This window comes from Puma concolor, chromosome D2 (genome assembly GCF_028749965.1).
Source record: "Puma concolor isolate L17-30 chromosome D2, mPumCon1.1.hap2, whole genome shotgun sequence".
Lineage (NCBI taxonomy): Eukaryota > Metazoa > Chordata > Mammalia > Carnivora > Felidae > Puma > Puma concolor.
In genome coordinates, this window is record NC_141677.1 from 80,525,387 (window position 1) to 80,658,046 (window position 132,660).

General features: G+C 49.6%; 2 protein-coding genes across 3 annotated transcripts in view; one reads left to right on the top strand and one right to left on the bottom strand.

Moving 5' to 3' along the window:
* The window catches only part of GPR26 (G protein-coupled receptor 26), a 26,204-nt gene extending 20,215 nt beyond the window's left edge, over positions 1 to 5,989 (top strand). The window contains exon 3 of the mRNA XM_086681100.1: positions 5,079 to 5,989. Coding sequence (XP_086537226.1) covers positions 5,079 to 5,310 — 232 coding nt within the window. The 3' untranslated portion in view covers positions 5,311 to 5,989. The remainder of the gene's footprint in view (positions 1 to 5,078) is intronic.
* A 38,506-nt stretch (positions 5,990 to 44,495) lies between these two features.
* CPXM2 (carboxypeptidase X, M14 family member 2) lies at positions 44,496 to 121,240 on the bottom strand. 2 transcript variants are annotated; one of them, XM_086681101.1, is made up of 11 exons: positions 121,118 to 121,240; positions 89,129 to 89,213; positions 88,022 to 88,172; positions 75,728 to 75,816; positions 68,746 to 68,869; positions 67,101 to 67,297; positions 65,912 to 66,091; positions 60,092 to 60,389; positions 55,141 to 55,280; positions 53,139 to 53,238; positions 44,496 to 45,820 (listed from the first exon to the last, which is right to left on the bottom strand). In XM_086681101.1, the coding sequence occupies exons 1-11, from the start codon at positions 121,159 to 121,161 to the stop codon at positions 45,552 to 45,554; spliced, it is 1,677 nt and encodes a 558-aa protein (XP_086537227.1). In that variant the 5' UTR covers positions 121,162 to 121,240; the 3' UTR covers positions 44,496 to 45,551. The 2 variants fall into 2 exon arrangements, with proteins under 2 accessions (XP_086537227.1, XP_086537229.1); XM_086681103.1 differs by having other exon boundaries at positions 67,101 to 67,292; positions 68,741 to 68,869.
* Between the last annotated feature and the right edge of the window lie 11,420 nt (positions 121,241 to 132,660).

Below are 132,660 nucleotides of genomic sequence, written 5' to 3' on the forward strand. Positions count from 1 at the left end.
CTAGCAACACCCGCATTCTTCACAGAGCTATAACAAACCATTCTAAAATTTGTATGGAACAGAAAAGACCCCGAATAGCCAAAGCCAAGTTGAAAAAGAAAACCAGCACCAGAGGCGTCACAATTCCGGACTTCAAGCTGCATGGCAAAGCTGTCATCAAGACAGTGTGGTACTGGCACAAAAACAGACACTTAGATCAGTGGGACAGAATAGAGAACCCAGAAATGGACCCCCAAATGTATGGTCAGCCAATCTCTGACAAGGCAGGAAAGAATATTCAATGGAATAAAGACGGTCTCTTCAGCAAGTGGTGCTGGGAAAACTGGACAGCGACAGGCAGAGGAATGAACCTGGACCACTTTCTTACACCCCACACAAAATAAGCTCAAAATGGATGAAAGAGCCAATTTACCACGTGAAGCGTGAGAGTTGAAGGTAAAGGTCTTTGACGGTACCCTGGAACGGGGTCCAGGAGGTGGGAGGGGCAGCCTGGCACCAGGCAGGCACCTGGTCCCTGGCGCCCACAGCCCCGGCTTCAAATCCTGGTGTTTCCACGTCCAGGCCATGCGGACTGGCGCATCACTTTGCCATGGCTCCTCCTCTGTACCGTAGGGGGAGCACTCTCAGGGGCTTGAGGCAGCGTTTGTGAAGTGGCAATCGAAGCACTGAGCCCTGGGGGACCCAGAAGTGTTGCCGGGCCTACAGCGGCCTGTATTACTGTTCCTATCCTCACCCCAGAACTTGGTTTCTTTGGGGACTCTCATTGTCGAGCAGAATTGAGACATTGGTCTCTCTGGGCGTCCAGAGAATGGAGTTCTGGCAAATGTACCCCCATCCTCCTTCCAGAGGCGGGGACTGGCCCGGATGCTGGGTGGGGGTGGGGCCTGCAGGGGAGGGATGAAAGGGGAGGGCTTCCAGCCCTCGGCTGTGACAGCCAGGACAGAGCCCTGCCGGTGACCCAGATCAGAGGGTTTGTTGCCAAGAGAGAAGAGCGTGGCTCCCAGGAAGAATCCCTCACCCCCTGCAACAAATGCAGAACAAAGGGGTGTAGAAGGGGGGCCGGGCACATTGGACCGGTGGAGGCGGGGGATCTGCGGGGATCTGCTCTGCAGCGCCCTGAGTCAGAAAAATACACATCTCTGTGCTGTGCTTCCGAGTTGTGAACGGCCCACACCCTGTAGCATTTCACACCCTCCCACCATCCTGGCAGTGCTGGGACGCCCCCAGGGGCTCACAGAGCAACTCTGACCCGACCTGCCTCAGAGTCGCCTGGAACCCTTGGAAAAGCAGATTCCTGGCCCCCTTCCCCTCTCCTCCCCCTGCCCTGCTGATGAGAGTGTGGGCTCTCACCCCAGGGGACATGCACAAGGAACTGTGGCTCTGGGAGCAGGCCTGGGTGCATTTTGAGCAGAGAAGCATAAATGTCTCCCCCTGCACAGGGCCTGCTGGCAGAGGTCTTTCTGGTTCACATCCCAGACAGTAAGGACATGGAGAGTCACTTCGGTGCTTAACGGAAGGTCAGGGGCTGGGGGCAGGAGGCTCAGAGAAGAGGCAGTGCCCTCACGGTTCTATAACCCCGGCGTCCACCTTGCTGCACACGGGGCTCTAGGACTGGGGTGGGGGCTCGGTGCCACGTTGTGCCGTTAAAGGCAACAACAACCGGTCCTGCTTAACAGCCTCCTACATACCCATGGGCTTCCTCAGGCTACCATTAACCGAGTGGCTTAAACGATAGAAATGCATCGTGTCAGCTCCAGAGGTTAGAAGTTCAAGATCAAGGTGATGACAAGGTTGGCGCCTTCTGAGGCCAGGGATGAGGGGGAGTTTGTTCCAGGGCTCTCCCCTGGCTTCTGGGGGTCTGCTGTCAGTCTCTGGCGTTCCTTGGCTTGGAGAAGCATCACACAATCTCTGCCATCGTCCTCACATGGCCTTCTCGCCGTGTGCATCTGTGTCCAAATTTCCCCCTTTTATAGGGACACCAGGCGCACTGGGTTAGGGGCCTGCCTGACTCCAGTCTGACCGCATCTTAACTGATTACATCTGCAACAACCCCATTTCCAAATAAGGTCACATTCTGAGGTATTGGGGGTTAGGACTTCAACATATGAATTTGGGGGAGATAATTCAACCCAGGAGGTGATATAACAAAGGAAAACAAAAGACTGCTTTGCACCTAAGCCCAATAATCCCTAAACTCAGGGCTCATGGGTCAGAGCTGTCAGTAGGGGCAGGAGAGGGGAGTTCAGTAATCCACCACGTGGATTTTTCTTTCACTAAAGAGAGAAGAGGCAGGGCATGGCAGGAACCTTCTAGCACGCAGTGACCTTGCCCACGAGGAGAATATGACTGATCAGAACTGGCAATCTCCCTCTCCTGGAGGGGAGGGCGCTCAGAGGGGGTGAGCGGAGCTAGACTTGGTGTAAGATGGGCTGGAGGATTCCCTCTGTAAAAGGTCAGCTGGAGGGAACCACGTGCTATCCCTGCCCAGACCTAGAATTAGAAAGAAGCAGTTGTGGCAATGTGGAAATCCTTGCCCCTTCTCGGTGCCCTCAAATGGAGACTTGGAACTGTCAGAGCTAGGTCTGAGCAAAGCTAGCCACAGCAGGTGCACAGCGTGGGGCGGGGGGTCCCATGTGCACAGGAAAGGCAGGAAGTGGGTCAGCCAGCCACACCGGAGCACGGAAAGGGTATCCCCACTTCAGGCTGGCCCAGCAGCCACACCAGAGCAGTGTCCAGGCCTGTGCTGATCCAGAGCATCTCTTTGCCTGGAGGCCCTGACAAGGGCCACACACTGGCTTTTCGGAACAGGAGTCATTGTGTGTACTGTGGAGGGGGGCAAGTGACAAGGTTCTGGGGAGCGCGTAACTGTGGAGAAGCGGTCCCGGGGCTGGGAGAGATGCAGAGCTCATCGGGTCCAGTCTGCGGGGCTGGATCTGAATCCCAGCGTGGCCTTTAGTCAGGACTTGGGCAGCAGTAGAGTGGAACCGGGTTTCGCTGGCTCTCTGAGCCTTGATTTCCTTGTCTGTAAAATGGGAATAATGATACCTCCTACAGGACACAGGATACAGGATAATTGTAAGAGGAGAGATTGTGCACATCAGTTGTTTTGCTCAAAGTAGACACTCAGCTGGCAATGATTATTACTGAACCAGGCAGAGGGTTCAGACTTCACATAAAATCTCCGAGAAGCGATTGAAGTAGATTTTATCTCTTAATTATCCAGTGGTGAAATCTTACATTGCCCTGAATAGTTTTAGCCTGTGAAATCTACAAAGCCTGCAAATGATAATGTTGCCGATCTTGCCGGATGGTTTAATGATACTTGGCTCTTTCAAGAATCCTCTCGGGAGGGCCAGGGATGCAAAGAACTGAATTCAGCGACACAGAGAAGAGCAGACATTTTGGAAAGGCCATTTGGCATTGTGTAGCGACAATGTGTTGGCATTCAGCTATTCCATTGTCATTATTAGGTGTGAATTCTAAATTCAGGGTTTTTGTCCCCTTCAAGTCCTCACTTCCCAAAATAGGTTTCTTAAAGTACAGCTTTCCCAAATGCTAACAGCTCCATTTCCCCATTCGGGCTAACAAGGACATGAGCAGAAACGAGGCCACGTCCCCCCACGAGGTCAGAGGGCAAGGGTAGCCAATGGCGCCGGAAACAGGAGGCCCAATGGGGGGCTTCAGACGGGCTCGTTAAGGGGCTGTTCAAAAAAGGGGCATTGCACAGGAGGCTCAAATCCTGCCGGCTTTCTCCTCCTTCCCTTCGTGAGCTTGTCCCCACAGCCTCGGCCCGAAGCCAGGAAAAGCACGCAGGCTGGCTGCAAAGAGTGACAGCCCAAGCTCAGTCCTTTCTGAAGCCGGGGCCTCACCTGGGCGGCCCGCCACACCGAGAACCACTGCTGCCCGTCATCCTGCACACACCTCCTCCCCCCCGGAGAATACAGGTGCCAGATCCCCGGGCACAGACGCTGGGCCTTCCTCTCTCACAATCTGCTGTGTGACGCTGGGCAACCCCTTCTCCTCTCTGGGCCTCAATTCCCTCATTTGGCAGCGGACAGAGGGTAACTTATGATCTTCAGTCTGTGGCCTTTTCTGCCTTGTGCCAGTGATGCATAATGTCCAAATATGGCCAACGGTGCCGGACACAGTGGAGAAAGGAAAGTAAGGGACTTGATTTGGGGGGGGGGGTTCCATTACACAGAGGAAGGCCTTTATTTCCTCACAGTCTCGCATTAGCACCATTAAATGGAGTTGTTCAATGGGCACTGGGCGACCCACAGAAAAATACCCCTTTGAAACATGGGCTGTGTCTCCCCTTGTCCCCTCCCAAAGAATGAGGGTCACTTTAGGGTACCTGACTGCTGCTGTTGCCAAGGGCCCCCCCGAATCCCAACCCTAGGAAGAGGCCTTCCTCATCTGTAGATTCTTCCTGATGCAAGGTCTACTGGGAACTGGCAGAATGGTCGCAAAATTATTCGCAGACCTCCCTCCCAGGCCACCTGCTCAGGAGGGCAGAGCTGGACTCGAAGCAGAGAATCAGCCTCTTCCAGTTACAGTGTAGAGATGGTCTTAATTAACTGCCTCGGTTTTCATCTAAAACCTCCGGGCCCAAGGAAGGGAAGCGACTTGCCCAGGGTCGCACAGCAGGACAGCAGGAGAGTGGGAGCCTGCGGCCAGGACACTATTAGCCACTAGCCTATTTCTCAGGTAAGCTTATGCCCCAGAGTCAGACAGACCTGGGTTCAAATCCTGCCTTTACAATGTGCTGGCCGTGAGACCTTAGGCAAATTACTTAACCTCCTTGGACATCTGTTTCCTCACTCGTAAAACAGAGATGGTCACATCTCTGGCCAGGGGTGGTGGGGGGGGGGGGGGCGGTGTCCAAGAAGTCACGTGTGTAAAGTATGCAGTGAGTCCGGTAGCCGGAGCAAACTAAGTGCCTGGCGAATGTCCACCGTCCGTTACTGTTACTGTTGTAAATCGCAGTTGCCATCGTTGTTGTTGAGGACGCAGTCCCGGGAAGCTGAGGCTCGCCAGGAGGCTGTGCTCTCAGTAACGGCCTCCCCGTGTCTCCGCAGGCTGGTGGAGCTGTCCTCCTCGGTGCCCATCGGCTCCCACTGGGGGGTGCTGTCCAAGTGCTTGGCCTACAGCAAGGCCGCGTCTGACCCCTTTGTGTACTCCCTGCTGCGACACCAGTACCGCAAAAGCTGCAAAGAGATCCTGAACCGGATCCTCCACCGGCGCTCCCTCCACTCCTCGGGCCTCACCGGCGACTCCCACAGCCAGAACATTCTGCCGGTCTCTGAGTGAAGGCCGCCGCTCCTGCTGGAGAGTGAGGAAGGAGACAGCTGGTGAGAAGCGGGGAGGGGGGGCTCGGGGTCCTGGGTGGGCACCCCCAGCTGCCACCCACCTGGCCGGCCCAGCGGTCCCGGTTCCCTGGCTTGTAGGGGCTCTGAAGCCTGCTTCCTGGTTCCTCAAGGGCAGAGGCTGGACTGTCCCTATTTTGCACCAAAGGATGACTGTGGCTGCTTCCTCTGGCTTTTCTTTCTGAGAAGCTCCTTTGAGGGCCTGGGCTCACCAGAGGCTCCCCAGGAGTGACACTGAGTCCAGTCATGATCAAGGACACGCAGTGCTGGTGGCAGGTGGGAAAGCATGGTGTCCACCTGCTTCCTAACCAGTAGGCATTGGGCTCCATGCTGAAGAAAAGAGGTGGTCTCCATGGGACATCGGTCATGCTGCAAGTAAGGTTGGCAATGGCCGTTTGGCCTTACGTCTAGCATGGCTGCTGTTCTCCACATGGTCGTGGTGGCTGCTTTGACCCAAATATTATCCACCTGGTACTCACTCAGTTGTGCTCAGCCGGGACTCTTGGGACCCTGAGCCCAAGGGGAAAATGTTTAGCAACTAGTGGCTACCCAATTGTGGCCAAGCAGTTGTCTGAGACACAGTTACATTGGATTAAACTCTGGTCCCTCTCTTTCCCCCAAAAGCTGACGTTTGTGTGTGTAGACCATCTTAGCATGAAAATGGCTTAAATAGGCAGGCAATACATGTAATAATGTTCTTGGAGGTCTGACCTTGAAGTCACCTTCTGATTCACATGTCATAACTGTTGGAGCCAAGGAGAGGCAGGAGGAAAGCAGCTGCTTGGTGCCCCCACCCCTGGTCGTGACCTGAATTTGCAGGAAGCGTTTCACCTCGTGTCGCACATCTTGTCCGGCACATCCTGTGTGATGCACCCCCAAGAACTGGCCTGAGCAGGGTTTTAGCATTGATTCTAAGGCACTGGATTCCATCGTCCTATGGGTTCCATTCCTATTCTCTTTGAGTCTATCGACAGAAAGTAGAGGCTGTCCCAGGTGATCGAGAAAGTGCCCTGTGCTAATGAAGGGAGAGTGACATTTTCATTGAAAACTGTAACTTCAATAACTATGCCAATCCATTCGCAGCCCCTTCTTGATCGACTAAAAGCCAAGGCGTGTGGGCCATGCTTTCGGCCCATCCATCTTTGTTTACCATTTCAGATGACCCGTGGAGGCTAAGAACAGTTACTTCCCAGCGCTCCCTTCTCATGCCTCCAGGGTGGAAAGGATGGGGAGCAATAGATTCCGATGGCTCCTTCTCCCTTTCCAGCCCTGTGTGCTCTGACCTTGGAAGTACAGAGGGGAGGACACGGTCCAACAGGGACCAACTGGGAAGAGCCCGACGCTTTTTACTGCCCGGTGGCCCCCGTATGGAAAGACAGGGAAATGTTGCGTGAATCTATTAATCTATTTGCAAAGATGTCTTATTCACCTCAGCTCCCCTTTTTGACAAACAGAGAGCTGATCCCGGCCTCGTCTTGCCTACTTTCAAGGTTTTCATGCAGGTTAGAACGGGAACAGACGTAGCCTCTGATGCCCTGGCACCGTTCGGTTATAGTTGGAGGTGTGCTCACACCTGCCTGGGGGAGCCGGTGGGGCACGTCCCTTCCCAATTCCATGTTCAGGGATCTCACGTTGGTAGCTTGAAATCAGCCGTGGTGAGAATATTTACACCAAGAAAATTCACAAAGGCTACAAGGAAGGACTTCTGCCCTGAGAGCTGGTTGTGGAAGCATCTACCAGCACACCACTGCCCAGACGTGATTTTGTGTGTTACTGGAAACTTGCCCTGATACAGGGCACGTTGGGCTGCACGTGTAGACGTTCATTTTTGCGGCTCTTTCCTAGTGACAGGTAGCTGTTCACCCCCGCCTTGTCCCAACGCCAAACAAGTACCAATGAGGTCGAAAACAAGTAAGGAGCCAGCAAAATATGCACAATTGACTCCGCCTAGCTCCCTTTTCACACAAATATCCTCAAACTTGGCCAACAGAGCAGTAGCGACCTAGTGGATGAGGTTAGTAGACAGTCAAGTTCAAGCGGCAAAATGTGTTTCCTGCTTATTCCATGTGGGCAACATATTAAGCTCCTGGAAGCAACTGGATCTCTTTTAGCTCTTCTTGAGCTAAGAAACAAAAGACGTGTCACCCACACCCCCATGTATCTTAAAGACACATGTCATAACTTTTGCCAGACCCCTGGGACTGCTAAAAAAAAAAAAAAAAAAACAACAACCCCACAATAAAACCAGTTATATTGGCATCATGGAGACAAAAGGCCAGATAAGCTGAGAGGGTGTTTTCGTTACCATTTAGACAGGCATTAAAAGCCAAGGAGAAGTAAGGAGAAAATCACCACATTGACGGGCAGCACCCACCAACTCTGTTATAATTACCCTTACCTGGATGTTGGTATTCATCTATACGCAGTCTATAAAATCTTCCCTTGGCTTCATTTTTCCCAGGCGAATTATCTACCTCATTTGGTGATTTAATTTATCAAAAGTAACATGGGTTTCTCAGGTAAAACACTCAGAAACAGCGAGAGCAGGGGGCCTAGGATTACTTACTTGACTTTAGTCTAGCATGAGGCTCAAGGTTCAAGGCCCAGACTCTGGGGGACAGCCGGACCAGGTGGGAGAACATGCCAGGAAGCTTGGAAATCAAGCCTGGCCTGGAGGGGCCATCCGATTCCTAACCCCACACTTAAGGGCTCCGTTTCTAGCCCGACATGATCGGAAATATAGGTTTAATCCCAGCCCCTGGTGGCTTTTTCAGTCACTCTGCAACTATTCCAGCTTTTTCTTACACTTCTGGAAGGAGGTAATCTCCGAGCCCTAAGACCCACTAAAGGAACTGTTAGCTCAAGTGAGGGTCATGGCTTCTGGGGTCTGTATATCACATGCTCGGCTGACCTCCCAAAGATGTTTCACTAAGAGCCAACCTGTTTTTACTTAGAAATGGGCCGGGTCATGAGGGAAGTTGACTTCAGCCACCTGATACCAATGGAACATTCCTTGTGGGACTCAGCTCAGCCTTCTTTTTCTTAAAAAAATGTTTTTTAAACATTTATTCAATTTTTGAGAGTCAGAGAGACAGAGCATGAGCAGAAGAGGGGCAGTGAGAGAGGGAGACACAGAATCGGAAGCAGGCTCCAGGCTCTGAGCTGTCAGCACAGAGCCCGACGTGGGGCTCGAACTCACAGACCGTGAGATCGTGACCTGAGCTCAAGTCGGATGCTTAACTGACTGAGCCACCCAGGCGCCCCTCAGCTCAGCCTTCTATCACCCTGAGCAGTAAACCTCTCTCCTCATGTTTGTGAGATTAGTTTTCTTTTTCATGGTGCCTTTCTCTCTGAGAGGAGACAGAAAGAACAGACCGTGCCCATGGTCTGGTTGCCACCCTTTTACACACGTGGGAGCAGGTAGCCAGTGCTGTGGTGTGGCCTGTGGCTGTGCATTTCTAGAATTTAACCCAAATGCAGGATAGCCAGTTTGCCTATGGTTTTAATGAGGATATTTTATCAGGTGCCAGATATTCCCTGCATCAGCTCATATCCTTTGGACCATGAGCACCACAGGGAAGAGTGAGGTCCTGGATACATCTGTGGCTCCCACCACCTTTGTGCAAGGTCTGAAGCACCTGGAACAGAGCCGTTGGCTCTTGAACTTCATTATCCACAAGCATCACCAAGGGAGCTTGTTCAAAATGCAGATTCCTGTACTCCCTCCTCGGAGATCTGTCCAAGAAGGTCTGGGAAGGACCCGGGATTCTGCATTTTCAAACATCAGTGCCCAGGGGACTGCTGCGGGCAGCCTCCCCACTACTCCCTGAGAAAGATGATCTTGGACACCGGGATAAAACTCTGCGGAAAGCTGGGCCTTCCTAAGTATCTCCGCTTCAGTCGTCCTGTATCTCTCCCTAATTCTCCAGATAGTTCAGTCTGCAGCCTCATTCAAGGGCTGACTCCTTTTGTTCTCAGAGCCGCACACAGAGTGCCCATTCCACGAAATTCTCAAAACCTGTCTTCGGAAGACTCCGAGGGACCAACACAAGCTGCCACCCGCCCCTCCGAAGGTATTTCCGAAGCAGCCTCTTCCCATCCGGTGAGACTGTGTTCAGGTCGTGAGCACAGACGTACGAGGCTGTTGGTAGAGGATGTCAGCCCTGGCTGGCTCGGGGCCAGGACGCTCTGTTCGAGAGAAGGAAGCCGGTACTCAGAGGGCCCCACGGGGACACTTGCTCGGGTCCCGACTCCCCCTCTGCCCCCGGCAGCCTGGCTGTGGGAGCCGATGGCATCTGGCCCCTCGGCCGCTAACCACAGTTAGCCCGACACCCTTCCCACCCCGCCTCATACCCCGGGAGTGGAGCCAGGCTGAGGCAGAGCCAGAGAGGGACAGCGCTGAATGCCAAGCTCTGGGGGTGGGTCTGCTTTGGGTTCCCCGCTTCCTCCAGCAAGGCTGACCCTGCCGGGTCCCCCGGGAGCAGCTCCTGGTAATGACAGTGGTCCATAGTCCTCTAACAGCTGGTGCGTCCTACAGAGTACGTAGCAGGCCCCATGCTGAGTGTTTTGGGGTGGTGTTTCCATCAACCCTCATAATAATCCTAGGATGCAGGTACTCTTCAGACATCTGGGACAATCTGTAAGTCCCGGGGCAGCAGGTAGAGACTCTTGAGGGGCAGCACAAAACAGGGGCCATGGTCTCCAGGAGGGTAGGTTGGTGCCAATGGGGAGTCTCCAAATGCACCCAACTCGGGGCAGCTGCGGGCACAGCGGGCGTCTGTCCATCAGCAGCACAGAACACCCTTGCCTTCCAGCTTCTGTGCTAAACACCCACACCCACCAGCTGGGCCCTGGGGCCCCTCCCATCGTCCGGCCACCACTTGCTTGGAAAGGACTCCCGCAGACTCCTCTCTCTCTGCACCTGTTTCTAGGGAAATGGGGGAGGTGGGGGCTGGTACTGAGCAGCATCCTCTGTACCCGGAATTTATGGCTCACGGGCCCTTTTCAGCCACAAGAAGCCTACCTGACTCGGTGTTTCAGGTGTCTGAGGGGCTCACCACCAACCTGAATTTTCCTGAAAGCCTGAGCCAAGAGCCTTTATGACATTAATAGAGCACAGCACTGTCCCGGCACCAAAGTCAGCCTCTTTGTGCCCTGAAGCCAGAAGGGTTTTCATGGAACACCCCGGTGTTGGCCTAGGACCCCGGGCCGAGCTGGCCACGAGGAGAGGATGGGCGCAGGTGGTGTCCTTGGTTTGCTGTTAGGGGTTCAGAGGAGGAACTTGGCTGGGAGCAGTGTGGTTTGTAAGCTTCGTCACATCTCCAGCGGGCTCCCACTTTCTCTTCAGGCCAAGTGGCCTGTTAGCCCGGAAAGAGCCGGTCCACCCCTTAGCCAGCTGCCCTCGCTGCGTTGTTGGCCGAAGCCCTGGCCTGGAAGACACGCGGGGGCCTCGGGCCTGCTGCTGCCTCTGCAGGGCGGACGTAGCCACGAAGTCAAAGCCCTCCTCATGCCTCCTTCCATAAATACAGGGTGAAGGAGCCAGACCTGGACCCTTCTGGAGGTCGGCTCTCTAGGAAAGAGAAGTCCACGGCATGGGATTGATTGCCCATCTTTCCAGGGAATCTGTATCGGGGGAGGGACGTGGTGAGAGCCCAGGGTCTTCTGCAGCCTGACCCAGACATCACTGAGCAGAAGCAGTGATCTTCGGGAAGCGGGGGAGTCCCGGAAATCAGAGTCCTGGAGCAGTTCAGGGAGTGGCACGTGGCAACGGCAGAAATACTTGCCTGTCACTCCTCACACATTTATGGAGCACCTTCTGTGTGCCCAGCCCTGTGCTGTGTCAGCCTCTGGCGGAGACAAGAAATTATAGTGTAAGACGGGGCTGCCCCGGGGGGGTGTGCACCCTGCTGGGGGGTGCAGAGGAGGGCTGAAGCTCTTGGCCAGTGGGAAGGGCGGGTCCCGGAAGGATTTTTAGAGGTAATGACATGGGCCCAGAACTTCCAGTCGGCAAGAACATATGACAAGACACAGAGGGGACGTGAACATGCCTGGTAAGGAGTCTAATGGGCTTAGAGCTTCGTGTGTGTCCGGGAATGATACCGGGTGAGCGCCGAGGACAGGAAGTGTCTCCCGAGAGAATGAATGTGATCTGTGGCCCATGGGAGATGATGCAAGTCTTGAAGTTAGGGAGTACCAAAATCAGGTCCCTTAGAAAGAGAAAACGTGGGGGAAACCCACGTGCATTTAGCTACAGAAAAGAAAAGGAAGAGAAGGAAGGAAGGAAGGGAGAAAGGAAGGAAGGAAGGACCAAAATGCATTGCATTTATTTTGAGGGGCATCTCCATTTACAGTGACTAGGTGGGGGACATAATTCATTCTTCAGAAACCGCCCACGTTTGGCCAGGGCACATCCCCTGACAACATACCTGAGTAGGAAGAAAGGTACATCTTCGGGGGTGCACGTCCACGTTCCGTGTCAGTGCAAGGTCCTCACGGGCTCGGCTACATACCCCCCAGGGACAACTGGAAGGATTCACACAACAGAAACAACCATATTTGCAAAAGTTGTCCTCGGGTTGCATAGCAATGCAGCCACATTCCCTGCACACCCACACCGTCTCCGGGCTCTGTACAGTTGGCTCGTGCAGTGCGTCATGTAACTATGTCTCTGGCATTTAAAGGTCAAACATTTTGAATCCAGTCAATCTTAGCAGTGCTGTCGTTTACCGCATTTACCAGTATTTAAGGATTTTTTAAATAATTGAGATTTTCGACTCCAAAGACTAGGTGTGCGCCTTTGGGAATGCGTGTGCTCTTAAGAACACAGGCTCGTGGTACTTCCTGTGTCCTTTCTCCCGTGGGCCCGTGACTCTGTAGCCAGTATCTTCCTTATCCCCTGGTGCAGAAGAGTTGTTGCACCACATTTAACAGAACCTACAGTCCATGTTCCGATAGTTTCAAAGAACCTAAAATCTGTATTTGGACACAGAAGCCCACTCTGGGTTGTGAGAGTCAGATTATCACCATCAAGGCCCTGCCTTCAATAACACCCCATCTTGTCGTAGGGAATGTGTTTGGGAGAGCAGCAAATGCCATCACAATGGCACACCATTGAGTGGTTGACCAGAGCCGGTCCATTTCCTAATGACCAGAGCAAAGCGAGGGCTCATGCCTGGCTAAGATACCAACCACTCAGCCCCTAAAGGCTCAGCTCACCGTTGCCTTGCGTTCAAGTCGTTTAATACCAAATCTTTGCTTGAATTACTTGTAACCAAACCCCATGCTCTAAAAACCTGCTAATGCCAAGTTCCCCTGAAAACTGATATCTTTCCAAACCTCAACAATCCTGTTTTACAACAAGCATATAAATATAATCTCTTCTGGAACATTTGAGGGACGTTTAATGCGGATGGTGTCTCACCAAGCCCAGCAAGATTTCCCCCAGGGGAAACCTGCTTAACTGCAGGTCACAAACAGCTTTGGAAGTCTGGTGACATGTCGTAAAGGTGCCTTGCCTTCCCCTCATTACCACATGGGGCATTTTTCTAAATATTGGAACAGGCCATCTTTACTTCTGTAGGCTCATTTGGGAGAAGAGATTCAAATCCTTGCCATTTGGATGTGCATTATCCATTTTGGTGAGACAGTCTGTGGGGGGACATGAGTCTATCCCTCTGTTGTGGTGTCGTATGGAGGTCAGCCCCCACCCTGTTCATCCTCCCTGATGGGACATGCCTGCCTCCCACACAGAGGCTTTACCCTGCTCAGTGCCCAATGGGGGAATCATCACTTCTCTTAAGCAAGAGGAGACTAGTTCAATTTTATCCTTAGAACTCTTGGAAGCTCCACATAATGAGAACAGCAAAGTCAAATTCTTTGCATTGCTTGAGTTTCATAGATTTCATTACTTTCTGGTGTCTGTGCAAAGTGGGGTAGGGGACTTACACCGTCCATAGCTTGGGGCATCCAGAGGACAGACCCGTAGATGACACAAGGGGGCCTACGTGAAAGAAACCTAAGGCATGTGCCACTTAGATTAGCCTTCCACACGGAAGTGTACTTTATATTTGGACACTTGAAAAATACTTTCGGAGACCAGGATTTAGACAAAGAAGAGATATTTCTTTCCTGGAGACAAAGCGATCTGCAAACGACTGGCTCCTGTACAATGTTCTATCCTTAATGTCAGACCCATAGGAAGATGGGTGTGTTTATGTTGGAGCAAATGTGCCCATAAACCTGTGCGCCCGTGATTCTGTGTGCCCATTAGCATCCTCTGTTTGTTAACATTGTAGCTTTAACTTTATTTTCTCCTAATTTGTTAAATGGAAATATAGCTCCATTAAAACACACACACACACACACACACACACACACACACACACACATACACACACACACAGATTATTCCAAGCCCTCGCAATGTGGCAACATTGCCTTTCATGTAATACACTTGTCAGCACTAGTGTTCTGTTGCAATGGGACTCAAAAGATTTTTGAATCCAAGGCCAACGTCGCCTGCTCTGTTTACAACGGCTTGTGTTTTGTGAATACATATCAAATGTTGTAATATATTTTTATGATAGAATCGATAGTTAATACAGGGAAAAGTATATATTGTGATTCTGTCCAATAAAGCCTCCGGTTCTAAAATCTCGTCCACGGTGTGATGACCTCGTGGTGAATACGTTTTTATTATGTGCAAGTTAATTATCAGAAATGCTGGCTTTCTGTAACTTTAGGCTGGGCCGTAAGTTTACACAGCTTTTCTCTCCTGTCTTCCTGTATTGTGTTCTCTTTTCTCTCCTCTCTCTGCTCCCCAGATGCCCCCGGCCCTCATGCGGCCTTCTGAGGGGTAGGTCTTCATCCTTTGGGGACACCTCTTGCCTTCCCAAGCCCACAGCAGCCACCCCCTCCCAAATACACCTGGCTAGGAACTGACACCATGTGACTTTGCCACTTGGGGCCAGTTCCTTAGGCTTTGCTAGATGAGTAATTGCTGACAGCAACCAGGTATCCTGTGGTGTTCAGTCTCCTCAGCACCCCCTCAAGAGCCCACAGTTCCTGCCCTGCCCTCGCCGTGACTCCAGAGGCCTCAAGAATGGCCACAAGGCACTCATGAGGCTATGATTGGGCTTTTTCCTGCCCTGCGGGGCTGAGCTGAACACCCACCTGTCTCGAGGCGGGCTGGGGTGGCCTCAGGGGTGTGGAGTGTGGGTCATAGCCCAGCCCCCAGGGGAAAAAGGAAGAAAGAGGAAGGAATTGGGATGTCCCAGCCAACTATGGCCTCGTCGCCACCAGGGGACATCTCTGGGATCGGCTCCGGGAGGAAACACCCTTATGCTGACTACGGGTATGAAGAACTTCAGATTCCTGAGTACCTACTGTGTTCCAGATCCGGTGGCAGATATTTCCAAAGCATCACCTTCTTCCATTCCCTAATACTCCAAGGAGGTTGGTTTTATTCTTATAACTATTCTACAGTTGAAGAATTGTGATGGTTATTAACTTCCTGTGTCACTGTGACCAGATCACGGGGTGCCCAGGTATGAACCTTATCTCTGGGTGTGCCTGTGAGGGTTTTTCTGGAGGAAATTAGCATTTGAATCGGCGGGGCTCCGTAAAGCAATTCATCCTCCCAGTGAGGGTGGGCCTCACCCAGTCCCTCCAGATTCCGGATAGAACAAGAAGGAGGAGGAGGGAAGAATTTGTCCCTTCCTTCCCGATTGAGCTGGGATATTGATCTTCTCCTGACCTTGGCTGCCTGGTTCTCAGGTCTTTGGACTTGGAGAGAATTACACTGCTGGCTTAGCTGGGTGTCCAGCTTGCAGAGGGCAGATCCTAAGACTTAAGCTTCTCAGCCTCCATAATTGCATGGGCCAATTCCTATAAGTGTGTGTGTGTGTGTGTGTGTGTGTGTGTATCTCCATCTTGTCGGGTCTGTTTCTCAGAGAACCCTGACTACAGGGTTGGAGCCGCTCACGCAAGGCCCCACAGCTGCCACGTGAGGAGCCAGCTCCAGCTCCACTGGCCTCTGATTCTGCAGGGACCCCACAGTCAGGCTGGTGGGCTCCCGGGGAAGCATTGTCCTTCTGTATCAGTTTCCACACTATTTACTATTTCCCTCTTTGTTGCCTTCCGACAAGAGTTAAAGATGAATATGGACAAGAGGCACATTCCATCCCAAACCTCTTTCCTCTCTTGGCTCCAGATTTCTCATCTTCAAAAATAGGGGCACCTGGGTGGCTCAGTCGGTTAAGTGTCCAACTTCAGCCCAGGTTCTGATCTCACATCACAGTTCATGGGTTCGAGCCCCACATCAGACTCTGTGCTGACAGTGCAGAGCCTGCTTGGGATCCTCTCCCTCTCTCTCTTCCCCTTTCCCACTCACACTTTTTCCTCTCTGTCTCTCTCAAAATAAATAACCTTAAAAAAATAAAGCTGTAGTGTAAATCAGGCATATAAACTGTGAGAAATAAGCCCACTGACCCAATCAAAGGAGGGATGCAGAGATTCGGAGGACAATGAAGTAAGGCATCAATCAATGTTCTTGCAAGACTGGGTGTCTGACGGACAGGCACACTTGGGGCAGTTACAGCAGACAATTTATCTCCTAGCATGCAGGTCCCTCCCCTGGTCCCTCACTGGCTGAGTGCTACAGAGGCAAGTCCCTCCCCTGGTCCCTCACTGGCTGAGTGCTACAGAGGTAAGTCCCTCCCCTGGTCCCTCACTGGCTGAGTGCTACAGAGGCAAGTCCCTCCCCTGGTCCCTCACTGGCTGAGTGCTACAGAGGCTACTGCCTTGACTGGACATCTGTGCCCACATAAAACCAAAAGTAGTCTGACTGGAACAAATGTACATTCCCTGGGGTGATGCAGAGACTTCCCTGTTCTTGGGCACATGCTCACTGCAAAGCCGGCAAACATAAGCGTGTGATTGAGAGAGGAGAAGAACCAGGAAGTGAAGTGTCTAAGGGTTTGGGATTCCATTGGGTGGGGGGGGGGGGCTTGTTTGTACATATTTCCAATAGGTTGTAAACCTGTTCCAAATTAGACAGCACAGCTTTTATTTGGTATTTCTTTTTCTCATTTTTTAATGTTTATTTTTGAGAGAGAGGGAGGGAGGAAGGAGAGAGAGAGACAAACGGAGAGAGAGAGCATCAGCAGGGGAGGGTCAGAGAGAGAGGGAGACACAGAATCCAAAGCAGGCTCCAGGCTCTGAGCTGTCAGCACAGAGCCAATGTGGGGCTTGAACCCACGGACCAGGAGATCACTACCTGAGCTGAAGTTGGATCCTTAACCAACTGAGCCACCCAGGCGCCCTTTATTTGGTATATCTGAAAATGAACCCTCTTACTTCTCACATAAATCAATGGAAAAGAACAGAGAGTCCAGAAACAGACCCACATGTATATGGTCGGTTAATTCTGACAAAGGTGCTAAACCATTCAGTGGGAGAAAGGAAAGTCTTCCATCAGTACTGGAGCGTCTGGGGTATGCACAGAAAGAAATGATGAACCCTCACCCACCACCCACCCCATGCACGAGCTCAACTTGAAACGAATCATACACCCAAATATTGTAAAGACTAAAAACATGCAGCTTCCAGAAGAAAACAGAGGAGAGAATCCTCGCTACTCTGGGGCAGGCCAAGACATCTTGGATGTCAAACACATGACTGTGAAAAAACTGAACCACACCTCATCAAAAAAATTTCTTTTAAATACCATTAAGAAAATGACAAGCTCCAGAACGGGGGAAATATTTGCAGCACGTGTGTCTGGCAAAAGAATTGTACCCAGAATAGATCAGAAGAAAACCCAGTACCAAGGGGCAAACGCTTCAGATAGACGCTTCCAAAGAAGATAAGCACACGGCCGACACGCACACAGAAAGAGGCTCAACATCACGAGCCTTCAGGAAAGTGCAAATTAAAACCGCCGTGAGCTACCACTGCCCGGGGCAATACCAAATGTCGGGAAGAATGTGGAACAGAAACCCCCATACACTCCTGGCGGGAATGCAAAATGACATAACCACTCGGGAAAGCAGTTTGGCAGTTGCTTATAAAGGTAAACTCACACGTACCGCCGGGTCCAGGCATTCCACACCCAGGTATTTCCCAGGAGGAAGGAAAGCACGTCTGTAGAAAGACCTGTACATGAGTGTTCATAGAACCGTCATGGTCATAGTACCCCAAAACAACTCAAACATCCATCAGCATATGAGTAAAAAATTGTGGTTATATTCCGTAGGCTTCCACTGATATGAGTTAAGAAAAAAAAAAAAAAAGGCTAGTCTATAGTGGCAAATGTAAACGGTTGAGTGGTGGGGTTCCTGGGTGGCTCAGCCAGTTGAGTGTCTGACTTCAGCTCAGGTCATGACCTCAAGGGTTGTGGGTTCGAGCCCCGCGTCGGGCTCTGTGCTGACAGCTCAGAGCCTGGAGCCTGCTTGGGATTCTGTGTCTCCCAGTCTTTGCCCCTCCCCTCCTTGCACTCTTGCTTTCTCTCTCTCTCTCTCTCTCTCTGTCTCTCTCCCTCTCTCAAAAATAAATAAAAACATTTAAAACATTTAACGTAGGATGTAAAATTACATCTTCATTTCCACTAACCTCCAACTGAAATTCAGCATTGCCTTCAATTATAAATAGGTGTTCCCCTGCCTATGACTTTGCCACCAATAGAAATCACTTTATAGTTGTTGCAGATATTTGAAATATCGTTTAGGCTCATCTTTTAAAATGATGGCAATTCTGAGACTATCACTAGATCTCATCATTAAATATATTAATAACAAAGCACATACATTATTATACTGCAAACATAGATTTTAAAATATTTTGGCAACTACATTTTAATACATTGGTTTACTTTGAAATCTTATGTATTTTACTTCATCCTTTTTTTTTTTATTTGAGACAGAGAGAGTGCACATGAGTGGGGGAGAGGAGCAAAGGGAGAGAGAGAGAATCTCAAGCAGGCTCCACACTCAGCACGGAGCCTGGCGCGGGGCTCGAATCCGCAAGCCACAGGATCATGACCTGAGCCAAAGTTGGACGCTTAACCGACGGAGCCACCCAGGCGCCCCAAAACCTCTCACCTCCTTTAAGATTACATTTTTTTTTTTTTTTTTTATTTTTGGGACAGAGAGAGACAAAGCATGAACGGGGGAGGGGCAGAGAGAGAGGGAGACACAGAATCGGAAACAGGCTCCAGGCTCCGAGCCATCAGCCCAGAGCCCGACGCGGGGCTCGAACTCACGGACCGCGAGATCGTGACCTGGCTGAAGTCGGACGCTTAACCGACGGAGCCACCCAGGCGCCCCAAAACCTCTCACCTCCTTTAAGTAGCCCTTCAGAAGTGGGGCACAAGGAGGAGCATTTCGTGGGTTCAGCCAAGGTCTGGGGCACTCGCCCAGAAGCTGGGGGACGGGTGGGTTGGATGAGTCAGGAGTGGGCATGAGCTCCTGTCGGACAGTCCCCGGCCTGTGAGCAGCCCAGCTCTCCCGGGGCCGGCTGGACACAGGGCAGACCTGGTCTCCACAGCTCCCGCCCCAGGCAGGCCACGTGCTGAGGGCAGAGTCCACCAGTCAGCTGTCTGACCCCCTCGTTCCCACCGCTTCCACCCAGAGCCCCAGGCTTTGCCTTCAGGGTGCTCTGCCGTCCGCCCTGCAGAAGTCCCCCCCCCCCCCACACACACACACCCGGGGGGAAAAAAAATACAAAGGGTGGTTTCCTGCTGACACTTGTCACAGATTTACCCTGCACTGAGGCCAGAGAGGGGAAGGGATCCAGCTTAGGTCACCCGGGAAGCAGGTGGAGGGGCTGGGAGCGGCAGGCCCACCCTCGCCCGCTCCTTCTCCTCCCCAGACGGCTCTGAGAGGCTTCCCCGGGCATGCGAGGGAAGGACAGCATCGTGGGCGGGTACCCAGGTCCCCGCCTTGCGGACACACAGGAGCCTGGAGGCGGAGCGGGGACCAGCAGCTAGAGGCGGCAAAACCATCCTTCGGGCCCTAGATTAGTGTTTCCTAAACCCGACGGCGTGTCGGAACTGCCTGGACCGATCATTCCAAACACAACCCATGGGACCAGCCTCAAACCTGCACGATCAGAGCCTCTGCTGAAGATCTGGCCTCTGTACCATCCAGGAGCAACCCAGACGGTTCCAGTGTGTGGCCAGTTTGGGGACTGTGGCACTGAGCCTTTCAGGAGTGTCTTAGGAGGAGGTGGGATCGAACCCCAAGAGCCCCTGCACTGGGTTCTAGCTGTGGGAAGGGGACCAGGAGAGCATCACTCTCGGGGATGAAGAATGGACCCGAAATAGGTGTTGGTTCAAGAAAAATCTAAGCCTTGATCTACTCCTTTTTGTTGGCTCAGTCTGAACCTAAGGAGGATGGTTAGGAGCATTCATCACACACACCATTATTTTATTTATTTAGTTAGTTATTTTAGAGAGAGAGATTGGTAGAAGGGCAGAGGGAGAGAGAGAGAATATTTTTATTAAGTTGATTCATTTATTTTGAACAAGAGGGACTAGGGGAGGGGCAGAGAGAGTCAGAGAGAGAGAATCCCAAGTGGGCTCCACTCTGTCAGCATAGAGCCCAATGCAGGGCTCAATTCCACAAACCTGTGAGATTATGACCTGAGCTGAAATAGAGAGTCAGAACGCTTAACTGACTGAGCCACCCAGGCACCCCAAGAAAGAGAATCTTAAGCAGGCTCCTCAGCACGGAGCGCAGTGTGGGGCTCGATCCCACAATGCTGGGATCACGACCTGAGTCAAAATCAAGAATGGGACGTTCCACCAACCAAGCCACCCAGGTGCCTCCACCATTATTTAAATTCTCCAATTCTCTCCATTAGATTTAAAGAAAGAGGCTACGTCTTACTCATGTCTGCATAGGAAGTGCTCAGCCGAGAGCCAGGTACACAGCAGGCACTAGATAAATGCCTCTGTAATTGAATTCCCATTATTAGCTACACTGCATGAGGGGCACTTTCATGACTTTCATGACTGATTTTTCTGCCGCCTCTTGAGTTTCTGCAGGCATCCGGGGTTGCTGAGAAGACTGTACTCCAAGTCAAAATATTCATCATGACACGTGCTCCTTGAAATTTCCACAGTCCCAGCCATCACCCCATGATGTGCTTGGGCAGGAAAACTAACCTCTCCTGGAAAGGCAGCCATGTAGTTGCTGAGAAACTTAACAGAAGGCCCTGGGGGAGGGGAAGGGGGAAAGAAAGTTACAGAGAGGGAAGAAGGCAAACCATAAGAGACTCTTAAAAACTGAGAATAGGGGCGCCTGGGTGGCGCAGTCGGTTAAGCATCCGACTTCAGCCAGGTCACGATCTCACGGTCCGTGAGTTCGAGCCCCGCGTCAGGCTCTGGGCTGATGGCTCAGAGCCTAGAGCCTGTTTCCCATTCTGTGTCTCCCTCTCTCTCTGCCCCTCCCCCGTTCATGCTCTGTCTCTCTCTATCCCAAAAATAAAATAAACGTTGAAAAAAAAAATTAAAAAAAAAAACTGAGAATAAACTGAGGGTTGATGAGGGTGGGTGATGGGCATTGAGGAGGGCACCTTTTGGGATGAGCACTGGGTGTTGTATGGAAACCAATTTGACAATAAATTTCATATAAATAAATAAATAAATAAATAAATAAATAAAACTTTGGAAAATGGAAGGAGGACTTGGGGACCGCCTATGGCCCCTCCGTAAGTCATGAGAAAACAAAAAAAGCCGCGAATCCACTTTTCCAGCTGATTTTCAGCTTCTTCAAAACTCCCCCGACATGGCCTATAACATTCAAGGAAACGTCTTATTATTTATCCAACAGTTGTACTCCCGAAGTGACTTTCTCCACGACATGTTAGCAAGCAGGCGCCTTTTCAATGACAAACAGTCGGGGAGCTGATAAAATGCTCCCTCCCACACTCCGTTCTTATGGTGCATTTAACAAGACTAAATTGGTCCAGCGCGCTCGCTTGTTGGTTTTTTCCTTCCTTCTTTTAATGTCAATGATCAGCAGCTCGAACGGATGTTCCTTGAGGGCTGCACTTCTATTTTCACAGCGGAAGTGACTTGCTCAGAGACACCCACGCAGCCACCTCCGAGAGCTGCTCTTTGTCCCAGCAGAAGATGGCCAGAGGGAATGGAATCATTCTCCATAGGAAGAGGGCCTAGAAGCAAAGTGGTTTACCTGTTCTGTCTGGAAATATTTCGATGGTAGCACCAATGTGATGGGCTGAGGCATTAGCTCAGGTGTGAGAGAAGGAGGGACCCAAGTCGCAGGATTCCAGGGCTTCCACCCAAGGGCAAGGAGAAGGACAGAGCTTCCACCAACTTGAGGTGACGAGAACAGGTTGGGTGAGGTGAGGGCAGAGGCTCGACTTGTTGAGTGTAGGATCATTGAGCAGCGTCTAAGTGGGGTGTCCAGTGATTTGGGACTCACCGAGGTAGGGAGGTGGAGTCCCACCTTCTCCTCCCCTTCTCTGCTCTCTCTCCTCTTCGAAGAGCTCTTCCCCGGTTTGCCGACTGACAAGTGCCGCCTTGTTTGGGAACAAGTCACACCCTGGGTCACAGGTCACGCCCCGGGTGAGGCGAACTTTAGGGGGCTGCAAGTATCAGGAAACAGAGTCTAGGTTAGGAAAAGGTGTGCGGAGGGGGGAGGGTATTGTTGGCTTGCGTCACCGAACCAGAGGCGGGAGGGGAGGGGCAGGCGGGGATGGCAGATCACAGGGCCATCGACTCCAACAGGGGTGGGGTCCCTAAGAAGGTGTACCCTGGGCGGTTAGAAGGCACCAGCCTCAGCAGCAAGGGAGCTAACAGGTCTCTGCAAACGGGGGTCCCCAGGGGCACGGTGGTGGCTCCGTTCTTGGGCTCTCCAGCCAAGCAACAGGTGCTCACTCGAAGTCTGGCCAAGAAAAAACAGACCCAGATGCCTACGTAGGGCACATGTGCCAGAGACACGCAGATACCTCCTCGTCTCCACCTCTTCTCCCAAACCACACGCTCCCTGCGACAGCGAGAAGCCCGGGCTCCAAGAGACCGAAGTCACAGCTCCCACCTTCGCCGCTGCGGCAGACCGCGTGCAGGCACCCAAGCCAGTACATTGAGAGCACTGCAACTAGGATGCAGCCTAACCTCTGATCTTAAAGGTTACCAAGGTGCCAAGTAGCCGGACTTCGGCACGGAGGCCCCGTTAGGAAGAGGGTTGGTGGTCGGCCAGCCTAGAGATTCCTTACATCATCCAGGACATGAGTGACGGCTCTTCGCTGGGATTTCCAGGAGTACTTTGTCTTTCATAAGCGAGGACCCTCTGTGCACATGTGGATATGTAAGACCAAGCCTCTAGCATACACACATTTGTGTGCATGCACACACACACACACACACACACACACACACACCTCATGACCTGTCCCTGATCTTGCAGAAGAGTCTCCAGGACTGCTGGGCTCCTGGCTGCACGAGAAGGTGTCAGAGCTTCCGGAGCTACCTCTGTCTCCATCCCGGTCTCCATGGAAACCTCGAAACCAGACAGGACTAGGCCAGGCTGAGTTATTTGTCTCCTAAATGAGGAGCTACCACAGAGTCCAGTCCCTGGGGCGGAGAGTTAATAAGACAACAACTTTTCAAATAGACAAGCACAACACTTCTCTGCCTCTGAATACTGGGGCCACGTAGCCTAGGGACGGTCATTCAAACAGAGCCAAATATACTTCTATGTAAATATGGCCAGCGCTGGGACCAAATATGGGCTAATGTCTGCAGTGGAAGGGTTCTTTTAATAATCTATAACTACAGTTTCGTGATAAGAACAAATATAAAAAAAAGTAACAGCCAGCAATCGTTGAACACTTACTATGTGCCCGACACTGGGTAAAATGCTTTACCTAAAATTATCTCCTGTGATCTGCCGAAAGATTGATCTTCCTGTAGTTATGTCAACCCTCTCAGATCCCCAAATGCTTTAATTTCCTCCCTCTGTCGGAAGTCCTCTGTGGCTCAGTCATAGCAGGCTGTTGCTTATACTAAACTGGCTTAAAGCAACAATCGTGTCGTTATCTCTCACAATTTTGTGGTTTGCCTGGGATCAGAGGGCAGGTTCTTCTGCCCCCTGTCACGATGGTTGGCCTGCAGCCATCCAGGGGTTCTACGGGGCCAGAATGTCCAAGATGGCAGGTGATGCTGGCTGTTGGCTGAGAGCTCTGCTGGGGCTGCTGACCAGTGGGTCTCTGGTATCCTCCATATGGCTGCTCCATGTGGTCCAGGCTTCACAGTGTCACGAATGAACTCCAAGAACAAGCATTCTAACGGGAGAAAGCCCCAGTGTGCAAGTGTCTATCATGCCCTGTTTGTCATTTCGTGATTGGTATAGAAGATCATAGAGTATGTGACTCTTTGAGCTTTTTTCTTCACTCACATAATGACCTTGAGGTTCACCCAGTCCGTTGTGTGTTACCAAGAGTTTGTTCCTTTTCATTACTAAGTAGTATTCCACAGCATGGATATACCACAGTCTTTTTTATCCATTCACTTGTTGATGGGCATTTAGGTTGTGTCCAATTTGGAGCTATTACAAACCAAGCCATGATGAATAGTTATGGACCCATCTTTGTGTGAACATATGCTTTTGTTTCTCCTGGGTAAATAACCATGAGTGGAATTGCTGGATTAGTTAGTAAGTCTATGTAACTTCTCGAGGAACAACCAAATGGTTTCCAAAGTAATTGTACCATTTTCCATTCCTGCGAGCAGCAGGTGAGAGTTCCAGGTCCTCCACGTCCTCACTGATATTCAATATGGCTGTTTTTTTATGTTGGTCTTTCTCATAGGTGGGTTGTGGTTTCTCATGGTGGTTTCAATTTGCATTTCTCTACTAACTAATGAGGTTGATTATATTTTCACGTGCTGATTTGCCCTCCCTATATCTTCTTTAATAAAGGTTGCTCAACTTTTTGCCTATTTCTTTAATTCAGCTGTATGGGTCTTTTTCTGGTTGAGTTTAGAGGGTTCTTTATATATTTGGAAAACGTGTTCTTTGCCAGAGACTTTGCAAAGATTTTTCTCCAAGGAATGGATCACAGACCTAAATGTAAAACCTAAAACCATAAGATTTGTAGGAGAAGAAGAAGGGAAAATATTTGTGAGCTCAGGTTTTAGATGTGAAATCAAAGGCACGACCCAGAAAATGACAAATGGATAAACTGGACTTCATAAAATTAAAAACTGCTCTCCAGAAGGTAAGTCTAAGAGAAAAAAAGGTCGAAGCTGTTTTTATTAGATTTTATAAGCGAGTATATTGAGTCTTATGAAGATTAAGTGATTTGCCTAAGGTTACTCCTTGGGATGTGAGGATCCAGACCTGAACCCGAGTGTGGGTCATTCCAAACTGCATAGTCTCTTAAATGGTCTTCCTCTAATATTTCCTTAGAATGTACTGTGCCCCAGTTATTCCTTTAATAAGTGGGATCATGGGGCACCTGGGTGGCTCAGTCGATTGAGTGTCCGACTTTGGCTCAGGTCATGATCTCACGGTTTGTGGGTTTAAACCCTGCATCAGGCTCTGTGCTGGCAGCTCGGAGCCTGGATCCTGCTTCAGATTCTGTGTCTCCCTCTCTCTCTGCCCCTCCCCCGCTCATGCTCTGTCTCTCTCTGTCTCTCTCTCTCAAAAGCAAATAAACATTCAAAAAAACTAGTAAGTGGGATCAACCACTTTAAAGCACTCAGAGAGGATGAAACTCTCCAAAACATTTTCAAAATCCAAAAAGAGAAGAAAAAAGAAGATATACATGTTTGGGGGGAGAAAAATCAAGAACTCCGCCAACAGACTCAATGTTCTATCCTCTGGAACCTGTGACATGATAACTCTTTCAGCCCCTTAGCAGGAAATGGTGAGGTTTGCTTTAGAAAAATGGTTTCCAGCCGAGACCCCACAGGTGGTCCCTCCTTTGCAGGTGCAAGGCATTCTCACGTGTCGGCCGATGGGGAAGACCAGATCTTTAAGTCGAGGCCGTGAGAGTTGCCACATCAGACTTGGCTGGGACACTGATGGTGGCACAGCGAGACTCACGGGGCTGCCATTAGAAGGAACCAGCCCCTCCCCCTCTCCCTCTCCTTTTCATCCTCAGAATGGAGGCGACCTGACCTCTCTCGGATCACCCGCTGGGTCCGCCAGGGTCGGGCCCTCAGGGATGAAGGTCGAGAGAAATACAACAAATCTCGGTGTGCACCCACCCAAGCCTTCCCCACATGGTTCCTGTGGATTAGAACCAAGCTTAAAATAAGCACCAAGGCCATCCTGAGAGGACAAAAGAGAACTCAGGTGGAGCCCTCGAGGAAGGGGCTGATGGGAGGGACGGAACCAGTGGGCAGTTCCCTGAGTCTGGAAACGTCAGGAGGTGTTGTGGATAAACACGACAGGAGGCGAAGGGGGTGAGGGGCCATCATTCACAAGTGCTGCTGCTTTTGTAAACACCAGTGTTTTAATCAGAATGACACCAACATCGATGGATTTTCATGGGCAAATTTTCTTGGAGAAGAACCCACAGTCCCGAAGAACTATCTTCCATGTGTCAAGCACTTTATAAACATCATTATATTTACCTGGCAATGTTGGTGTTGTGATCCGCATTTAAAAGACGAGAACAGTTCAGGGGCACCTGGGTTGGCTCAGTCGGTTGAATGCCCAACCTCAGCTAAGGTCATGGTCTCACAGTTCGTGGGTTCCAGCCCCACATCGGGCTTTGCACTGACGGTACGGAGCCTGCTTTGGATTCTCACTCTCTCTCTCTCTCTCTCTCTCTCTCTGCCTCTTCCCCCCTCACACTCTCTGTCTCTCAAAAATAAACAAACAGTAAAAAAATATATGAAAATAGTTCATCCCGGGGAGGTTAGGGTCTCAGACGTACTAAGTAGTGAATCCAGAGTCAAACACAGCTGTTCCAGTGGGCCTCAGGGAGGTCTGTACCACAAGTGGGATAAAAGACACTGGTATAAACCGAGTGAGTCCTTGGGGTCATGCTGACACGGCCCTGATTAGCACCGAAGCCGGGGTGGCAGGAGCGGGAAGGCAGGAGTGGAGGGAGCAGGTGGGGGAGGCTGAGGGGGAGGGAGGGGCTTCTGCAGGAAAAGGGAAGCACAGGCTTCTCGAGTCTGTGGTAACTCTGCCCACACCTGCCCTGCTTGGGCGTGAAGGGCCGGCGACAGTGTGATATCGTACAGGGCCTGCTCTCTCCTGCGGCCATTCCAAGCCAGCCGACGGCACGGCAGGAAGCGGGTGACCTCTGGGTCCTCATGTGCACTCAGATTCCTGCACGGGGACCCCAGGTTAGGCCCATTTGCTCCTGGGAACTCTGGCCCAGCATGCGGTCTCTGCCGGTATGCTCCCCCCAGTCTTCCCGGACTTGGCCTTTTGTTGAGAACAAACATGGTGCCCAGACTGTCCTCAGGAACCCAAAACTGCATGAGTCCCAGGCCCCCCTGGGGATCGGCTGGTTCCAAAGCAGAGATGACGCCTGCTCTCCCCGCCCTAGATTATCTGACTCCAGGCATCCCTTAACGCCACTGAGACATTTCCACCAGGATTGTTCAAAGCCGTGTCCCCAGTTCCTAGGCCCGACCCCACCCTTGGTCAGGTCCAGGGAGATGAGAAGAGAAATCAGCAGGTGGATGCAGGAGGACAGGATGACCTAGCCCGCCACTCAGGACTGTGCTTTGATCCCTTACTAGACCTTCAAATGAAGTCCTTGTTCAGGCCCTTCTGTAGCCCAACGCAGAGTCAGTCATCGTGCCATGGCAAAGTGCACTTGTAGACAGAAATTCTGTGTTAAAAAAGGAAGCCCGTGGCCCGAGTTTTGATGGCAGAAACGCACTACTACAGGTTCAAGGGTTTCTTCTCGTTTTCTCAAACGCAGACTCGGGAAGGACATCCCACCAGCGAGGCAAAGGCTCATGAAGAGATCGATGGGATTTGGAAAATGCAAACAAAGAAAGGCATCTGCGAATTGAAGTTGCGAGCGGGACCCGAGCCAAAGAAACCTGCCATCTGTGTCTGCTCCCTTCACATCCAAGAGACTCACGTCCCTGCTGCCTCTCCCACAACAGTGACCTTTAGGGTCACTGAATGCCAAAGGGAAAGGGCCTTCCCCAGTTCTCAGCAGGGCAAGCAGGGGAGCAAATGGGGTGCAGGTGCTATCTGCCCTCGGGTACTGTTTCTGTAGACCCCACGCGGGGGGTAGTCTACTTTAGAGGCAGGCATGGACTACACCCAGCAGGGAGGGAGACAAATTTCCCGGTGAGGCTTGTGGATCTTTATTAATCAGACTCAGAGACAATCTTGTGCTTGAAGGGAACGGAGAGGCCTGGTTACGTGAGATCACTTCCAGGTATTTGCAGCGAGGAACCGATCACGGTGTTCCTGCTGCTCCCCAGTCCAGTGCCTGCAGCAGAGTGGACATGTGGCCCCAGTGACACAGTGGTCAACGGAACATCAAGAGTCCCTGTCTTCACGGAGCCAATGTGGTGCTTTTGCAGCCTGGCAATCCCTCTTTTCTGGGGACAGCACCCCGGTTTTCCTTCGCAGAAGCGCCCGCTCCCCCATTCTCCCACACCACGTTCTTAGGATAGGCACGATCCCCCTTCCCAGCCCCGGATGGGGACGCGTGAGCCAGGCCTGGCCCCTCAGACTACTGCGTCCCCTGTGCCAAAGGAATTGGGTCAGAGATGGGCATGCGATCTGGGAGATAATAAGAAACAAACAACGTGGATGGATCTGGAGGGTATTCTGCTAAGTGAAATAAGTCAGAGAAAGACACCATCTGATTTCACTTATAATGTGGAATCTGAAAAACCAGAACCAACAAACAAAGAAACAAACAAAAACACAGGCTCTTAAGCACAGAGAACAAACTGGTGGTTGCCACAGGGAAGGTGGGGGGGCGGGTGGTGGATGGGGGAAACAGAGATACAGACTTCCAGTTACGAAATAAACGAGTCACGAAGATGAGAAGGATCGCATAAAGGATACAGCGAATAACTGTAAGGATGTTGTTCAGTGACAGATGGTGACGCCATTTCCCATGTGAGCACTGAGGAATGTACAGAATGGTCACATTGCTATGTTGACACCTGAAAACACTGGTTGTTAATTACACGTCAGTGAATAAAGATTAAAGATTAAAAAAAAAAATCTATTTTGGTATCTGCCCTCAGTTCCTGCTAATATTTGGTTTTTAACTCCAGATCCTAAATCCCTTAGAGCTTCCTGGGTGATAGAGTGTCTTTTGTCTGGGGGGGCACCTGGGAGGCTCAGTCAGTTAAGCAACCATCTCCTGATCTTGGCTCAGGTCACGATCTGACAGTTCGTGGGTTCGAGCCCCATGTCGGGCTCTGTACTGACAGCACGGAGCCTGCCTGGGGTTCTCTCTCTCCTTCTCTCTCTGCCCCTCCCCCACTCACGCTCTAAATAAATAAATAAATAAATAAACATGAAAAAAATATTTTATTGCTTCTCAGCCTTTTGGCTAAGATCAAGTGTAAAAAGGATGTTTTTTGTTTGAATAAAGTGACCAAGGGTGATAGGGCTTTTCACAAAAAGGCCAAGCCTTGATTCAAAGCTTAGAATTTCCAGTCCCACCTGTCATTCTTCAGAGGGGCAGGAGGGGCTGGAAATTGAGTTAATAATTGGTCATATCTTCTTGTTGAAGCTTCCACAAAAATCCCTACAGAACAGGTTCCGGTGGCTTCCGGGGGTGGGGGGGTGGTGGTGAACATGTTCGAGTACCGGGAGGGGAGGGTGCTGCACTAGCTCTACGGGGACAGAAGTTCCTGCCTCGGGACCCTGCCGGGCCTCTCCCTCTGTGTCTCTTCATCTGGAAGCCTATCTGCACCCTTTATCATATCCTTCATTGTGTCATAAGCCAGTAAATGTAAGCAAGTGTTTCTCTGAGTTCTGCCAGCCATTGTGGCAAAACATCAAACCCCAAGGAGGAAGTCATGGGAACCTCGATTTATAGCCAGTTGGTCAGAAGTGCAGTTGGCGACCTGGGACTTGGAACTGGCATCCAAAGTGAGGCCGTCTTGTGGGTTTGGGACTTTAATTTGTTGTATCTAACACTAAACTCCATTAACAGGTGGACGTCCATCTAACAGATAGATGGTGCCAGAACCGAATTGGATTGTAGGATACTCCGCTGGTGTTGGAGAACTGGTTGGTGTGGACAAAACCCGCGCATCTGGTTTCAGAAGTATTTAGTGTGAGGGTAAAAGAAAACTGCATTTTTCCTAGACACAACCCAAGTTCAGAGAATCCTGGTCAATCTGAAGACCTGCCTGGAATTATTAGGGAAGAGGAGTTTTCCTCTCCTGCTGTTGTCAAGCTGGGAGAATGGAAGTCCGGCCCTACGAAGATTTACCTCTAATAATACATGTTGAGGACCCTCTCGCCATGAAGCAACTTTAGAGGAAACCAGACACAAGAGATAGCAGAGAGAGGGGCTGCGTGATATCATCTGGGCCCAGATCCAGCCATGCCTGATGTCCACATACTCCCAAAGTTTCATTTGCATTAGTCAGTGAATTCCCTGCATCTAGAGCCCATTTCAGTTGCGTTTCTATCAATTGCAACGAAAGAGCCCTAACCTGTGTGATAAAGATGACCCTCTGTACTCACTGAAGGAAGAACTACTCTTGACGAGCCAAGTCAAGGGACAAATCAAATCTCTTCCCCTCCCTGTATCTGTTTTCTGCTTACTCAGGCCGTTCCCAGTCATTAGTTCTCTCCTCTTCTCCACTCCCCCAAACCAGCACTACCCCCCTCGCCGACGCGTACCCCACCTTCACTCCCAATACCCCAGATCTTTCTACGTTGCCGGCCCATGTTGGGTAGCCACCTGGCCCCCGTCCCTTTCCTTCAGAATCACTTTTGGTGCCAGGAACCACAGTTCTAGGAGAGGCTTCTCTCCTACTTCCTTTCCTGGCCCCAGGGGACCCCCTTTCTTACCTGAGCTTTTCGAGGTCAGACAAGGCCAAAAAAAAAAAAAAAATCCCAAGAAATGCAGAATACAGCTTTTCCCATTAAGAATCGGCAGACAGCGGGGGTTACAAACAAGTTTGAACACAGAAGATCCTTTATTTGAATTGCTTGGAGACCAATGGGACTTGTTCCCCTAACAGTTAATAAAAATCACCCCAGGGGTACTGGATGGCTCAGTCGGTTGAGCATCTGACTCTTGATTTTGGCTCAAGTCATAATCTCACGGTTCGTGAGATAGAGCCCTGGGGGGAGCCTGCTTGGGATTCTCTCTCTCTCTTCCTCTCACTCCGCCCCTCCCCCCCTCAAAAATAAATGAACTTTAGAAAAGGAGAAACATGAAAAAAAATCACCCCAGGGGCGCCTGGGTGGCTCAGTCGGTGAGGCACCCAACTTCGGCTCAGGTCATGATCTCATAGCTTGTGAGCTCGAGCCCCACATTGGGCTCTGTGCTGACAGCTCAGAGCCTGGAGCCTGCTTCGGATTCTGTGTCACTCTCTTGCTCTGCCCCTCCCCTGCTCGTGCTCTGTCTCTGTCTGTCTCTCAAGAATAAATCAAACATTAAGAAAAATTTTTTTAAGTCACCCCCAAAGTGATCTTGGTAACCTCATGTTCTCTTAGAGTTTGTATCTCCAGCAACACTGTCTTGGGGACTGGCTTAAGCTGTCCTTGAGTTAAGTGCTTTATTTACAAAGCATTAAATCAGATCCCGCAAGTTCACATAGAGATGGCCTTGTTTCCTAGAGCTCTTGGTATGATTTCAGAGCCTTAGGTCACAAGCACTGATTCTCCGGGTGTGGGCCAGGGAGGCGGAAAGAAAAGAAAAGGAAACATTGACAGAGTGGTTTCGAATTAGAAGTCACAAACTTGGGCCCACAAACCAAATCTCGTCTCGGACATTATTTTTATTTGAATTAGTGACCAACAGACTGGTTCCACAGAAATCCTGAGTTCTTGCTGTTCTTCAGAAGTCAGCAGATCTGGTAATGCTGAGCCGCCTTTCGATGCGGTGCTCGGTAATTCTGGGCTGGGCGAGCCCGCCGCACAGCTACCTGCTCCCGGCCTGGCCCGCTTGCGTCCTGAGTCTCAGCTTGAACGACAGCAGCTTGGTTTTTCCTCCCACAAACCAGCCGCCTGGCCCAGGAACCTGCTGGGCAAACAGGTGACTCACGTTTTAGGGAGAGCATGGGGATTTGTGGAAAACACTCCCACTAACGCCTAGTCGTCCAGGAGGTTTGGGCTCTGGGGTTTGGGCTCTGGGAGGGCAACCCCTCACGACATGGAGGCTGGGAGTTGGCAAGGATGCCAACAGAAGGGTGCCCCTAGAAAGAACCTCATGCTCTCCTACTTCCTTTCCTGGCCCCAGGGGACCCCCTTTCTTTAATATTTCTCTAATATTTACAGTTATTTTTTTAAGTTTATTTTTATTTACTTAGAGAGAGAGAGAGAGACAGCGAGCAGGGGAGGGGCAGAGAGAGAGGAAGACAGAATCTCAGGCTGTCAGCGCAGCGCCCGACTCAGGGCTCGAACTCACAAACCGTGAGATCATGACCTGCGCCGAAGTCAAGAGTCAGACACTTAACTGCCTGAGCCACCCAGGCGCCCCTCGCCTACAATTATTTCTCAATCACCCGATTAAATGCTAAATCCAGAACTCACGTCAGGAATGAGCACGTCAACCAGCCTGTGGCATTTAGGCTGAGTGGGATGATTGGTAGCTGGTCACTGGAATGTGGGAGCTGATCCCCGCTAATCTTTCAGGAGCCTGACGCATCCCTGGAAAACACATCGTTTCTTTGTAGGACACGGCTACTGTCGGTGGTGTTTTCCTTCCCACAGAAGGTGCATTTCTTTTTCAGAAGGATATCAGTTGTTTCGTGCGGGAAACATTACGTGACACACGGATACCGAGATACTTGAATAGGCAAGGACTAGAAAACGCATTCTCGTCGATTTACCGCCCAGAACAGGTCCACTGTACTGGGACGGTCCACGAGGGCCTGACTGATCCTGAGCCCTTGAAGAGTCAGGGCCTTGGATTCTGTCCTATCTGATGGGGGGCAGGGCAGAGGGATCGGCTTGGAAACACCAGGGGCCAGGCCTAGCGTCAACATTTTTAAGGACCGACAGGGTGACTTAGACGCGTTGGACTGGAGACCCGGCCTTTCCATTGGAGCCCGAAGCATAGAATCCCTCTGAGCAAACCCTACGATGTCTGAGATGTTGTGTCACTACCCCCCACGGCTGCTGCCGCCCTGCTCCAGACCTTTGCCACCTCTCACAGGGCTTGGTACAGCAGCTTCCAATTGGGTCCCCATTCCCCCAGTCTTCTCCCAGTGCCTTCCTTCCTTCCTGCTGCCATCAAAACTTTCTTCCTAAAACACAGAATGGAAGAACCGGAGAAAGACCACTCATCCTTGGCTCAGCCACATGAACGCTGAATCCCACCAACTTAGCAGCAGTTTAACACCACACTTCAGTTCACTTGCTTCCCTCCAGTTACCAGGGGTTTGGGATTCCTTGAAACCAGCCGTGTAACAGGGAGATGAGGGGACAGAGATGACTGGGGTCTCCACCCCTCCGGGGCACAGAGGGGTGAATTCAGAGCATCTTCCGTTCAGTCATCACGTGTGGGGGGCAGTTTCCTGGACCCACTTCTCCGCCATGACTTTCTGGGGTTGCAGGAGCATTTAATGGCTCATGCCAATGCCTCCACGCGCACCTGTCACTGAGCTTTTCCCTGGCCTCCTGCTGGAAGTGTCCCCTTCCAGGCTCTGCGCCGCATGCTTCTCACCCTCGGGCCCTCCTCTGACACCCAGGAGCCCATCAGGCATCCTGTCAGCCCCAGCTTCCCTCTCTCAGGTGGACCCTAGCAGGAAGCATTCAGATTTTTCTCAAGCTCCCTGGGGGCATCCACCATTGTCTACAGCAGTGGCCTCCTCTTGGCTTCCTCCCACACTCACTTTCCTGTCCCCTTTACTCCTGCTTCCTGGGGTCACCCCCCCCCAAATAAACTCCCTGCACCCAAGTTTTCATCCCAGACTTCACCTCCACAGAACCCCAGACCAAGGCAGACAGCTCGACAAAATGTCCCACGGTGGACGCTTTCTGCCCCAAATCCCCATATTGCAAACCGTCCTGCAATTACCTTTTTACCAAATGCTATCTTTGCAAAATTACTGCTTTTTGATAAACCGAAAAGAGCTTAGGCAAGTTCCTGACCATTCTCAGGCCTCATTTCCCCATCGATAAAAGGGAAATAATCCCATCCACCTTCCCCAATTTCACCGCTGTCCTGGGAGACAGCACCGGACACACTAACGTGTGAGAAGCCGTTGCAAAGGGACCAAGATGCGACAAATTTGGGTTTGCAATTAAATCCTGCAGTTTCTTGATTTAAAAAAAAAAAAAGTCTCCTTGTCCTTCTTTCTTCAGAACTGAACAATTTTTCCATTCCACGTATTAAAAGAAAGGTTTCCAACATGGGTATTTTTAGCCTGAAGTAACCACTCACCGAAATGGCCCTGTTATTTCTCAGCAAGAAGCTGCATTCCTGCTTGCTTGTATTTCTTAGAATTGGGCATATACCCTTTGCTGAGTTCTCCATGGGCACCCACAGTGCCCTGCGTAAAACCTGATCCAGCACCTGAGGCCTGGCATGAACCTGCCCTTGCTCTCCTCTTGGCCGTCATTGGATTTTTTCCCCTCCCTAATGTGCCCCTCCCTTACAAAGCCTCACCTATAATGCGACATGCATGTCCTGGTGCCACTGCACAGACAGTCCCCTCTCCCCGGAGAGGCCTGCTCTTCCCTCTCCTAGTCTGCCAGGCGATGTCTGGTTTATCTTCCAACCACAGCTACAGGTCACCTGTCCTGCCCGACATCACCCCGGGTCGTCAGAGAGAACTGGCCAGTCTCTAGAACGGCCATCAAAGTGCCGGTTGGCCGGGTTTTGCCTGTGTTCCAACATCCACCCTGCGTCCCAAGGGCCTCTCAGGATGGGCCCACAGCAGACACTCAGTAAATGCTCTTGATGACAAAGCTCATCTTATGACAAACCTTCATTTCGAGGGAATCCGCGAAGGGCAAGACACAGGAGTTTCTTCATAGAAGAAGGTAAGATAAGCCACGTGGTGGTTGGAATGGCTGGGTTCCATTTCCGTGTAGGATGACTTTACATTAAAAAAATATATATAACGTTTATTTTTAAGGGAGAGAGAGAGAGACAGAGACAGAGACAGATTGTGAGCAGGGGAGGGGCAGAGAGAGGGGGAGACACAGAATGTGAAGCAGGCTCCAGGCTCCGAGCTGTCAGCACAGAGCCCGACGCGGGGCTCGAACCCACAAACCGTGAGGTCATGACCTGAGCCGAAGTCGGACGCTTAACCGACTGAGCCACCCAGGGGCCCCGGATGCCTTTACATTTTAACTATAAAGCATCCTGGGAGGTACAGAGGATATTTTGGTCTCTTCCAGTTCAAAGTCTGCCCCAAACTTCCCCTATGTTCCTCTGTCACTCCTGAGGGCTGAGCTCATTGTCGCTTGGCCAGAACCCATGACAACCACACGTCTGTGTTTTCACACTGGGCGGGGTTATGCATTCAAAGGGGGGAACCTCTATTCTCTCACCCTCTTGAGCCCCAGCTCAGACCTAGGCGGGGCTTCACCTGGATTCCCTCTTCATTGTGCAGGGCCGTGGGCCTGGCTGAAATCGCTGGTCCAGCACTGCCATTGGTGGGGGACAGGGCTTGGTTTGTGACCAAAGAAGCCATCGCTGGCTCGGATCTTAATAAAGTGGCCTTGACGCCTGTAGCAAGAGGTGATTTACAGGGAAGGACTTGGACATCTCTACAACTCTGGCCTTCCAGTCCTCAGGAGCACCAGCATCCCATTTTGATCTCGAATGATCCCTGATGCGTGGATAACAGGGCGTCAGCACAACAGACCAGAATGAACTAGAGAGTGGCCCCAAGAACCGACCCAAGGGCTGCACATGGGCAAAACCCAGTAGTTGGCAGCACATCGGAAGGCTGTAAATCCTCAACACGTACTCCCAGGTGCTAAGCAAACACATTTGGTTTAACCGCTCCAGCCTCACTTCCCCAGCTGCATCACGGAGCCGACTAGAAACCAGGGGGTCGCCGAGAGGGACAAATAAGATACTGGATGTGCAAAACCTCTGTAAACTGGAAAAAAAAATATTTACCCAGGGTTCCTTAAAAAAGAAAAGAAAGAAAGAGAGGGAGAAGAGAAGAGAAAAGAAGAGAAGAGAAAAGAAAAGAAAAGAAAAGAAAAGAAAAGAAAAGAAGTCTAAAAGTAACAGAATCGATTTTTTAGGAAGTGACTGGAGTAATGCAGAAGGATTCCTCATTTCCTACATGCTTCTTCTGTGTCTACACCAGGCAGCATGATTTATTTTACCGTCTCCTTCCAGATCATCAGAGATGCTGTGTGGTCACCTTTGCTGGCCCGTTTCGCAGGTGAGAACACTGAGTCTGAGCAAGGTCATGTGACTTGCCTGGAGGCACAAAGACAGGGAGTGGCAGAGTCTGAAGTCAAGTCCATTTCTTTCCCCTTCCAGTGGCTGAACTCCCGCAGAATACGTGAAGACCACCTAACAAGGGATGCTTATTCAGAGCTTGTTAGAGCAGGGGGTCTGCAACTGTCTCTTGCATTTTGGCAGTGACTGGAAAGCAGGCAGAAAGGTGGGAAAGCTTCGTAGCAGGGAAAGGGAAGGCTTCAGGTAAGCCCTGATTGGAGACTGTTGGCCTGGGGAAGCTGGAGGCTGGCTAACAAAACGTAGGGTATCCTACATGGTTGGCTAGGGGAGCATATTGGACTTTTTGCTGGTAGGTCCTAACTTGGAAGCAGGGACAGAAATCCAGGATGGGGTCGGTTACTGATCATGTCCTGGTCACTTGGGGCTGATTGCTTCAAGGGTTAACGTTTGACTTCCTCACTATACGAGATAGGAGTCTAACCTCCTCCAAGTCTGACTTGTAGACAGCAGGCTGGTTTCCCGGGCTGGATTCCGCAGACTGTGGGTCAGATTTCTACTTTTATCTCTGATCTGGCTGTCGTCCATTTGCACATTCAGTTTCTCACTCCCCGCCACCACCTGACTCGAAACTTACACCCTCTGAAACAGGACACATGTCTTTACTGGGGGTTTAAGAGAACACAGGTTAACTTGATCCCTAATGGGGCAGCTGAATCAGCAAAGCAAACATCCGTGGCGGCTCATTACCTTTCTGTTAACCCAAAGAAGTATCGTGAGATGTTCTTATCGGTCAGCCAGAAGGTGTGAGGCAAAGTTTGGAAACATCATGCTCATATTCTCTGCAGGTGCAAAATTACCCGGGGTCACTGAGGAAGATTCCCCGGGCTGAAGGTCCCCACTCAAATGTGTGAACTCAGTGGCGTTCGCAGCTCCAACGAGGTCAGCGCACTGACGCGTCTTATTCTTGCTTTATAATCCGTAACAGAGGCTGCTGAGTGAGGAGGTAGTACCCAGCGACAGCTTGAGAAACATTAGAAAATACCAGGTGAGGATGTTCATGAGGGACCTCAGTGCATAACAGAACATCTGAAAACTGAGGCTGAAAATACCCCCAACGACACGGTTCTTCTTTTTAGTCCCAGTTTAGCATGTTGGCTTTGGGTTTCTGGAGTTCTGAGGCAGATTAAATTAGAAAAATATATGCAAAAATGTTCCTGAGTTCAGCATGGCTTATGGGTTGGAGATGCTAAGTTCTGCATCGGAGAGACCTGAATCTGAGCCTTGCGTCAGTTAGGACAAAGACCTGCTGGAGAGAACTTAAAATCTCCTCTCGGGGCGCCTGGGTGGCTCAGTCGGTTGAGCGTCCGACTTCAGCTCAGGTCACGATCTCGCGGTCCGTGAGTTCGAGCCCTGAGTCAGGCTCTGGGCTGATGGCTCAGAGCCTGGAGCCTGCTTCCGATTCTGTGTCTCCCTCTCTCTCTACCCCTCCCCCATTCATGCTCTGTCTCTGTCTCTGTCTCAAAAATAAATAAACGTTAAAAAAAAAATTTATAAAATCTCCTCTCGCCGTGGCGGAAGCGATTAAGGTTGGAAACATCTAGAGGGAGACAGCAGAGAGCTGATATGGTGGCACTTCGGTACCTGCAAGCCCCAGGCTCTGCCATCCTGGATGCTTGGTCTCCATCGTCAAGGTCAATATCAAAAATGGCTGCTGGGGTGCCAGCCTTCGTGTCTCTGTTCCAGGCTGATGGAGAACAAAGAAAAGACATGCCTGCCTTTTCTTCTCACTTCTTAGAATTTTCATATCTCATTATCCAGAACTTCTTTATAGCCTGCTGCCACCCCTGCCCCTATTTCTATGTTTAGAAATGTAGCCTTTTTCTTGTCCACATAAAATAACCCCCGAATATACCCAGGGTTCGGCTACTAAACGTGAAGCCGAGATTAGGTAGGCCCTAGGGGTAGGCTCTCTGGATACAGCTTCTGAGGAAAGGATTCATATAGAAGGGAGATTTATTGGGAAGTGAGTCCAGGAAAACTCGGGAGGGGCATGGAGACCTTGGATCAGGAAAAGGATCTTAGGTAGGACGTGATTGGGTTTTTTTTTTTTTTAATGTTTATTTTTTGAGAGACAGAGAGAGAGAGACACAGCGTGAACAGGACAGGGGCAGAGAGGGAGACACAGAATCCGAAGCAGGGTCCAGGCTCGGAGCTGTCAGCACAGAGCCCGTCACGGGGCTCGAACCCATGAACCACGAGATCATGACCTGAGCCAAAGTCGGACGCTTAACTGACCGAGCCACCCAGGCGCCCCTCGGATGTGATGTTAGGTTAAGCCCATTCCCACCAAGGGCAACCTTGACCCGTCCCACCGAGAGCTTTGGGACAGCGTTGGTGCAACTCATAAAAGTCCTGCTCAGAATCAAAGGAACCAGACTATTTACACACGCTCACCCCTCACTCACTGAGGAGGGAGTGCTCCAGGGGAGATGTGTTCCCAGACTCCCTGGCTTTGCAAACACAAGCAAGGCAAACGCTGAGATTTGAGGGCAGCCTTGTACCTAGAAAGGCCATTGCTGGCTGTTGAAAGGAACAGGTCACCTACAAGTGGTCTTTGTCCATTTGTCTATTTTCGGGTCACGTCAGCTAAGAATGGTGTGCCTACCTGGAAAGAAAACAGAAGTACCTTTGCTATTTGGACCTGGGAGTTCTTGTCAATGGTGGCAACAGTGGTTAAAAGGTAGAGTCGCAGCTATAGATCCTCTAGGGACGTCTATGTCCGTGCGTCTGTAATTCAGAAAGAACTCTATCGTCCGTTATACATTTGATGTTTGCCTCTCTCCAGAGAGAGTAATTTATTATTTAATTATGAATAATTAAATTACAAAGTCTCTTAAATTAAAGGAATGTGGATCTGTTTGGCTTACGGAGACACACACTTGTAGAAATAGTTTCCTATAATTTTCCGAAAATAAGAACATTATTCTAATCTCCTAATACTTCATGTGACTCTAACTTAGAAGCATTTTAGGAACCCATGTAATTAAGGTAACTCTTTGGCAAATGAGACTAGTTTAATCATTTTATTTTTTTTTTTTTATTTTTTTTTTCAACGTTTATTTATTTTTGGGACAGAGAGAGACAGAGCATGAACGGGGGAGGGGCAGAGAGAGAGGGAGACACAGAATCGGAAACAGGCTCCAGGCTCTGAGCCATCAGCCCAGAGCCCGACGCGGGGCTCGAACTCACGGACCGTGAGATCGTGACCTGGCTGAAGTCGGATGCTTAACCGACTGCGCCACCCAGGCGCCCCTAGTTTAATCATTTTAATTTAAAAAAATAGCTAGGTCTTCTCTACTTTATTAATGCTATATATCACACGAGCTACATTTTATCCTACCAGGTATGTTTTTTTCCCTGGACTTACTCCCTTCGGCTGATCAAAGAAGCTGACATCTTTCCTAGCTAATGTTTAAGGCGATGAAAAATGTAAAGCTGTGTTCCACTCGATTGAATCTTTCTGAAAAACTCTATTTCAACAGTGACTGTGTTTTGTAGTGTGTTAGCGCGAAGTTACTTAGGCACCAGTGATCGAGAAATACAACTGTACACACGCTTCTAGTTTTCAAGCAAAACACTGGTTTTGTCCTGAAGCAACATTTCTCAGATTTCTTTTGGTCTCCAGATGCCTTTACCTCACAGAACTTAGGGAAGACCCCCGAAGAGCTATTGATTTTAGGGTTAGAACCATGAATGTTTTCTGTGTTGGAAATGGGAACGGAGAATTTTTTAAATGCTTATTTACGGACACATTTAGAGGCAGCACAAGCAGGGGAGAGGGGTAGAGCGAGAGAGAGAGAATCCCAAGCAGACTCCACATTTAGCACAGAGCCCAACACGGGGCTTGATGCCACGACCCTGGCATCATGACCTGAGCCAAAATCAAGAGTCAGGGATGGGACGCTCAACTGACTGAGCCACCTAGGTGCCCTTGGCTTGGTTTCTAAAACCTGAATTCAGAAACTCCGACTGAGTCTCCCTACTTTGCATGGTCGTGTAATTATTTGTACAGGTTCAGTAGGAACCTGTCCTGCTTTTACTAGGATATGATTGGAAAAAATTGGTTATGCAACAAAGTTCTTACCTAGAATGTCACATCTGAAAATGATGCTTATTGATTTGGTACGGCCATGGTTTTTGAAAAAAGAGCTTTAATGAGATATGATCCGTAGCAGACAATTCAGTTAAAGGATACAATTAATTCGGTGGTTGTTCAGAGTTGTGCACAGTGAGTTTTAGAACATTGTTGTCAAAGAAAAGAAACCCCGTGCTCCTTAGCCACTACCCCACCCTAGTCTCCCTCTTCCCCCAAACCCTAGGTACCCACTGTCTGTCCCTATGATTTGCCTACTTGGGGACAGTTTGAGTAAAATGGAACCATACAACATGTGGTCTTTTGTGATCAACATTTTTCACTTCGCATAATGTTTTCCAACTTCAACCACGTTGTAATATTCTCAGTCCTTTTTATGGCTGAATAATATTCCATTGTGTGGACAGTGTTTCGTGTATCCATTGGTAAGTAGATGGACGTTCGGATTGTCTTTACCTTTTGGCTAAATGAATAGCGTTGCGTTGAACATTCCGGTACAAATTCTGCACGGACACACGTTTTCATTTCTCTTGCGTGCGGACCTAGGAGTAGAATGGCTGGGTCATGCGGTCCCACGATGTTGAACATTTTGGGAAACGGCCAGACTGTTTTCTGAAGTGGCGGTACTTTCCTCTAAAAACAGCCCGTTTTCATTTCTAGATCTTTTCGATGCTGACGATTCCGAGCGTTTTAAATTTATTAGCATTGATTATACCTCCACAACAGCGCTGAGAGGCAGGGATTATTAAATCCATTTTAGAGATGAGGCTGCTTGTTCAACATCACTCGGATAGTAAGAGGCAGGCCTGGGATCAAGCTTAAGCCCGTTCAGTCCCAAAGCTCCGTCCCCTCCCCCTCCCCCGCCCACCCCGCTCCGGAGGCTCTGGATCCCACTGCTCCCCAGGAGGTGCAGCGATTGGTGGGCTCTCTCCTCCCTCCACGGGCCTAGGGATGCCATGGAAACTTCCTCCATGGGCTTCCCGGGTCTCCCTCCTCTTCTGGCCCCCACAAATCCCCCAGGCCCTGTGCAGGGTGTTTTAGATGAACTGGCAGAAAGTGCAGAGCCAGATGCTGACGTCCTAGCGGCTCTCCACTTGCCTGAGCTGGAAGGGGACAATACCCAGAGAATAGTGGCCTTTGCTGTGTCCCCCCAGCCCATCTGGGGTGGCAGGGTGGGGAGGGGGCAGGATCTGTCAGCAAGAGCACACGCCTGGGGAGGACGAGGCAGGGGCAGCCAGGAGGTCTCTCCTGTAGCTCTGGGGTCGTCTGTGCCCTCGGCTCACCTCCTACTGCCTCAGTGGTGGCTCACCTGACGCAGGTTTTGACAGCCGCCGAAGGAGTGGCTTCCAGATTCGTGATTGGTTAAAGAAAAAAATCAAAGCAGATGGTCTGTGCCTGCCCCAAGCCTCAGCTGCCTCATTTGAAAAATACACGACAGGCACCTCTAACGCAGCCATGGGGACGAGACGCCGTGTCCCCGGTGCCGGGAACGCAGTACCGGGAGACAAACACTCAGCTTCTCCTCTGCATCTGGGTGCTGGCGGCGTGCCGGGTGCCGGCCTCGCTGCTCACAGCGGAGGTCCCCGTCGTGTGGGAAGCCCGCTACTGTGCCCGCTCCGTGGATGGGAAGACAGAGGCGTGAGGTTACAAGGCCGCACGGAGGGTCAAGAGGCAGGGCTGGGACTACAGCTCAGCGCCCCCGGACCCCAAAGACGAGGCTCTTGCACACCTTGCTCCGCGACAACCTGGAGGAGGCTGGGCTGGAGCCGACCCCCGGGAACAGACGGATGGATGGCTCGGCTCCTCCGCACCCCAGCCTTGCTCCCGAGACGGGCCAGGGGGAGGTTCGAAGGGGCCTCCCTCCTGCTCTGGGGACAGAGCCCACGAGCTAAGCCACCAATGAGCGCACGTGGAGTCACTGTCCCCTTCCTCCGTCGTGCTTGTTCTGGAGACAGACAACAAGAAACGCCAGGGTGGTGCTGACCTCCTGCAGCTCAGAAAGCCGGCCAGGCCAGCGAGGAGACGCAAGCAGCACCTCTGATGAATGTCACCAACCGAACATCGAACGGGCCCCGGGGAGCGGGGACGTCGCCTAGGCGTTAGGTCGTCTGAAGCAGGCGCCGAGCTATGATGCACATCGTGTGCAGGAGCAGGCGGGGGGCGGGGCGGGGGGCACACCCGGGACTTGGCGCTCAGCTCCTGGGCCAGCTGATCAAATGAGGATTCCAATCCCCTGTCATCTGACTTCGGAAAGGCACCCGTGCCTCCCAAGGCTTCCATCACCGCCTGGGGGGCTTGATCTGCTCCTCAGAAAGTCAGCCAAGGGGCACCTGGGTGGCTCAGTCGGGTGAGCGTCTGACCCTTGATTTCCGCTCAGGTCATGGCCTCATGGTTCATGGGATCGAGCCCCACATGAGGCTCTGTGCTGACAGTGCAAAGCCTACTTGGGATTTTCTCTCTCCCTTTCCCTCGGCCCCTCTCCCCCGCTACTCTCTCTGAAAATAAATAAACAAACACTTAAAAAACGTCCTGGGCAGCTGCTCCAGCACCGAATTACACCGCTCTACTGGGACGGAGGAAGGAGGCTTCTCCCTGGGCCTCAGTTTTCCCATCTCTAAACCCAGGGGGATTGGGCTCGTCTGGGGATGGAAACGCATCCAGAGACGTTGCCCCATCTTATCCCACTGAGCCAGGACTCTGTCTCAGAATCCTTAACACACCGCTTCAGGCAACTACCACCGATAAATCAGAGCTGGCTTGCAAGAGGAAACCCGTCTGCCGTCCCTGGACGCATTTGTCTAGAAACATCCCTCAGCTCTAAAGACCGGTTATTCTCCTCTGTACCCTACGTGCTTCACCCCTCATTCCCTTTATCTAAGTTCCCCTGGACTCCTGGTGCGGTGGCTGGGAAGCTGGGGCTGTGTTTATACAGCAGGTGTAGACAGGCAGGAGAAACAGCGCCCGCGGCCCCAGGAGAGGTTCTCCCGGTGCTCAGAGCGCGGCTGCAGAATCAGGCTGTGGGAGACCAGCCTCTGCAGCTTTCTGGCCGGTCCCGCTGAGGGGGGCTTTGAGGGTGGCGGCTCCCCCCACCCAGCAAGGCCTTGGGTTGACTTGGCAGGAACGGATGAGGGAGCAGGGAGCTTGCCAAGTCCAAGGCCACGCGGCAGGGGTGGCGCGGCCCAGAGCCCACAGAGCCCACGCCCGCAAGCCCCAGACTGCTGTTAGTGGGCCAGGGCTGACGGCAGGCCTGCAGACGGCAGAGAATGTCACAGACACGCAAGCTGTGTACCGCAGCCCGAAGGGTACGGTGCTAGTCACTGGCAGGAAGACTGACTCATCTCAGCACCAAGTGCAGGGACCTGACAAACCCAGTCTGCTGAGCTGATGCGCTTGCCGCGGTTAGTCCTTCCGCACTGCCGCGCTGGCTTCTCGTCTCAAAGGCTTTCTTCCTATCACCACCCACCCCATCTAAGGCCTCCAATTTTTCCGACCAGTGGCTCGGCGGAGAGCGACACGGGCTAGTGTGGCGATTAAAAGTGAAACTTAAATTACCGGGAAGTATTTAGCGCTAGAAATTCTGGCCCTAAGTGGCACAAACCACATTTCAAGTGCCCACTGGTCACATGCGTCTAAGTGACTGCTGTGTGAGATGGCACGGAATAGAACATTCCCATCATCCCAGAGAGTTCTATCACACAGCCCTGGCTTGGAGCCAGGGCCAGCTAGCTGCGCCCCGGCTTGAGGGTTCAAATCCAACTACTATGCGTTTTGATAAATCAAGTTTTGTTTGAGAGAGAGAGAGAGAGAGAGAGAGCATGTGCACGTGAGAGAGGGGGGCAGAGGGAGAGAGAGCCCACGAGAGAGAGACTCTTAAGCAGGCTCCACATTCAGAGTGGAGTCTGATGCGGGGCTCAGTCCCACCACCCTGGGATCATGAGCTGAGCCGAAAGCAAGAATCGGGCGCTCAACCGACTGAGCCCCCCAGGCTTTACCAAGTTTTACTGAAACACACCCATCCCTGTCCCTTTGTGTTTTATGCACGTCTGCTTCTGTGCCACCATAGCAGGGTTAAGTACGTGTGACAGAAACTGGCCGCCGAGCCTGAAATGATTACTATCTGATCCTTTAGAAGGCAAGTTTGCAGTCTCTGGTGTAGACTGTCAGAAAGTCGCATCCGGATCATTTCCGGAAAGAGGCTCCCTGACATCCCCAGCAGTCACTAGTAGGTCCCAGGTGTCAGGGCGCTTTTACCTAGGCGCACGGCTCTGCTGGGGAGGGGGCAGGGAACACACGGCTGTCAGCACCCGCTACCAAACTTGGAAGGCCCACAGGATACCCCTCCCCGGGCAGGCTCTTCTCTGGGGGTGCCTGACCTCTGGGAGAGGCAGTGGGGCGAGCCCCTGGGGTGGGCACGGGTCTGCTCAGGAAAACCACACGCTGGAAAGATGTCACCATTTGCTTGCTTTATTTTTCTTTCTTCCCAGGTCAGTGAGGCAGCAGTATCAAGAAAAAGTAGACAGGCTGTGTTCTTGGATGGTCATCCGACAACCCCTCCCAAACCAATAATCCACAGATAATTCTAGGAGCTTTTCATCACTCGTGGCCTAATTCGAAGGTCTGGCATCCCACACATCAAAAATAACTCCCTTGGCGATGTTAAGCCAACTTACGTGTGCGCCCATTTCCGTGAAAGGGGGCACATCTGAGGCAGTGAGAGGGCTGCCGGTGATCTGCCTCCTGGCCCTTCTCAAGTCCCCGCAGATCAAAGAGGGGACCGGGCTAGATGCCGGGCTCCCTCCCGCTCCGCCCCCAGGGCTGCTGGACCAGCGAGGGGCCCGGGAGTTCTCTGTGGACCCTGCAAATGAGCCCCACTGGCGGCTGCCGACCAATCACTGGTGGACTAGCTCAGACTTTCTCTCCTTTTAGAAACACTGTCCTTTGTTGAAAGGGAGACCGAATGGATTCTAGAGGCTCACCGCTGCTCACTTGGTAATGTCTCCATTGTCCACAGAGGGCAGAATCAATCTGCAGCAGCTTGGAATGCCCCGGGGCCAGAGAGGGTGGATTCTCTCAGAGGGCCCAGAAGCGTCTCAAATGGTAACTTCTGGGACAGCAGGGCCCCAGGACGCTGCAATTGGAGCCCAGCAAAATGCAAATGCGTGAGGGGCTCTTGCTGGCATGCCACCAGGGGAAGCCTTGGCTTCCCTTCCCGTGCGGCCAGGAGACCCTGAGCGGGCAAGGCCCCCCCTCTCTGTCTCCGATTCCCAGGCTGAGCTGCTGAAATCTCACTCCTACCAGCCTTTCTGTGCTGATCTGTCCAAGTTATTTGGAAAAATGGAACAAAGAAAAAAAAAATATCCTAAGCTTTCAGCCCTCCCCTCGGGGCCAGGCTTGCAATGCACGCATTCTCCCAGGCCTTCATGAATTACAGAGAAAAACAGCAGGGAGTCCTCTATGGAGCTACGACTGGGGGTGGTTTAATTTGCAAGGGTCCGGGACAGGCCTCAAGTGTTGGCACGTCCCCCGCGCTGCCGTCTCTTCCGCCCGCGCAGCTTCAGCCGCCTGGCTGGCAGGCTGACGGGCTGCTTCCCAAACTTTTCCATGATCTCCCTGATCCTGGCCAGGTTGGTTTTGCTGAGAGTGAAGTCACACCGTGTGGCCCCCATGTCGTAGCCGACCATGCAGTTCTTGGTGGACGAGGTGAACCCTTCCGCCTTGGCCGTGACCACATACTCCCCGGGGTTCAGGAGGCGCCAGTAGTCCCCATCGCTGGCTGTGAAAAGAAAGCAGGGAATTCAGAGGTTCTCTTCTAACGCAGCTACCCCACCAGTCCTGTTACTCCGGGACCAGCCTCCCGGCCGGAGAGAGACTCAAGAGGCAGGCGGTGTGGAATCCGAGCCCCCGCTGATGCAAATTCTTAATGCATTTTGGGAGCTGAGATGTTTTCCTCTTTGGAAGCCACCTTAATGGTTTTACCAGGCAGGGGTTCGAGGTGAAGGCTCCCTGTGGTGTTAATACTCGTGAGTGGAGATGGAGAAATGATCACTCACACTCCTTCCTCTGTGACAATATACGCCATTCATTACCAAGCTGAGCTTCCAAATGGTGTGCCCTCGCCACAAAATGCCATCTTGAAAAGCCATCAGTGCCTGGCTTCCTGGCCTCTCTTAGCACGGCTATAAATACAGAATAGGAATTCTTTCAAGGGGTGGGACTCTTCACTTTTGAAAAGAGAAATAAAGGACCACAGGGGGCCAGGGCCAAATGATCTGGGAGGAGGTGTGGTACCTGCACCCCATTCCATGGCCCTCATTCTTGGCCCGGGGGCCAAGAGAAGCCTGAAGCTTCAGGGGCAGTGACATACCAATGCTGCAAGCCTGAGCTCCTGTCTCCCCAGGGACACTGCTGGTCAGTCACCCCATAAGCACGTAACGGGACCCGTGTCCTAGCTCTAGGCTAGATCTCTGTTGCATAGATGGGTTCCAGGCCAAGGATCTCCTCCCCAGGAGCCTGCAGCCTGCCGAGGACACGCAGACCCCCGACGTGAAAGAGACTTCAGGGCATGGGTAACCAGTGACCCCGCAGAGGACGTGGTACCCGGAAGGTCAAGGCAGGCACCAATCCACTGAGTCTCCAAGCAAGCCTTTAACACACGTTGTATGATTATTCCCTTTTCTACCTAAGTAATCTGATGCCCAGGGAGGCATAAAGTCCTGCACAAGGTCGCACAGCTAGTAATCAGCAGGTTAGGCTCTCTCTCTTATGGCAATCTGAGTGTCCCAGCTGCCCTAAAGCTTTGGGGCCAGGAGAGGACGAGGAAAGGGGCTAAGGAGGCCCTGGGCAAGGCTCATGTGTCTACACAAGCCACGAAGTCTTCCAAGGGACGGGAGAAAACTCTGTGCGTGTGTGAATATGCATCTCCCACAAACACATAACACTTTGAAGCATCAGGTGTAGATGATAATCTTTATTCATCTGAGACACACGGATGCAATTAAGTGAGCTCACGAGAACACCAAATGCCGTAAAAAACGAACTATGCAGGCAGTTCGGCCTGCTAACTGGTAAACAGGACCCAGGGTGAGAGGTCGGGGTGCACACAACGCACGTGGCTGGCTCCCCGGCTTTCTCAGTGCTGCGCCCACCCTATGTCTTCCTTGGGTGACAATGCAAGCTTTTCAACCGAATAAAAGGCCATCTCATGCTTTTCAGGAGGCAAGAGCCCGTCAGGGGTTCCCTGAGCGTCACAATGCCACTCACCCTTTGAGACCTCCCTCTGGGGTCCCGCGGCCCCCGGGCAAACCTGAACGTGCCACCCCCTTCACGCATCTCACCTGTCCTACCAGACCGCGCGTCCTCGAGTGTGAGGCCGGGCCCTGTGCTAAGCTGTCGGCTCCTTGAGAGCCTGTGTCTCACTCCTCAACACTTCTAGTGTGTTTCGTACGGTGTGCCCTCTGTGAATGCCTGTGGGATTGAATGTGGTAAAGAGAAACACACACACGGAACCCAATGTCTTATTAACACGTGAACTTGAACTTACTAAGTCCTAACTCCTGTGGATGCTTTTTCCCCTGCGAACACCAGACAGATGTGTTAAGGCCAAGAGCCGGCCGCCCGGAAAGGCTGTCTGAGCGGCTAGAGGCCTCTGGAGGCGAGACCGCTCAGAGTGCACCATCTCGAGAGTACTTTGGGTCATTTTGAAACACCCCAGGGAAGGGGGCAGGGTCCTCACCAAGGGAGGTGCTCACTGAGCAGAGAAGGGGAAAAAAAACAAAAACCCATAATTAATAAATGCTGATGGGCACCGCTAAGTGTATAAGGAGGTTTGTAAGAAGGGATTCTTCTTCCTCCAAAGCAGAAGGCTCCCTCCTCCACATGGTGGGGGCCTCCTTCTTCTCATGTCATGCTGCCCTGTCTTTAACCTGTCTTTTTTTTTTTTTTCAACGTTTATTTATTTTGGGGACAGAGAGAGACAGAGCATGAACGGGGGAGGGGCAGAGAGAGAGGGAGACACAGAATCGGAAACAGGCTCCAGGCTCTGAGCCATCAGCCCAGAGCCCGACGCGGGGCTCGAACTCACGGCCCGCGAGATCGTGACCTGAGCTGAAGTCGGACGCTTAACCGACTGCGCCACCCAGGCGCCCCTAACCTGTCTTTTGAGCACGGTCACATGGGCAGCCCACGCTGCTGCATCCCAGGCACTCAGAACACCTCCCACTGGTTCCCGGAATGGGCCACACACCTTACACCTCAGGGCCTTTGCATATGCCGTTCCCCCAACTCCTGTGCTCTTTTATCCCTGAGATGTTTTTAAACGCCTGAAGTTTGTTTCTTAATGATAAAGCCAACTTTTTGTAATTCAAAAGCAGTGAGTTCCGTTCCACGCCTCTAGGGGATGAGTCTTCCAAGAAAATCCCCACCGGCTCCTCGCAGGCCACTCCCCCTTGCCCCCCACCCCCTCCAGCCACAAACAAACCCCGAGAGTTTGGTCTTTAACTCTTGATTCTAAACCTCTGTAATTACTGTTTCTTCCAACCGAAATACTGTTCCCTGTCCTTCCAAAGACCAGCTTGTGCTCCTCCTTTCAGGGAGGGAACCTTCTCTGGCTTTCCCACCAGTTTCTGTATATCCTCCAAATTCTTTCTGGGCTATCATCATAGTCTGCAATTACCTTTTAAATTTTCCTTGGCAACTACTTGTATGTCTCCCCCCATCAGAACGTACTGTCTGAGGTGAGGGGCATGTCTGTCTCGTTTACCACAGTATTTCTAGGCCAGCATGCAGGAGGTGCTCCACAGGATACGTTAAAAACGAAACCACGGCAGGGGTGCCTGGGTGGCTCAGTGGGTTAAGCGTCCCACTGTGGCTCAGGCCATGATCTCACGAGTCGTGGGCTCGAGTGAGCCCCACATCAGGCTCTGGGCTGACAGCTCAGGGCCTGGAGTCTGCTTCAGATTCTGTGTCTCCTCTCTCTCTGCTCCTCCCCCCCCCCCCCCCCGCTCGCACTCCGACTCTCCCTCTCTCTCAAAAATAAACATTAAAAATTCCCACCCCCCCAAAAAATGAAACCATCGGGAATTTGTTTGGATTCACGGAATCAGAATGAGGTGGGCCAGCTCTATAATCTATAAGGTTCCGTTTCAGAAACATGGAAGAGGCCTGATTCTCTCATCTGCCTGGCAATGCATCCTCTCCCCCGGAAGTTCTTGCGTCGGCTTTCCCCACGCTTACCCCCAGGGCTCTTGTTATGTGCTTCCAGCCCCGACCCCTGGTAAAGTCTAGAACCATCTACCTTGTGAAACTCAGGGATCAGCGTGTTAGGTCACTACCCCTATCACTGGGTGAGCAGGTCTGTGTTCAAGGGTGAATGTTCTGCGGAATTATAGGAGGGGGGGCACTTCCGCAGCTGGCATCGCTCAGCACAGTGGACAGAAGGAACAACCCAGGCGCTAACAAATGTCCACTCGTTAGCAGGTCAGGTCAGTGCCCACTAGACAGAGGACGCTCATGGGGCTTTCTGAGCCAGGTGTTTGGCCAACATACTTATTACGTGCGTCCAGAAAGCATTCGTACTCGCTTCTCTCTCCGTGGAATTCAATTCCCCTGTTTAGTTTCTGCAAAATCCCTCCGGAAACAAAACTTGTCAGGTCACAGAAGCTCAGAGAGAAATCAAGGCAAATGCAGGGCTTAAGTCGAGCACCGAAAGAGGCTGAAACAAATAAAGAGCTATGTGTGAAGTATGGAGTTTATGTATCATGAGAATACGCTGGGAAATTATTTTCGGGGGGAAATAAACGGAGACGGGCAGGCGGCTTCCATCGGCTCATCGAAACCACCTCTGTGATCACAGGGGCTTGAGGTTCAGAGCTCAGTAGGCATAGCACTCTCTTCGGGCTTGTGGGGTCCCTGGGACTCTTTCTCTCCAATTCCATTTAAAACCCTCATGTTTTCTCACATTGTGTACAAAGCACGAATTGTCCCAAGAATATTCTAGGCTCTTTTATGAATCATTCTTTCACAGGAGCTTGTTGGCAACGTTTAAAATACAGTCCCTTCTGTTCCTAACGATCTCCAGCACCTTGCGTAACACCCGGCCCATCGCAAGTCTGGAATCTGCGCACTGAATGCATGAATGAGTAAGTGAATGAACGAAGGAACCAGCGGCTGCCCGGGAGGGGCCTCAATGTACCAAATGCCACGCCGCACAATGTGAAGCCTCCTGGGCAGGGGCTGTAAGGTCCTCAAGCACGAGCAGGAGGGAGTTTCAGAAAACAGGAAGGCGAGTCATGGCATCACACCGCGTGACATTTCAGCTCCATTTCACCCACTGAAACAGTAATTGGCTTGGGGCGCCTGGGTGGCTCTGTCGGTTAAGCCTCCGACTTCGGCTCAGGTCGTGATCTCGTGGTTTGCGGGTTCGAGCCCCGCATCGGGCTCTGGGCTGACGGCTCGGAGCCCGGAGCCCATTTCGGATTCTGTGTCTCCCTCTCCCTCCGCCCCTCCCCCCTCACGCTCTGTCTCTCTCTCTCTCCTTCAAAAATAAATAAACATCAAAAAAAATTGATACAATAACTGGCTTTCTGTAGCAGGCACGTCGGCAGACGGCCCGTCACTGAGCAGCACGTGTTGCAGCCTGAATCCCAGCCTACTCCATCCTGAGGCCCCAGAGGCTTCGGTTCCTCACAGGTCAAATGGGATCGTTGGTTGGAAGGACCGGGTCTGTTAATGCACGTGAAGGGTTTGTGGAGAAAAGGGGCAGGGGCACTGCGTTCACAGTCTCAAGCCCCTGGCTCAAATCCCAGCTCTGCTATTCTCTGTGCACTCCCGGAAACACCATGCCGTGTCCATTCGTTCGTTCAAACTCACCCCTTCATCCATTCATTCAACAAATATTCATTAAGCACCTACTGAGTGCAGCCTGCACCTCACCGAGGCACGAAAGAGTCAAGGACGCCTGGTCTGGAGCAAGCGGGGGAGAAGCAGGAACAAAACAGGCACCAGAGGTACGGGCTTGGCCTGCAGGGTGTCAGAGGCCGGCGGTGGAGACGCTACGGGAGGAGAAAGCTGGAGGCTGAGAGACCCGAAGGGGACGAGGAAGGAACCGAGGGGTTCTCGAGGGAAGGAGGCCCGGGCAGTAGGAGGGGCTGGAGCGAGGACCCCAAGGTGTGGCCTGAGTCCTCGAGGAAGGAGCCGGCGGGGACTACCGAGGACAGCAAGCACAGGGCAGTGACTGTTCTTGTTTGACCGAAACGGAGACTCAACGATTTTCACTTTTAAATGGGGACAGTCCTGGGCAAACCAAGCAAGATAGCCGGTCACCCCAGGAGAGGTTTGGGAGGTAACCAGCAGCCTAATCCTGTATGGCCCCGCGCGTGCCCTGAGGACTTTGGGGTGCCCCTGTGGGGTTCAATAAAAGGGTGATATGACCCAGTTAGCTGATAACAAGCTTGCCCTGGCTGCGGGGCTACGAGGGCAGACATAGGAGAAGCCTGCCCGGGGTACCACGGTGAGCCTGGCAGGTGCCACGGGTCGGACCGGCTGGCAGCTAAGGAGGAGGTGAGCGGGCATAGATTCTGTATCTATGTGCTGACAGAGCCGGGGGAACCAAGGGCAGAACCAAGGGCAGAACCAAGGCAGAGCATCTGTTCCGTATGGGCACCTTGTGTATCATCCCAACTCTCATCGGCTTTACAGGTGATAACACATGGGGGACACAGGAGGAAAATGAACTTGACCCGGTTTCCCTGGGATTGTCCCCCATTTTAAATCTGAAGTCATACATCCTGGGAACCACCCCCAGTCCCAGGCGAACCCAGACCGCTGGCCGACCCAGCACAGCGTAAGCCCCTGAGCCAAGAGGTACAGGTCAGGCCACACCAAACACCTGCTGAGCTGGCCTCATATCCTGTCTCTCCCAGTTGTTCAAGTGTGTCCGAGGGCTGAACAGGTCTTTCTCATGGCAATCACGATTTCCCTTCTCCTACTGAGTCGGTTCTCTGTGCCCAGGTGGGACCTGTAGTAGGTTGAATGATGGTCCCCAGAAGGGTCCACATCCTACTATCTAGACCCTAATCCAGACCCTGCGAATGTGACCTTGTTTGGGAAAAGGATCTTTGCAGATATAACTAAGGATCTCAAGATGAGACCATCCTGGATGGCCTAGGTAGGCCCTAAATCCAATGACAGGTGTCCTTATCCGAGAGAGAGGAGACACAGGGGGAGGCCACGGAAGATGGAGGCAGAGACTGGAGTGATGGGACCAAGGAAGCTCAGGGGCACGTACAGCCACCAGAAGCCGCAAAAGCCAAGGAAGTTTCCTCCCCAGGGGCTCCAGAGGGAGGACGGCCCCGCTGACACCTTCGGCCGCCATAGCAGTGAGGGAATAAATTTCTAATTCTTTAAGTTTGTGGTCAGTTGTCACCGCCCCTGCGGGAAACAAACACAGGGCCCGGTCCCAATGCCTCGCTCACTACAGCTGACACCAAAGCAAAGCGCATCCACCTACACTATGACGCACGCAGCGCTCCCCAGAGTGTCCCCGGCGGACAAAAACCTCTGTGTGCAGACGCACTGTCTCCACCAGAGCCCCTGCACACAAGCGGATTTAGGCTTCTCGCCAATTCTGTTCCCGGTGCACCTGCCACGACATCATGCTGCCCACACTACCCGTCAAAGTCAGTGTTTCCTCATATCTCACCAAACACACTGAGCACCACCCCAGGTGACAACGGCCCTGGGCACAAGGGAGAGACTTCGTGGGTTCCACAGCAGCACGAAAGTCCTGAGTGAGCAGGGACATGCCTGGGGCTGGGAGTCAGACGCCTGAACCCAGGACCCACCCGCCAGTGGGTCCTTTAACCACCCCCCACCCCCCAGCATCTGGTTTTCACACGAATGAGGGAGATACCAGAAAGCACAGGCTGAGCGCCTTGCTTGCCAGGGTCTCCACGGTTAAGTTTGAGGCAGGAGACAATCGTTCAGCTCTCCATACGAAGTTTCTGGCATGCAACATGTGGTGTTGACCCCAGAAAAATGCTTCAAGGAAACAGATATTTCCTACCGAGAGACAGTTCATCGACACTCGCGGTTACCTGTTCGGATGTCGTGGTTAACACCTTCCACGGAGATGATGGCATTGGGAATCCCTTTTCCGTGGGCGTCCCTCACCATGCCTTTGATGCCACGATGGACCTGCTCAGAAACACGACAGGAAATGGTGAGCTCACCACTCGCTCAACCCAACACGCACAGTGAAGACGGCTGTAAGCCGAATGCCAGCCCGGTGCCCCCAGGAAGCCTCTCAAAGCCGTATCTAGCTCGAAAGCTCCCTGGCTGTGCCTGGATTTGGTGTGCAAATTTCTGTATTCCTTTTGGGTCCATGTACTGGGAAGTCTTCCCCTGAAGTTCAATTATCCCAGAGGCTTAAAAAATTTTAGGATCTTAGATGGTTCATAAAAACCACACCCGGTAAAAATGGAATTTAATTTTTTAGAGGCACGTTTATTTGGGCTTCCCTAATCGATAATGACTTAATACATAGACCCAACGACGTAAGAGTCAGAGAGGAAAGAAGAGAGTCAAAGGCATTCCTATAATGACATTGACATTCCTACATGACATTCCTATAATGTCATATGTCCACAGGGCCCTTCTGCGGATTAGCTGTGTCACATGACATGTGTCACTCTGAAACTTGTACCTCAGTTTCCCCATCCGTAGAATGATGTGACAACCCAAGCCGGCATACCATCGTTTCCAATGACACTCTTTATACGTATTATTGTGCCTGTGCATTTTATCCACAGCAGGCACCTTGGCTACACAGGATTACTTCAGAATAACCAGAACCTTCTCTCCTTTCACAGATGAAATGAGAAAGAGCCTTCCCTCACAAAATGCCAGGGCACAGAGAGCGTTCACAGCTTTGCAAGACAGAACAGGCTCACACCCCCTGTGCCAGGCACTGGGGGCTGCACAGAGTCTCTGGGGACCCTGGTGGGGCAGACTGGGACGCTAGCCCTGCCTGAAAGTTTCTTCCCCCTCACCTACAACAACCCACAGGAAGGGCGGCCTCCGTGTGCAATCCTGCAAGCCTCAGGACCGTCCTTCCAAATGGATGAGGATCACGGCACAGTCACATAACTGACGCCCAGTGTTCGTTTTTGTTTATTCCTCTGGTTTCCGGTCAGTCTGTTCCTTAGTGGGGCGTGGATGTTAGTGGATTAGTTGTAGCACCAAACGAGAACTGGTTTACTCAGAGCTGCAAGAGGGGCGTGTCCCTGAGAGCAGGAGGAAGGGAAGGCGTGTGAGGTTCCCAGCGTGCACAGCGGGGCTTCCTCACCAGCCGCAAGCAGAACCCTGGCAGGTGCCTGTGACACCTGCTCCCAGGGAGCACCCCGTCACCTGCAGCACATGCGAGGGGCACAACTGTGTCCCCCCAAATTCCTGGTGAAGTCCTTACTCGCAGGAACTTAGAATGTGACTGTATTTGGAGACAGCGTCTTTGAAGATGTGATGACACTAAGGTGAGGTCACTGGGGTGGCTCTGACCTTCCCTTATAAGAAGAGGAAACGTGGACACACAGAGACCCCAGGAGTGTGTGTACACAGAGACCCCAGGAGTGTGTGTGCACAGACCACGTGAGGACCCTGGGAGAAGACGGCCACCTGCCAGCCAAGGAGAGTCCTCGGAATGAAACCAACCTGCTGACACCCTGATCTTGGACTTGCCTACCCTAGAACTGTAATTTCTGTTGCGTAAGCTCCCTGTGCGTCTATGCTTTTATGCGGCCCCACCAGACGAACACGAGGGGTCCGGGCACGCTGGCTCGGACACGTGTCACCCCTCCCTACAGGGCAGCATCCGGTCGCACTCGCTATGACCCAGTGCGGGCAATCGACATGGCCTTCACAGCTCACCTCGTGGGGCTGAATCAAGTGCAGACAGATGATGGTTCCCGCCAGCGCTGTTTGTGGCCGGCCCAGCATGACAGCCATCGTCCGAAGCGTGAACTCGGTCTCGGGCTTTCAGCCCCCTAACCGACCCCCGTCCTGAGCCGGCCCCCAGCACAGCGTGTCTCAGGCCATCCGTACCTGCTCCATGAACACGATTAAGGATTCCCGATTGTTCTCCCACTCCTCGGGCAGCTCGCTCTCGTGCGGATACTTGTCACAGCCCACGTAGATGGACAGCTCGAAGCAGTTTGTGTGAAGGTAGCTGAAGTCATTGAGACCTGCCGAGCGAACCGACACCATGGTCACTGAACGGTGCTCAGAGTGGCAGGAGGGAGACGGCAAGAACGTTCAAGAATGGGGCTCAGAAGACTCCATTTGAACAGGGACGTATCAAGCCCCTACTACAGACCACAGATGACAGCAAACGCGAGGGGAGGGGATGGAGGTAGAGGGGAGGACACGGCCGGGATGGTTTATGGGGAAGACAGGAATATACAGGAACATCTCTGACAAGAGGAGGACTCAGATTCTGTTTATTAAACTCAGAAATAGCTTAAGATACGATTTTTATGTTTTTTAAGTGTTTTTATTTTGAGACAGAGAGAGAGCGCTCACACACAGGCATGCATACACTCATGCTGATGGGGAGAGAGAGGGAGAGAGAGGAGGGAGAGGGAGAGAGAGGAGGGAGAGGGAGAGAGAGAGAGAGAGAGAGGAAGGGAGGGAGAGAGAGAGAGAGAGAGAGAGAGAGAGAGAGAGAGAGAGAGAGAATCCCAAGCAGGCTCCACACTCAGCACAGAGCCCAATGCGGGGCTTAATCTCACGACTGTGAGATCATGACCTGAGCCGAAATCAAGAGTCGGGATGCTTAACAAAGCCCCCCAGTCGGTTTTAGAATAATATATAGTTTTAGGATATATATAATTGTAGAATAAAGTGACATGAGTTAACAATATGGGTTCTAAGCGTTTAAGTTTCTCTCTACGGTTAGGCTGCCCCGAGCTGGCCATTTGCCTCCATAATCCACACCAACAGCTATCCCTACAACCCTTTGCTGAGTGCCACCCATAAGGCCAGGACCTGTGGTCAGCACTCTGTATCCGCTGACCACAAGCCCGGCAGAGAGGGAGGCAGCACAGCACAATTCTACAGACAAGAAAAATGAGGGAGAGTACAGCTATGAAATGTATGCAGGACCAGGTCTTGGAAAAGAGCCAGGGTCAGGCTTTGAACCTAGATGTGAGTGATGCCAAGACCTTGCTCTGAGAACGTGACTGTATTTGAAACAAGCATCTCTAAAGACGTGATGAAGTTAAGATGCAGTCATTAGACCTCCAGAGCTTGGCCGGAGGGGGCTGGAGGACAAACACCCCCACCCACTGAGCCCGACGGCAGATGCACTTTACGCATCCTGACGCCATTGCAACAGGACGGGAAGCGCCCAGCCCGGCACGGAGTCAGTCTCTGCACTGGGGTCCTGGGGCTGCTGTGACAAATGACCACAAACTGGGGGGCTTAACACAGCACAAATGTATCCTCCCATACTTCTAGAGGCTGGAAGTCCAAAATCAAGGAGAGGGTTGGCAGGGCTGTGCTCCCTCCCAAGTCTCTAAGGGAGGAAACTCTCTTGCCTCCTCTAGCTTCTGGTGGCCCCCGGCTTGTGGCCATGTCACCCCAATCTCTGCCTCTGTCTTCACATGGCCTTCTCTGCTGTGTCTTCTCTTCTGTCCCTTATGAGGACATTTGTCAATGATTTAGGGCCCATCCAGGTAACCCAAGATGACCCCACCTTGAGACCTCTAACTTAATTACACCGGCAAAGACCCAGTCTTCAAAGAGGTCATAGTCACAGGTTCCAGCGGCTAGGAAGCAGGGATATATTACTTTCGGGGTGGGGGAGGAGGGGTCACCATTCAACCCACTACAGCACCCAATATTTGCAAAGTGAACAAGTGAATGTTAGGGGGCATTAAGCTCTTTCCAACATTTTCGTCTTGGGGGAACAGGGTGATCAGGAAGGACAGGGCGCAGCTATGACCTGTGTGACCCCAGGTGGCACACGCCCAGCAGGAGGCCCCTGCACGAGCTCCCTCGTGGGTTCTGAGGGCCAGGACTAAGAGATCAGAGGTCGGGTGCACTGGGTTTCCCTACAGTGACTGAGCAAAGGAGCAGGTCCCGCTTGTCAACCAGCCTTGGTGCTCGCCACGCGTCTTCCCTCCCTCCCGCCTCCTCCCGCCGTCACGCTCAGTAGGAAGACCGGATTAAAAGTCGGGGCCCTGGGTATGTTATCAATCTGCTGCCTAATCGATTGCTCAAGTCACAGCCCAAACGGCACTCAGCATCCAGCCACTCTCTCCGGCGGGTTCCAGACGTGAACCGGTCACGTGTCACCAGATTAGCTTCTGACCACATTTGTGATAAAACGAGGACAGGGACAGAGAGCTGAGGTATGGAAGGAGTGGGCCCGTGCCACATTAACGGAACATCCTTCGCGGGGGCCTGGTCTGGTTGGAGAGGGTTGGTCAAAACGCCACATCGACTCATTCACTCGAACCCGAAGTGTGGAGTTACAAGAGGGCACAGCAGGCCCGACGAATGCCATGTTCCCTGGTCAGCACAGGGAGGACACGCTGAGATGGCCGAATGCCGCTGTGCACGTAACATTTTCATTACCCCCTATCTTTGAAGCCTTGTTGGTACAGAAATGAATCAGTGCCACGTACGAAACTCTGGAGTGGGTCTGCCACCTTGCAATGTGCCTTCGAAGCACTCTAGGTGCCAGCAGAGTCGGTGAGATGCTGAACGGCCAGGAGAAGGGTGCAAAAGCTTGAACCCGGCCACCTCTGCTGCTGACTTTTGGCCCGTGAGCTGAGAATACTCCTTGAGGAATGGCTTCGAAAGCAGAACATGTGGGCAAGGAGCTGGGGCATGACCCACACAGTCCCCACAAACCCCGTGTCCCTGCCGGGTGGGTGAGATGCTCCTCTCTTCGCCTAGAACCCTAGTGTCACGGCTTCTACGTGGAGCACGGAGCCGTGCGTCCCGTAAGGCCCGTGTGCCTGTCGCCAACTCCGCCCGTCCCTCATCGTGGGGCAGGGGAGGCAAGATGGCAGCCCAGGAACAAAGGGGCTCTGACATCGCTCTGGACTGGAAACACACACACACACACACACACACACACACACACACACACACACGACAAGCGATGTGTGTTCCGAGCTTCCCCGAAGCCTGCTCTCCACCGCCCCATCTCCGTCAACTAATGCCTGTCAGTCACCGCTAATGAGTGAACAAGATCCGAACAAAAAGCTGGAGTGGAGGTGGAGGGGGAGGGAAGGAAATTAGAAGTCACATTTCATTAATCTACAGCGAGATGAATCGGCACACTTCCCCACACCGCCGGGAGGAAGCGGGATGAAGGCTCGAGCCGCCACGTGGCTCTGCACACAAGTCCCTGAAATAATGGAAAATCTAACTGATAGGGAAAAAGCAAATGCTGCCTTCGTGGTTGTGTGGCGGCCAGCTTTTCGAAACGTGACTATTGACCTGGCGCGGACAAATCCGGCCGTGTCCGGGCCGGATTTAGACACCGCAGCCATGAAAAATAAACAGATACTTCGCGTAAAGGTGGCTGTGGGTTTCTGGGGCTAGAATTGGAAAAAGCAAGAATGGTTTGTGGCCGCGAGAAGGTTATCTTGCTCGACAGGGATCTGCCTTTATGTGCTTTTTATTCTGTGTAGGGCAAAACTATGATGGGGATAAATAAAATAGCTCTGTGGGGGAGGTAACCAAGAAAGAAATGGCAAGATTTCTGTACCTGTTAAAAAGTGGCCACAGGAACAAATCTATTTACTACTTGGAAATTTTTCTTTTCCCAAGCACGGACACGTACCTGAAAAGTACGTGAAGGCGGATACGGGCAAGAGTCACGGCTGCGTGCTTCTGATCGGTTACACAGAGAACACGCCCGCACCCACACTCGCACAAGCCCCCACGCGAGCCTCACAACAGCCCCAAAGGGCCTATCACCTTCATCGTTCGCCGTGCCCATTTCACAAATGGGAAATATGGGGGTCAGAGAGGGAAAGTAACTTGCCCAGGGTCACACTGGGCATCTGAGTGATGAAATGGAATTTGAATCCAGGTCCACTTGACATGGGATATTTTTCAAATTCATCACTGGGTTGACCACCCCTCCCCCCCAGAGTCAAGAAAATAGGCAATGACCATTCTGCTTGGGGTCCTGCCATCCCAAAGCTGAGGGACCTTAGGGAATGTGACATCCTCACCCTTCCACATTTGGGAGCCCTGGGCCGGGGCAGCCTGGACACAGCAAAGAAAGCTTATCCTGAAACTGGGACTATGGCGTCCTCTGGGACTGATGTGAAGGAATTCCCAGAGTCCCTTCTGGAAGCTTCTCTGGTCCTGTGCGGATGCCAGAAGCAATACCACCTATTCCCTGCATCGTATGCAGTCGGGCTTCGACCAAAGGCTCTGCTGTGCCTGGGAGGCCGGTCTACTGACCTCCAGAAGACAGGAGATTTGTGAAACAGCGATCACACCATGTCAGGCCTGAGGAAACACCTGCAGCGTGGAGTCGCTTCACCCCTGAGTATGGGATCAACGCCCGGCCCCTCCGGGTACCCACCGCAGGGGACGTCCCACTAATGGGAACAGCTCCGGGTGAAAACACCCTGGCTCCGGTGCCAACACCAGCGTGCTGTCTGTCCCTTGGCCGGGTGTGCCTTTTGGTCCGATCCTTCATCCAAGTGTACATTTGCTCATCTCTGACCCCCTACAGAATCCGAATAGCTCAGGAGCTACGAGCGGGCCACGGGGCCAAACAGAGAGATCCCTCGTAGTCACCAGGCCCCGGCTGTCTCATTCATAAAGTGGGGAGTAGCCACAGCCCCCCAAGACCACTGGAAGGATTAAGGAGCAGTCGACGTAGAGTGCTGGCACCCTGTAGATGGCGGACCACGGTCGCTATTATACCCGTGACAAGTGATAAGGGAGGGCTGGGAGGGGATGGCCCGTGGGTCCCTCCCTGTCCGGCTCCGTGACGACAGCAGGGCCGCCAGAGACTTACTTCCGGCAACGGTGTGCCAGGAGGCCCCGTTGACGGTCCCGTCCTCTTTCTGGAAGTCTTCCGTGTGGCACACCCTCCTCCTGGCGTCGGTCATGAGGCGGTGCGTGGAGGCGTAGGAGTAGGCCAGCCAGCGGAACACGTGGTCGTCGGGCGTGGGGCTGTGCTCCTGCGTCTTCCACAGGGACCGCACCATGTCGTAGGGGTATGCCACCACCAGCTCGCCGCCCTGCAGGTTCCCACCCAGCACGAAGGGGATCTTCTCCATCCAGGCTATGACGGCCCTGGTCTCCACCGCCACCTGTGAACAGGGCGAATTTACACGGGGCGAAAATGGGACGGGGACTGCTTTCTCTCCCTACCTCCCAAACGGGGGACACAGTGGAAAGAGCAACCGTTTCGCGGAACACTTTTAGCAAAACGTAGAATTTCAAAACTCCGTCCGGGGAAGACCGAGTTTTGTGGAAATCGTGGATTACACAAAAAAGATAAATCGAGGGAAGTTTTCTTTTGGTAGGAATATTCCAGTTGATGCGCGGAGGGAAAGACAGAGTTAGATTATCAATACTCGGCAAGTCCCATGAGTTAAGGGGCCAGGGATGTTCATCCACGGCCGCAAAGCACAGAGAAAGAGAAAGCCAATACAGTCTGTCCCTCGAGGGAAGAAACACCTAAGAGAGAACATCAACCCAGAATATGACCAAGCCTCCCATCCAGGGGCCGGCAGCCTATTCCTGTAACAGACCATATGGGAAATGCTTTAGGTTTGGAGGGCTCTGTGGTCTCTGTCCCAGATACTCAACTCTGTCCTTGTAGCCAGAAGCACCAGAGACGATACGCAGATGAACGTGGCTGTGTTCCAATAAAACACAAAACACTTACACAAACAAGCCTGGGCAGCAAGAGGCCCACCTACGGGCTGTAGTTCACCAACCCCTGTTCTGTGGAGCCTAGTCTGGTCTCGATCTCTCTGCCAGTTTACAGAAAGCAGAAGAAGAGGTTACGTGACATGGCAGGTATTCAGTCGGCAGCACCCAGGCAGTGGAAAAGGCTACAAGATGATGTAATCTGCTTGCTTATAACTTAGTTGTTAGAAGAGAAGCAGCGACGCGGGCAAGAGGATAAAAGACAGCAAGCGAAATGGCAGAAACCTACAGGGTAGGGGAGACTTGAGAGACGCAGCCCTCAATCACGATGAGGGCCCTTTAGTTGGCTCCTGATTTAAACCAACTATGAGAGAGAGAGCGATGGAGAATGATAATAGGGAAAACGTGAACACTGACTGGATATGTTATAATACCAAGAAATAATTTATTTTGATATGATAATGGGAATCATTTATTGGTTTTAAAAGAGACCTGAAGCTTTTAGAGATACTTACTGAGAGGTATTTGCAAATGAAATGATACCACACCTGGGATTCGCCCCAGTAATTCTGCAGAGGGGGAGAAAGTGGTACAGATGTAGATGGAAGGTGAATCGACAGGCACTGAAGTTGAGATGCACATGGGGACCCTTAGAGCTTTCTAATTTTCTATGAATGGCATTTTTTATGACAAAAAGTTGAAGGAAGGAAAGAAGGAAGGGAGAGAGGGTTAAGAGGAGGGGAAGCGACGAGAAGGAAGGAAGGAAAGAAGGGAGGGAGAGAAAGAAAGAAAGAAAGAGAAAGAAAGAAAGAGAAAGAAAGAAAGAAAGAAAGAAAGAAAGAAAGAAAGAAAGAAAGAAAGAGAGAGAGAGAGAGAGAGAGGAAGGAAGGAAGGAAGGAAGGAAGGAAGGAAGGAAGGAAGGAAGGAAGGAAGGAAGGAAGGAAGGGAAAGAAAGAAGCAAAAAAAGAAAGAAAAAGAACTGACAACATTAGATGCAAAAATTAGGTTGACAGGGTCAAATACTGCTCATGAATCTAATTATTTACCCTAAGTTACTGACTCCTATGAAGATAGTCCCAGCAAAATAAAGTCTGATAATGGAAAAGAAATAAACACTGGAAATGGCTTAACTGTGCAGCACAGAAAGTTGATTAAGGAATGAAATTGACTTGATGGGATTCATTAAGTTTTGTTTTTGTTCCTGAACACATCAGGAACCCTGGAATGGACTAATCATAGAACTTAGCTCAATACACCATATCATCATTGGTCCACGCTTGTCCTTCTCTGTATTTTAATATAATAAACACCCGTGAACCCACCATCCATGCCCCAAACCAGATCTTATAGACAATTTCTGTGTAATATGTGATTCCGTCCCTCCCTTCCTCCTGCTTCCCACTCAGAGGCAACCACTGTATCCTCAATGATATACGATTCTTATTCTTTCTGTTTTGTTTTATCCTATATGTGTATACCTAAAAATAGATTATGTGGTTTTACTTGCTTTCGATCTTAAGAAAGAGGGGGTAGCCACACTGTTGCCTTCTGCAATTTTTTTTTAAAAAATTTAATGTTTGTTTATCTGGAGAGAGAGAGAGAGAGAGAGAGAGAGGAAGGGGCAGAGAGAGAGAGAGAGAGAGAGAGAGAGAGAGAGGGAGACAGAGAATCGGAAGCAGGCTCCAGGCTCTGAGCTGTCAGCACAGAGCCCGACGTGGGGCTCAAACTCACAAACTGCAAGATCATGACCTGAGCCGAAGTCAGAGGCTTAACCGACCGAGCCACCCGGGCGTCCCTGTCTTCTGCAATTTTTTCATCTCAATGCATGTTTCGCGATGCACCTGCACTGTAGCATAAAGCTACAGCTCAGTATTCTCCACTTCGGCGCTAAGATCTCATCACTGCTCTGTCCTTGTGATGATGGGCATACAGGTAACTTTCAATTTTTTTGCTGTACTGGACAGTGTTGCTTCGAACTTTGTTCTGGCATACACGTGCTGAAATGTATCTTGCATAAATCAGCAGAAGTGGAACCGCAGAGTCCTAGCATATACACATGTTCCACCTTACAAGATAACCAAATTATTTTCCAAAATCACTGTGCTAATTTATACTTGCACCCACAACGCATAAGAGATCCACTGGCCCCAAGTCCTCTCCAACGCTCAGCTACTGTCAGACTTCTTAATTTGCCAACCAGTGGGTATAAAATGTTCTCTTTTTTGCATTCCTTAGTACTAGTAAGGCTGAACATATTTTCATGTTTATTAACCATGTTTCCTCTGCCACAAATTGCCTCTTCATATCTCTTACCCCTTTTTCTATTGAGCAGTTTATATTTTTCTCATCTGTTATTCTTTATGTCTCTTGAATTTTTAATTCTTTTCCGGTTATTTAATTTGCAAATAATTTCTCTCAGTTTTTAGCTTCCCTCTTACAGCTTTTAAATTTTTGATGAGCAAGCTTTCTTATTTCGATGTAGTTGAGTTTATTAATCTTTTATTTTATGATTAATGTCATTTGGAATAGCTTTCTTCACTCTGAAACTAGCTATCTGTATGACAAAGTTTCACTGAGAGATTTTACCGAGAGTGATTATTAAATCTTATCAAATGATTCTTTCTGCAGACAAATCACTTCATATTTTTTTCTTGTTTTTCTATCATTTCATTGATTCTGCTCTTATGTTTTGATCACAATCTTTATACATTGTGTGTGTGGGGGGGGTGGTTCTTCTGTTATTTGTTCACTAGTTTCTTTAGCTCATTTTTAGCCTCTCTTCTTTGGAATATAATCATGAAAAGATACAAAACTCCAAAAAACACAGGAGGGTTTTGCAACTTTCCACAAATTTTGATATGTAATATTTTCATTATCTCTGTGTTCTAATTATTTTTTAGTTGCTAGTATAATCTTTTTCTTTGACCCATTATTTAGAAGTTTTAGGGTTTTTTTTAATTTTCTAAATACATGCTGATATTTTCATTAACCTTATTACTGTCTTCTAGTTGAACTATATGATGGTGAGAGCATCACGGTCTGACTTCTATTCTCCGAAACTAGTTGAGATTTCCTTTACAGCCCAGAGCATCATCTGTTTTTGAAAATGCTCCAGGGATTACTAAGGAGAATATGCATTCTCTAACGGGGGTGTAGGATTCTTTCAGGTCCCTGTGTCAAGCCTGTCGACTGCTATTCAAGTCTTTACTTTGCTGACTTCTTATCTAACATAGCCACAACTGAAAAAAGGTGTTAGTGGTGGCAGATCTACGTAATTCTCCCTGTGTTTCCAAAACACAACAAGCTCAAAAAGCAAAATTCTAGTCTTAAAGCAAAGACTGAAATCCCAGGGTTTCTAGGACTGTGCTGAACTTGTTCCTGGTCGCTCATGGCCACAGGGCCAAGGACGCTGGCAACCATGTTCCAATTCTGGTCCAAGAGTTCCAAAATTATAACATCATTTGAATTCCCAGCTTTACCAGACATCATTAGTATGCTAGTTTAAAAAAAACGGGGGGTGGGGGATGGGAGGAGGGGATTGTGCAGGATGGAATTAGGAAATAGGAGAGAGAATGCAGAAGACTCAGAAGCCCTGAATCCTTTACCCCCAGTAAGCTGCCCCTGGGCATCCGAATTACCCCACAGGGCATCGCCACGGTCTGTCCACACTGCTTGACTGGTTGCTTCTTGAAGGTCTAGATAACACCACCCTGTGTGCATCCCTAAGTGAGGCAACCATGCTGGTCTTCTTCTGCTGTGGGCTGGAGCCCCGAGGCAGAACAGGGGGGCTGCCTTCTATCCACCCATCATTTCTCTTTGGATTCCTCAGGAAGAGAAGCCAGTGCTTGGTATCTGTATTTTCTTTTTTACCTTGCAAAGTGCTGCCTAAAACACAGCATTTTCCAGCCTTCCTCATGATAGGTTGATAACATGTTTTGACTAAATTCTGGCCAATGAGATCAAGACATAGGTATTATGTAGAAATTCTGAGAATGCCTCTTAAAATTAATCAATGAGTCTGAAAGGAGGATCTTTATTGGTTTGTTTTTTTCTTAACTCTTTCTCTCCTCTTCCTTCACAGACACGACAGCTGGAGTACCGACTGCCATCTTAGATGATGACCTTGAGAATGAAAGTCACACGCTAACATGGTGGAGACAGACAGAGGAGTCCTTGGTTCCTGATGATCACAGGGCTTCCGTTTGGCTGCTTGGCTTCTGTCATCTACCTTTAGGGTCTTTCTATGTGAAACACAAACAAACAAACACCAAAAAAAACCCCAAAATATCTATCTCATTAAGCTATCGTCATTTTGGTTTTTCTGTCGTTCCCACTGAACTTACCCCTAACGCAAGGCAGATCTCTTGAAGGACACACACACTCAGAGGTCAGGGGTAGAGGGGTAGATTACTATGGGCAGGGCAGGCAATAAAAGGCACGCGAAATTTTGTGCAAAGTCTTTCTTCTACAACACGCCCTTTGTGAAAGAACACCTGAAAATTCGAGGAACGCCTTTCTCATTCAATGCATTTTTCCTTCCAAAGAAGCACAGCATGAAATAATCCACGAAGACTTATGAAAATAAAAATAAGGTATCTCAAGCAATCAGGAAGGACTGCGGGCAATTCCAAAGCAACTCCATGGCACCACCAGAGCTCAGGGCAACGAGGACGGTAATGAACGCGCACGATGCAGGGGAAGGGTGCGGGGCGCTCTTTGTTGTCGGGGCCCTTGTGTGGTTGTAAAGAAATATGATTCGATGATTTCTCTTTTATGAAGAAGAGCTGAAAATGCCAACGTTAAAGGTAGTTGCTCTCTAGCACACGTCCCCACTTTTGGAGAAAACATGACAGGAAAACCAGTGTCGTCTTGTTCCTAAATGTCAGATCCTCTACCAACGCCAGTGGGTGTTCACTGTGGCCTTCCTCGGCTCTGCACGTGGGGTGTTTTTACTCACCGTGGCATTTTCAGACAGAAACCACTCAGGGATCGCAATGTAGTGATTGGGAACTTTCCTCGGGAGATTCTGTCGGTCCTCTGCCTCCCAGAGCAGCGTGTTTAGGTCAGGAAAGTTGTTGTTGATGTCGATGCCGTCGTGGGTCCAGCGCCCCAGGGACCAGCCGCCCAGCTCCGAGCCCTGGGAGACAATTCCGAACGTGAGGGACCCACAGGGCTTCTGGACTCTTCTCACACAAGATGTCTCTATCTCTGTGTCTGCCACCCATCCCCATCTGGGTGGATCTCTAAGCCTCTACACATCGTCTGGCCCAAAGATGGAGCCCAGAAGGGAACACTGAAGCATCTTCTATTACGACTTGGTGGGTGGTGAGTAATACAGCCAAATCCCTCCAAGAGGGAGGGCATCGCCCCTGCCACATGGCCGAGCTCAAGAAGTATTACGCCCCTTCCTCCTCCTTCCCTCCCATGAAAGCTTCTAGAATGGTCAGATGAGGAACTCTGAGGAGGGATGACTCTTAAGAGTCTGGCGTTGCAAAATCAACCACCACCACCGCGTCAACGGATTCTCTCTGCCGTGCCCACGAGTCCGGCTCTCACAAACCCCTAACCACCTGGCCTTGGCAAATCTGGGACTGAGAACCCCTCACCAGCTCTGCACCAATAAACGCAACCCAAAGTCTGTACTGTAAACGTTCACGGGACGGGTACCCAGTACCGTTTTGCATTTTATTCCCAGATAATACGAACAATCCTGTACATGTAATTCTACAGTATGTATAGTCGGTGACCTACCACATTCTACGTCACAGTTAGAGCCTGAAATATAAACAACGGATCAGAATCACACACACAACTCTCCTCGGAGCACTGGCAAACAGGCAATAATAGAAGTGAGGGCCTGCCCCGATGCTGCGCTCGAACCGTGCTCAGTGTTCTTTTTATTCTAGTCTACTGCTGTTAGTGAAAACGTGCCAAATACCATCCTTCACGTTCACTTTTCCCACTCGTTGGCGGGTCTCAGATCCCCACGATTCTCAATCCCTGCTCTGCGTCTTTCATACACCCGCCGGGTTCCCCTGGCTCAGCAGGGAGACGCTCAAAGGAAAGCTAATGACGCGTGAGTGAGATCGGCGCTCTGCCGGCGGGGGCCTCGCCGCTGCCCTGGGCACGCGGGGCGGCATCATTACCCCTTCGTAGGCCTTCTCGTAGCCATCGGGGTTGAGGGAGGGGAGGATGTGGATCCGGGTCTCCTCCACCAGGTGGACGATGCGGGGGTTCCCGGCCAAGTACTCCTGACACAGGAACTGCAGCAGCAACAGCATCAGCTCGCGGCCCAGCACCTCGTTGCCGTGGGCGCCCGCCATGTAGTGGAACTCTGGCTCGCCTTTACTCCAAGACGGGAAAAAACACAGGTTCATATGGATGCTTCTAGCAAAACAGCCCTTACCATTTAGGGTAAAAAAAAAAAAATCCCTGACACATGCTTACAATTTTACCCTATCTCTTCTTACAAAAACCCCCGCCCCAGGGCGCCTGGGTGGCTCCGTCGGTTGAGCGACCGACTTCGGCTCAGGTCATGATCTCACGGTTCATGAGTTCGAGCCCTGCGTCGGGCTCTGTGCTGACAGCTCGGAGCCTGGAGCCTGCTTCAGATTCTGTGTCTCCCTCTCTCTCTGCCCCTCCCCCACTCATGCTCTGTCTCTCAGAAATAAATAAACATTAAAAAAAAATAAAAAAAAAACCAAATACCCCCTCCCCAAATTGTATCAGTACCATTTTTTTTTTTTTAATTCGCCAATAGTCAGGTATAGAAGAAAACGTGTAGAAAAATCATAGATGACACCAGCCCCTGGGGAATGGTGTTTATTCTTATTTAGCAAGAAAGGGTAACGTAGCACAGGGCTTCAGGTTTAAAATTTACAAATTAAACACAAGCCAGAGCAATTATTTTTCTCTTTGGGGAGGCAATCGTTCTTCTTAAGAGAAGTTCCTGTTAAGTCTTACAAGGACACAAAGATGAATGAATAGAAGCGGAAAACAGTTCAGCAGGGGAAACAGGCACTGACACAATTCTACAAGGGGGCTGCCTTTGAGTTTTTCCCTTCTAACAGCTCAGCTTTCCCGGTGTTGTGTTTATCAGTGCCGGGCATAAGCTGACAATATTTCTCCTTCTCTCACCGACAAAGCAACTGCTTTTGAGGAAATGTGATTTTACCCGCAGATAAAGCCCTCACCCTTTCAAAGAAACTTCTAGGAGGAACTCCTGAAATAATGATGAATTTAGAGCTGAATGAAGCAGACCGGTCCCAGACTTAAATATCGGTGGGTTTCTAAAGGACTCGCGGATTTACCAAGAAGAAAACCCAGAGAAGTCCCTCTGACCCAGAGGAGAATCCGGGTTCGGGAAAAGGCTGAAAATAGGAAATGTGTGAAAACAGAATTGAGATTTACAAAGACATTTAGGGGACCTCCTCTCACTTGAGCCCTTAATGACCAGGGAGTCCAGAATTTTCTTCGATAAAAGGATTCTGTCCTGTCTCTGGCCACTGTTTTCTTTGGTTAGTGTGACTGGTCTCAGAGCTGGAGGGCAGAATTAAATGTGGTTCATTTGGAGAAAAGAAAGGTATCTCTTGCTTAGATGAGCCAACAGCCCATATCACAAGGTAAGAGGTTCACAGAACCAAAATTTGCAGAATCTGCCTATGTGAGGGCGGTGCATGGACAGCTCCTGGCCTATTTCATGAATGTTCTCGCAGGGGTGAACCATCTCCTTGCTCTTTAAGAAGGCACCAGACAGGGAGGGACAGGTGCATCACTGAGGGGCCACCTCACCGACTTCGTGCTCCCCAGGGTGGTCGGAGATCTCCACGGCATACAGCTTCAGGCCCTGGTGGCTCTTGCCAATGTTGTAAATTCTGGTGATGTTGGGGCACATTTCGTTCACGACCTTCATCAACTGAAAAGCAAAATGCAGTTAAGGCTCTGAGCAACGATGGCTATGCATTCATGGCGAAGGGCTTCCCAAGACGGCCACCTGCCATTCCCCTCCCACGGCCCCCCTGCGTGCCCTCCCCGCCCCCCAACACCAGCGCTATCCCTTCTGCCTGGAATGTTCTCCTCCAGTTGCGATTATCACCTCCCTTGAGGATGGTATTACCATTTTTACTGTGGTTTCCTGTGTTCTTGTTGTTTCCTCGCTAGACGACAGATCCTTTAAGGGACACACTGTGCCTTGTATCTCCCTATCCCTGCCTAAATAAATATTTATTACTGAATATCAATTTTTCTCATAACTTAATGAGCATCTTTGATGTCAGGCTGAGGAAAGGGACAGCGCTCCCACCCCCCTGGAGCTCACGGTGCAGCAACAGAGGGTAGTCATTTGATGACCCAATTCACGGGTGCCAAATGACGGGGTCCAGAGAAGCCATGATAATGGGGGTCATGTGGTTACAAGGAGGAGGAAAGCGGGCCTTGACAAGGAAATGCAAGGACGTGAAATAGATATGCGTTATTCCCTGGATTTTACTTTTTTAATTGTTTTTAAAAGATTTTAATTTTTTTGAGCGAGACAGAGACAGAGACAGAGACAGAGAATCCCAAGCAGGCTCCACACTCAGTGCAGAGCCCGGCACAGGGCTCGATCCCACGACCCTGGCATCACGACCTGAGCCAAAATCAAGAGTCGGATGCTCAACAGACTGAGCCCCCCAGGCAGTCCTGAATTCTACTTCTGAAGTCAAGGTCGTTGGATGAAGAGCCTCAGCAGGAGGGGGCGGGGGGAGCTCCAAGCTGCCAAAGGAGGTAAGGAGGGCTCATCTGCTGGTCACAGGAGCACAGGCTGCCCTTACGAGAAAGGAGAAGCTGATTATAAAGGACCATTGTCCGCAACAAGGCCAAAGCAGAAACTCACCGTCAGTGGAGGACCAGCATGCAAGGGACCCATAGCTTCTACCCCCGTCACCATGAGGGACACATACATCATGCAGGGCTGACGCGGAACCACATGCGTCGCACCCCGTCTTCCCCAGAAGCACAGTAATAATATCACTAATGATGTCAACGATTCTATTCGTCACGCATCTGTGTCCTCACTGAATTTCACGATCACGACCGCCAGGGGAAGTAGGTAAGGCAGAGGTGATTGTTCCCCCTCTACAGATACGGAGACTGAGGCTCAGAGAGACACTGAGCGATCTGCCTGGGGTCGCCCAGCAGGTACCAGATGTGGCCAGGGCTCTGGACTCCGAGGGCTCTTCTCTGTCCTTGAAGGCCGAGCAAAGCAATCGACACCGGCACATCTCTGCGGCCCGTTTGGTCAGCGGCACACCACGACCAGGCTGAAGACGGCCGCGGCACAGCCACCATCCGAGTCGGGGCCCCACGCGCCAGTCCCTGCAGACTGTAGTCCCCCTCAGCTACCATCATCGTCCTCGGCAAATCCTGATCGGCATGTGATCCACTGGCTTGGTTCAGATCAATGACTATTTCTGCACTCGGGTCATCCTTAACTAGGCAACAAACACCGCCATCCAGCACAGAGCCTGGCTGTCGTTTAGGGCCTACCCTCCTCCCCCGTTCAATCAGAGACAGAAGCAATGTGCCACCTGTGTTAGAGATCATGACCTCGACGCCGGAGAAGAAGAAGAACCTCCACCTTCCGCTGAACGCACACTTCGCCGTGGAGACATCGCTCCGTAGGGCACGGCCTCGGCCAGGACTCAACAGTCACCTCTTCATACCCCGCCCATCACAGTGTTTTCGTACCGGCCACCCTCCCTCCTCGTGCTGTGGTGTCACGGGCACCCCCTTCTACACACGGCAAAGAGGACACGGGCATGTAAAGAATCTCCTTCATGAAGGTTCTTTACAATTCCCTCTGCACAGAGAGAAATTCTCTCTGAAATGCCAGGGAGGTGCCACCAGCGGCCACCAGCCCCGTTAAAGACCTGGCAGGGGGTCCACCTTGCTTATTCCTGAAAAGGGTCAAGGATGTCTTACTGGAGTTGGAGTCTTTTTTTTTGTTTGTTTTGAGAGAGAGAGAGGGCACCAGTGAGGGAGGGGCAGAAAGAGAGAAGCAGGGCTCACCCTATATGGGACTCAAAATCACAAACAATGAGATCATGACCTGAGCCAAAGTCAGGTGCTTAACCAACTGAGCCATCCAGGCACCCGGAGCCTTGATGGTTAATGTGACAATAAGGACTAGAATTTCTTCCTGGCCTGAGAGCATGCATTCTTAGCAGGGGTGACATCACCCCCCCCCCCCCGCCCCCGGAGGTGAAAACTGGTCGTCAGGGGCTAAACATCTTCCAGATCACGATGCTTTGTGGCTCTCCAGAGCTCAGCGCTACCCAACAAAGTCTTACTCATCAGTATTTCATATAATGGGTGGAGGATAATTGAGACAGTGTCTAAAAAGCCTCCTGGGGTGGGGGGTGACAATGAAACCAGGCTGAGAACGATCAGCTAGAGAGCGCCTGGCTTTGCAGAGTCCTAGCTTCATCAAGACTCTGCCTCCTCACCCCAGATGGGAATATGCTTTGCCAACCTCGTATCTACTGAATCCTAGGTTCTGCTGCTTCCCTCCTCTGCAGGAAACAGAACTCGAGGCCCCTCCTCCAGAAATTCGGTTTCCAGCAATATACAAGAAGGGGCTTCTGCATAAAGGATGGGACAGTGACATGCTCGGTGGCACTTGCTGTGATGCTGCAGCCTTTCCCCGGGGGCACAAAGCTGGGAGATGTCCAAGCGCTCCAGGGCAGGAAGGCTGAGCATGCCGTTCCCACTCCCTGGAACATTCTGCACCAGCATAATTACAACTATGAGGACACCATGGAAAATGGCCCGTGATCCAATATTCACTGAGGAAAGCAGGGCCAGATTACAACCATCCTCTGATCAAAATCGTAGGAATTCTGCGAGCACAGAAGCTGAAGCACTGGATGGGGACGGGGGAAAGATACAACTGGCTGATTCTTTAGGGTGTGGGTTCAAGGAGGACTGACCTTGAGCCTTGGGGTTTGCATTTGGTGCTGATGCAAAATGGCTCCTCCAATGAATTAAAATGGTTTTGAAAAGGGCGGGGGGAGAAGAGAAAAAGCCCTCTTCCACCAGCTTTCTTCATTTGCCTGAGAAACAGACACTGCATCTGGTCCCCTGGAGAAGGAACCCAGAGGGAGGGGGAGGGACAGAATGTCAGTAGGAGCATCCCGCGGGTGAGCAGGTGGGCTCGTCCAGATCTGCAGGCCGTCACCCACCGTCACCCACCCCCAGGGTAGGCTCGGCCGCTGTCCCACGGCCTCGTGCCCCTGCCCCACCGTCGCTGCCCTGGAAATCAATGCCACTAGCTGGCCACCTTCCAACCCATGTCTCTGTATCACAGCCCACTTACGGTCAGCCTATTCAAACTTCCTGTGCATCGAGACCTGGCTGCACCACATCCAAAACCAAAGTCAGGTCATCAACCGTTGCCTCCAGACCACTTACTTTCTCCCTTTGTGGATGGTTCCTCACCCTCTTTGGAGGCACGTCAGACCCCGCCTCTCCCCAACTCATTCCCAGCAGGTGACCTAGGACTAGTCAGTCCTGCTCAGAGAAGCCTCTCTCTCATCCTTCTTCAGGCCCAGCGGCCTCTCTCCTGGGGACTTTGGCCATCCCTGCCAGTCTACTCCCCACGTGACTTCCAGGCTAATCTCCCCGAAACACTACTCGGCCACATGAAAACTTCCTCTGATTCTCAGACTCAGTGCAAAAGCTTCTCCCAGCAGACTGTTCCAGAAACATGCCATTCGCTCCTACCCCCATACCTTTGCTCTCGCTGCCTGGGGTGCCCGCCCTTCTGTCTTCACCTGCCCAAGGCTGGCCAGCGATGATAACCGACCCCATCTGCAACCAAATCCCTTCCCAACCAGGCCAATGGACCAGTCGCTTCTCCCTCCTATTCCCCAAATATCTCCCCTGGAAAGACCTCCAACGTACATATTTATCTTGTACACGTTACGAGTTTATGACAAAGTGGCAGGGTTTCTGCCCTCATGGTCCCAGATGAAGGAGGCTCATACAAACAGGTAACTCAACAGTAAGAAACCGTGACTCGTGCTGTAAAGGCAGTGGCATTCCTGGAGGGGTGAGCTCACTCACGACACCAGGGACGTGCAACCTGCTCTCTGCTCTCCCTTTCCCTCCCCGTCCCACCCTCTGGCGCTCCCCCTGTGGGAGAACAGTGCCTCATAAGTCAGTGCTCTAGAAATATTTCCTGCACACATTCTCAGCATTTTCCCCTTCCAATGCAATATGTTTTTCTATTTTCTCTTCTCTCGTCCTGCTCCACTGCTGTTTCTCTTTTTTTGTGTTTGTTTGTTGGAAATGTTGTTCTCAATACTAGGATAAACTAACATTTTTTTCCCCCGAAGTCGAGAGATTTCTATAGTAACCTCGCAGACTCCATACGGGGGGAATTGCTAAAAATGCTGGCTTCTTTTTCATCCCCAGGAGCCAGGAATGCAAACGGCAAATCACTTCCGGCTTGAACGCTCTTCAGGATTGATAGATGCTCCCCTGAATAGCTTCCAGTGGAGCGCTGCGGGGCCCTGGGGTCACCCAACACCACCTGCAGGGGCTGCATTCACCACTCCCCGACTCCTCTTGGCTCTACATCACCACGATGATGGTAAGCAGAATCACCCAGGGTAACAAAGCACACTCCACTAGCTCCACTTTTCTGGAAGGGCCCCGATCTTCCACACAGAACAACTGTTTAAAGACACCAGCATGGCGCCCGGGGGGCTCAGTCGGTTGAGCGTCCGACTTCAGCTCAGGTCATGATCTCGCGGTCTGTGAGTTCGAGCCCCGCGTCGGGCTCTGTGCTGACAGCTCGGAGCCTGGAGCCGGCTTCGGATTCTGTGTCTCCCTCTCTCACTGACCCTCCCCCGTTCATGCTCTCTCTCTGTCTCAAAAATAAATAAACATTAAAAAATTAAAAAAAAATAATAAAGTCACTAGCTACCCAGACTCTGTGCAATAGCTCATTTTAAGTGCATTTAGATTCACTGCTTTTGACCTTAAATGCACCAACTGAGTTGATATTTGCCTAGTTTCTGGGCTTGCAAAGATGTCCAGGGAGCGAAGCTGAGTTAACACACAAGTGCTCTGTAGAACAGAATGGTGACCAGAGTCCTCGTATAAATGCCGGAGAATGCAGAGCAGCAGGGATGATGCACAGACCTCAAGTCCAAACACATCCTGACGGAAGAACAAGACAGCAAGACCACCTCTTTAGCAAGCCCCACCTCTAAGTCTGTGCTGACAGGTGTCCGGAAGCTGTGTGTGGGCGTCTCAAATTAAATGACATTGAGACGAACTGGGGTTTCTGGGTTCCCTGGGATGAGGCGGGGAGCCCTCTCAGCTCAGCCTAATTGCTCCAACCTCAGGAATGTCCCCTGCACTGTCCCTGGGTGGCTGGCTCCTTCTCCCAGCACCCAGGTCCCCTTGCTTTGAGCCACGTTAATGTGCCCTTGGTGAATCCTTGTTCTGTAAATGTATTCATGAGGCTATCTGACTGTTCAGTCTCTTCAAACAGATTCTTAGGTATCCAAGGGTTTCTCATTCGTCAGCACCCCCTGAGTTTTCTAGCACCATGCTGGGGGCAAAGGCGGAACAGGATTTCACACGCCGAGCACTCAGCATTCAGGCTGCTCTTTTAGCCTGTCCTAATCAATGGCTGGACCCTTCCTCCTTCCAGGCCCAGTATGCAAATATTCTCCGCAGCTCAGAATTACCTGGTTTCTGTAACTAAATCTGGGGACAGTCTCAGCTGGGATTGACTTCTGCTCCTAACGGCACGAAAGTGCTAAGAGTATAAAGGCATCAAACAGTAGTTCCCAAGCCTGGCCGTACATTAGAAACCCAAGGAGAGCTTTTCAAAACTTAGACCCTCCAGACCCTTCTCCTAAGGGTTCTGCTTTAAAAAGTGGCCCAAGGTAGGGTTCAAGTAGAAGTATTTTTCCAAATTTCCCCACGTGATTCTGTTATACAGCCCAAATGGAGGATCAGGGAGTCTGAATACCAAGGGGTAGTGTTATATGTTTCCTTGGTAACTGGGTTTCCCCATCGGTAAGGGAAGGATAACAGTCCCTGCCCTCCGGGGGTGGTGAGGAGACTGACCATGTTAATGCAGGTAAATTGCTAATGTAGTAAATTGATGTAGGTCCTGCAATTACTATTATCAGTGTATTCTAGATCCTTTTCCTTCTTCAACTGCCTATGACCAACATCCACAAATCAGTGTTATCCCTTAAATGCACAGTGAGTCTTTTTTTTTATGAGAGAGAGAGAGAGAGAGAGAGAGAATGTGAGCAGGGAAGAGGGGCAGAGAGAGAGAGAGAGAGAAAGCAGTCTCCACACTCATCACAGAGCCTGATGAGGGGCTCGATCCCATGACCCTGGGATCACCACCTGAGCCAAAATCAAGAGTCCGACGCTCAACTGACTGAGCCGCCCAGGTGCCCCAAACATACAGTGATTCTTAAGAACCCCTGTGTTAAATCAGAAAAGTCTGGCTTCAAATTCTGTTTCAACTAGTTGCTGCAGGGGGAGCCTGCCTCTGGTCACTGGAACCCCCAACAAGGCATTCTCAACCTACAAACTACAAGCATTTAGCGTGGCTTCAGAAAACCAAAATGATCCTTCAGATGCCTACCGCAAACACATCATCTTAATTTCCGGAAGGAAACACACACACACGCACACACACACACAAGCAACTATGTCACAAGCATATGATACAATGCTCTTTGAGAAATCTGGACCTCACCTGGCGCATTTCCTTGTAGTTGTGGTGTTTGAAATCCAGGTCGTCGGTGGTGGTCATCTCATTCCGTCGGTGATAATAGTTATTTGGATCTGGGGACAGAAATACGATTTTAAATTCACTCACATCGTCCTATTCCTTGTGGTGGTTCTGTTAGTGGCCTGATTCGTGTGGAGACACAAGCTAATCTCTAGCTTCAGAACATATGCACAGAGGGGAGAGAGCCAACGTTTGAGAAGCAGCTCAGGAGTCGGAGTTAGCCAGTGGTGGGAAGTGCGGACTTAGACCCAGAATGCCTGGTTCAAATCTCCACTCTTCTGCTTAAGTGCTGTGTGATCTTGGCTAAGTCACTGGAGCAGTTTCTGCCTTAGTCTCTTCACCCCTAAACAGGGAAGAAAGGTCCTTCTCTCGTTGGTGTTTCCTTGCTTAATATTAATTGGGATCACTGATGTGCCTGGCAAACTCTCAGCACTGAATGAATGAATAAGTGAATGAATATCACCGCTATACACATGAATGGAAACTTCTGGAAGTGTGGTGCACACTATTAGTTACTCGCCCACCATCTAGTCCCTTTCCACCCTTCCTAACAGAAACCCAATGCAGTTTGGGAATCACCCCAACACTTCTAGGAAGTACACCTCATATCCCAGCTCAGGGGGCCAGTGTGACTGGTCTCAGCCAATCAGAGCACAGCATCTCCTGGCCTCTCTTACTGGTCCAGATTGAAGGGAAGGACTTTAATGGTGCAGAGCAGGAGTGAGTGAGAATCTCTCCATGATAGAGGACAGAGAGAACCCCACGAGCATCAGGAGCCATCGAGTGACGCTACATCGGATCCCAACCAATCTCCCCTGGCACTCCCAACCGCATGAGATATCCAATTCCCTTACCCACTAAGCCGGGCGGCGGGGGGGGGGGGGGGGGCGGGCGCTGGGGTTTCCATTGTTGCAGGCAGGCATGATCAGGCTGTATTAACGCCGGTGACCCATGGAGACTGGGATTCGGAGGTCTGGGGAGAGATGTCTGCTCTTAACTTGATTCTCTACCCCATATAAATTGACTCTTTTCTTCAATCCGCATAAGCCGTGTTGTTCACATAATTATGAGAACAAAGGACCCTCAGAAGAAAGGACAGGCTGGGGAAGAAGAGGAGTCAGGAGGAGGATAAGGGGGAGGGGCGCTCAGTGGGCCTGGAGGTCTTTCTCTGGACGTGACCTACAGCCAGCCCCACGGCGTCTCCAACTGGAGGATGAAGCTGGAAATCCTGGCCGGCTCCCAATGTAGAGAGAACACGTTGCTTTAGTCAGGTCGCTCTCCTACCCCAGACGCCGTGTGGGCAAGGCTGGAGCCACAGCAGCTGTGGTTTGATCCAAGTGGCTCAAGGGGTGACTCCAGAGGCAGTGGCCGTGGCCATGGCGGGGGACAGAGGGATGGGCTCCGAGCGGTACCGGAGCAGTGGATCCTGATTTGTGCCACCAAATGTGGTCCTCAGACCAGCACTCGGGCTGCCTGTCAGACCCAGCCCACACCTACTGAATCAGAATCCACACGTAAAAACAATCCCAGCTGATTCTACAGATCGGAAGTCTGAGGAACACTGTGTTAAAGTACCAAGCACCCCGCCAGCAGGGACAAGGCACTCGATACACGCGGCACACAGCTGCCGTCAACTGAACCAGCTGCACGATGTCTGCGTCCCCAGAACCACAGGTCGTGACGGCCATAACCAACCTTGCCAGGGTTCACTAACCATTGGCTTCACGCTAGAGAACCCACTGGCTTCACGCTGGAGAACTGAGGCTGCGTGCAATGAGGTGAAAATCCCATATAGACCCAAACACCAAAAAACCCAGATTTTAATACCCACCAAGGTCTGCCCATAACACCAGTAGAAACAAGGACCGCCACTGAAAGGGAATTAGAACCAGGGTGAGCTGGCATGCTGTCCAGGAAACAAAGCAAAAGCAGATGTGATTGGGTTTAGCACAGGCTCCCCAGTTAGTTTCAAGCACTCGGCTTCCAGGAGCGTGGGTTGACCACACCCTCACGCGAGCTGCCTCCCCTTGGATTTCCAAGCCTGTGTGTCTCAAAGCAAAAGGTAAGCATATTTTCCACGTTAATTTGCACTTTATTTACCCGTAGGATGCTTCCTAAGCGTGACTCCACACTCCCCAAGTCCCAGGGGCCTCTTTCCAAAACTCTTTAAAGCCACTTGGTCTTCCAACTCAAGTTAGGCCTTGAAGGTTCTTCAAAAGGGTTGAAGAAAAACTCAGGACTCTAAGTGCAGACGAGCTCCACGTTTGGCAACGTCATGCCCTCCTTAAGACTAATCAATTTGCCTAGGGACAAGGGTACAAGTTCCAAAAACTGTCTCAAAACCACAGGTCGGTATTTTCCACAACTTTCTACCTCCCACATTTTGAGCAAAGAATTCTTTATTTGCCCACTTACTCTGACTGGATAAGGTTTTATTGAGAACCTACGAGGAGCTCAGTACTGTAGGTAAAGAGATGGGTAAGAACCAAGCCAAGCCCTCTGGGGGCCCAGGGTCTGCAGACAGAGCCAACTGGTCAAAGCCACGGTCCCCTTCTTCTTTCTGTGGACAAAAGATCCCTTCTGCCCGCGGGGAATGTATCCCAGATGGCTTGGATAAAATTGCCTTGCCCAGCATGCAGAGGCATGAGTACGTGGCCAAGGTCCAGCCATGAAACACGTGTCCCTGTACCCACAGTCACTGGCTCAGAGGGGATCCCAAGATCCTAGGGTCCAAGCTGGGCCAATGAGACGACTTTCCTCCCAGACATGGGAGGACAAGACTGTCCTTCTGTAGGAGTTGCTCACATTGTGGGATGGGTTTGGGGGTGTTGGTCTCCCTGTCCGTGAGATGGAGACAAGGGGAGCCCTGACATAGTAGAACTACTCTTGCCTGAAGCCAGAGTCGGAGTCAGATCCACCCCTGGAGTTTTCGCGTATGTGAGCCAAAACTGTCCTCCCCTACCCCACAAGCTAATTAGAATAGGGCTTCTGGCATTTGAAACACAAGTCCTGATTCAGTCTGCGAGGCCTTTATCCCCACAGATGGAGCTTTGGAAAAATCAGCCTCCTTGCTTCCCTTGGCTTGTTTGGTTGCACACGTCATATGTGCTGAAAACCAGTCGATTCCTTCCGGAACACCTTAGTTATGCGGACAAACTCCCGGAGGGGCATGTGGAGCATGCCATCTCCCTGACTGTTCTTCTCTTATTCAGCTACTCAAAATCCTCCTCTGCCTGAACCTGTCTACTGATTATACCTTTTGGGGGTTGAATTATGTCCCCCCGCCAACCCAAAAAGATATGTCGGCGTCCTAACCCCCAGTACTTTAGAACGTGACCTTATTTGGAGCGAGGGTTTTTACAGAGGTCAGCAAGTTAAAATGTGGTCATTACAGGGGCACCTGGGTGGCTCAGTCGGTTAAGCATCCGACTCCGGCTCAGGTCACGATCTCACAGTTCGTGGGTTTGAGCCCTGTGTCAGGCTCTATGCTGACAGCTCGGAGCCTGGAGCCTGCTTGGGATTCTGTGTCTGCCTCTGTCTCTGTCCCTCCTCTGCTTGCTCTCTGTCTCTGTCTCTCAAAAATAAATAGACATTAAAAAAAGAGAATGAGGTGACGAGAGTGGGCCCTGCTGCATCATGCCTGGTGTCTCCAGCAAGGGGGATGCAGACACAGAGGTAAGCAGGTAGGGAGGCGTCCCGGTGGAGGGGAGGGCACAGGTGCGGCGATGCAGCTACAAGACCCAGAACCACCGACTGCCAGCAGGCCCCCAGAAGTGGGGCAGAGGCACGGGGAAGATTCTCCGCCACGGCCTGAGGAAGAGCCAGCCCTGCTGACGTCTTGACCTAGGGCTTCTGGCCTCCAGAACGGAGACAATAGCTTCGTGTTACCATCACCTCCCAGGTTCTGGTACTCTTCATGGCAGCCCCAGGAGACTGCCTGCGCACCTGGGACATCCCTGCCTCCTCACGGCCCGGACACCCTCTCTTCCTGTCCCCAAACACACACAAGCTCACCACACAGGGCTCTTTTTACAAGAACAGTGAGGACTCGAGACCAAACCCCATCCCCGGAAAGCCGGGGGGGTGGGGTAGCGAGGTTCTCGAACTGATGTGCTTCACTGTCTCTGCTACTTTGGGGACCTCGCTTGACTGGGGGTGGGCGTTCAGCGGGGAGAGGAGAGGCTGCCTTTGCTGGAAAGGAGGCTCACGTGCAATCAAGAACCGCTGGGCTCACGATTCCTTCGACATGCTCTATCCAGAGCAGGCAACCCACAGGGGTAGAGGTTAGAGGTCATGGGGACGGCGGGGAAGGAGGGTCAGGAAGTGATTACTCAACGGACCCAGGGTGTGTTTATGGGTCATGATGAAATTCAGAAACTAGACAAAGCCAGTGGTTGCACCACCTTGGGAATGTGCTAAGTACCACTGAACCGTATCTTTAAAATGGTTCGTTGAAGGGGACCTGGGTGGCTCAGTCGGTTAAGCTTCTGACTCGGGCTCAGGTCGTGATCTCACCGTTTGTGAGTTCAAGCCACGAGCCAGGCTCTGTGCTGACAGCTCGGAGCCTGGATCCTGCTTTGCACTCTGTGTCTCCCTCTCTTTCTTCCCCTCCCCTGCTCGCACTCTGTCTCTCCCTCTCGCAAAAATAAATAAACATGAAAAAAATTCAAAATGGTTAATTGTACATTATGTGAGTTTCACTTTTTTTTTTTTAATGTTTATTTATTTTTTTTTTCCTTTTTTTTTTTCAACGTTTTTATTTATTTTTGGGACAGAGAGAGACAGAGCATGAATGGGGGAGGGGCAGAGAGAGAGGGAGACACAGAATCGGAAACAGGCTCCAGGCTCCGAGCCATCAGCCCAGAGCCTGACGCGGGGCTCGAACTCACGGACCGCGAGATCGTGACCTGGCTGAAGTCGGACGCTCAACCGACTACGCCACCCAGGCGCCCCTTTAATGTTTATTTTTGAGAGAGGGAGAGAGAGAGAGGAGAGAGAGAGGAGGGGCAGAGAGAGAGGGGGAGACACAGCATCCGAAGCAGGCTCTAGGCTCCAAGCTGTCAGCACAGAGCCCGATGTGGGGCTCGAACCCACGAACTGTGACATCATGACCTGAGCCGAAGTCGGACGCTTAACCAACTGAGCCACCCAGGTGACCCTCACTTCTTTTTTTTAAGAAAAGCACTCCCCGGCCTCTCCCCAAGGAAATGCCCACCAATGTGGCCCAAAGCCCTGACTCCTGAGTGCAGATAACCTGGCACCAGATGCAAGCTGAGCACCAAAGAGCCAGCCCCCTGATGAAAAGAGGTCACGGGTGTCCAGGCCCCACCTGACGGTTATGACAAGGTCCCTCCAAGAGGAGGAAGGGGAAGAGCTGGAGCCCCTGACAGAGGCCGTTTCCATGCCAGGTCATTACTGTCCGTGGAAGCATCAAACCCTGCTACGAGGGGCTGCAAAGGCGGAGCATATGGTGATGGCGATTTCTTTTCGCCCCTTTTCACGTAGCCCTACTGCATAATGGCTCCGCTGTGCAGCACACAGGAGCCCAGGAACCCCTCCGATCTGACGTTGTTTCTCCAGACCGTGCTGGGGCCGATCTGCAGCCTCACAGGAGGAACTCTCAGAAAAGACAGTTGTTAGGAGTGCTGAAGTTTTTACAGTTTCCCAATAATCAACATGGGGCAGGTGCACCAGGAAGAGAAACCACAGGTTTATTGAAACTCAGTAAGGGCAAGTTCTTTACAGGAAAGACAGGCTACAGGCAGCAAGGCCGGACCCCCCTGAATGCAGAGCGGTTTCCCTGGGGGAAAGGGTGCCCGGCACACTTCCCTTGTTATACTGTGAGAGAGCTCTTGGGGGGGGGGGGGCGGGGGGGTCAGCAGAAGTGTCCACCTCCTCTCGGAATCCCTGGGCCCCAGGACAGGCACATCCTACGTGTCTGATGTACGGATGCACGAGTGACGAATGAATGAGTGGGTGGGTGGATGGATACACATCCCAATCCAGTCATTTAGGAAAGACTGTTTATGAAGAGGATAACACGTTCCGGGGCCAGGAGACCTCTGAGAAGGAGCCCACTATATGCTCAGCTGCTATTCCTCATCGAAGACTAGAAGGCAGGGCAGAGGGGGTGGCGAATGACAATCACATCCTGGGGATTCAGGACAATTAGGGAACCCTACACCACCCCTGGGTCCCTTAGTGCACTAGCTTTCTAGGGCCTACCGTAACCAAGTACCATAACCTAGGTAGCCGGGAACAAATTTACCATCTCACAGCTATGAACGATAGAGATCTGAAATCAGCTCAAGGCTCCAGGGGAGCGTCCTTCCTTGCCCCTTCCTAGCTTCTGGCAATTGCTGTCAACCCACGGCTTGTAGCCACGTCACGCAATCTCTGCCCCTATCACCCCATGGCCTTCTCTCTGTGTGTCTGTTTTCTCTTCCGAGGGACACCAGTCATTGGATTTAGGGCCCACCCTAATCTTCGCCAGTCACACCCGCAAAGACCCTACTTCCCAATAAGATCACATTCCAAGGTTCCGGATGGACATGAATGTGGGGGGATGCTATTCAACCCAATGCACTCAGTCATGGCATGCCTTACAAGGCAAAGGCTACTAGGGGAGGACCGCCCCCCTTCCTGAACTGAGCTACTTGGGTACAGTAAGAGGTAGGCTTCTCGCTGTGTTACTGATCCCGGGGAAGGAGGGAAATCTGTGGTTCCCCACGTGACCTGCTCTCTCATCCCCAAACCTCAGAGTCCTCTGCACAAGCAGGAGACAGGAGAGGGAGGCGTTCTGGTTTCTGGAAAAGGAGAGGTTGATGCCCGTCAGCGGGTCATAAGAGCAGTCAGTAGCCTACACCCTACATAACAGGGGACAAAACAAATCACGACGCGAAGAAATGAAACACCTTCTCTCTCGTCCTCCCATCATCCGTGGGGTCTGGTGACCTGAGAAATGAGGTAGCCACAGAACCAGACTGTCCAGCCAAGGGCAGTAAAAGAAGGAGGGGGAAGTGGGGGAAAATGATAATCGTTCTGCGCTGAGCACGAGGGCACTCTACAAATGGCTCTCGTCTAGTCGTCCTGGCGTCTGTGCATCAGGGACGGAAGGGCAGTGAACAGTGACGATGAAGAAGGAGGGCAGCCTGCGTGCATTCCAGGGGAGCAGCTGAGTCCTTCTCGTGAACTCGTGGTTTTGAAAGGCAAGGCTCCAACAAGCCAGGATGGGAGGAAGGAGAGGAAGGGCATTCATGGTCTTTATCTAAAAAAGAAAGAGATAGGGGGCGCCCGGGCGGCTCAGTTGGTTAAGCATCCGACTTTGGCTCCGGTCACCATCTCGCGGTCCGTGAGTTCGAGCCCCGCGTCGGGCTCTGTGCGGACAGCTCGGAGCCTGGAGCCTGCTTCCGACTGTGTGTCTCCCTCTCCCTCTCTGCCCTCCTCTGCTCACTCTCTGTCTCTCAAAAATGAATAGAGACGTTGAAAAAAAATTTAAAGAAAAAGAGGCTGAGAAAATATCACCCTCAGCAAAGGAAGATAAAATAAAGGCCACAGTAACTTTGTGTGTGGATTCCTGTCTTTGCAAAGCCCAGGCCTGGGCCCCAAATAATGACCGGTTCCACGGGATAAGTGAGTATTCCAGCTGTGGCCTTTGTGAAGAAAAGTGAAAGGTAGCAAAGCAAATAAACTTCCAAGGTCATTGCCACCACGCTGACCCAGGGGAGCCCCTTCCTTCCCCAGTTTACCCATATTGATGATGGCGGGGGGGCGCTGGCTGAAACATTCCAGGTCAGCAACATGGGCGGTGGTCTTGCAAAAGAACTATTTTCTCAGTGCTTTATGACTGGGAGGGTCTGTGTATCAGGAGGAAGGAAGGGTCTCCCCTAGGAGGGACTCTGAGGGTCCGAGCCCACTCGCAGGAATAGACATGGGGCATCACCCCTTAGCAGCTCCCCTCACGCTTGACAGGAAACGAGCTCCTATCCCCAGACCTGTGCACAGCTCCCCGTGAGGTCCTGAGTCGAATCCGAGAACCCCAGACACGTCAGCACGGTGTGCAGAGGGAGGGCAGTCACTCAGACCTGGTGGCCGGGAAGATGAGGGGGGAGGAGTGGCGACTTTCCCCAGGGATCAGACACTCACAGTAGGAGCTGCTGAGCAGCACCGGGGCCCAAGCATCGCCATCCCCAGCCCTGAAAGTCATTTCCCAGCATCCTGGCCACGGTCCTGTTGCCCTGCGGGGAAATAGTGTGCAGAGCGATGGGGCCCTTTTCAGAAACAGATTCTACACATGGCAGTATTGTTTGCAGTAACAAAACAGCTGAACATCACCAACACTGTGATCTTTTATTTTCTTTTTTTGAGAGAGAGAGAGAGAGAGAGAGCACAAGGGGGGCAGGGGAAGAGAGAGAGAGGGAGAGAATCCCAAGCAGGCTCTGCACTGTCAGCACAGAGCCTGATGAGGGGCTCGATCTCACAAAAGCACAAGATCATGACCCCCAGGTGCCCCCACACTGATCTTGAAGTCAACCAGCATGTGCCTTTTTTTTTTTTTTATGTTTATTTTTCAGAGAGAGAGAGACAGAGTGTGAGTGATGGAGGGGCAGAGAGAGACAGAGAGAGACACAGAATCCCAAGCGGGCTCCAGGCTCTGAGCTGTCAGCACGGAGCCTGACATAGGGCTCGAACTCATGAACTGTGAGATCATGACCTGAGCCGAAGTAGGACGTTTAACTGACAGAGCCAACCAGGTGCCCCAGCCAGAGCGTGTCTTAACCTGAAACTTTCACGGTTAAAAATGTATCTTCCTAGGCTCTCCCCAGCTTCCGGCCTGCACAGATCTTTATGCGTACTCATCCAAAATGGAAGAGACCATTCAAATGTGGGGAAAAGGACTTTCTTTTTAACGTCTTAAAAAAATGAACCACCTAGGATGCATTATGCTAAGGGAAATAAGTCCATCGGAGAAAGATACATACCATAGGATTTCACTCATGTGGAAACTAAAAACACCAAATGAGTAAACGAGCCAACAAAAAGCAGAATCAGACCTGTAAATACAGAGAACAAACCGGTGGTTGCCAGAGAGGAGGGGTGCAGGATGAGCAAACATGGGTGAAGGCGGGGGACGGGGGGGGGGCGGCGGTGGCGGGGAGGGGATCCTGGCTTCCAGGGACGGAATGAATGTCATGGGAATAAAAGGCATAAGCCTAGGGGATATAGTCGATGATACCACAACAATGTTTATGGTGACAGACGACAGCTATACTCAGAGTGAGCACAACGTAACATATAAACTTATCAAATCGCTACATTATACACCTGAAACTAACGTCACATTGTGTGTCAACTATGCTTAAATAAAAATAAAGAAGAATAGGGGCACCTGGGTGGCTCAGTCGGTTAAGCGTCTGACTTTGGCTCAGGTCATGATCTCGCCCGTGTGTGGGTTCAAGCCCCGCATCGGGCTCTCTGCTGTCAGCATGCAGCCCGCTTCAGATCCTCTGTCCCTCTCTCTCTCTCTGCCCCTTCTCCACTCATGCTCTCTCTCTCTCTCAAAAAATAAACTTAAAAAAAAAAAAAAGAAATAAAAAAGAATAAAATATTTTTTACATTAAAGAAATTTAATTGTGGTAAAAGACTTACATAATTCACCATCCTGAGCGTTTTTAAGGGCACATTTGAGTAGTGTTAAATATATCTGCACTGTTGTAAGACAGATCTCTAGAACCTTCTCACCTTGCAAATCTGAAACTGTAACCATAAACAACTCTCTCCATTTTCTTTTAGTTCTGAGCTTTAAAAAACCTATTAATAGACTATGGCATGCGGTAATTCATTTTCCAGTTCAAAAGTTTCTGGAAACATTACTCATGACGGACTTGAAAAGAATCACCACCTTCCTCTGCCCCGACCTGAAGGTTCACAGGAGGATGCTAAGAACAGAACAAAGAGAGCAGAAGCAAAGGTAAATGAATTTTTCATAAATAAGAGTTCCAGGAAAAACAGGCTCCGGGCGGTTGCATTCAGACCACAAAGTCACCTTAGGTCTGAGCGGCTGAGTTGGTTCGGTAATCTCTGCCTTTGGCCTCGTGAACTTGCACAAAGGGACCGTGCCAACCACAGGGCAGTGAGCAAAGGTTCACTTGCCCACGTGGACTTGGGGGCCCCTGCGCAGCCCCAGTCCCTCAGATGGGACCACCACCACGTGGCGTCACAAAGGCCAGCTCCCCTCTGGGCAGACTGTGAGAAGAAAGATGGCCCTAAATATTTGGGGTGGGAAAAGAGAACCATTCCAAGCCTGCACTTGAAACCCACCTGGAATTCACACTGTTAACTCTGTCTTTGTGTTTAAGTTGCCCCATGGACCTATCTTCAAACACACACACATCCCAAGAATAACTTCACAGGGAAATATTTATTTCATGAGACTCTCACAGGATGCCCTTTGCCCCTTACCAACAACGGATGAATTCCTGCCCACAGACAGACACTGGGCCCTTCTCTTTAAAGCAAGCAGACTGAAGCTGTGCTGAGCGACACAGGAGCACACAGGACCGCTCAAATACCCTCCTGCACCTGTGTCTCCAGTCTACGCATTCCAGAAAGCCTAGAGGCCCTGGGCCGCAGCACACGGGACCTGTGATTGCAACTCCAGCACAAACCAGCCCCATAGGAGGCCCAGGTCCCAAACCAGGCTGGCCTCGAACATCCTCTCTGGATCAGCCTTGAAAACGCACACGCCCTTGGAGCCAGCGATCCTGTTTACCGTAACCTAATGTTAAACGCCAATCCTATAAATTGAATGATCCTGTAATTTAGACAGTAATCGTGGAAGCACACAAGGGCCCAGAAACAAAGACATTCCTTGTGCGGTTCTTTATGGAACCAAAACACTGGGAACAACTGAACACCCCACTGCAAGGCAGACTAAAAACAGGACGTGGTCAACAGACTAGACAATGCACTCACAAGACAGATGGTCTCTAACGGTCTTAATGACATAAAAAAGGTTTCACGATCTAGTAAGTACAAAGAGATAACAAAGAATCTGTCTGGTCCAAGTGTGAGTAGGTAGGTAGAGAGGCCCATCTCTCTCACCAATGCAGAGTTTGTATTCTAAACATTCATCCTTGGCGAAGCAAGAACGTGGATATTATGCGATTGAGAGAAAGGCAGTAAGTGACATTAAACATGCTTTGAAAACACAGCAAATGTGTGGGGGGCTGGATGGCGACAGAAATGGCCTGATGGACACTGTAACACCTGAGAACATCAGAGCTGGTGGTTCACTTCCTCCAAGTAGGGGAACCCCAGAAGTGGCAAGCCCTCACTCTCTTGTTGGGCAAGAATGGTAAGGAAAGCCATAACCCAAAGCTGAACACCTTGTACCCTGGGGACCGACTGCAGGTGGACAGGGATGTGGAAATTCCTACAGGTCCTGATGAAGAGCCTTAGGAACGTTCTAGGAGCCCACTTCCTTCCCTGGAGATGTCCAGTCAGGATGAAGGGGCTGCCATCCACAAGGCTTCCCCATGGGCACAAACTCACAAGTTCTGAAAGGCCAGATGGAGCCGGTCATGAGCCAGACCAGATCAGCCTGTCCAGAGCAGGTACCAGCAAGGATCCAGACGACACGTGTGAATTCAAGCCCGCCTCTTCCTGCCACCCCGAGGTCACCCCCAGATGCCACTGTGTGAAAACAGGCCACGGGGAATACAACGACCTCAAGGGACAAGCGTTTACCCCAAGACACAGGCACCCAAGCAAAGCGACTTCAACCGAAAAGAGGCGACGTACACGGCCACCCTTACCCACCCACGGTCTGGGTAGAGGAAGAGTAGAGGGAACACTCAAAGACAAGGAAACATGCCACCAGAAATTCGCTCCAGGTTTTTTTCTTTTGCTCGCTTCTGAGTGGCGGTGTTGAGTGAGTTTTCAACCTTGAAACACGCATCATCTTAAAATCCCAGTCGGCAAAACCACGGCTGGTACGTCCATTTGCTACTATCCCCCAAATACCCGTGGTGTTTCCGAGGAGGGTTATGGGAGTTTTTTATTTACTTCCTTTCTGCTTCGCTCTGTTTTCTAAACATTCTGCAATAGACGTGGTATATATATCTATGTATATATATATATATATATTTTTTTTTTTACACGAGAAAAAGATTGCTTGGCACGTCTGTAGTCACCTCGGCCAGGCACCCGTTCTCCACGAGCACCCCACCTGCAGCAAATACGGAAAAGCAAGCCCACCTGGCAGCGGACAGCCCAGGATCTCCATCCTCATACAGATGCTCCCGTTGTCAAACCAGGACCGTGGATTTATGCGGATGTAGCGGGCCACCATGGGGACGGGCAGCTCGTTGAGAACAGGGATCTCTTTTTCACTGTTTCCTTCAAATATCTATTTAGGCATGAGGGGGAAAAGGGAGGATCTTTCAGAGCCTGATTGCCAAGGGACAAAAGGGTCAGTAAACTATTCACTCCATAAGACTTTGCTGAGAAACGCCCAATATGTGCTGGGCATTGAGGGGAGAAGAGAAATGAATCAGGCGTAGACCCTGCCCTCAGGACGCCCCCAATCTCCTGGGGCAGCGGGGAGAAAAGGAGGAGGTAAGACTTAGACAATCCGGGCGAAAGCTCTTAGTGCCATGACAGAGGGACAGCCACGGAGCTCTGGGATTTCAGAAGGGAAGGACCAGACAGAGGTTCAGGGAGCAGGTGGCGTGTGAACTGGCCTCGAAGGCAAACTATTTAGACCTGTAGGGACGGCAGGGATTCTAGAGAAAAGCGGCAGCAATGACTCTGGCGAAGCCCAGAGGTGGGATTCAGAAAGAGCAGAGTAGCTAGCTCACTGCCACTGGAACACAGGAGGAGCGTGTGCAGGGGGTAAGAACGAGCAAGAAGGTTGAGACCGGAGGCTGCCGTCAGACTGTCCAAGGCTCTGGACACCGCGTTAGGAAGGACGCGCCTGAGAACCCGAGGAAGGGGGTGGCGTGGTCAGAACCGGCGGATCTGGAGCGGATCACGGAGCGCAAAGATGGGGGTCACTGAAGAGGCTGGGGAGCTGCTGTCATTGAGCCGCTGGGAGGGACCCCAGCATACTGCACGTGCCGCCCGTCTCCAAGGCTGACCCGGGAGCTGTGGAAGACACCGCGTCCCAGCGGCCGGGATCGCACGTTAGCTCTAAATGGGCCACCTGGCACTGAGCTTCGGGGCACGGCCGAGAGGGGCGCTACCCGTCATCGGCGTGAGTGGACGCGGAACCCGCAGACGGTGAGGGGGCACGCACGGCCTCTCTCCGCACACACCCGCACAGCCGGACACCAAGGGCATGCACAGAGGGAAGAGGAAACTCACCATGTCTCCCGATCCGTTCTTAACAGTGACCCACGTGTGGCTGTCATTGCTCACCATGACCTTGTAGGAGGTCACCCAGTCGCTCCTAAGAGAAAATAAAACGTCACTGGGACTACACGTTGTAAAAGGTCCACCTGTTCCCGGTAGAGGCGTAGCAATGAGGGAAGTGCCGTTAGCCCCCGAACAACACGGTTATGAACGGCACGGGTACACTTCTACGCGGATTTTTTTCAATCCAGTTCAGTACTATGAATGTATGTTCTCTTCTTAGATTTTCTAAGAACGTTTTCTTTTCTCTAGCTTATTTTATTGTAAGAATACAGCATATAATACGTGTATCATACAAAATATGTGTTAATTGACTATTTATGTTAACAGTAAGGCTTCCTTCTGGTCAACAGTAAGCTGTTAGGTTTTTTTTTTTTTTTTTTTTTCATTTTTAAATGTTTATTTGAGAGAGAGAGAGTAGGGGAAGGCGAGAGAGAGAAGGAGACAGAGAATCCCAAGCAAATTCTGTGCTGTCAGCTTGGGGCTCAAACTCACGAACCACGAGATCATGACCTGAGCTGAAATCAAGAGTCAGACGCCTCACCGACTGAGCCACCCAGATGCCCCAGCGGTTAAGTTTTTAGAGAGTCAGAAGTTATACCCAGATTTTTGACTGCACAGGGTGTCGGCACCCCTAACCCCTGCATGGTTCGAGGGCCAACAGCAGGTCCCAGAGGTGGAAGACGCTGTTTCACACCCTGGCCCCACTGTTCACGCTCCCCGTGGCCTCGGCCGGCTAACCGACCCGTCTGTGCCACTGTTGACTCATCTGTAAAAAGAGGGTCTTATAAGCACCAAGCATAAAGGATGAACGTGAGCCTTCGATAGTTTAACACTCCTTAAACACTTACGAGAGTGCCTGGTCTCTGCTCAGCTCTACCTGTTGATCACACATAAAGACACAAGCGTTTACGTATTTCTTGATTCTGCACATTACATCACACACAGTAGTCGAGTTCCGTGTGGAAAAACAACCTCAGTAAAAACTGCCAAGTCCCTCTAGAAACTTCCTTTGGAAAATGACTTGGGAACATAACACACTAGATGCCACGAACCACAAACCTAACAGTCTGACTAAGAGACGCTGGGCTTCTCCTTGGCTGTCCCTCCACCCCCAGCAATGATCCAGTGACAGCTGGGCCCAAAGCCAGACCCGCCATCACCCCCCCACCACCACCACCGCACAGAGATCACGGAGATGACAACGGCCATGAATGGACTTCCCACAGTGGGGGTCAACCCGATAGACCATGCGAAACAACCACCTTCGCGTGGAAAACACATCTTTTTCCCTCGAGCCTCGGTCGTTTATAACATTCGTTGTTAATCGATACGGAAGATTCTTTCTGAGCACCGTCCTTTTTAATTTTTAAAATACTGGAACTAAACACCAGTGTAGTGATCCTCTGGAACATTCCGCCAGGTGAAGCCCTCGGAGCCCTTCTTTTCCTCCTGTGAAATCCATCTGGACTCAGGATCCAGGTATATCCCGCTACGGTTCTGAGTTTCTGAATCAGTGCTGCCTAGTAAAGTTCACGTAGAAACATGTGCTGCGTCTATTCATTCTGGCTCATCTGACTTGTGAAAATCATTCCTAGGTGCTTTTATTCGTGCTTGGAAACGAACCCTCCCCTCCAGCCTTCTCTCTCCCCTTCTGTCCTCCTCACCAGCTTCGTCTGAATGCCTGCCAGAAGCCAGAAGCTGTCCAACAACCTGTCCCCCACCCCCGGGAGGGTGAAGGCTGAGCCCACGCCTGGAGATTTAGATGCACCAGGCATGTCTTCTGAAAGGCACCTCGGCACAGCTCAGGTCTTTTGCGCTGGAAAATAGCCTTGCCCCAAACAGCAACCTGTTTCCCACGTTCAAATAACCTCCAAAGGCCTTGCAACTGCAGCCCCTTTTGTTATCTGTCTGTCTGTCTGCTAGTAACACCCCACAGTGACACGGCAAGGCAGCCCGCAGGGGTGAAGGGCGCATCCCATCTACAGAGATGGAGGTGGTGGCCTTAGAAAGCCTCTGAGTCAAAAGAAACACACAAGGGACTCCTGGGTGGCTCAGCCGGTGAAGCATTCGACTCCTGATTTCAGCTTCGGTCATGATCTCATAGTTCATGGGATCAAGCCCCACGTCGGGCTCTGTGCTGACAGTGTGGAGCCTGCTTGGGATTCTCTTTCTCCCTCCCTCCCTCTCTCTCTCTCTCTCTGCTTCTCCTCCGTTTGCATGCGCACTCTCTCAAAATAAATAAACATTTAAATGAAAAAAAAAGACATACAAATGAGAGAGGGGCAGAAAGAAAAATTAACAAGCTCTGCAAACAAAAGGGGAGAAAGAAACAAGTGAAAACCAAGTAACAATTTCTCAAACTTGAAACAAACGTGGACAAATCCACAAGTTATGTTTGAAGGCCAATTAATTGTTTACGTGGCTCTGACCTCTCCTCTGGACCGCAGACCTTCATCATTTGTTCTGTCTGACCTCTCTCCACTTCTCATGCCCCACCTGAAATTGACCTCGCCCCAACCGACTGATACATGTCTCCGCTCTGAGCCCCAACCGGGGCCAGACCGAGCCTCTGCCTTAGAAAAGGTACTGGTATCCCCGCAGGGGAACAAAATCCCTGGGTCCTCTGTGGCGCCCCACTCTCTCTCCCCCACCTGCCCACCTCCACTCAGACCATCACCAAGTTCTGCCAATTTCACCTCCCGGGTTGTTTTCTAGAATCTCTCCAACTCTCTCCAACCTCACTGCCACCACCCCAGCCCATTCTCTCTGGCCAGGACCGTTGCATTTCCCTCCAACTGGTCTCTTGGCATTTAAACTGCCTCCCCATCTATCCTGCAGTCAGAGACTGGCTTTTCTAATGAAATATTATCATGTCACCACCTGCTTCAAATACCACTCGCTGGTGGTAAAGTCCCAATCCTCATGATGTTCTAGAAGCCTCTTGCTTACCTTTTGCTTTGTGTGCTCTTTCTTTCAATTCCTGATAGTGACTACACTCTCTCTTGCCTCAGGGCCTTTGCACATACTGTTTTCCTCTTCTTCCTCTACCATCCTGTCTGCCTCTAAATTATTCAGACTTCAAACCATATCAGATAAGCCAGCCCTCATCCTGCAATCTAGCCAATTTCTTTTCTTATATGTTCCTTTCTTTCATGGTTTAATTCCACTTATAATTTTATATCCCTTTCTAGAATTTCCTGACGGTGTCTTTACCTCCCACTGGAGTATAAGCATCTCAGATATGGAGGAAGAAGAGACTATGGCACTTCAGAGGATGCAAAAGGAAGCTGATGTTCCTGGAGGGCAGAGTGAGAAGCAGGGCAGGACAACTGGGACTGGGTGGGCTTTGCGGGCCACTTGATGGGGGTGCACCTTCCTCTGCCAAGCAGTAGGGAGCCAGCCCCCTTGCTGTCCATCAAGAATGGTCAAAAGCACCTCGAGACCAATTAGAAAGTCTTGCAAAACTTCCACCTTATTAACAGCACACTCGGAAATCAGAGACTACCTTAGCGTCTCTTGTTTCCTCTATGAAACTGGCTCTCCTTCCTACCCCCCTTTGAACTCCCGCTGAAACAGAAGTGATGGCAGAGGTCCCCCTGCCACAGGTTTATGAATAAACAGCCTTCCATTCTATCTTGGGCTTAGCACGGCCTTTGACAATTCATACTACTGCCCATATTATGATTTTTTTCATTCTCACTGCTGTCTAGTATTCCGCTCAGAGGACGGGCACTTTGTCCATTTTATTGCTATAGAGCATCTGAGTAGTTTCCACTTTGGGACACTACGAACAGTGGTTCTGTAAACATTCTTGCATGTATCTTTGGTGAATTTATACAAAGTTCTGCTTGGTGTATAATTAGAAATGGGATTGCTGGATCGCAGGGTCCCAGGGCATAGATATGTTCAGTAGGAGTAGTTTTCCAAATTAGCTCTCTATTTATACTCAAACCAGCAAAGTATGAGAGTTCTGGTTGCTCTGCATTCTTGTCAGCACTTGGTATTACCTTTCTTTTTCATTTTATCCATTCTGAAGGGTATGTCCTGTTACTTCATTGTGGTTTTTATTTTAATTTCCTGGATGACTAATGAACTTCAACATGTTGTATGTTTATTGGGCATCTGAATATCACTTTCCGCGAAATGCTTATTCAATTATTCCCCCCTTTTTAATTAAGCTCTTTCTCATTTTGATTGGTAAGAGCTCTTTATGTATTCTTTTTTTTTTTTTTTTTTTTTATGTAGGCTTCACATCCAGCATGGAGCCCAATACAGGGCTCAAACTCACAACCCTGAGACCAAGAGACCAAGACCTGAGCTGGAATCACGAACTGGACACTTAACCAATTGAGCCCCTCTTTCTATATCCTAGATGGGAGTTTTTTGTTGAACATATGGATCGCTACTATCTTCTACAGCTTGTATTCTCTTTTTCATTCTCTTTGTGGTAGCTTTTGGTAGAGTTTCTTAATCTTTACATAGTCAAATTAATCTTTTTTCTTTCTTTACTGTTTCCAGTATTTGTGCCTTTTTCAATAAAATTTTGCCTACTCCAAGATCATAAAGATTGTCTCCTACACTTTCTTCCAAAAGCTTCATTGCTCTACCTCTTACATTTAGATCTGCACGCCATACAGAGATGACTGTTTGGTGTGAGGTAGGGGTCAAGATAGACTTTTTTTTTTTTTCTATCAGGGCTTCCAACTTACCTAGAACCACTTATATGATTATTTTCCTACCGTGCCTCGGTGACACATTTGCTATAGATCATGAAATAGTATATGGGTGGGTGTGTTTCCTGATACTCTATTCTGTTCCATTGGCCTATTTCCTATCTGGTACTAAACCCATCCTGTCTTGATTTATATAACTTTATAGTAAGTCTTTATATCTGGTAGTGTACATTTTCCCACTCTGTTTTTACTTTTTACAGTTCCCTTGACTATTCTTAGCCCTTTGTGCTCTCATATATAAATTCTAGAATCACCTTAGAATTTCCAAAACAAAGACCTTTGGATTTTAATTGGGATGGCACTAAATACATAGGTCAGTTTTGAGGGAATCAACATTTCTCAATGTTAAATCTTCTAATCCATAAACATGGTAATTCCCTCTATTTATTTAGGTCTTGCTTTACTTATCTTTCGTTGGACTTACCCCTAGGTAGTTGATGTTTTCCATAATTTTATAAATGATATTACCTTAAATTCTATTTTCTCCTTGTTTGTTGCTAATAGGTAGAGGTACAAATGCTTCTTGTGTATTGATTTTGTACCCAGTTACTTTGCTAATTCATTCATTCTAATAGTCTAATAGGGATTCCTTTGGGTGTGTGTGTGTGTGTGTGTGTGTGTATATACACACTTCACACTCAGCCTGGAGCCCAATGCAGGGCTTGAACTCATAACCCTGAGGTCAAGACCCAAGCTGAAATCGAGAATCAGACGTTTGCTGACTCTCGATTTTGGCTCAGGTCCATGCTGTCAGTGCAGAGCCTACTTGAGATTCTCTCTCTCTGCCCCTCCCCTGCCCGCCCTCCCTCTCTAAATAAATAAATAAATACATAAATACATAAACATTAAAAAAATCAGGGGGGCCTGGGTAGCTCAGTCAGTTAAGTGTCCGACTTCAGGTCAGGTTATGGTCTCGTGGTCTCTAAGTTCCAGCCCCACGTCGGGCTCTGTGCTGACAGCTCGGAGCCTGGAGCCTGCTTCGGATTCTATGTCTCCCTCTTTCTCCGCCCCTCCCCTGCTTGCACTCTGCCCATGTCTCTCAAAAATGAATAAATGTTTTTAAAAAAATTAAAAAAATAGGGGCGCCTGGGTAGCTCAGTCGGTTGGGTGTCTGACTTGGGCTCAGGTCACGATCTCACGGTTCGCGGGTTCGAGCCCCGCGTCGGGCTCTGTGCTGACGGCTCTGAGCCCAGAGCCTGCTTCAGATTCTGTGTCTCCCTCTTTCTCTGCCCCTCCCCCACTCATGCTCTGTCTCTGTCTCTCTCTCAAAAATAAATAACATTAATTTTTTTTTAATTAAAAGAAAAAAAAAAAACCAAAACAGGCGCTTAACCCATGGAGCCGCCCAGGTGCCATCTCCTTTGGATGCTTTTAAGGACATGATCATGTCTTCTGAACATTATGACAACTCTGCTTCTTTATTTCCCACTGTCAGGCCGATTATTCTTTTTCTTGCCTTATTTATTTCACTGGCTACGACCTCCAGTTCAATGCCAAAAGAAGTGGTGCTAATAGATGACCTTGTCTCATTCCTGAGACTGAAGGAAGGCTTAGGTGTTTCACCGCTGAGTAAGGTGTTTCCTGTAAGCTTCTTCCTGTGTTTGTTTGTTTCTTATTTTAACCAAGTGTGAGTTCGTGATTTTGCAAATAACAAGAAAGTCTGAATGTCTGCAGCTTCGGGCACTTACTCAGCTGGTCGGCCGTGTCAGGGTCAACAGCAACGGACGTTCATTTTTCATACTTGCTCTCTCAGGGTTCTCAGAGAACGCTGCAGGAGGGCTCAGTCTACATTCACTTTTCAATATTCGTTGTTTGAGGGCTAAGGAGGTGTTTTTCGTACTTGCCTCAGGGTTCTAAGAAAACATCAAGATACACTCATTTTTCACACTTACTGTCTTTGGGTTGGAAGCTAGTTGCTGCAGCTGCATAACATATCCGTGTTCAGAAAATATTGGATAGCATCTTTCAGTTTCTATCAAATCACTTTCTAATGTTGTAACAGGACAGTGTGCAATTCCTGTTGTTTGGGCTTTTTTTTTTTTTTTCATGTTAGAAAAACTATAGTTCTTGAAATGAGTTAGCACACACAAGCTTTAGACTCACTGCAGAAGCTCCAGGTAGATTCCACAGTATGTGCCCTGGAGCCCTTCACTGCAAGGGGCTTGACTGCACTCTACCATAGGTTTTTTCTATAGATATTATTTTTTCAGACTAAGGAAGCTCTTATTTATTCCTCGTTTAAAATGAAGCCTCTTTTTCTTGCTTTTAAACACAAATGGCTATAAAATTTTTCAGACGCCTTTTCTGCATTTATCAGAGTGATCATACTATTTTTCTCCTTAGTTCTGTTTATGTGGTGAATTATACTGTTTGGTTACAACTGTGGCTAAACTACGCATATATACCTAGAATAAATCCCACTTGGTGGTGGCGTACGATCCTTTTTACGTACCGCTGAATTCAAGTTAGTAATATACTGCTTGACATTTTTTCTATCTATGCTCATGAAAAAAAATTGTTGCATAATTTTGCTTTTTGTAATGTCCTCATCAGATTTTGACAACAAGGTTTATGCAAACTCATACTTAGGACATGCTACACTGTTTTCATTCTCTGTATTTTTTTAAGTGCCATTTCTTTCTTAAGTGTTTGGAAGAATTCAATCGAACTTTCTGAAATGGAGAGTTTTTTGGGTTTTTTTTGTGGGACAATATTTAACAATGAACTGATATTTTTAGTAGATATTGGACTACTCTGATATTCTATTTCTTCTTCTGTCAGTTTTAATAACTTGTGCTTTTTGAGGAAGTACTGTATTTTGGCTATTTTCAATGTTATTGGCATAAACTTCTTCTCAGTATTATTTTATTGTCTCTCTAACGTCCGTAACATTTTTAGTGATGCTCCCCTTTGCAATTTTGATATCGGCCATTAATTTTTTCCCTCTTTTCCTAATCAGCCATGAGTTTATTAATTTTATTAATCTTTACAAACAATCAACTTTTGATTTCCTTTACCCTCTCTATTATTTGTTTCCTACTAAGAATCATATAAAACCATGTGGTTCCTCTTAGGAACCATAGGACCGAGACTGAAATGGTTAATTATCAGCAATTTCCTAAGGGGCAAACTAATATCTTATTAATTTCTACTCTTATCTTTATTGTTTTCTTCTTGGTACATTCTTTAGGTTTGATGTGCTGTTCTTTTTGTACAGTTTCTTGAGATCATTAATTTTCAGTCTTTCTTCAATCCTAATATATGCATTTAAGGTTATAAAGTTCCTTCTGAGCACTGCTTTAGCTACATGCCATAATTTTTTTTTTTTTAATTTTTTTTTTCAACGTTTATTTATTTTTTGGGACAGAGAGAGACAGAGCATGAACGGGGGAGGGGCAGAGAGAGAGGGAGACACAGAATGGGAAACAGGCTCCAGGCTCTGAGCCATCAGCCCAGAGCCTGATGCGGGGCTCGAACTCACGGACCGCGAGATCGTGACCTGGCTGAAGTCGGACGCTTAACCGACTGCGCCACCCAGGCGCCCCTACATGCCATAATTTTTATATGTCATATCTTCCTTATCATTTAGTCAAAATATTAATTCCAGTTGTCATTTCTCCTTTAATCATGGACCGTTTAGGAGTATAGTTTTGTATTTTTATCATTATTTTGTTTTGTTTTGAGAGAGAGAGCACATAAGAGTGAGGGAGAGGGGCAGAGGGAGAGAGAATCTCAAGCAGGCTCGACACTCAGTGCAGAGTCTGACACAGGGCTCGATCCCACAATCCTGGGATCGTGACCTAAGCCAAAATCAAGAATCATCCAGGCACCCTTAGGAGTACAACTTTAAATTTCCAGGTGTGGGGGATTTCCCAGTTATCTTTTTATTACTGATTTCTAGTTTAACTCCATAATGGACAGAGAACAAACTTCCAATCACGTCAGTCCTTTCACATTTGTTGAGACGTCCTTCATGGCTCAGTATATGGTCAATTTGGGCTAATGCTCTATGAGCACTAGAAACCAACGTCAGTTCTGTAATTATTACGTGCAGTGTTCCGCATACAAAATTCTGATCAAATGTACTGTGTTATTCAGATCTTCTGTATACTTAAGGATTTTGTGCCTGCTTATTCTATCAGTTATAGAAAGAGGTGTGTAAAAGAATATCAACCTGATGGTGAATTTATCTGTTTCTCCTTCTCCTTCTCTAAACCTTGGAGTGCATACAGATCTAAGACTCTTACATAGTACTGGCAGATTGACTTTTATGATTAAAAATGCCCCTTTTTTATTTCTATCAAAGCTTCTTGCCTTAAAGTCAACTATGTCTGACATTAAGATATCTAATTTTGTTTTATTTTGGTTAGGGTTTTTTTATTTCTTTCGATTCGTTTACTTTTAAAATCTTCTGTCTCCTTAAACATAAACTCTGTCTCCTGTAAACAGCATACAGTTCGGTTTTATGAGGTTTTTTCTCCTTAAGTACAACATGATCGTATTATTTTTCTCTTGGAGGATGTATAGTTCATTTCAATGTAATGCAACTAATGTTGTATTTGGATTTATATCTATCATCTTACTATTTGTTTTCTATTTGACCCTTGGTTTCATTTTCCCTTTATTTTTTTTTTGCATTTTTATTTGATAAATCAAATATCCTTATTATTCTATTTTCTCTTTATTAACTGACTAGTTATATACTCACATTATTCTTTTCATAATTACCTTAAGTATTTGAATATGTATCCTTAAGTCACTAGTCTTTTTTTTTTCAATATATGAAATTTATTGTCACATTGGTTTCCACACAACACCCAGTGCTCATCCCAAAAGGTGCCCTCCTCAATGCCCATCACCCACCCTCCCCTCCCTCCCACCCCCTTAAGTTACTAGTCTTATTCAGATTATAATTTCTGCTGCTTCCATGATCGTACTACGACCATCCAACACTTCAAGCCCATGTACCCCTCCAGCTTTTGCATTCTTTTGGAACACAATTTTAATTTTTAATCCTATTTATTGTCAATGTTATATTTATATATGTGTACTAAATATGCACTAAATATTTGTATTTAATACTTAATTCATCTTAGTCTATATATTTTTTGAATCTCATAATAAATTTCCATTGTTTCCTATTAATAATATGAATAAGATTTACAAACCTACTCATTGACCCTTTCTGGTTCTTCTTCATTTATTTTTGCATTTCTGTGTTTCCATCCGGTCATTTTTTTCTGCTTGAAGAGCCCCCTCAGATACTGATGTTAAATCAGGTATGCTGGCAATAAATGTTTTCAGCTTTCATTGTCTGCACGTGGCTTTATTTCATCTCCAGGTATGAATGATATTTTTGCTGGCAGTTCTAGGTTGACATTATTTCCCCGCAGCACTTACAAAATTTGATTTTGTTGGCTTCCGAGGCATTGTTTTATTCATACACACAATCTGCAGCTACTGTCACGGCATTTAGTAAATGTACAGTAAGAATATGAGTACAAAAACGAGTGCAAAGCCCTTCAGCTCAGATCCAGCTTTGTTATTTACTAACTATATAAACTTGACACACTGGCAAACCTTTCCGAAAATAAGAAGGATAGCTACAAGGAGGTTGAACGTTAACTTAAAGATTGAGAGATGTTTTGGTACAGTGCTTAAGACCTCAGGCTTTGAGGGTCAAGGAGTCCAAACTAAAATCCTACTTTTTCCACCTATGAGCCATGACATGTATGAGAGTCATGTGACCTCCGAGCTCCAGCGGTGAAACAAGGTAACAACTCTATGTCTTTGCACAAAGAATGCAGAATTGAATGAGGTAATAAGGCACGCCTACGTCTGAGCACAGGGCCTGGGACATATTAAATGATCCATAAATCTCAGCTCTTAAGAATGACACTATCATGAATTAATACGCTGTCCAATGCCGTACGACAGGACTGCAGCTGCACTTTAAACATAATTCCGATGCTCCCCCAGACACTTCTAGAAAGTGACTCCTCCTCAAGCTTACCCCTTTGCACCCCAGTAAGGGGAACAAATCTGACAAAGCCATAAAGAAATTAAGAATTAATTAATTAAATCTTCGTTGAAATTACGAAGGTTGATGATCCAGGATGCCAGAAGAGGTTATTTGCCAATCCATAATGCTGTGGTAGGATTGAATCTCGCCTGAAAGTTAACACTGATAACACTGTAGAATGTGTTAAGCCCCGCCCCTCCTGCACCTACTGTGTCACAGATATCGCGTCAGCCTCAGGGAAAGAAAAACAAAAAAACAAAAAAAACCAAGGTAAATTACACATGATCTCTTCACTCGAGGGTTTTAGAGGTTAATGAGGAAGACAGGGAGGAAAGCTGGAAATCGGAAAAGAATGTGATTAAGTATTGCGATGAGGCGGTGGTGGCAGGTCCATTGTGATGACGGAGCCAGCTTCGGAGATCTCAGAACTATAATGTCCGTGTTTCCTGGCCTCTTAATCCTTGGGGGAAGGTTTGCAAATTCACAGCACTTTGTGGCTTTCTTCCACTTGCCTCAGAGAGATTTTTCCACATCCCAAAACCACCTTGACATGTCATTCTCTGTGACTGCACATTTCAACGCAAAGCCACGCAGCCCAAGTAAAGAAATATCGGTGTCAAAGACTGTCCGACCACAGGAAGAGAGAGGGGACTCTCCTCTGGGGTCCAGCCAGCTTCCTCCCTTAAAACAGAAATCATAATCAAAACAAAACAAAAAGTAAGTAATAGGCCTAACCTTGTAGGAGATTTGCCACACTCTCTCCTGGTCCCGCTCAAACAAATGAATGTTTTTAACCATCAGTGGGCTTGCCAGTGAGTAAATGGAAATCTCCAAGGAAAAGAAAAGAGCTGTGCACTGGGAGAAAAGGGCAGAGCTGCCTCGGGGAACAATGCACCTAACGGTGCCGGGATCAAATCACAAAGCCTAGGACAACAGAAGCTAGAGAAGTTGAACCCGGGATTTCTCCCTGGACCCTCGAAGGGAACCAAAATGATCTCAGAACAGTAGTGCCCACTTGGCTCCCAAAAGAAGCACGCACAAATCCTCTCTGAGGAAGAGTCTTCGGTATAAGCTCTCGAGGTTTGGCCAAATTCAATCACACGGGAGCTCGCGATTTTTAAAAACCACGCACACACACGAACACGCTCTCGGTGAGAAAGAAACAGCAGCGAATTTAAATCCCGAGGAACTTAACTGTCTGCAAAGAAACAATTCAAAAGAAACTAGAAAAATTATTATACTTGCTAAGATAGTCCAGCAAGGTGACTGGACGTAAGACTACGATACAAAACTAATTACAGTTCTATACAGCAGCAGCCAAAAATAAGGTACTTAGAGACGAAATGAACAAAAGATGTGTAAGAAATTTATGGAGAAAACTTTATTATTAAAAGACGCCTTGAAAGATATCAATAAATGGAAATCTATAACATGTTTGTGGATAGAAAAATCAGGGCACCTGGGTGGCTCAGTCGGTTGAGCGTCCACCTCTTGATTTCAGGTCACATTTCAGGATTCATGGGATTGAGTCCCACATTGGGCTCTGCACTGGCAGCTCGGAGCCTGCTTGGGATTCTCTCTCTCCCTCTCTCTCTCTCTGCCCTTCTCCCACTCACAGTGGGAGGCTCCATCTCAGTGCAGAGCCTGACGCAGGGCTTGAACCTCAGAACCGTGAGATCATGACCTGAGCCGAAATCAAGAGTCAGACCTCAGACAACTGGAGCCCCTCAGGCACCCCACCTTAACCTCTTCTAATGAGTATTATGTAATATCAGCTGTTCTCGATAAGTAGAGATGAGACTCTCAAATATTTGAAGGTGTTCCAAAAAATAGCAGCGGACTAACAGATATCATTATATCTGTCGATACACATTATTTTGTGTATTCATCCCTATTGTTTTCAAGAGGTACCTTTTCGGGGCGCCTGGCTGACTCAGTTGGTTAAGCGTCCGACTTTGGCCCAGGTCATGATCTCACGGTTCGTGAGTTCGAGCCCCGCATCGGGCTCTGTGCCGCCAGCTCAGAGCCTGGAGCCTGCTTCGAATTCTGTGTCTCCCTCTCTCTCTCTGCCCCTCCCCAACTCATGCTCCATCTCTGTCTCTGTCAAAAATAAATAAACTTAAAAAAAAAATTTAAAAAAAGAGGTACCTTTTCACCAATATCCCTCTACACAATTACCTCTGGAGCAGATGTTTTAGGCAGCATGACTCAGCACCTTGGCCACAACTGAACAGCCCAACGGCGGGTACTAGGCCAATCACTGTACCTTGACAATGTGCCCAGAGCTGATTTCCCTACATGTGACACTTGACCCAAGTAGAGCCAAAACATTCTTCCCTGGGATTTCAGATTTGAGATCAAGACATAGCTGTGGTTGTAAGTTGTAAACCGTGGGTGCTGATGGCAGTCCCATTCCCCATCATGTAGCTGGGGAAGCAGAGGCCAGTCTACAGAGAGAGAACAGTGAGCCAGACACACAGAGAAGCTCAAAACCAGGACCCTTGGAGAGAGTCCCAACAGTGCTTGGACCCCGGGTTCAAGCCTGAGCTCACAACCCCCACTCCTGCTCTTAAGCTCCCCGACACACACAGTGTGTCTCAAGGGATAGGACTTGGTGATTTTCACCCCATGAAGTCCTACTCAAAAAACCAGCCAAGGGTTCAGTGATCCTCAAATGCACGGCTTGCTACGTCTGAGGGAGGCAGGGAGTATAAACCCAGGCTGGGAAGCTGGCAATTATTCCGCAGGAGCCAAGCAGTTAAGCTGTTACCAGCTGTGTTTTGTGACTCCATAGGTCCGTGTGAGCCCATAGGTCCAATGGGGCTAGGACAGCAAAGCAAAGATTAGGATGCTGGAGTGGGTGGGGCGCCTGGGTGGCGCAGTCGGTTAGGCGTCCGACTTCAGCCAGGTCACGATCTCGCGGTCTGTGAGTTCGAGCCCCGCATCGGGCTCTGTGCTGACCGCTCGGAGCCTGGAGCCTGTTTCCGATTCTGTGTCTCCCTCTCTCTCTGCCCCTCCCCCGTTCATGCTGTGTCTCTCTCTGTCCCAAAAATAAAATAAAAAACGTTGAAAAAAAAAAAAAAAAGGATGCTGGAGTGGGTTAGCTATATCTTGCGACTTCAATCACGTATCTGTCACAGGGGAGACGACCTCCAGTCCAGACTGATGTACCTGGAAACAGGCGAGGAGCAGCAAGCACGTCAAGGGCAAGTGTGGTCAGAAAGCCCTACTGGCCCCACCAAGCAACCCGAGCCTGCTGAGGGCAGACAATTAAGTGCCCAGCCAGCCAGCTGCCAAACTCCCCACTGCAGCTTGAGGAAAGCAGGTGGATTAGGAAACAGAGATCACTACCGTCACAACAGGGATATTTGAGAAGAGCCAACAGAAACAGAGCAGCCCGGTCTCCCAAATCCCACACTTTTCCTTGTTCTTTCCAGCAAAACTGAGTGCGGAGAGAAGGCACACCAGCATTATCCCTACACTCTAACATCTTCCATCTGTGAAGAGTAAATGAGCTCCTATATAAACACGCGTCAACTCTGGTACTCAGAAACGTAGGAGATGGACTACAAACATAATTCCGGCCTCTTGCAAACCTCCCGATAAAAATGCTAGGACCAGACAAGGAATATGAGAGCACTAAATTGGGATAGATATTTGTGCGGATGGTGGTGCTGTAAGTGCTTGGATACAAGGCCTTCCAAGTAAGCTGGGATGCGGGCTTCTGCTCACGGTAGGCTATGTCTCCCTTCTGCATGGCTCTATACTCTGGCAGGTGCAAACGTGCGCACACACACGCGTGCACACACGCAAACACGCACACCCTAGCAGGCCAAGGGTTACCACGTGCTTGCTCCAGGATGCCTGTTCCTAAGAGCCCTGCTTTGGGCTTCATGGATTCCTGTTTTGACCTCCGAAGACTCTGAGAGCTATATAAATTTCCTATGGCTGCTGGAACAAATTCCCACAAATTTAGTGGCCTAAAACAACATGCGTGTATTATCTCACAGTTCTGTGGGATGGAAGTCTCACTGGGCTAAGGTTAAGGTGTCAGCAGGGCTGGTCTGGAGGCTCTACGCGGAGAATCTGTTTCTCTGCCTCTTCCAGCTTCTGGAGACCACCCACAGAGTTCAGGCTCCTCTCTCCATCTCAAAGTCATTAACTTCATCTCAACTGCAGAGTCCCTTCCGCCATCTAAGGTAACACACTCACAGGTTCCAGGGATCAGAACGTTGACCTCTTGTGGGAAGACGTCTGCCCACCACAGGAACCCCACTCAGACCCTAGTTCCACTCTTAGACTCATTCCAGACCCCTTCTCTCCTTCCCCAGGCTTGTGGGTCCAGACACGTCCTACCACCTCGGTCCCAACAGGATAAAACAATGGTTGCCTAATTCTGTGAGGTGAGTGGGAAGCTTAGGGCTAGGCCAGAAAACCGCAGCCACAGAAATCTAAGTCACCGCCCCCCTCAACACACCCGTCTCTCTCCCAAAGTGGACAGCCGAGTTCAAAAAGACACGCAGGAAATCCCTTCCGATCTAACGAATCAACGTTCGACGTCGCGGTCCACTTACCATAGTTTCAGTTACCTGGTGTCTCTCAAACCATTTGGCTTCTTCCAATGTCAGAAGCGCTTCCAGAAAGAGCTTCTCCCTTTGTTTTTTACCCACCGTGAGCCCAACTGGCCAAAACAAATAGGTCATCGTACCGGCCATGGGAGCCTTCCGAAAACTCTTCCAAATCCAGCCCAACGCTCGATGTGCTCTTCTGAGCCCTCCACCAACCACTGAATGTCTCCCCTACACTGGGGGATGCCCACTGGCCCTGGCTAGTATCACCGGGTGTATCTGTCTGTGAAAAGCCCCCACGTCTGCGTGTACAACAGTGTGTCTGAACGAGGGGGGATTTTGCCCCCCAGGGGACACATGGCAACGTCTAGAGACATTATTGATTGTTATGACGGGGGGGTCAGGGTACCAAGTAGGGTGCCACCAGCGGGGTCCGCTAGTGGGTGGAGTCCAGGAATGCCACAGAACATTCTAAAATGTCTGCCCAGGACAGACTCCCTAGCAAAGAGGTATCCAGACCCAGGTGCCATCAGTACTGCTGTTTAGAAACCCCAATCCGACAACTCGAAAACAACAGGGTGACGCTCCATTCGCTTTGTTCAAACCCATCCTGAGAAAGGGCTAAGTGTCACTGGCAATTCATTGGCGAGGCAACCGACACAGAGTTTTCAAGGGCTTGTCACCTTTTACCCATCAGGATGGCTGTTCTGTAATACCAGCTCCCTCAACGTGTTCCTGTTTACTTGCCGAGATAATGGGAAGGGCTCAGAAACAAACGCATGACCCACGAAGAGGGTGGGCACGGAAGCAACTTTGCAGAACACCGTTCAGCTGCCTGACGGCCACATGTGACGAACAGACACCGGTGTTTTTCCAAACACTCTGGACAGGCCCCGGACGGAAGAAACGTTGTTTTTCTGCTGCCAAAACTTGTCTTTATAAACTGTGCCCGTCTCAGCGCAAACCTGGCCCTTGGCCTCGGACAGCTTAGTCTAGAGGGGAAGACAGGGATTGCATAACTAACTATACAATCAATTACTGAACTGCAACTGTGACATTATTCAAAGAGGAAACACAGAAAGCTTATAAATGGAAGGGGAGGGGGAGGGGTGGGCTGACTTTTCTAGAGCTGGGCAGGGGAAGTGTTCCTGGGGAGGTGGCACATAAGCTAAAATACGGAGGGTGAAAGGACGTATCACGGTGAAGATTGGTTGGCATTTAAGCCGGAAGGAAAAAAGTCAATGCAAGAGATTCAACATGCAAACAATAATCGCTTCAAAAAAGTTGGCAGGAAAAAAATGGAGAGAAGAAGGAAAAGAAGACGAAGATGAGAAGGAGGAAGAGAAGGGCGAGGAGGAGGAGGGGGGAGGAAGAAGAGGAGGAAGAAGAAAAATTAGAATTTCCCAAAACTGGGGCGCCTGGGTGGCTCAGTCGGGTAAGCATCCGACTCGATTCTGGCTCAGGTCATGACCTCACTCTTTGTGAGATCGAGCCCCACGTCGCCTCCACGTGCTCAGCATGGATTCTCTAGGGATTCTCTCTCTCCCTCTCCCTCTCTTTCCGCCCCTTCTGCCTGCCCCCTCTCAAAATAAATACATGAACGTTAAAAATCTAAAAACGGAATTTCCCCTAACTAAAAAAATACGATTTCCACATTTCAAGGTCACGTCAAGTGCCAGCTACCAGGCACACACTGGGTAGTTTTTAGCACAAGGAATACAGAAAAAAAAAAACCTAAAACTTCATTGAGGAAAAACAGTTCAAATATTTATAAGTATAAATATCCTCACATCTCTATATTACAACACTAAAGGTAAAGAGGCAATGGAAAAATGTTTCCAAAGTGTGAGGGTTAACAAGTATGAGGTTTCTTTTCAGGATAAAGATCCTCCATAACTGATCGTTGTGATGAGACCATGATTCCGCGAATTTATTATATGGGTGGGATATATAGTATGGGAATGATCATCTCAATAAAGTTGTTAAAACTTATCAGGGAAAGTTATTTCCAAACTACCGATCAAGGGTAAGGTCAACAAAAACGCCTATCCCGACAGTCAAGGAATCCAAAATTTTACCTCCCAAGTGCCATCCCCAGAAGACATGAACCACCAAAATCCATGGGAAAACAGAGAGACATGGGATCTAAGAAACACAGAAGAGAGCTCAGAAGGGAGGTGAAGAGAATTCCAGAAGGAACAGTGAAGGGGCTTTGCCATAGGCCCGGAGATCAAATTCAGATGCCAGCAGAGGCCAGAAGACCCCAGGAGGGTGATCTCCGGGAAGAAAAGACCAGACTGAATTGTTGATATTACAGATGTATTCAGGGGAGATTTTCGGGCCTATCAGGAAGCTTTGGAATGAATTGGTAATAGGTACCTAGAAAACCATTAAAAAGAAGGGATTATCACCTCCAGGAAAAGCAAAAAAGCTGGAGGAAAGGAAATATAATTATAGTATATCAGGTGACCCAGCTGTAAATAATAGTTCAGCAATGACCATGATGCAAACGCTGAATACTGATTTAGCTAAAATTGATACTCCTTTGGGATGATGGGAGGAGAAAGACAGAGACACAGAGACAGAGAAAATGCACACGCACTGGAGACAGGTCAGTAAAGGTAGGTCAATAAGAGACATCCTTAGCTTTCACAGTAGAAAGTGGACAGATGGACAATGAGTAATGTAAAACAATCATGAAAAAGTACCAAAAGCATTTGTTCAGAAATACAGGTATTAAGATAAATAAAATAGGGGCGCCTGGGTGGCGCAGTCGGTTAAGCGTCCGACTTCAGCCAGGTCACGATCTCGCGGCCCGTGAGTTCGAGCCCCGCGTCGGGCTCTGGGCTGATGGCTCGGAGCCTGGAGCCTGTTTCCGATTCTGTGTCTCCCTCTCTCTCTGCCCCTCCCCCGTTCATGCTCTGTCTCTCTCTGTCCCAAAAATAAATAAATAAACGTTGAAAAAAAAAATTAAAAAAAAAAAAAGATAAATAAAATAGAAGAGACAGCTAAAGGGTTTCCAATAGCAGTTGCCTGGGGACATCAGGAAATTGGGATGAAGGGATTGGGATAGAGGCTACTATTTTTTTTTTTTTTTAGTTTATTTAGTTATTTCTGAGAAAGAGAGAGAGTGAGAGAGAGTGTGTGTGCACACACACACACACACACGCACGTGAGGGGGAGGGACGGGGAGAGAGAGAGAGGGAGAGAGAATTCCAAGCAGTTCTCATGCTGTCAGTGCAGAGCCTGACATGGGGCTCGATCTCATGAACCACAGTATCATGATCTGAGCCAAAATCAGCAGTCGGACACTTAACCGACTGAGCCACCCAGGTGCCCCTTGCGTTACGATCTTTAATTAGAAGTAATGCTCTTTGATGTTTAAAAGTACACATGTGATATTTTTCATTAAAAAGTCAATGCCCACGCGTCTCTCTTTCTCATCTCTGCTACACTCTGGCACTTTCTCAATTTCTCCACCCAGTTTAGGTTCATTTTCGTCAACCATGCAAGAATCGAGGCCAATTTACATCTCAGTTACAAACTCAAAGCACGATTAAAAAACAAGGCTTCTTTTTTATTTTTCTTTCAAGAGTTCACATTTTACTATGTTACTCTGGAGAGAAAGTCAGTGGAATTTTATATGAGTAAAATTGGAAAGCCCTTTGCTTTTAACTTCCTATGGCCCTCCTTGTGTTCTAAATGTATTGCCAACTGGCTGGTCTGTTGGCCGTGCTAATGTTGTTTTTTTTTTGTTTTTTGTTTTTTGTTGTTTTTTTAATAAACTTTAAAGGAAAACTGGAGATCAGAAGGTTGTTTAAAAAGAAGAAAAATAATGACTTTGGGAAACTTAGCAAAGATTTTAACTTTTTAAAAATGTTTAGAGAGCTCACGGGCTCAACCGCTCTCTCTACCTGGACTGAAGCATTAGCACACCGTGAAAAGTCTCCCCCCCAGAAAGAGAGAGAGGTCTTGGTAGAAAATAGAAACCTTCCTACCAGGCATGAAAGACGGTGTCAAGCGAGCAAAATCCACACCAGGAGAGTTTTACGTTCCCGAGCCCAGCTTGGAGCGTCAAGGGGGAGCAGGCAGAGAGCTGCCGACAATTCCTGCTGGGAGGGGGTCCTGGAAACGGGCCACAGAACTGGGCTCAGAGACTCACTCTGCCAGGTACCAGCCTCTGCTGCCTCTGGCACCTGTAGTCCTGGGTAAGTGTGAATTGTTAAATTCTAACTTCCAGGAGCACAGTAAGGAACGAAGTTAGCACACACACAATGCACTTACTCCTGAAGGACCTCAACATGTGGTAGTTATTTTCATCACGACTGTTCTGGAATGAAACTTGACATCTTCTTGCGCCGAATGACACCCAGGCGCTCCCCCAGCTGCGACCTTGCCAGTACGAGTGGAAGAGGCCAAGCCAATGCCAGAGAACATGCACCCCGAGGAATCGTGTCTCTTCCTATTTGAAGGTCTCCTTTCCCCCAAATCAAAGTTACCAAACATGGTTTGGAAATTTCTGCTGAGATGGCTGGACACCCACCAGAAATTCCAGGAAGACCAGAAGCTTCTGGGTAGAGGACTGTGAGGGGAAAACATTCATTTTCTGGACTTGAACTATGCCTTGACCACAATTCAGAACGGACTTCAGAAAAAAATACAGAGAATCCACTGGCTAGACTTCACAGAGGCTCTCCCACCATGTACTATACAGATTGTGATTGTGCGTGTGTGTGTGTGTGTGTGTGTGTGTGTGTGTGTGTACATACTCATCAGAGAAGACAGAGAGGAACAATGCCAGTAGAAGGCAGAATCCACTGTGGTCCACACACAGCAGTTTCCCAGCATGTTACCCTTCGTACCACGGAGCCACAGCAGCCAAATGGAAGATGCCACGGTACCTAGCTGCACACAGCAGGCCACGACGAGCCCAACACATGGTGCCCGTTCCCCTTCTTCCTCTCTGCTCGGTGTGGCCACGTGCTCTAACTTGGAAGTGTTCCCTGAACAGTTATTCCCTATCTTTATGCAAAAGAAACAAGCAAAAGATAATAAGCCGGAGTTCTTTCGTCTCTGTCTGCACAACATCTGGCCAGAGTCTGCAGCTGCTGACCTCCGCCCTCCCTTCTGACGATGATGTCCGTCTATCCCTGTCTCTCAAGCAGCAGCCTCGACCCTTCCAAGCTACCTTCACCTTTTTTTGTGAAAAGGAGTGCCCTTCACTTGAACTTGCTCTTGTACCCGAATACAGGACGTAACACGCTGACGCTGATATTTTTATCAGGATTGTTGTCCGTTTTAGTGGTGCTCTGGTGCCACGTTGCTTGGGGTTTGTGAGGTCTGCCCACAGAAGCTCCGTAATTTCGAGGGCACGGTCCCTGCCGCAGAAAGGGCTCTCCGGGGTGATGCAGGCCCCCTGGTTTTCCCTACAGCCTTCAGACGTATCTAGTGCAGACACGTTCTGTGATGCACACTTTCCACCACCAGCGTCATCTAGTTCCGCTAACCAGGATCATCGGGTGTAATTTGGAACACCCACTGGACGGGAACTACGCACCAGGCACCGTCGGAGCTATGCTACTTATTTTGTTGCGTTGAATTAACACTGCGGCCTGAGTACTATCATTATTCCAGTTTTACAGATAAGGGAACAGAAGCACACGAAGTCCAGTTGTTTGCCTGGGGTCCCACATTAGAGGGACAGTTTGCTGCCAGTCCCGCGCATAGAACGCAGCACCTGTAGGATTATGGTCTCTTCCGTGAGACGGTGCTACTGAGCACAGGAAGTTCAAGAGGCCATCCCAGAGGGGGAGATGAGACCCCAAACCCGGGTATCCTGGTTGTTTTAATCTGTTCTTAATAGCTGGTGGAGGAGAAGGGCAGTTAAAAGATACTAGCAACTTAAGTAGGGAAGGTTTAGGCACACTTCCCGCGCAGAGGTAAACGGTAAGCAAGGTAACGAGTCAGCTACAGTCAGAAGGAGCAGGGAGGGGGGGGAATTACATAAATGTACTCATTTGTTCATAATAGCGTGTTAATCGGTAGTGTCTGAAGAAATACTGCATTACAGGCGTTGCAGAAAATTGCAGTCAGAGAAAGAGATAGGAGAACTGCGTTACAGACCTTCCTCATCATCAGAGGAAATACGACTCTGTGGATATACACGAGAAACACACAAAGTGACTCAGAAACGTTGAAACAGAAATCTGGGCACACGGATATCGGCAAAGGCAAATATAGAGAAGGCCGAGATTACAATTGTAAAATCTGCCCGCTGAATTCAGGGGAAAGAGAGCACTAAGCCGGACAAAGAAGGGCCCTGCATGATTCCAAAGGATACAGCTCACAATAAGGCATTAAGCAGTTGTGAATATCTATGTGCTAAAGCATAGCACCAACTAAATGAAACAAATTACAGGAGACACAAGGAGGGAAGGAGACAGTCTCTCTCGGCCATGATGGACTGTCAGCATAAAAGAGACGAAACACCACTAATTAAGAAGGTAAATCTAACGGCTATACGTGTGTGGGGCGCCTGGGTGGCTCAGCTGGTTAAGCGTCCAACTTCGGCTCAGGTCATGATCTCACGGTTTGTGGGTTCGAGCCCTGCATCGGGCTCTGTGCTGACAGCTCAGAGCCTGGAGGCTGCTTCAGATTCTGTGCCTCCCTCTCTCTCTCTGCCCCTCCCCTGCTCGCATTCTGTCTCTCTCTCTCTCTCAAAAATAAATAAACATAAAAAAAAAATACTTGAGTTTAATGGCTATACGTGTGTTCTGTTGCCCTAAAACAAAAATAGTCTTTCTATTCCATCACTCATGGTGCTTTCACAAAAAAAAAAAAACAAAAAACTGTCCTTATTTTAGGCGTCAAAAGAAACTTCTAAAACGTCAACAAATTAGAAAGTAGAGACAATATTCTCTGATACAATGAGAAATGTATAAAATTAAAATCCTGAGGTGCCTGGGTGGCTCAGCCAGTTGAGCGTCCAACTGTTGATTCTGACTCAAATCATGATCCTAGGGTCATGGGATCGAGCCTGGCATCAGGCTCTGTGCTGAGAGTGGAACCTGCTTGAGATTCTCCCTCTCTCCCTCTGCCCCTCTCCCCTGCTCACTCGCTCTAAAATAGATAAAATGATTTTTTTTTTAAATTAAAAATCCAGGGGCACCAGGGTGGCTCAGTCAATTTTAAGCGTCCGACCTAAGCTCAGGTCATGATCGCGCAGTCTCGAAGTTCCAGCCCCGCATTGGGCCCTGTGCTGACAGCTCAGAGCCTGGAGCCTTCTTCAGATTCTGTGTCTCCCTCTCTCTCTGCCCCTCCCCCACTTGCACTCTGTCCCTGTCTCTGTCTCTCTCTCAAAAATAAACATTAAAAAAAAATTTTAATTAAAATATAAAATTCCAAGCCCTCTTGCTCCAGGAAATGTAAATCAGTCTCCCAAATAATCTTTGATCAGAGAGAAAATCAAAATCAAAAGTAAAGAACATCTAGAAAACAACAGTAATAAAACTTCATATGTCAGCAACTGCCCGGACAGAGTTAAGCAGTACTGGGCAGAAGTTTCTAGTCCTACAAGCAGACATCATTAAATAAGAGGGAGAAAAAGAAATGAATGAATGAAGAGTCCAACCCAGAGGATTAATTGAATAATAAAATCTGAATAAAGCAAAAGGAAGGAATCTAAACAAATTATTGAATTCAAAAACAGAAAAATAGCAGAACTGATCAGTAATTCCAAGGAATGCTTGTTCTTTTTTTAAACTTAAATTTTAATTAACACACAGTGCAATATTGGTTTTAGTATAATTCAGTGATTCATCACTTACATACAAGTGCCCTCCGTAATGCCCATCACCCATCTAGCCCATCTCCCGCCCACCTCCCTCCATCAACCCTCAGTTTGTTCTCTATCATCAGGAGTCTCTTGTCATCTGTTTCCCTCTCTTCTCTCCACCCCCCTTCCCATATGTTCATCTGTTTGGTCTCTTAAACTCCGCGTATGAGTCAAATCCTATGGTACTTGTCTTTCTCTGATTGGCTTATTTTGCTTAGCACAATACATTCTAGCTCCATCCACGTTATTGCAAATGGCAAGATTTCATTCTTTTGATGGCTCACTAATATTCCACCGTATATTATATCACATCTTCTTTTTCTATTCATCAATTGATGGATAGCTTGGCTATTGTTGATAATGCTGCTATAAACATCAGGGTGCATGTATCCCTTCGAATCTGTATTTTTGTATCCTGTGGTTAAATACCTAATAGTACAATTGCTGGATAGTGAGATAGTTCTATTTTTAGCTTTTTTTTTGAGGAACCTCCATACTGTTTTCCAGGGTGGCTGCACCAGTTTGCATTCCCAGCAGCAGTGCAAAAGGGTTCCTCCTTCCCCCCCCCCCCCCCCGCACCCTCGCCAACACCTGTTGTTTCTTGTGTTGTTAATTGTAGCCATTCTGACAGGTGTGGGGTGGTATCTCAGTGTGGCTTTGATTTGTATTTCCCTGAGGATGAGTGACGTTGAGCATTTTTTCTTGTGTCGGTTGGCCATCTGGATGTCTTCTTTGGAGGAGTGTCTGTTCATGTCTTCTGTTCATTTCTTTTTTTTTTTTCAAAGTTTTTTATTTATTTTTGGGACAGAGAGAGACAGAGCATGAACGGGGGAGGGGCAGAGAGAGAGGGAGACACAGAATCGGAAGCAGGCTCCAGGCTCCGAGCCATCAGCCCAGAGCCTGACGCGGGGCTCGAACTCACGGACCGCGAGATCGTGACCTGGCTGAAGTCGGACGCTCAACCGACTGTGCCACCCAGGCGCCCCTTCTGTTCATTTCTTAACTGGGTTATTTGTTGTTTTGGATGTTGAGTTTGATAAGTTCTTAGATTTTGGATACTAACCCTTTATCAGATATCATTTGCAAGCATCTCTCATTCCGTAGGCTGCCTTTCAGTTTTGTCGATTGTTTCTTTCACTGGCAGAAGCTTTTTATCTCAATGAAGTCCCAATAGTTCACGTTTACTTTTGTTTCCCTTGCATAATTGTTTAAAGGTTCATTTCTTCTGATCAGTGATTATTCTCATTATTTTGAAGTATTTGTCCATTTCCTTTTTTTTCTTCATTAAAATATCTAATGCCTCCCTTAAAAAGGAGGAGAAAATGGTAAGATAGACAATGCACTGGGGCATCTGGGTGGCTCAGTCGGTTAAGCATCCAACTTTGGCTCAGGTCATGATCTTGTGGTTCATGAGTTTGAACCAGAGCCTGCTTAGGATTCTATGTCTCGCTCTCTGCCCCTCCCCCACTCATGCTCGCTCTCTCTCTCTCTCAAAAATAAATAAACATTAAAAAAAAGATAGACAATTCATTAAATACTCTAGTGAAGGAAGAAAAAAAGGAAATGCACAAATATTTCAAAATAATGAGAAAATAATCACTGACCAGAAGAAACGAATCCTTAAACAACTGTGCTGAATCAAATATGAATATATTTCTAAACACAAGATTTCTAGGACAACAGAATTTATCAAAACCGAGCAAAGAGACAGAAAATCTAAACAGCCAGAGCACTGGTGCAGAAAGAAAGGCAGTCATAAAAGCGCTCCCCACAAGCCCCTCTGAATGCTCGTGCCTGGATGTACTCAAAGCTGGGAAAGCAAGAAAATCTTCCCTCACTTGGAAGATTCGATACCGAAAATCAACAAAGACTGCTCACACAGAGGAAACTTTAACCTCATGCCACATATGAATATTGACGCAAAAATCCTAAATAAAATAGTTGTAAACCACACCATTCGCATCTGCTTAAAAGACATGAAATTCTCAGGTATAAATCTGATAAAACACGTACTGAACTTGCAAGCGTAAAAAAAAACCATAAAACACTGACAAAGGGAATCAAAGAAGTCTAATTAAATGAGAAAACATTCCCTGTTTGCGGACGAGAGGCTTTGGTAGAGCGAAGCTGCTCTCCAAGTTAATAGACAAGATTCACTATAATTCCTGTTGAATCCCATTTAGACTTTTTTATGGTATAAACAGTATTATTCTAAAATGATTATGGAAAGGCGAAGAAACTAGAATCGCTAAGACGATTCTGAAAAAGAATAAAGCAAGAGGAATCCATCTACCCTGTTTTAAGACATTGTACAGCTACAATACGATGGACGAGGAACAGACACACGGATCTGTGGAACAGAACAGAGAACCCAGAGATAAACCCACACAAACATGGCCAACCGACTTTGAACAAAGGCGCAAGAGGAATTTCACGGTGGAGGGGACAGTCTTTTCAACATTTGGCGCAGAAGCAATTATGTGTCTATGTGCAATTACACACAATGAGGTTTAATGAGATAGATCATTAAACCCCATGAAACCTAACACTTTATATAAGAATTAACTCAAAACGGGTCGCAGATTTAAAGGTAAAACGTAACACTATGAAACTTCAGAAGATAATACATGAGTAAGTCTTTGGGGTCTAGAGCTTAGTAAAGAGTTCTTCGACCTGACCTCAAAAGCACAATCCATAAAGGAAAAAAAAAAACAAAAAAAATCAATAGCGTATACTTGGCTGAAATTAAAACCTTGCTCTCTGAGAGCTTAACATGAAGCCAGGGTGAAAGGATTAAAAAATAAGCTGCGGACTGGGAGAAAATATTCGCAAACCGTTGATCTGACGAAAGACATAGCTGGAATTTACAAAGCCCACGACAGACAGGAATTTAGAATGTCAAGCTGGAGGCCCTTCAGCTGGTATCTTAGTCCCCGTGGGCTGTTAGAACCAAACACCACGGACTGGGTGGCTTATAAACAACAGAGATTTATTACTCCCAGTTCTGGAGGCTGGGACGTCTGAGACCAGCCCCGGGTGCCAGTTGGTCACAGATTCTCCTTACACCCTTCCACGGAAGAAGGGGCTGGGGAGCTTGGTGGGGCCTCTTTTATAAGGGCACTAATCCCAAGCATGGAGGCTCCCCATCATGACTTAATCGATTCCCAAGGGCTCCACCCACAAATACTATCACATCACGTGTTAGGATTTAGCATATACACTTCAAGAGGCATACCAACATCCAGGCCGTAGCAGCTGGGGAAAGTATGGAAAAGAAACAATGCGGGGACATTATTTCTAGTGGCCACTGGAGAATGAGTCTGATCAGTTACACCTATGCCAAAACACAGTCCAAAATACAATGACTCCAAGATTTCAATGTAGAAATCGAAACCATAAACGTGCTCAAAGAAAACATGGGGGCAATCACGCACGTTCTCAGAAGGGCGATGCCTTTACAAGGCGGTCATAAACCTTAAGACACTGATTATATTAACCGCGTACAAATTCAAAGTTTTTGTACAACAGAGGGGGCCAAGTGACAAGGAAGGGAGTGACTGGGGACAACAGGAGTGGCTCAAATCACAGTCAAATAACTAGTTTTGGGAGGCCACAAGGTAAGATCCGAGGCACCCCCGGGGGGTCTACCACAGTGGGCCTTCACAACAATCGGCCTTGCCGGTCAGATTCTTCTCTCTTTCCACCTCACAAGAGAGAGAATCTCCCCACATCCTCACCAACAAGCACCACCCGCCCCAGAAAACAGCACTGGACATGGCAAATGAGTGAAGTCAGTCGGGAAAGGGACCATTAATAACCCACAACCCCAGCTGTAAGGAGCACTGAGTGTCGTCCACTTTCTCAGACAAGTAGAGAGAGCCCCGTGAAATCCCTTTTCAGTCAGAGAAGGAAGGGCCCAACGATCTCAGTTTTTAGGCCAATTTTCTGCTGGAACTATGGGGGGCGGGGGGCTGGCAGCTTCCTCTTCCTGTCCATCACCTCCTTGACAGAGCTTCGCAGGCTCAAATCCAAGCTGCGGCCAACCTATAACTCTGGGCAAGACCACCGCTCCCCCGAGGTCTAAACTTGTCTTTTGTAGCATCTTGAAAATAAAAGGTGGGGGGGGGGTGGGGGGGTGGGAAGCGTTGCCTTTTCTCTACAATAGGCATCTGTCTACTCCCAGCACTCAAGAACACAGACACGGCTTTCTTGTTCTCTCCCTCCTTCCGGAACCACAGTGACGCAGTTAAATGGTGTGCTACTAGGGGCGCCTGGGTGGCTCAGTCGGTGAAGTAACCAACTCTGACTCAGGTCATGATCTCATGGTTCATGAGTTCGAGCCCTGTATTGGGCTCCGCACTGACAGCTCAGAGCCTGAAGCCTGCTTCAGATTCTGTGTCTCTTCGCTCTCTGCCCCTCCCTGACTCATGCTCTGTCTGTCTCTGTCTCTGTCTCTCTCTCAGAAATAAAACATTAAAACATTTAAATGGTGTTATATGCTCAGCACAGACAAACGCTGGACGCTGAAAAATCAGCCCACTGATTTATTAGATTTTTTCAATTACCATGGCCTTTTGCAAACGCAGACCACAGGAGAGAGTGTTATAAACTTAGAAATAGTATCTAGTTTTCCATTACCTCCAGCAAAAAATGTCTACCGGGATGAGAGAGGGAAAATACCACTCTGGAGGCCAAGCCCAATCGAGTTGGGTAGAGGATGAGGCAGTTCCTAGCTAAGAAACTCCACAGCAGAAAACTGAAAGTAAAAAGAAAATGTTTAAAGTCCTTTAAATCTGAAAGAGTCACTCAAGAGACCAGGAGAAAAAGGAACCAAAGAAATAGCTCACAAGAATCCTCAAAATTAGAAGATGGGCACCTGGGTGGCTCAGTCGGTTAAGCGTCCGACTTCGGCTCAGGTTGTGATGTCACTGTTCACGAGTTCGAGCCCCGCGTCGGGCTCTGTGCCGACAGCTCAGAGCCTGGAGCCTCCTTTGGATTCCATGTCTCCCTCTCTCTCTGCCCCTCCCCTGCTCATGTTCTGTCTCTCTGTTTCTGTCTCTGTCTCTCTCAGAAATAAAAATGTTAAAAAAAATTTTTTTAAAAATTAGAGAGAAGAGAGTTGGCTTCCAACCCTGCTCCGCGAGAACGTGTGTCGAGCCCGGAGCTTCCTGGCCGGCTCCGCCTGGCACTGACCTCACGTCAGAGGGCAAAGCCGTGGGGTGGCCAGGCCACATGAGGGCTTGCGGGGGCCCGAGAAACTTTTGCCTCCATGGGTGCTATTGGTTTCCCACTGCAGACTTAGCGGTTTCAGCTACGCATTTATTATCTTACGGCTCGGGAGGGCAGAATTTCTGAGATCAGGGTGTCGGGCAAGGGCCGGGTATCTCCTGGAAGCTCCAGGGAGGAATCTGTTCCCTTGCTTTTCCAACTTGTAGAGGCCACCCCCATTCCCTGCTCGGGGCCCCTTCCTCCACCCGCAGAGCCAGCCCCAGCTGCTGGGCAGCTCGCTGTGTCTTGTGCCTCCCCCTTCCGCTGTCAAGGACCGCCACGTCTGCACCGGGCCCGCCCAGGCAACCCAGGGTCACGTCTCTATTTGCGGGTCAGCCGATCAGCAACCTCAAGTCCATGTGCGACCCTGAGGCCCGTGTGCCTTGGAACCTCGCACCTTCTCAGATTCTTGGGGACTCAACGTAAACATCTGTGCCGGCTACTCTCCTGCTGACCACAGGCCACTTGCTTCCTCCATAAAAACAATTTTCAAGCCATGTTTTTTTTTGACTGCATTGGTACAGAGGTGAACACAGTAACATGATATATTTGAATGTTTTCTTTAACCTCAACGTTCCTTTCTTTTTTTTTCCAGGTTGTACAAGAGGTTAAACACGTTCACGGGCCCCTAAAGGTCACAAGGCCCCTGGCACCGTGTCTGACAGGTAAGTGGGCCCTGGGTGTGGCCAGCAACGCCCTCTGGCCCCCGGCGTCCACAAGTGCTCAGAAGCACACAGGAGCCCATTCACGGGGCTTGAGGCCTCAGGGTGCAGGAGAAAATTGTGAGTAATTGCGGGGAGAAGGAGGGGGAGGGCAGAAAGCACAGGTATGTTCACGACGAGGCAGAGAGAGATAATCAAGCTGTGTGTGCTCTCCAAGCCTCAGTGTTCTCATCCACACAATGGGGACAAGAAAGGGACCTTCCCGGCAGGTACCGAGAGGCACCCAGTATGGTGATGCCAAGTGCTCTGCAGCCCCGGCACAGGGAAGCGATGTCATTTTATTTCAAGAAATTTCCTGCCGGCCAAATCCATTTCTACAAAATACAGACGTGTCAGAGGAGTATTTTCACAAAATGCCAGGCTCTGCTTAGCTGCAACGTGGCTGATCCAGTTCTAACGTCTTTCCTGGGTGCCCTCCGGGGACACGGGAGGTCCAAGCTATGAATGGCTAGGGGAGGGGGCTGCCAGGAAGGGGCGGTGAGATGTTGACTTCATAAATAACAGCAGCCACGGCCCACTGTGCCTCCGCTGTGTCCCGAATGTGCCGGTCCATTCTGAGACCATCTGCGTCTCACTGAACATGCACAACAAGCTGAGAGGGAGTTGTCACCTCTCCTTACAAGACCAGGAGGCTTGGAATCGCCAGGAGCCCACCTGGACCACCCACCCACCTACTCTGGGCTGGGGGTGGCCGTCCAGCCTCTGGATGGGAGAGAATCAGGATGTGATCTGAGCAGTTTCGAATGATGCAGCAGGAGGGGCGGTCACTGAGACCTTCCCTCTGTTGGCTGGTACAACCTAGCACTTGGGGGCTCAGTGGCAAACAACAGCCAGGTCCTGCCTGCTGCCCGGGAGTGACATCAGTGCAAGTAACAACAAATAAATAGGTAATCAAATAAAGCCAAGTGGGGGCACAGAGCTACTGAGAGTGCATTTCAAAAGAATGATCAGGAAAAAAAAAAAAGCCTCTGATGGAAGAGGGTTGAACTTTCAGACAGAGAGAATGCTAAGTGCAAAGGCCCTGAGGCAGGAGCATGCTTGCTTCATCTGTGGAACAGAGGAGGCTCCTGCTAGGAGTGCAGTCAGACAGACAGTGCCAGCCAATCCACAAAGGCTGTGTGGGTCCAGGGGTAGAAGCATTATGTGAGCTAACCAGGGGTGGGGCCCCCTCTACCAGGAAACAGATGAGAAAAAAGATGAGATGTACCCAGCAGCCTTCTGGAGGATTTCCTGGGGGGGGTCACAGCTAGGGACCGAGGACCCCTGAGTAAAGCAGGGTGGAAGTTCAAGCCCCAGGAAGGAGCTCGAGAGTTGTTTCCATTTCAAAGCTGTTACCTTCCAAGAGCCTGTTTCTGAGTCATCGGCACCCAGAAAACCTAGTACGACCATGCAACCGTTAAGTGAGAGTTTCGTTTGATTTCAAACAACCCTCCCTGCGTGGTGGAAACAGAACATGAAATGAAGAAATGATTGCATGCCAGGCCCTCTATCTGAACTTGTCGAGGTTTTCATTAAAACCCCTCCATCTCGTGCCAAACTCAGCAATTCAAAGACTGTCAGTTTCCGAAGAAGTTAGAAAGGTGTTCGGAAACTTGTGCCTTCCCAGCCCTCCCCCCCCCCCCTCCGGAAGGTGCCAGACATTTCATGTGACCAGGAAGTGAGGAAGGAGGCCCGGTACCGCGCATTCTGAAAACACACACTCTCTCTCCCCCAAGAAGCCAGGAGGTGATTGATGGAGTGCTGGCCAGCCTCCCCTCAAGCTCTGTGCAAGCTCTGTGCCACCGGATGCCCCTCTGCGCCCCTGGCCCCAGCCCCCTGTGCTGCGTCGCTCTGCGCCCTGGTGGCCCAGACCCCAACCCCGGGGGACGAGGGAAGCATGAAGGCCGAGGTCGGTCCTCTGTGAGCAGAAAACAAGATGAACTGAAGATTAAGGGAGGGGCTGGGTGGACACTTCCCGCTGGGAGCCAGGGGTCCAGCTGCTGGGCAGATCCCAGGCCAGGCAGGTGTTGGAGCGGTTCCCTCTCCACCCCCGTCTCTGGATGCACACCCTCCAGCGGCGTCTCTCCTTAGCTCTGCCTTGCTTCTCGCCACACCCCACCATCTCCTCACCTCTCCTGAGCTCGGGTCCGGCGCATCCCAGACATTCTCCCAACAGGGACGGCAGTGGGGGCCAGCCTGCAGCCTCGAGACTTCCAGACGCCTACTCCTCTCCGACCCCCGGCTCGCTCACACCCCCCCCCCCCACCCCTGGGCCCCAGCTGATCACCTCCACTGCCCCTGTGGACTTTTCAGATGACCACTGTCTTCCCGGCCAAGCTCGCGTCCACTTCTGAAGCCTCATTTCCCCTAGTGGCTCCTTGAACTTGCTGTGAACTTCCAGGGAATCAGCCCTCTGCCTCTTCCCCCGCCAGCCCTGGCGCTGACCCTCACACCCTTCCTTCCAAATGCGCTCTGTGCCCTGCCAGCTCCCGAAATGCCCTTGTCCCTGCACCTCCTCCAGCGGCTCGGCCATCGACTCTATCGCCCCCTAGTGGAGAAAGCGCCAGCCGTGCCAGGTGGGACGGGTCCAAGCCTATGAGCTCCAGACACCCGCTGAGCCCTCTGAGGGCCCTCCCTGTCCTCTTGCCATAAGCGGCCAACCCCTAGAGCCGCCACACTCACGGTCTGCAGAGGACCCCGCCGATCTGCCCCACCGGCCACCAGCCCCTCCTGCGAACACAGCTCTTCCCAGTGCAGAAAGGGGGAACGGGCCTTTCCCTGGCCTTGCCTTCCCTCTGGGTTGGGCACCTACTTCAGCTGCTCCTCTCCTTCACCATCAGAACTGTCCAGAACCATCCGCGGAGGCCCACATTCAGAACCTTTGCTACAGCTTTCCACGGACAAACAGAAAGCCAGCCCCTTAGGTTGGGGTTGTGTCTCCACCTTCTTTGTGTCCTTGGTCACAAGTCTGGCTCCCAGCCTGGCTCCGTTCATCTGGCTCTGATTAGCCTGACTGTTTAAAAATTCAGCCGCCCAGTCAAACCCTCCCAGCCGTCACCTTACCAACTCATCAGTCAGACTGCTACCTCACTTTGAGGACACATTCACAGACTCTCCAGAGAATGAGAATCGTTTTGTTGGTTAACCAAGTAAAACTTAAAACCTTCGGCTATTTTTAAACTGCCTGTATTTCGCCCATGTCGTTACAGCAGCTATCCACCTCCGGCAGAATAATTAACTTTCCAACCATCACACTGGTTGTGATTGTAGCACCCATAGGTCTAATATACTTTCTGAGATTAGGGAAATTAAAGATTAGCTTTTTAAAAAAATTTTTTTAATGTTTACTTATTTTTGAGACAGAGAGAGAGAGAGAGCATGAGCAGGGGAGAGGCAGAGAGAGGGAGACACAGAATTTGAAGCAGGCTCCAGGCTCTGAGCTGTCAGCACAGAGCCCGACGCGGGTCTCGAACTCACCGACCGTGAGATCATGACCTGAGCCGAAGTCGGACGCTTAACCGACGGAGCCACCCAGGCGCCCCAAAGATTAGCTTTTATTAGTATGGAGACGTTTCACTAAATTGCAGGGTGGTGGAGAAGGATAATTTCTACTGGTGAAACATACAAATGATTCAATATCATAAAAACAGTTATATTTTATTACTTTCAAATAGCCCAAATAATTTGAAAAATTATGAAACCGAGAATCACAGCTTTTCGTCCACCGGATTATGAACTGGTTGCAGGCCACGACCTAAAGCCTTGCGACCTGCCATATCATCCTTCACATCTGTGTCATGCATCTGATAACAGCTCTCCCATCCCCCACCCCTCGTCAACAGGCATGTTGTCAATGCCAGTGGACCCGTTCACATACGGGATTTTCCCACCAGACTGAAAGCTCCCTGCAGGCAGGCCACTTTCTGCTCACCTCATACCCCTAGTGCTTAGCACAGAATGCTCAAAACAGATGAATCCATGAACACACAAAGAGAATGTCAGAAACGTATAAGATTATGGATGTTCACTTAAAAATACCAAGCGAGAAAGTCCTGCCGATGGAAAGTATGAATAGCATTCTTAAGTGTACACATATTGTAACTCCAAAGTGCTCCTATATTTATTTCAACAACCAGACAGAAGCCATTTCTAAACAGCAGGATCCACCTGGCCCCGACCTCAAGGAGCCCGCAACTCCCTGCCCTTCCATTTCTAAAACACTCCCAACCCAAATGTGATGGATGCTCTGAGATTAGGGGATGTTCTGCAGGCTCAACTAGAAAACTCAAGTTCTAATTCCAACGCTGCCTTTGTTTGTCTTGGTTTGAATTCCACATCTCCCCTCCACCCGGCCAGATTCAGGAAGTGGCCACGAGCCTTTCAAGAAGCTGGCCCAGTTGTAACCTGCACAGAAGCACCCTCGGGCTGTCGGGGATTCTTGCTGCCAGAGGTACTTGGATGAAGGCATCTTCCAGGGCTGCTCCGACAAGGGGCGAGGGGAGGGCCAGGCAGGCACCGCTCCCCTCCACCCCCCCAGATTCACACAGAGCAGCCTCACCTCTCTCTATTTTCTAAATGCTTCTGTAGCTAAAAATAAAGCTTGAAAGCCACTGTCCTAAATAAAACCCAAAGAGGTGCGGAGGGAAGAAAGTAAAGTTTACCGAGCTCTTAGTATGTGCAGGGTAATTTTTTTTTTTTAAGGTTTATTCATTTTTCAGAGACAGAGAGACAGAGCGTGAGCAGGGGAGGGGCGGAGAGAGAGGGAGACAGAATCCGAAGCAGGCTCCAGGCTCTGAGCTGTCAGCACAGAGCCCGACTCGGGGCCCGAACTCACAGACGGTGAGATCATGTCCTGGGCTGAAGTCGGACACTCACCAGACTGCGCTGCCCAGGCGCCCTGATGTGCAGGGTAATTTTAAAACAGTGTAACAATTTATCTGACTTCCATGCAGACTGAAGCTCGGAGAAGAGGAAATTCATAACCAACAAGAGTCAAGAGCTGTGACGAGACTCCAAAGCCACCCTGTTGGGGGTGCCATCCTCTCTAGAAATCGTCACTCCTCAATCTCCCGCGCCCCCTTCCCTCTCCCTAGTCCCATTTCCAAGCTTGCTCTCAGTCACTGACACTCGCAGATGAATGACCTCATTACTGTGCCCTGTGAACGAACCTTTGTCCATTTGTTACTTCCTAACAATATTCGTTCATTAAAAAATCATTACTCGAGCATCTAAGAGAAGCCTGGGCCTGGGCAAAATGACCAGGTATTACCTCTAGCATCCAGGTGCTTCCAGACTAGCAGGGAGAAACACAGAAGTCCGTAAAGAGAAATATTAAAAATGGCACCAGAGACGCCTGTGTTGGGAACAGTGTGCGGGGAGAGGGAAAGAGGGACACCTGCTGTCTTCTTCACTGTTCATATTTGATGGTTCCTCTTGCTGACATGTTTTCTGGTCATACTGGGAGACATCCCAGTGCTTCCCGCATTATTCATTAACAAAATGAATGAGTTTCATTCATCCTCCTGGGGGGAGGGGGCAAGCTTCAGACACCAGAACATATCTTTGTCCCACTTCTTCTTCAGTCTTTGGTGCAGACCATCCTGTTCTGGGTGGTAAGGCAAAGTGAAACCCATAGCATTTCTTTCCATTGTCCTTGAAGAACAATTTGACTTGAAATACATTTAGACATTTAAAAAGAAAAAGACTCTTAAAAGCAATTCTATCCCTTGTCTTAGCCCTCTAAGATATTCCTCTTCTAGGCTAAGCCAAAGAAAGATCTTGTTCTACGGCCGTTTCTTGTTCACCCCAAATGCTCTTGTGTCCTTGATGTGATGGAATGTGAGTGTTATTCCTATCCTGCTCTGTCCTTCCAATCCAATAATAAATCAACTACAAGATTTCTAATGACAGCGGTTAGACAGGTTAATATCCAAGCATTAAGGTAAAATCCCTTCGCTGATCCCTATGCATAATCTCAGATCAGTCTTTCTCTCCAAGTTTCTGTTCGAGTTGAGCCATTCAACATTCCCTTCCCCCAAATTCTTGCCTTTCAGAATCTGAGCAGTGAAAACAATTGTCATGGTAATAAGCTGATGACAGCCCAATGCGCCCCACAGAGCAAAAATCATCATTACCAGCATACACACAAGCACTGCGAAAAAGCAAAGCGGAAAAAAACAAAATGCGCTACACAAAACAGCACACAAACACACAACCGACTGCTGTCAAAATGCACAGATTATCCCAGCTCTGGAAATGTATTTGAAGGAAATAATTGGAAGGAAGAAAAAAGTATGAAAATTCTTTCTTGCAAAATGGTATGGGATACCAGAACACTGAGAAGGTGACAGAGGCAGGGCTGGGTAAATTACAGGCTATGAGAAATGATCATGGTGACGTCGGAGGAACAGTGGGGAAAAATGCTTGGATATGTTTTTAAGTTAAAATAACATAATTAGCATAAATATTAGCATAAATAGCATAATTAGCATAAAATAACATAAAATAGCATATGTAGTAGGATTACACATGCGTAAAAAAAAACTGTCTAAGGGTGGTGGAATCGTGGGTAATGTTTTATTTATTTATTTTTTTTCACCGTTTATTTATTTTTTTGGGGACAGAGAGAGACAGAGCATGAACGGGGGAGGGGCAGAGAGAGAGAGGGAAACACAGAATCGGAAACAGGCTCCAGGCTCTGAGCCATCAGCCCAGAGTCTGACGCGGGGCTCGAACTCACGGACCGCGAGATCATGACCTGGCTGAAGTCAGACGCTTAACCGACTGCGCCACCCAGGCGCCCCACGTGGGTAATGTTTTAAAACGATGCTAGATGTAATAATACCGTCTTTACAATAAAAAAAAAAAAAAAGCTCAGAGGGAAAACAGATGATGAGTCATTGCCTGATCACTGTCACCATGTAAGAAAGTCCCCTCTACAGTGACAATGACAGGCAGTTAAATATAAGCACAGATGCCAGGCTCCCCTCTCTTATCCTGGTTTATTTATTCCTGTTGACCTTTCCGGGGATTAAAAATTAATCTAACCAACAAATTACAGACACATTGTACGTGACCGCCAAGAGGTAACCAGCAAACACTGAAATGAAATCCGAGAGTGTGGTACAGACAGGGAAGTTGAAGCGGGTAGGGTGGGAGGGGTCTTAGCTGATGAGACCAGTTTCCTAATGTCACCGCGCGAGGCATTCGTGCCCTTGGCTTCTCAGTTGTAGGTGGATGTTAGAGGCACTTGAAAACTCTTGCTTAAATTCAGAAAGCACTCAAGATCCCGTGGACCCTGCTTTGCCCTGCCCAGCCCCCAGTCTCCGTGTGCCTGCTGTCTACACGGCTGGAGACACAGGACAACCCCAGAGATGCAGCCCCGCTTTGGTCTCTACAACCAGCCCTAGGTTGAGGCAGGGACGTTGTTTCATATTTTCCGTGCACGTTGCTTTTGCACATACGTTTTTTCATTACCGTAGTAAAAATACACAACAAAATGGATCATTTCAACCGTTTTTTAAGTGTACAATTCAGGGGCATCAAGCACGTTCACATCGCTGTGCAACGGCCACCTCCATCCACCTCCAGAACTTTTCAGCACCCCACACTGAAATTCAGTACCCATTTAGACAATAACACCCCGTTTCCCCTCCCCCAGACCCTGGCCTCCACCATCCCACTTTCGGCTCTGCGAAGCTGACTACTTAGGAACCTCGCGTAACCGCAATCACATTTGCCCTTTCGTGACTGGCTTATCCCACTTGGCATCACGTCCTCAAGATTCAGCCATGGTATAGCAGGTGTCAGAATGTCCTCTCTTTTCTGGGGCGCCTGGGTGGGTCAGTCAGTTAAGCGTCCGGCTTCGGCTCAGGTCACGATCTCACAGTTCCTGGGTTCAAGCCCCGCGTCGGGCTCTGTGCTGACAGCTCAGAGCCTGGAGCCTGCTTCGGATTCTGTGTCTCCCTCTTGCCCTCTGTCCCTTCCCCACTAGTGCTCTCTCTCTGTCTTCCAAAAATAAATAGATGTTAAAAAAAATTAAAAAAACAAAAAGAATGCCCTCCCTTTTTAGGGATGAGTAATATCCCACCGTATGTATGTACCACAGGACAGAGAGCCTACCTCTCTTGGGATCCCCATCAGATCATCTCGTTGTTGACCCAGCCTTGGGCCCGAGCTCAAATGGGCTCCATCTCGTCCTCAGGCCTCACCCCGGCTGCTCCTTCACGTCCACTGCTTCTCCAGTAGTTCCTCTATTTGGGAACCTCCCTAGGCTTCCAGTCCTTCTCAGACTCTAAAGGGTTCACGCCTTCTACTCCCAAACAGTGGCTTGGACCTGTTACCTATAACTCACTTCTTGTTCAGAGTTCCCACCTCGGGCTGTCAGGGTACGAGTAATCCATCACAGATCCAAGATGGCAGCCGTCTGCCTAAGCTGCACTGTTTTAACGATACCTTTGTCTACTCAGCGTAACCTGCTGGGTGGGTCCCTCCCTCTGTTCTTGTACAGGGGACAATGTCATTTCCAGAGATGCTTGTGTCCACAGCAAGCCCGGCATCCTGTCCACATTCCGATTTTCTTCCTTTCTACTGCTTATCGTCAGGTACTTCTCTGCGTCTTCCTGTCTCTGTCCAAACCCTAGAATATTAGACCCAAGGCATGGAGTCTACAAAAGCACAGGTCCATCCACACTTACAGCCAAAGTGAGTTCCTTCCTTGAGTGATGACACCAGTGAATTTGGTCAGACGTCTAGCATCGACTTCAATCCACTGATGGAGGTCATTCCTTCCTGCACACCACGCCCCATCATAAAAATCATTTTCGTTAATACCTGCCTGGAAAAAAAGAGAGATGTTCTTCAGAAAGACCCAGAATCAATGAATATGTTCATGAGATTTGGGGGGGGGGGGTTTGATGGGCAGAAAAGAATGAGCAGGGGATAAAGAAAAAAAAATACTATGCCCTGAACACTCCTTATTCTAAATCATAAAATGGGATTGCTTATTATTAACAAGTTGGAAATATTTCAATATATGTCCTCTTCTTGCCCAGTGTGGAAGAGGAAATTTAATGAGCTCGCCCATTACTCATGCACCCACCAGGCACAGACTGCCTCCTACGAACCAGCCTACACATGCCAGGTGCTGGGAATACAAAGGTGAATCGTCGCCTCCCAGAACCTCACCATCCAGGCAGGAAGAAAGACATGAAAACAGATGAATTAGAACACAATGGGGAATGTGTTATTTCAGGAAGCAGAGCAAACTGCTACAGCAGCATTTAAGGATAATGACTAACTTGGTCTGGTGAAGACCAGGATAGAGGTGAGAACTGAGTTGGGTGTTGAAGGGTAAGTGTATCTAGTGAATGTGTATGCATTGGCATTTAAGTCACTTGATGCGTTGAGTTTTAGCTTCTATGGCTACCAAAGATTCTTTTCATCTGAATCTACAAGGTAGGTGACGTTTCTGCTCTGGAATTTTCCCTGTATTATTACCATTTCAAGAGAGAATTCTCTGACAAGAAAGAAAGAAAGAAAGAAAGAAAGAAAGAAAGAAAGAAAGAAAGAAAGAAAAGGAAGGAAGGAATAGGGAGGGAGGGAAGGAAGGAAAAGGGAGGGAAGGAAGGAAGGAAACAAAATAGAACATCTGAACTAAGTGAGGCTTCCTAATTTACTAAGACCCTTTCAATATAAACCCCATGGCTTTTTCTATAGCTATTACACAAATATGTACTCAGATGAGAAAAAAAGTCTAAATGGGATTTAAAAGATAGGCCAGCCCATCTTTCCCATCTGAGCACTTTTCAGCCCGAATTCTGGGGCAGCCTTACTTCTAATGGGCATCAGTGATGTGAAACTCACAGTCCAGCTACAGCACAGGAACAACATGGCCAACGGGTCCGCAAGTGGAACCCTACCATCACTGTGCTGGCTAACATCGGTCTTGTATCAGGACCGAACCACATGTGTGCACTCTCACCCCCTCCTCAAACAATCCTGAAGGAGCTTTGAGGGCAAATGTCAGAATACTCGCCTCTCGTGGCCTCCTCAAAGCACCACGATCTCAAATGAAGGTGAACGGAAACACCCATCAGTCCACGCTCTCCAGAAACCCAAGCTCTCAATCAACTGGCACCTCGGGTCTGATGGCATATGGGGCGTTTGTGCCAAGGACCTGGAGGTGCCGCCACGTTCTGCCTTCCAGAACCCCCAGGGAACGGCTAAATCTTGCAAGTGTGTGTTATGTGCTTCGGCCGGCCTTGCCGAAGTCACAGGGTGTGAATGTCTGAAGTTCTCATTTCCCAGAGGTGCTAGCCAACCAGGGGGCCACTGCCCCATGAAACGTAATGAGCTCCCCTATAATGGGGCTCTCAGGACACAGTCCCCCTACTTCTTCACCCAAGGCAGGTATCCTGTCTAGACCAAGACCTGGAGCACGTCAATACCTACAATACTGCCACGTAGCTTCCTTCAGGAAACCGTAACACTTAGTTGGTATCGGGCTCCTCTCTTCTCGTAAACAGCCCACGAGACTGGCGTTGATTTCATTTCTTTTTTTTTTTTTTTTAATGTTTATTCATTTTTGAGAGACACAGCATGAGCAGGGAGGGACAGAGAGAGAGAGAGAGGGAGACACAGAATCCGAAGCAGGCTCCAGGCTCTGAGCTGTCAGCACAGAGCCCGACGCGGGGCTCGAACTCACAGACCGCGAGATCATGACCTGAGCCGAAGTTGGACGCTCTACAGACTGAGCCACCCAGGCGCCCCTGATTTCATTTCTCAACATTCACCTTCACTGTGCCTCTACTACCTGGCCCGGGGGACGGGAATGTAAAGGAGGAAGACATGTGCAGCCCGGCCCTCTTGGTGCTCAGAACGGGCAGACGGGCTGAAGTCCACACATGCGGCTCGCGTTCTGGTCCTGGCATCTCCAAGTCAATCACCGCACAAAGTGTGGGTGAGGGGCTCGTGCTCTAAAGTCCCCCTGCCGGGTGGGAATCCCAGCTCCGCCATATGCACCCTGTATACACCCCAGCAATGCGCCTAAAAGCCCCGTGCCTCAGTTTCCCCATCTGCTACAACAGGGGCAATGATCCTTTCTCCCTGAGGGTGCCGATGGTGATTACAAGAGGTCCTGGCACGCCGTGTGGGCTCGATAAATGTTACCTCACATAAGGGCGCCCTCAACAAATGCCATCAGTACAAAGCAAGGACTGTTTGGCACATTATGGAAATACGGGTGCTTTACGAATCGCTTCACACTTTGTGAAATTACGAGGAATTACAATGCTCTTCTGGGCACTTGTGGTCACACTTTCTACACCGTCAAACGTCCCGAATAGGGTCAGAAAATCTGAAGAAAGAGGAGACTCAGAGTCTGAGGTTCTCAAAAGGAATCCACGTTGCCACTGCCCGCCCCCCCCCCCCAGGGGTTTTTGGCAATGTCTGCGACTATTTTTGGCTGTCACCACTGGGAGAAGTGGGAACTACTGATGACTAATGGACAGAGGCCAGGGATGCCGCTGACCACCCTGCAATGCGCAAGACAGCCCCCGCCACAAAGAAGCGCCTCGGCCCAAATGTCACTGGTGCCAAGACAGGGGACACCTGGTCGTGGGCTGAGCAGACAAGAACAGAGCTGCTACGGAACCTGGGATTTTCACCCCGAGAGAATCACAGAAATTTGGGGGAGCTCTCCCTGCGCTATCCGACCAAAGCCTACTTGGCAGATAGTTGGCATTCGATTTTAGGCTCCTGGCTTTGCCGGCCTGGATATTCTGCCTCTGTTGCCGATCTCAGTTCTTCCTGAGCATACCGGACAGTCCGCTAAATGCAGTAACGGTGTCAGGGGACCGGAGGGCCCTTTCTGACTCGCTGACTCATACGGAAGTGACAGCCCCCTCTGCAAAGTCGATGACGAATTTATGAAGCAAGCTCCTGGCAGAATTCAGCGAGAGAGGAGGTGCCAGCCCGAGAAGCGTCACCAAAACACAGCACAGCGCAACCCGGGATATCAGCATGAGGTCAGAGAAACCAACAGAAGGCTACATTCGTCCTTTTCTGTTTAAAAACGCAAGAAAGGGATGTCCGGGTGGCTCAGTCGGTTGAGCGTCTGACTTCAGCCCAGGTCATGATCTCGTGCTCGTGGGTTCAAGCCCCGTGTCGGGCGCTGTGCTGACAGCTCGGAGCCTGGAGCCTGGATTCCGTGTCTCCCTCTCTCTCTGCCCCTCCCCCCACTTGCCTTCTGCCTCTCTTTGTCTCTCAAAAAATAAAATAAAATGTTAAAAAAAAATTTTTTAGATAAAAATGCAGGCAATCCCTCATAAATTTTGGAGGCATTTCTATCAGAAGTTGTTGAAATAAAAAGTGGGTTTCCTTAAAGTATAAGCTAGTCTTGAAAACACCATTAAGATGGAATGATAATTTGTACTACAGGGCCAAATAAGTTAAGAACTAATGTAATTTTGTCTAGGCAATTAGGTCATACACGTCATTTATTTACCTTAAAAAAAAAAACCACCAATGCATCTAATAGACTAAGTTTTGCTTACGATGAATGTCAACATTATTCAATCCATATCAAAGAGAAAACCTGATATCACCCATTTAAGATCAAATGGGAATTTTCTATTTCAAGACGATAGAAATGTGGATTTTATTGTGTTCTTTTCTCAAAAGTTCCCCCAAGGAAAACAAGATAAAGAAAGACAAGCTTGATCTCTGACAAAATGAGAAGACATTTATAATCTCCTAATTACAATATATGAAGACGGAAATCAGATGTAAGAATCCTGAAATGACTTAGCAAGACAGGCAGATGCGAGCTTACAAGGGGAACACCCGTGAGAACCAAGCCACCCAGGACTTTAAAAAGCTCAGACTCTAGACTCCTAAGTAGCTCGGAAGGTGAGGCAGGGCTTAAAATGGAGAACTGATTCAAAATATGTATTAAAAAAATAGATTCCCACATCCCCATTCCCATCCCACAGAAGATATGAAATTTTTCTTTAAAAAAAGAAAAATAACCAACAACAATCCCAGAGGCTCTGAATTTGGAGATTCCAGACGCAGAGGATGGCAGGTGTGATGTGATAAAAACAGAGAACTCAGTGGCTATCAGCAGACTGAAGAGTGAGACGCCCCAGCTCCCCTCCCGCCTCGGCTCTAGGACACAAGGCAGCCAGGCTTAGAACAAACAAAAGTTAAATAAACTAAAAATATAATGGAGAACAGAAGAAAATCTCAAAGAAATTATAATGAATATCCCTTGAAACAGAAGATCTTGCTTGCATAAAACAAAAGAGGGATATTCTTGGAGTGGAAAAAGCATTGTCCTAGGTCAAGCGCTCGCAACGTGAAAATTCCAGTAACAATGGGCAATAACAGAAACTAAAAAGAGCAGAGAAAGAAATTACAAATACTCTAAGTTAATAATGTCCCAGATCTGTAAGCTTTAAGTCTCCAAAACACTAAGAATCTAGTATAATGAAGAAGCCCCGCACCAAGGCATATCTTGGTAAAACTTCAAAATATCGCAAATGAAAAGAAGATCCAAAAAGCATCCCAAGAGGAAACAAAAAAGGAAAATATATAAAACAAAGCCAAAGGAATCAGAAAGGTACCAGAATTCTCAGTAGCAACATCTGAAGTTCGAAGAATGGGGGGGAGGGGGGGGGGATGAAGACGTCAAAATTCCGGAGAAACAGATTTTTCACCCTAGAATTTTACATTCGGCCAAACTATCAGTCACTGGTGATGGTAAAATAAAGACATTTCCAGATTCACACATCCTCAAGAAATTCTCATGTACCAATTGCATAAAGCTGTAAAATGAATGTGCTCCACAACGATGAAGCAGAAAACCAAAAAGAGGATACAAGATCCAGAAATCAAGGATGCTAACACAGGAGAGCATTCTCAAAATGATGGAGAAGGCAGTCCCAGGAGAGCTGCTGTATAAAGACTGGAAAGAAACCCATTCAGAACACAGCAGGTCAGGGCACCTGGGTGGTTCGGTCGGTTAAGCGTCCGACTTCGGCTCAGCTCATGATCTTGCGGTCTGTGAGTTCGAGCCCCACATCAGGCTCTGTGCTGACAGCTCAGAACCTGGAACCTGCTTCAGCTTCTGTGTCTCCCTCTCTCTCTGCCCCTTCCCTGCTCATACTCTGTCTCTCTCTCGAAAACAAATAAACATTAAAAAAAAGAACACAGTAAGTCAAGGCTTCTGGAGGAAATGTCTTACAGAAATATAAAAAACAGCTATGAGACTAAACAATCATTGAACAAGGCTTGACCTTATAGAAAATTGTATCAAAGGATATTTTATAGACCCAGACCTATTGCAGGGCATGG

Coding starts and splice junctions, on each gene's coding strand:
- CPXM2 (XM_086681101.1), bottom strand. CDS start 121,161: ATGGTTCTGGACAGTTCTGATGGTGAAGGAGAGGAGCAGCTGAA. Junction 88,173..89,128: donor AGAACGGATCGGGAGACATG/GTGAGTTTCCTC, acceptor ATGCCTAAATAG/ATATTTGAAGGAAACAGTGA. Junction 67,298..68,745: donor CCCTGGGGAGCACGAAGTCG/GTGAGGTGGCCC, acceptor CTTGGAGTAAAG/GCGAGCCAGAGTTCCACTAC.